A 110,723-nucleotide genomic window follows, 5' to 3' on the forward strand; every position below is an offset into this window, starting at 1 on the left:
CCCCCATCCTCCCGGGAAGGGAGAGGGGCTGGAGATTTGCTTGATGATGGATGTTGCCTCCCTGTGAAGAAGCCTCTATAAAATCCCTACGGTACAGGGTTTGAAGAGCTTTCCACGGTGCTCTCCAGCTCCGTGGGGCCAGAATCGACTGGGTCAGTACCCTTCTGGACCCTGCCCTGTGTGTCTCTTCATCATCTGTGACAAGTAATCTAGCAGGGAAACTGTTTGCCTGAGTCCTGTGAGCCAGGCTAATACATGATCAGAGGGGAACCCCAATTTACAGCCAGCCAATTAGAAGCACAGAAACACCTGGACTTGAGGCTGGCATCTGGAGTGGGGTGGTGGCTGAGCCCTTAACCTATAGGAACTGTAGGACAGTTTCTCCATCTGAGAATGGTCCAGGGTAGCTGTCAGAAGTCGCGTGAGCATCAAGGAGACGCAGGAGCGTTCTTCCAGGACAAGATTCCAACACTGCTGTGCAACGGCGGGCAAGTTACTTGAGCTCTCTGTGTCTCTATCTCCTCCCCGGCAACAGGGGAGGGAGCATGGAGGTCATCCAGTGATGGGAATGTCCCGGGCATCGATGAGCTGACACGTGTAAAGAGCTTAGGACAGCGCCCGGCAGAGAGCGCTGATCTCATTACATGTGTGCGCACGTGCCTAAAAAACGTTTTATTATTAAAATCTCAAACACGTGCACCAGTGGAGAGATGATATGCTGCACTGCCTGCCCATCACTAGCATCTAAGTTATCGATTCATGGCCCGTCTTGTTTCTTCCGTGTCCCACCCTTTCCTCTACTCAGCACCATTAGAAGCAAATCCCAGACATCATATGACTTCACCAGGAAACAGTTTGTTGTGCATTTCTGAAAGAAAGGACTGCCTCTGCCTCTCTCTCCTTAACGTAACCTACGATCAGTCTTGACCGCAATTCCCGTAGCAGTCACAGCAGCTACCGGTCAGCGCGCACACGTCTCCAGCTGCCCCGTGCATCCCACTTTCTGCAGCTGGTTTGTTTGAACTGGGATCCAAACGAGGCCATGGTGCTGTGACCGATCGCTCTGTTCCTTGTATGTGTCAGGGGCACTGAGTCCACACATCCCCCGATGCAGGAACGCACCTGATCATTCCCTGTTACGAATCAGGACACAGGCCGGTTATTGCCCAGAGAACGGGTGATGGAGCCCAGCAGCACTCTGAAAAGGGTGGGGGAGGAAGGGCATCTGCAGGATGTGAGGACAGGCCCTTCCCCACTCCCCACCAGAGGGGCTGCGGGGTCAGCGCCCAGCCACCTTCACACCCTCAATCCTCACCTCAGGTGAGCCCTCAGGGGTCCGGGGTCTGACACAAGTGGTCACACCTGTCGGTTTCTAGGACAGCAGATTGCCAGTTCTCCCCAGGCCCGGGGACGGTCTCCCTCCTCCACGATGGGGGAGCCCTGGCTCAGGCTCAGTGTCTGCACATGGGGGGAACTCCTCGCTCCCTTGCTGGAGCTGCAGACACCCCCATGCCGAGGGGCTGGCCCGATTCTGTCCTCCTCCCTTGGTTTCCACGGGGTCCCAAGGACCAGTCTGTAGCCCCACTCCTGAGCTCCTCAGGACTCGGCAATCCAGCCTTTCTGAGGCTGGAGGGGGTCCTCCCTTCTCCTCTCTGACAGCCAGATCCAACCCGCCGACGGGTATGGCCAGCTCTACTCACACACCTCGCCCTGGTCTAGCACCTTCCAGCTGGCCTCCCACAGGGCTCTCCTGGCTTTCACCCTTGCCCTGAGCTGCTCTCTGGACAGCAGCGAGGGCTTGTGGAAGCTGAGTGGGGTCACATCCTGCCCCCGCTCAAAGCCTCTCCTCTGACTCTGGGTAAAAGTTAAAGACCTTCCTGTGGCCAGAGGGGCCTCACTTTCTGACCGTCCCCTGCTCACTCTGTGCGGGCCACACAGGTCCTTGCTCTTCCTGGCAGGTGCCCCCTGCGAGACTCCTTACCCGGACCTCGGAGGGGTCACTGCTCAGATGTCCTCCACTCACTGAGCCATTGTGGGCCTCGGATTCCAGCTCCCTCTCCAACCCCGGCCACACACACACACACACACACACACACACACACAGCCTCCCTCCTCCTCTCTCACCATTGTTCCTGCTACCTGTTGCTGTGTAACGAGCAGCCCCGGAGCTGAGTGGCTTATAGCAGCAGTGAGAATTCTCCACGTGGCATCGGCTAGAGTCCCGTGTGCAATGGTGGCCAGCGGCAAGCAGGAGGCACACTCCAACCTCCGTTCCCCCAGCCTCGAGACACTCCGGGGCCAGCCCAAGCTTCCCTCCATGGCAGCTGCAAGCCGTCTTCAGACGAAACCCAGAGGTCCCACAGTGTCACTCCTGCTGCATTCTGTTGGTCAGAGCAAGTCCCAGGGCCAGCCCAGAATCAGAGGGGGCTAGACCCCGCGTCCTGCCAGGGAGAGCATCAAGGTCATGCTGGAAAAGGGTGTGCAGCTGGGAGGGCTCCATGCAGCCATGCTGCCGATACCCACCGTGCCATCTGGCATCTGGCACAGTACGTGTTGTCACTTCATCGCTGTCCCTATTGCTCCCACTAAAATGCAACGAAGGCAGAGATCTCCGTGTGTCTCGCATGCCGTGCCCACCGTGCTCAGACCAGAGCGTGGCACACAGCATGATTTTGCAGAAACGATGCCTCGGAGGTCAATCGGCCAGTGCTCAGTCATAGCTGTGCCTCTGTGCCCTTGGAAAGAGCACTGCAGCTCCAAGCCTCAGTTTCTCCATCTATAAGATGGAACATGACAGTAGGACCAATTCCACACCACCGAGGACAGAAATACCAACGTAACAAGGAAGTAACAGAGTCCTTGACCTCTACCGAGCCTTTGGTAAATGACAGCAGTGTACTTGATGAGGACCCAGGGCGGGCCGCGGCACCCAGACCCCATCCCTTTCCAACTGCACGGGGCCCTGACCTGGATGCCCCCCTGAGCTGCAGCCCCACTGCCTGTCTTCCTCTGGGAAAGGACGGACTCCGACCTTGACCTGCCCCACAACCTGGGGCAGCCTGCTGCCTCCTTGTCTGACTTCTCAAGACCCTTTCCCCTGTGGGCCGCCATCCAAGGCAACCTTGGCCATTTGGCCAAATTTACCAGCCCAGGGCTGTCCCTGGAGTCAGTAAGCTAGAACTCCCCGTCATATCTGTGTTTTATTTCAATGATAACAGTAGCAAATGGGAAAATACCTAAAGAACATGGGTTCTGTTAACCTTAACAATAAAAACTACCAGTTATTTTACCAGGAACAGATGGGTTTATTCAGGGATAAAAGAGAATTGCAATCCCGGACAAACAAGCTGGGCAAAACCCTAGGCAAGTCTGGGGAATGAAGGAGAAAAGGGGTGAATTGGGAGGGGCTGTTATGAACTCAAAGTGCGTTGGAGGAAGCTGGAGAGAGAAGTGTGGCGGCTTCTCGGTGGCGGAGCTGTGGCCCTGGGGACGGGGGAAGCGTCTCTCCCTCCTGCAGGGGTCACAGCCTTGGGCAAGGTCCCGTCCAGGTAAGGGCGAGGTGGGCTCTTCCCGTGGGGTGAGTGATGGACCCAGTGGGAGGGTTGGGAGCGCCCCCTGCCGGAGCTTCCAAACCCATTACTGATGTGCAGTCGTGTTCATTCAAGAACGTCGTGAGGTTATATTTTGTCGTGATACAAATGCAATAAACTGTGGTGGGAAGAGCAGACAATTTTGTCACTTTGGGATGGAGTTTGGGTCAGCAAACATCCCTCTGCTCATTGACCGCCTTCAATGGACCCCTTAGCTCCCCACTACCAGCAACCACACTGAGCCAGGGCTGGTTGGCAAAATGAACCCAAAAACTCCAGTAATGACATGCCTCTACTCCATCGTTCTTGGGCCAAATGCCCGTGGTGAGGGGAGTCAGGGGCTGTCCTCCACCCTCTGGCCCCGAACGCCCACTCCAGATCCTGACCCCGGGGCCTCTTTCTTATACAGAACCCGTTTGTATAGACACCCAGGGTGCTGGATTTAGGAAGTGGGCTTTGAGACGTCATTAGGTCATAAAGGTAGAGGCCTCCCGGGTGCGATCAGGGCCCTGTGAAAGAGGTGCCATGTCTCACCCCTTCCGCCGTGTGGGGACACAGCCAAGACGTGTGTAACTCTCCCCAAAACGGAAACTTCGGTTCCAGCGTCCTGAACTGTGAGAAGTAAATCTCTGGGGTTTATAAGCCGCCAGTGCCAGTATTCATCACAGCTGCCCCAATGGGCCAAGACAGCATCCAACCAGCCACCCACCTCCTTCTCAAAAGGCAGTGTGGTTTCTCAATAGTAAAGCACGTCTGCGTTATATAACCTTCCAGGCCCTTGGCAAGCCGCAGCCCCTAACTCCAGCACGTCTATTCCTGTCACAAACAAAACCCTGTGGCTACGACAGATCTTTGCAGATCAGGGAAGGCTGGCCACAGAGCCCATCAGCAGAGTCGAGAGCTGAGCCCAGGTCCGAGCTGCACACTCAGAGTGGCAGGGTGAACGGTGGTGCCCCCAGTTCATGTCCACCTGGAACCTCAGAATGTGACCTTATCTGGAATAAGGGTCTTTGCAGATGTCATTAAGATAAGAAATTTCAAGGGGCGCCTGGGTGGCTCGGTCAGTTAGGCGTCTGCCTTTGGCTCAGGTCGTGGTCCCGGGGTCCTGGGATCGAGTCCCGCATCAGGCTCCCTGCTCAGTGGGGAGTCTGCTTCTCCCTCTGCCTCTGCTGCTCCCCTTGCTCGTGCTCTCTCGCTCATTCTTTCCTTTTCTCTCTCAAATAAATAAAATCTTAAAAAAAAAAAGATAAGAAATTTTAAGATGAGGTCATCCTGGATTAGGGTGGCCCGTAAACCCAATGACTGGGGCCTTCATAAAGAGGAAGGCACGGGGCGAGGCAGCCTTAGGGGTAATGCAGCCACCAGCCTCGGCCTGCCAGGAGCCCCTGGAAGCTAGAAGAGGCAGGAAGGGTCCCCTCTGGAGCCTCCAAAGGAAGCACGGCCCTGCTCACTCCTTGATCTTAGAACTCTGGCCTTCAGAACTGGGAAAGAATAAATTCCTATCATGTTAAGCCACTCGGTTTGTTCTGGATCTGAAAATACCAGGTGCTAAGGGCTGAATGATGTCTCCGCCCAACCCTCAAATTCATACGTTGCAACTTTAACCCCCACTATGGCACCGTTTGGAGATAGGGCTTTCAGGAAGTTACACGGTTAAATGGGGTCGTAAGGGTAGAGTCCTGGTTCAATGAGATCAGTGGTGAGTGGCGAGACAGAGCGCTCTCTCTTGCGGTCTCTCTCCACAGATCACCAACAGGCCCTGTGAGCCCGGAGAGAAGGCCTCGGAATGAAGTCTACCTGCCTGCATCTTGACGCTGAGCTTCTGGCCTCCAGACTGAGAGAAGTGTCTGTCATTCAAGCTTCCGGTGTGGTATTTTGTGACGGCCTGAGCTGACTGACGCAGCAGGTACCCCACACCCACAGTGGTGTGGAGGAAAGCTCAGGAAGGCCCCAGGCCAGCGGCCAGAGCCACAGGGCCAGCAGCATCAGCAGTCTGACCACGTGCCCTCCGGAATGCTGCCGGCAAGCAGCCCGAAAACACAGGAACCCAAAACCGGGGTGGGCCCCAGAGCCGGGGCAGAGTCCTGGCCCCACCGGCTAAGGGCAGGTGCAAATAGCACCAAAGGAACTTTGGAGAAGGTGGTCCACAGGGAGGTTTTGTGAAGGTCATGAGGACTGAAAGATCACCCCCAAGGACCTCTCTGAGCTGGAAATGGAAACAGGAAATAGCTAGATGGGATTCATCTTGGAAAAATGCAAACTCCCATATCTGGGCAAAACTAATGCACACCACAGTGGGAGACGGCCACAGCGCAGAGCAGGGGGGAGGACTGCAGTCCCCAGGGTGGCCGCGAGGGCCCAGGCGAGAGGCCATCGGTGTAGCCTCTCTGACTCTTGAGGGGTGATCTCAGCACGGGGAGAGTCCCCGAGGCTGGGGACTGACGTGTCGGGGAACCCCAATTTCCCAGTTTAGTGGGAAATAGAGGGCTAAGGCTTCTACTTCCCAGTGGGCCAGACGGTGACCTAATGGTCCAGGGAGTGGCAGGGAGAGCACCCCACCCAGCAGTGCTGTGGCTTTGCCCACTGGTGCCCAGGCCTCCACTCAGTGGGCACGGGGGTCCTCGTCCCCCTCACAGAACCTCCCCCGGCCTGTGGAAAGCCCTGTGTTCCTCAGTTTTGCAAGTTGCCGGGCATTTTGAAGCACGCAGATGTGATGGGTCATTAGAAGTTGCCTCTGCCTCTGGGATAGTACCCAGCTGCCCTGGCGGGAAACAGAGACCATTAAGAGGGAAGCAAAGGGTTTCAGGGGAGAGATGGCCGCCCCCCTGAGGAGAGGCAGGACCGACAGGTGGGGAACGAGGCTCTGATCCCTTCTATAGGCCCTGGGAGTGCCTCCTTCCCTACTGGCCAGAGAAACAGGCACAGGGAAAGGAGAAAGAGGCCAAGGCCCAGGCCTCCTGGCTGGGGAGCCTGCGTCCTGTGTCCCAGGAGGGCAGGGAGGTGTTGGAGGTAGAAGAGGCCTGGCTGAGGAACCAGCCTCCCTCAGCCCTGTGCCCACCGGCTGTGACAGGAGGCGTCCAGGGAGAGAAGAGCAAGGAGAGGGGTGAGAACAGGGCTACACCTGGCCTCTCGCACCTGCTCACCTGAGCATGGGCTAAACCAGCTGCAGCAGGAGGAATCCACCACGTAGAGCCAGAAAATGAGAGGAACACTCCACCCTGTCAAGATGTCGGCTTTCCCAAACTGATCTAGACAATCAAAGCAACGCCAGTGTTGGAAAAGGAATGGCTGAGTGTGGTTTTTGTTTTCATTTTGTTGGCTATGGTTGCCAAACCGGCTTCCAAAAAGTCCTTCCTACAAATTGCCAACTCCCTCACACCTGACAGGTGCACAGATCAGGCAATCTGGTTCAAGTTTAGAGTAGGGTTCATCTGTGAAATTCCTACCGGTGTTCATGCCAAATTTTCCATTATATCATTGTCTTTTTCTTATTTATCTGTGGACAGTTTCACAATTACAGGAATTAATCTATTTCAAAAATACATCACACACACTTTCCCCCCAGTCTGCCTTTTAATTTTAATTCTTATCACATTTTCAATTTGAATATGGTCGTTTACTATTCATTTTCTTCCCCTTCTCCAGGTTTATTGTGATAGACATTTGTCGACTTCCCAGGACCTTTCCTGTTTGCTTTTTAGATTTGGAAGTTTTATGCATCTGGATTTCATTTTGGTGTTAAGGAGTGACACAGAAAGCCAACTTCTGTTTTTCCAAATGGCCAGCCAGTGGTACGTACCAACGTCTAGGGATGGAGACACCTTCCCGGGTTTGCAGCCCCTCAACCAGCACGTTCCAACCTCCCGCTTCCGCCCCGCCACGGCGCCAGTGCCCCCACCCCCGCTCCTCCCCCGCGCCGCCGGCCGCCCCCCCCCTCCGCACCGGGCTCCCCTCCTCCCCTCCGCGCTCCCTACCCCGCCTCCGCCCGCAGGGCCCCGGTACCGGGCTCCCCCGCCGGGCCCCCCGCCCACGCGCGTCTCGCCCCCGCCGCGCTCTCCACCCTGCCCCGCACCCCCGCATCCTGGCCCCGCTCTCCCCGCCCCCACCCCACACGCTCCCGCGCCCCCAGCCTCTAGGGCCCCCGCTCCGGGCTCGCCTGCCGGGACCCTCTACCCCCGCGCGTCCCGCCCCCGCTCCGCCACGATGGCCCCAGGTTCCGCACCGGACTCTCACTCCGGGCCCCCGCCCCGCCCCTCATCCCGCGCTCCCTAGCCCCGCCATCACTCCGCCCACCCCCATCACTCCGCCCCGCCCCCATCACTCCGCCCCGCCCCATCACTCCGCCCCTCCCCCGCGTTACCCCGCCCCGCCCCCCAGACCCGCGCTCCCCGGCCCCGCCTCCGCGCTCGCCCCCGCGCTCCCCGGCCACCCCGCTCACGCCTCGCCGGCGCGCTCACTGGCCCCACCCCCGCCCCGCCCCCTTCTCCCCGGCCCCGCCTCCCACGCCGGCGCTGTTCCAGTTCGCTCTGCGAGTTATTTACATAAAAGGCGTGGCCTCTGGTGCTATTTGCATGGAGACGGGGCCTTCGGCGCGAAAGCAATCCCTTAAGAGGCCCGGACCGCTCCGAGCGGCCTAATTTGCATGGGGCAGGGCCTGCTCTCAAGAACAGCCAGGTGCCGCTTCCCCTTCCAGCCGGCCTCCGCTTCCTTTCTTCCGATTTCCGCGCGCGTTTTTCCGGCGCTGACCCGCGGCCAGGGCCAGGATGATCCCGAAGCGGCGCCGAGCGCGTGTCGGGTCCCCCGGCCGCCCTGCCTCCTCCACCCCACCGCGCTTCCCCGGCGTCGCCATCTACCTGGCCGAGCCGCGCATGGGCCGCAGCCGCCGGGCCTTCCTCACGCGCCTGGCGGTCTCCAAGGGCTTCAGGGTCCTGGACGCCTACAGGTGCGCGGTCGTGGAGACGCTTGCGGCCGGGGGTGGGGCTCTTGCCCGCCGTGCCTTGCGGGGGGGGGCACCTGTCTGGGGCTCCTGCCCGGGGCGCCTTGCCGGGGGGTGGGGGGCACCTGTCCCGGGGCCCCGGCCCGGGCCGTCTTGAGGGGGTCACCTGCCCGGGGGCTTCTGCCCGGGGCGCCTTCATGGTGGGGGGGACGCCTGCACGAGGGGCGCGGGGCGCGTGCTGCGCCCACAGTGGACCGAGGGACGCCTGTGTGGGTATCGCCATGCCATCATGCCCCGATGACACTGGTGCGTAGTGTGAGGGCCTAAGCACAAAATGCCTGTGCTCAGAACTTTGCAAGTGACCAGCCACTTTCACAAGCGGTGTTTCTTTTCAGCTGAGGATATTAAGATCTAAAACGACTCACCTGGCAGCTGATCCCCCAGGGTGGAGGGGCACCTGATGTTTCGGATTCCGAGTTAATCCTGGCACTGCATGCTAATGTGGCTTTTCTCTCAGTGTCCTCTTCTATAAAAGGGTGCTGGCAGTTAGGGCCAGGAGTGTTCTGTAGGACAGGAAAAGAATATATGCCACAGCCTCTGTAAAGAGCCATATGGTCGTGTGGGATGGTTAAGGGTATCACTGGCTGACCGGCTTCTGCCCTCGGTGAGTTCCTCTTGCCCTCTTAGCCAAACTGACCTCTCCCCTCGGGGCTAAGACAGTGACTTGAGTGAGGCTCCAAGATCAGCAAAAATTATGGGCTACAGAGACACCGCTGAGATTAAGGAAATGGGTTTCCATAGGTTTGAAGTTGGGAGAGCAAACAAATCAGGGGCCAGTCCCCCAGCAGCTTTTTTGGTTTTTGTTTTTTTAAGGGATTTAACCATTCCCAGTGGTTAGACCCGTTCAGAGAGGAGTTTAGTGTACTGGGTGCTGCCCTTTTGCTTATGAGTTTGTTTAATCTGTGTAACAATGCTACACACTAGGTACATTATTATCTGCTTTAGAGAGGAGGAAATCAGGGCACAGAGAAGTAAGTGAGATGCCCAAGGCCACACAGCAAGTACGTGGCAGAGCTGGGGTTCAAAACCAAGCAGTCTAGGTGCAGCACTTAGATGAAGAGCCTCTGGTCCTGCCCCCTAAGGACCTCCTTTCTCAGGGTCCAGGAGAGAGGAAGACAAACGGAAGACAGACGAGTTGACAGAAACTTGGGCTGGGCTGCAGCTCTGTGGGTGCTGGGGTGGCAGGCATGTGCATCTGCGAGAAGGGCTTTCTGAGGACGTGGCATTTAAAGAACGAATGGGTGCTCACCAGGCAGAGGGGATAGTAAGCAAAGGCCTGGACGCACCGAGCGAGGCAGGAAGGACCTCTGGGCATCAGCTCTGTCCCCTCTCTCTGCCCAGCTCCGAGGTGACGCATGTGGTGATGGAACAGACCTCAGCGGAGGAGGCCAGCTGCTGGCAGGAGCGCAGGACGGTGGCGGCCTCTCTCCGAGGATGCCCCCACCCGGAGCTGCTGGACATAAGCTGGTTCACGGAAAGCATGGCAGCTGGGCAGCCCGTGCCCGTGGAGCGCCGGCACCGCCTGGAGGTGACCTGGGTGGCCGGGCGTAGGGCCTGCGGAGAATGCCCCAGGGCAGGCTATAGCTCGGGGGCGGGGAGAGGCGCAGGTGGCTGGTCAGCAGCACCGCCCTGCCTACAGATGAAGTGAGCAGTGGGACTCAGCGCAGACCACCAGGGGCCCTGGGAGGCCAGGCCAGCCTGGCTTCTCCTTTCATCGTTCATATGAGCTCCTGGGGTCACCTTATTTTTAGCATCCTCAGGCCTTTCTTGTTTAAGTAGTGGGATGGTAACTCCCGGTGAGGTGACCCGAGGACCAGCAGGTGGGTCTGTGCCTCTGTCCCCGGGGATGCAGGTGTGGACTCAGAGTCAGGCTTCCCATGGTCCATTCCTGGCTCTGCCTGCGGGCCACGAGCCGGTGTTCCTGTCAGCGAGGTGGGGATGACATGCACTGCTAGCCCACTTGATTAAGAGGGTTTCGGGTGGTGGAGCGCATGCGTCATATGTGGCGACAGGAATGGTCCTCCGTGAGAGTCCGCAGGTGCAATGCCTCCTGCTGCTCTGAGCGAGGAGCCCCTCCTCGGCCTGCTCTGCCCCTCCTATCCTTGTCAGGGGCAGGGCTCTGGGGGCTGCCTGGCCCTGCCAGCCCTCAGCCTCCAAGTGGCCTCTCTATTGCCCCTCACAGGTGGCTGTGCCCGGGAAAGGGCTGCCCAGCCCAGTGAGGATGCCACCCTATGCCTGCCAGCGCCCCACACCCCTCACACACCACAACACCAGCCTCTCGGTGAGCCTTGGGTTCCCAGCCTCCCTGGCGTGGGGCCGGGCCTGTTCCCGGGAGCCCTGCCACGCTGCCCTGTCCCAGCCTGGGGACAGGTGGGTGGGAGCTGGGGCGGGGAGAGTCAGGCCCTTCCGAGCCGGGTCACGGAAGGGCCTCTCCTTGCAGGAGGCTCTGGAGGTGCTGGCGGAGGCTGCAGCCTTTGAGGGCAGCGAGGGCCGCTTCCTCTCCTTCTGCAGAGCCGCCGCGGTGCTCAAGGCCCTTCCGAGCCGGGTCACGGCCCTGAGCCAGCTGCAGGGGTTGCCCCACTTCGGAGAACACTCCTGCAGGGTCGTCCAGGTTGGTGCTCCGCACGCTTGGCAGGGTGGAACCGTGAGTGCAGGCAAGTGGGTGAGGCAGCCTGGGGATCGTGAGCGCGGGGGGTCGGGGCCGAGTGCAGCTGTGGAGGCCGGCTTCCGGGCCTGGGCAAGCGACCATCTGTGTAGATTCCTCGTCTGTAAGTGGGGGCCATACCGTGTGGCTGGGAGGGACCGGGCAGGACGGGTAGCTGGCATTGTTGGCATCGGCCCTGCTGTCTGGGATGGTGGAAGGGAACCCCTGACTTGAAGCAGCTCTTTTTAAAACACAAAGAATTTAAGGACCCAAAATGTTCGGTCCTTCACGTGTCCTGTTAAGTTGTACCATCTAAGGGGTACACTTGCCGCTGGGAGAATATGTGGGGACCAAACATACTTTTGAACTCAAGCTTTTAAGTGAAGTCCCATTGCATACGTCACCCATGTCTGGAAAAACCATGGTTTACATATCTTGGGACTTGTCATTCATCGGAGAGGTCCCCTGTGTTCCCTGGGCCAAGGGCCATGAGGCCAGAAACGCTGGTGCCCCCCGGGCGTGCTCTCTATTTCCAAGTGCCCCGGGTCCTGATAGGACGAAGCTGCCCTGCTGAGTGTTGGGGTTCCGCCTGGTCCTTGGGCCCCAGCTCTTGTCTCCAGTCAGGCTGAGACTTTTGCTTGGTCCCCCAGGAGCTGTTGGAACACGGGGTGTGTGAGGAGGTGGAGAGGGTCCGGCTGTCAGAGCGGTACCAGACCATGAAGGTACGTGCAGGGCGGACCCAGCAGGGGCTCGGAGCCCTCCCCCGGATGACAGCACGGTTCCAGCCACGGACGGGAGGCGAGCCGGGGCACCCAGGGGTCAGAGAAGGTCTCACTGAGGAGGTGGCAGCTAGCTGACACCCGATATGCGTGAGGCAGCCCAACAGAGCGGGGCGAGGAGAAGCTTGTGTTTAGCACAGAGGCGTTTGTCGATCGCTCAGCACCATCTGTTCTTATTGGGCTGTCAGTGGAATATTCTCCAGTATGTTTTATCTGCCGGCATCTTAAACAGAGTGTGCTGGATAAAATGTGACTTCCTCCCGGAGCTGAGTCTATGGGGCTGCTCCTTGCACTCTCTCCCCCTATGATCTCGCGTCCTGCTTGTCGCCCTGCCTGCGTACCTTCCCCTGTTCTTACCGCTTCCGACCTGACGTGCCAGAGCTCGCCTGGCCGCTTCCATCTCGCTGCTCTGACCCCTGTCCCATCAGCTACCTGTTGGGGGTGGGGGGCTTCCCTGGCAGGGTGGGTCATCGGTGCTCTGGGAGGTGGTGCAGAATGTGGTGAGGACCAACGGGGGCCTTCAGAGAGAGAGAGGAGCCACGTGTGAAGGACGGAGGGTCCCAGGTAGACGCCCAGGCCAGCAGAGAGGTGGGTCAGCAATTAGGTTAACAATTGGGTTCTGAGCATTTCTTCTCTCCGGACCCAGGCTCTTGGTTCAGGGGATCGAGGGAAGGCCAGCCGGCATAGCCCAAGATGGGCAGAGCTGTAGCTGGAGGAAGCAGGGCTCAGGGACCCAAGTGCCACCAGGGTCCTCCTCCTTTCCGCAAGCTGGCCCCCTCTGCCGGCCACCTGGTCACCTTCCGTGGGTTAGGCTTCCACCACCACACAGCCCTGACCTGCTTTGCTTCCAGAAATTCCTGGGGAGGAGATTGGCTAGAGCAGGTGCCTGCCTCTGACCAGTAAGCTGGGGTCAGGGAGGAAAGAGTGACTTGCTGGGGCTGGGGTCCGCCACACCCCTCCGCCCCATGTGGGAGATCCGAGTGGGGCCGGCCGCCCCCGACGAGAGGTTGGCTCCCACGCTGTAGTTCGTGTGGCCGGGCGGTGACTCCAGCTCCTGCTAAAACAACTGTCTGGTTTGCTAAGGAGGAGAACCCCAGTGCGAAGCCCTGGCTGCTGTTAGGTGGGAGCGGCGTGGTTCCCAGTGGACGGGAGGCTGTGGGGGTGACTCGTGTGTGGTGCCAGAGTCACAGGCTGAGCTGCACGGGCTCTGGGGAGAGACTTTTCCAGCACAGGGGGCCGAGGCCCTCAGAGGGAGGTCCGCTGGGGTCTGCCTGGGCTGTCCCCCTGCACAGGCCAGCCTTGGGGTTTGAATCCTCCTGTACGTGCACCGTGTGGCCTCGGGCAGGCTGCTTGAACCAGACAGCCGTGAGTGGCCACGGGGGCGGCCTGGGACGGTACCGCCCTCGCCGACGGCTGTGGCCATCTGTGTCTTCTGTCAGGACCTTGCTCCTGACCACACTGTGCTCGTCCCCCAAACAGCTTTTCACCGGGATCTTCGGGGTTGGGGTAAAGACTGCTGACCGGTGGTACCAGGATGGGCTGCGGACCCTGGACAGCCTCCAAGGGCAGGCCCAGAGGTTGACCCAGCAGCAGAGAGCAGGTGAGGCTCTGAGAAGGACGGGGCCCGGGTCCCCCACACCGCGGAGCCCGCAGCAGTGACACACGGCATGTGCCGGGGGGCTGCCTCGACGGCAGGGATGGGGTCAGTGCACGGAGGTCTCGGGGGCAGGCAGGCCCCTCTATTTGGTGGAGTGGAGTCTGGAGCCACTGCAGCCCTTTTGCAGTGAACAGTGGTGGTCACGGTGGCTGCTGTGACGTTCACACCTCCCGGCTGGACCAGGAAGGGGAGGCTGTGTCTCAACGGCCCTGTGCACAGCTTGCCGGCATGGGGCTGGGGTCCTGGTGCTCTGGCGGATGGCATGGGGACCTGCATGGCGGGAGAGGCTCAGGATAGGGCCTGCTGAGGGCGGGGGGCCCTGTGCAGTGGAACGAACATGACCTTGAGAGCGTGTCAGGCCTGAGTTTGAGTCCTGTCTCGGCCACGTACTAGGTAGGTGAGCACGGCCCTGAGACTTAACTTCCCTGGGCTTCCCTTACGTTCTCTGGGAAGCACGGGGTTCTATGAGCTTCTCCGTGGGAGGCCAGCGGGTAGCAGGTGTTAGACTGTCCTCCCTGGGGGGCTGGGGTTAGGGCCTGCAGCCCTAATGAACCTTTGAAGGTCTTCCCCGGGCGGGGGGGAGGGGAGGGGAGGTCATGTGGGGTCGGAGGGCGGTGAGATCCATGGAGTCACGTGTCCGATGGAACAAGAGATGATATACGCGCTGGGGCCCCTCAGCCACCTGTCCCCATGACGTGGTCTAGAACCGCCTACTGAGAGCCGGGCCGCCAAGCGCCATCGCTGCCCCTCTGAAACCTCTCCTGACCGTGCGGAAGGCAGCGGTCCCCCCACAGGGGCGGAGGTGGGCCGGGGCTCCGGTGAAGGGGTTCCTGAGCGGCAGAGGCACCTCCGTCACGGCTTACCACCCTCTGGCCCATTCTATGGAGGAGAAAACTGAGGCCTTCAAAGGGGCGGTCTGCCTCGTGACTGCATCCACACCAGCATCCTGATGGGACGGACAGTAGTTCTGCCAGATGTTGCCGCTGGGGGACTGGGCAGGGGGCACGGGGGGCTTCTGCCCTTTCGTGAAGCTGCCCGGGGGTCTGCGGTTTCCTCTACTTCAAAGGGAGGAGGGGACGATGGAGAAAGCGAGCGGGCGCGGCTGGGACAGTCAGGAGACCCTGCTTCCTCAGGACTGCAGCACTACCATGACCTGAGCGCCCCTGTCCAGCGGCCGGAGGCGGAGACCCTGCAGCGGGTGGTGGCGGCCAATGCAGCGCGTGTCCTGCCTGGGGCCACCGTGACGCTGGCGGGCGGCTTCCGGAGGTGAGGGGTCTGTCAGCCCTCCAGGGAAGGCACCCGAGCTGGGCCCCGGAGCTGGGCTGTCCCTCGCGGGCAGGACCTGGGCGCGCACAGCAGCCACACCCCCGTGTGGCCCACCGAGTCAGACGGCGCCCCCTCAGGGGGAAGTTGCAGGGCCACGACGTGGACCTGCTCATCAGCCACCCCCAGGAGGGCCAGGAGGCAAGGCTGCTGCCCAGCGTGATGCGCCGCCTGGAGAAGCAGGTGAGGGCTCCTGCTGCCTGAGCCAGACCATTGCCAGGAGGACCGCCGGGACCCTGGCCCCTGCCCCGCGGTGGCCTGCCATGCCTGGTCTGCCCGCAGGGCCTTGTCCTGTACCACCAGCACCACCTCGGCCGCCCTGAAGACGCCGCCCACCGGACCCGACAGAGCTGCACCATGGATGACTTTGAGAGGAGTTTCTGCATTTTCCTCCTGCCACAACCCCCAGGCGCTGAGGTGGGGGGCGCCCAGAGCCCCGGCCCCACCGGGAGGGCCGTGCGGGTGGACCTGGTGGCTGTCCCCATCAGCCAGCTCCCCTTCGCCCTGCTTGGCTGGACTGGCTCTAAGGTAGGCACGTGCTGCAGGGGGCAGGGCCTGGGGCTGGGGTGGGGGTAAGCGGCCCTGCCACAACCCCGCTCTCCCCAGCATTTCCAGCGGGAGCTGCGCCACTTCAGCCGGAAGGAGAGAGGGCTGTGGCTGAACAGCCATGGGCTGTTTGACCCCGAGCAGGTGTGTGGCTGGGTGGCTGGGGGGGTGGGAAGGCCTGGGGAGGGACCTGCTGGGCTCCTGCTGCCCTTCCCGACCCCTCCCCACGCCTTTCTGGAGGAAGCCAGCACTATGGGGGGGGTGCAGTTCCCAGGTCATAACACCCCCCCACTCCTGTTGCAGAAGATGCATTTCCCTGTGGCCTCCGAGGAAGACATATTCAGGCACCTGGGCCTCGAGTACCTTCCCCCAGAGCAGAGAAACGCCTGAGCCTGCCTGCCAGCCCCACTGCACTCTGGCAAGCCGGCCTTGTGGGCTCCAGGGAGAGGATGCACTGCAGGCCCAGGTCCTGGACCTTCCCGACCCCCCACCGGGAGCCCCACTATGTGGGGCACAGCGCCCCACCCCCACTTCCAGTCCAGGATCTAATGAAATGAGCACGTGGACCAAACCAAGCTCTGTGTCCTGGATGTGTTGCTGTGCACCTGGCCCCCATCAGCTATGGGGTGATGGTTGGGGGCGGGGGGCACCATGGTGGTGTGCCACTGGGACAGCGAGGTTGCGCACGGCGCCGTCTCTGTGGTGGGGTGCTTGCAGAGCCCGAGGTGGCGGATGGCGGTATCCTGGGGCTCTGAGCTGAGGGATGAGGGCCTAGAGCTCTCCCCCACTGGGAGTCTTCCGTGGGGGGACTGAAGGGCGGCCAGCATCTAGAGAGGGATGGGACAGAGATAGGAGCTGGGGTGGGGGGGAACTTCCGGTGCTGGCCCCCACCTCCCAACCAGGCGTCCGGTCTCTGCCTTTGCTCTTCCAAGCTCTTCTCAGAAGGCCTGTAACAGCAGGTCACGTGGTGTCCCCCCTTGCTCCCTGCGCTCCAGCGGTTCCCTACCCTGCTCAGTAATTTCAGAGTTCTCACCACGGCCCCCAGGGGCCTGGCATTCCTGTGTCCCCCTGACCCCTGGCTTCCTCTGCACCCGCACTGCTCTGACAGAGCCGCAGACACCTGCAGGGCCAGTGGGGGTGTCAGCGTCTCACGGAGGGGCACTGGCCGCACGGTGTCGTCTGCTCCTCAGACCCTCAGGCCTGCTCTGGCTCCGGTGCCTTTGCCGCTGGACCGTCCGCCTGGAATACCGTCCCGACTCATAGGTCTCAGGTGAGGACCCCCCCCCCAACCACTTCCTGCAATAAAAAAATATTCTTTAGAGTAACTTGCAGTAACGTTGACTCTTTTTGATATATGATTTTAAGATTTGTAACCTGTGTAGACCTGTCCACCTCCACCAGGCCAACCTTGAAAATAAAACAGCCAGTTATCGTATCGGCAAACTGGGTTTATTTGGGAGTGGCCAAGGAACTGCGGTCCAGGACAGGACCAGGAGGAGGAAGCTGGGAGGGGCTGCTCTGTGTAAGTCCAATGGAGGAGGTCAGGGGCTCGGGGTGGTGCCCGGGCAGCAGGGCAGGCTTCTTCCCGAGCTGGTGCACCGGCCGAGCCTCCCTTCGGCCTCCAGACTCTTCTAAGGGGGGTTGCCTTCGCTCCGTGTGCCCACTCAGCGTCGGGACGCCCCCGTGCTGTCCCATTACAGTCACGTGCTCTCCTGGTGCTTCCCTGTCCCTGTGGTTTTCCTACTGCGAAATGTCCTGTGAGTGTAGGCGGGCTCCGCGTAAGCCTCCGAGACTGGCCCCTCTGCGTGTGCCTCTGCGAGGCCTCCGGGTGGCTGCAGGGCCTCTGGAGTTGACCCGTGCACCCGTCGAGAACGTTGTGTCCAGGCTCCAGTGACCACAAAGAGAACCGCCATAGACTTGGACGTACAGGTGTCCTTGTGAACATAGGTTTTCCTTTCTCTCGGGCACACGGTGAGACACGGGGTTTCCAGGGCTTACGGGGTGAGTGTGTGCCACTTTCTAAGACCGTGCTGGCTGTCCCACCCGGGCCAGCTCGGCGTCCCAGGAGCCCGGCTCTCTGTCCTCATCCACACTCGCTGTCTCCTGTGGGCGCGCCCCTCCGTCTACAGCGCCGAGCACTGTTTCACTGCTACACCATCTGTGTCTCTGCTCTGCTGACGGGACCACGTCATTCACTCATTTTTTAAAACATTGAATGCTTGGTTTTCTTACCGTAGGATTTTGAAAGCTCTTCCTGTGGTCTGTGTGTGGGTCCGTTGGTTGTTTGTGACGTGTAGCTGTTCTGGGTGTGGATTGTGTTTTCATTTCTTTTTTTTTTTTTTTTAAGATTTTATTTATTTATTTGACAGTGAGAGAGAGCCAGCGAGAGAGGGAACACAAGCAGGGGGAGTGGGAGAGGAAGAAGCAGGCTCATAGCAGAGGAGCCTGATGTGGGGCTCGATCCCAGAACGCCGGGATCACGCCCTGAGCCGAAGGCAGACGCTTAACCACTGTGCCACCCAGGCGCCCCGGTGTTTTCATTTCTTACCAGGGGATTTCTCAGAGCAGCTTTAACTCTTACGAAGTCTGGTTTACCAGTGTATCAGTGTACCGTTAGTTTTTCTCCGTTTTCTTGTAGAGCGAACAATTTACATTTAGATGGAGGAGTCATTTTGAGTTAGTGTGTTTAAGTGTGTGGTTTAGGTTGAAGATCTTATAACTGCAGTTAGATGCCGGTGGTTCCAGCACCTGTGTGTCGACAAGACCATCTTTATCCTCCCGAATTGCGCCAAACCTTCCTGAGACGTCCCTTGGCCATTTCTGTGTGGGGCTGCTTCTGTGTTCTCCTCTGTTCCATCTCTGTCTGTGCCCATTGCTTCAAAAGTACCATCCTAACTCGACTAACCTGAATTGGAGAGGAATGCCTAGTATCCGCTGGTGTGAGTCCTTGAACTTTGTTCTTTCCAAATTGTTCTGCCTGCTTTTCTTTAGACTTTCCGTATAGATCTTAGAATCAGCTTGTCTATGAAGGAATACTTTGGGATTCGTGAACGCAGGATGTCTCTGAACGTCTTTGATTCCTTCCATCAGTGTTTTATGGTTTTTCAACTTAGACACCCACGCCTGCTCTGTTAGGTTTATGCCTAATTCTCTTTCCCTTGGAGCTGTTTCAGATTGTTTCGGTTTCCAGTTGTCCCCTGTGAGCACTCAGAAACCCGTGCGTGGATGTTTGTGCTGATACCTGACAGAACTCACTGTGAGTCTGGATTCCTGGCGGTCTGTCTGTCCACATAAACAGCCGTCCTGTCTGTGACTGGGAACAATTTCAGGTCCCCTGTTATTTGCTTGTGTGGCCTCCAGGACTCTGCTGGGGGGTGTGGGCCTCTTTGTCCCGCACCCAGTCCTGGGTTCAGCGTTTCCCCATGAAGATGACGATAGGGGTCCTGCTTCTGTAGGTGCCCTTTATCAGACGAAGGAAGTTCAGTTTTATTCGTAGTTTCTGAGTGTTTTTCTCAGGAAGCGGTGTTGGATTTTGTCAAATGCTTTTTTTTTTTTTCATTGAGATGTTCATGAGTTATTTTTGTCAAAAAACAAAACATTCGGGGCACCTGGGTGACTCAGTCAGTTATGCGTCTGCCTGCAGCTCAGGTCGTGATCTCAGGGTCCTGGGATGGAGCCCCACGTTGGGCTCCCTGCTCAGTGGGGAGTCTGCTTCCCCCTCTACCTCTCACCCCTGCTCGCAATCTCTCTCGCAAATAAAGAAAATCTTTAAAAACAAATTCTACTGATATGGTATATTAATTGGCTTTCAGATTTAAACCTCCCGGCATAAATTTCTTGGTGTATAATCCATTTATTTGTTGCTAGATTCTGTGCTGAAGTTTGTACGTTCATAAGAGGTCTTGTCTGCAGCTGTCTCTGATGTCTTTGATGCGTGAGGTGTCAGGGTGACTGCTACCGTTCACTTGAACCAACGTGCATTATTGTATTCAGGGCGAGTTCCTCGAAGCCAGCATGGAATTGGGTGATTTTTAGTCCAAACCATAACCTGCCTTTAATTCAATGTCTTTGCCTGTGATATTGCGATACAGTAAGAAATGCATAAGGGCATCTGGGTGGCTCAGGCGGTTCGGTGTCTTGACTCTTGATTTCAGCTCAGGTCATGATCTCAGGGTGCTGGGACCAAGCCCCATGTCGGGCTCCCTGCTCAGTGGGGAGCCTGCTTCTCCTCCCCACTCATGCTCTTTCTCTCTCTCTCTCAAATAAATAAAATCTTTTTAAAAAATAAAAAAATAAATACGTATTTTGGTCTTCCTGTCCACCTCCTGGCCAGAGCTCCGAAATCCCATAAAATGTCTTGGGTGAAAGGAGTGTCTCTTTTCCATGAGGCACTCGGTGGGCTCTGGGACGGCGTCAGGATGGGGCTGGGCTCCAGAAAGTTCAGGCAGTGATTGAAAGCCTGGGCCGTACAGCCCAGCCCCATCCTCGAGGGAGGGGAGAGGCGCGGGGGATGTTCCAATCAGTCACACCTGCGTGAGGAAGGCTCCGTGTATCCCTGACCCTGAAGTACGGGTTCGGAGAGCTGCTGGGCTGGCGAGCATGTCTCTGTGCCAGCAGGGTGGGGCACCCCAACTCCACAAGGTCAAGGAGCAGAAGCTGCTACAGTCAGCACCCTTCGAGACCTCACCCTATGCACCTTGTCATCTATAATCACTTTTATCAGATTATTGTATAACCGGCTGCTAAGTGAAAGAGTCCCCCTGAGTTCTGTGAGTTGTTCTAGCAAATTATCAAACCCAAAGAGGGGCTCGTGGGAAGCCCGATCGGTAGCTGATCGGTCGGAAGTACAGGTGAGCACCTGGGGCTTGCGATTGGTGTCGGAAGCGGGGGCAGTTTTGGGGGACTGAGCGCTTCCCCCGTGGGGGTCAATGCGGTCTCCGGGGAGATGGCCTTAGAGCCGAGTTAGGTGGTAGGACCCCTGGTTCGCCTTCTCGGTGGAGAATCGCTTGGTGGGGAAAATTCACAGCTTGGGTGTCAGCGGTGCTTTGAGGAGTGGAAACAGCCTCGTTTCCGTCAGTTGCTGTGCAGAAGACGTGCCCGTGTCTGAGCCCAGACCCCTCCCGGTTAATGAAGCGATTGCTTGGGTTGGGGTTAGGCAAACAGTTGTTCTCTGTTTCTTCTTTCCTGCCCTGCTGCTCTCTTCCCGACTGTATTTCTTTGTATATATAATATTTGTGGGGGCACCTGGGTGGCTCAGTCGGTGAAGCATCTGCCTTCTTCTCAGATCATGATCTCAGGGTCCTGGGATCGAGTCCCGCATCAGGCTCCCTGCTCCGTGGGGAGCCTGCTTCTCTTCTGTTCCCCCTGCTTGTGCACGCTCTCTCTCTCGCTCGCTCACTCTCTCAAATAAATAAAATCCTTAAAGAAAAATATTTAGTGGTTCTAGGAATTATATACACACTTACCTTTCATAGCCTGCTTAGAATGAATATTTTACCGCTTTGTGTGGAATGGAGAACCTTCACCACGATACAGGTCCCTTTACCCTTCTTGTTGTAGTTTGATTCCCTCTGCATGCATTGGAACCCCCAGCGGACAGTGTTCTAATGATAAATTCTAAATGTATAAATATAGATATCTATGTGTATATATATTAAATATATATGTATATATATATTAAATATATATATATATAACTTAAGTTTAGCTATATAGCTAAACTTAATAAAAACTGCCAATTTATCAGGAACAGATGGGTTTATTCAGGAATAAAAGAATTGCAGTCCTGGACAAACAAGCTGGGCAAAACCCTAGGCAAGTCTGGGGAACGAAGGAGAAAAGGCGTGAATTGGGAGGGGCTGTTATGAACTCAAAGTGCGTTGGAGGAAGCTGGAGAAAGAAGTGTGGCGGCTTCTCGGTGGCGGAGCTGTGGCCCTGGGGACGGGGGAAGCGTCTCTGCCTCCTGCAGGGGCACAGACTCGGGCAAGGTCCCGTCCAGGTAAGGGCGAGGCCGGCTCTTCCCGTGGGGTCAGCGATGGACCCGGTGGGAGGGTTGGGAGCGCCCCCTGCTGGAGCTTCCGACTCCATCTCTGGGAGGTTTCCCTGTACTGATTCTCACTATACATGGTTTTGTGGGTTTATTTTAAAAAAAGGTTTATTTATTTTAGAGAGAGAGAACAAGAATACAAGCAGGAGGGGCAGAGGGAGAAGGAGAGAGAATCCCAAGCCTGATGTGGGGCTGGATCTCAGGACCCTGAGTCAGGCGCTCAACTGATAGCCACCCAGTTGCCCCAATATATGTATTTTTACAATTTGTGTTGCTTTTCTTGTATTCTTGATGTTCTCAATTTCCCTACAATACCGTTTCTCTTCTGTCTGAAGAATTTCATTAATATTTTCTTCAAGAGCAGCGGCTCTAGGTATGAATTCTCTTACTCTTTCTTCATCTGGGAATGTCTTTATTTCAGCATCACGCCCCAGGGACATTTTTGCTGTGTAGAGAATTCTCGGGCTACAGTTCTTGCACATCAACAGTTTAAAAATATCGTTCTGCTTCCTTCTGGCCGGCATGGTTTCTGGTGAGAAACCCAGAGCCTTGCAAAGAATTGCTCCCTAGGTGAAGTGAATCATTTCCCTCCGGCTGATTTCAGAATTTTTTCTTGGTCTTTAGTTTTCATACATCTCATCATGATGTGTCTGCACAAATTTCAATTCTAGAATACGGTTTTGTCAGTTGTAATCACCATGCTTTACATTAGATCTTTAGACTTTATTCATTTTACAGACCTCTCCCCGTTTCCCCCACCCCCAGCTCCCGACAATCACTTTTCTACTCTGTTTTCTTTATGGATTGGACCTTATTCTTTTTCTTTTTTAAAAGATCCCCATATAAGTCATACCATGCGGTATTTGTCTTTCTCTGGCTAATTTCGCCTAGCATAATGCCCTCAAAGTCCATCCATGTTGTTGCAAATGGCAAGGATTTTCCTTCTCATGACTGAATAATATTTCATAGTGTGTGTATTATATATATAATATCTATGTATATATATATGATGATATGTGTGTATCACATCTTTATCCGTTCATACATCAGTGGACACTCAGCGTAGATTTCTACATCTTGGCTGCCGTGAATGCTGCAGGGAACACGGGGGCGCCAACATCTCTTAAAGATTCTGTTCTCGGGGCGCCTGGGTGGCACAACGGTTGAGCGTCTGCCTTCGGCTCAGGGCGTGATCCTGGCGTTGTGGGATCGAGCCCCACATCAGGCTCCTCTGCTAGGAGGCTGCTTCTTCCTCTCCCACTCCTCCTGCTTGTGTTCCCTCTCTCGCTGGCTGTCTCTATCTCTGTCGAATAAATGGATAAAATCTTAAAAAAAAAAAAAAGATTCTGTTCTCATTTCCTTCACTACACACTCAGAAGTAAGATTGCTGGATCATATGGTAGTTCTATATTTTTAATCTTTGGAGGAGACTCCATATTGTTTTCTGGAGTGGCTGCACCAGTTGGCATTCCCACCACAGCGCTCGGGGGTGTGGATAATCTCAGCAACACTTGTCATCTTTTGTCTTTTTGGTGAGGGCCATTTTAACAGGCATGGGATGGTATCTCATCGTGGTTTTGATTTGCATTTCCCTGATGCTGAGTCATGGGGAGCATCTTTTCAGCACCTACTGGGACTTCCTTCCCTACAGTCAGGACTAAGGGTTGGCTTCCAGAGACACGTGGCTGCAGCACCTTGCAACTTCCAGGCCCTTCTGTGATACCCTTGGCATTTCCCAGGCCCAAGTTCAGGTCTAAAATACAGATATAGGGGCTCCTGAACTCACGTCCTTCTCTGGACATGCCAAATCCCCAGGTACCAAGAAGCAGTTCCCTCTAAAAAGAAATTCAGAAACTAGCTGAACGATTCCTACATACTGGGCAAATGTGAAAATACCCACAGCAAACTGGTCACCAATGTCTCCCTGGAAGGAGCTGGTGCCTGTGTCTGCTGGCCTGGCTTTGGCAGCTGCCATCCAGAGGACATGCCCCTTGATCACCTATTTCTGGTGGCCAGTGGGGTTGCATTTGGGGGGCCCCACAGGACTGTTCAAAGAAAGATACCGTGTTTAAACAGCTATCTGCCCAGGGCTCAGCCCAGAGTATGCAGACTGAAATCCTATCTCCCCGGGTTTCCATGAAAGAGGACTGCTAGGACGGTGGCCTCCACCTGCCAGCCTTGGGGTGCGGAGGCTCCCGTCTTAGGGGCGCAGACCTGGGAAGCTGTCCCCTGGGAGGACAGCAGGGCTGGAGGGAGAGATGTCAGGGCTTCACACACTCAGGTCCGGGTCTCAGTGTAGTAGCTGACCCCTCTGCTGGCCTCCGGCACACCCTGTTCCATTTTCAGGAGCGTGAGAGGGTGAGGGCGTGGTGGCTAGGGCAGTGGCATGGGAGGAGCCAGGGGACCCTGGGCAGGCTCCCTCATGAGGCCACAGCTTCTGCCCCAGTGGCCTTTATCCCCCAAAATAACGCAGGGGGCTGGTCCCCCAGCACCAACCTCGTCCCGCTTCTGGGTGCTCCTGCTGAGCTGGGCAGGAACCCGACAACCAGTACCTCCGGTCCTGGAGGCCCCTGGGGGGGCATGACTCTGGGGTTTCTCTTTCTTTGAAAGGTGGTTTCAGTGGGGAGGGGCCAGCCTAGCTTGGGGGAGGGCAGGTCGGCTGGGAGAGTGCGGCAGCACCCTCTGCTCCCCTCTGGCCCAACCCCTCCAGCTCCCCGGATTGTCTCGGCCACGGCTCTGCCCTCGCTCAGCTCAGCCCCCTGCCCACACCACCAGGACAAACTGCCCGCCCCAGGGCTACGGCCCCCACCCGCTCCCGTGGCTCTGCCCACAGCGACCTGACCTTTCGCTCCCTTCTGTCCCTTGAGGGGACTAGTGGAGGTGATGTCTCAGTGCCTCCCAGCCTGGCCCTGGGCCACAGGCTCCCTCAGGACTCATCCCATGGGCAGGGCAGGGCAGAGGGAGCTGGGGAGGGAGGCCAGGACTCCTGAGGAAAGCCCCTGTGCAGCCCCCACGCCCGGCGGAGCAGAGCAGAGCCCCCGGGGGAACCTCCTGGCAGCTCACGGGCATGCGCACATGCACACACATGTAATAGACATGGACACACGTGTGTACATGTGACACCGGACATGCGCACCTGTGCACACATACGTGTGCACGTGGGCAAAGACAAGGCCTGCATACACATGTCCCCGGGCTCCCCTTGACACAGGCCAGCTCCCTCAGCGGGATGCATGCTCGCCCGCAGTTGTGCCCACAAGGACTGGCAGGAAGCGGCTGGGGACCGCTCTGCTGCTGCCAGCCCCACCTCTAGGGCTTGGCTGAGACTCCTGCCCTTCTCGCCGGGTCCTGCGTGCAGCCCCACCCAGCCCAGGCGCTGGTGGCTGCCGGGGCTATTTTAAGGCCAGCTCCGGGCCTGCCCTCCCCCCAAGCTTCGCTACTGGCCACCTGCCGCCGCCCGTCCTGCCTGGAATGCTGACTGGCAGTTAGCCGGGGTGGGGGCTGGGGATAGACTGTTATAAAACTGGGTGCACCTGGGAGGCCGCCGTCCCTGCCCACAGCCCACCACGGTCCCCCGGTGCCACCATGGCCACCCACCGCCTCGTGATGGTTCGGCACGGCGAGAGCACCTGGAATCAGGAGAACCGCTTCTGTGGCTGGTTCGATGCCGAGCTGAGCGAGAAGGGGGCCCAGGAGGCCAAGCGGGGCGCCCAAGCCATCAAGGACGCCAAGATGGAGTTCGACATCTGCTACACGTCGGTGCTGAAGCGGGCCATCCACACCCTCTGGACCATCCTGGATGGCACGGACCAGATGTGGCTGCCCGTGGTGCGCACCTGGCGCCTCAACGAGAGGCACTACGGTGGCCTCACGGGCCTCAACAAGGCCGAGACGGCCGCCAAGCATGGGGAGGAGCAGGTGAAGATCTGGAGACGCTCTTTTGACATCCCGCCGCCCCCCATGGATGAGAAGCACCCCTACTACAACTCCATCAGCAAGGTGGGGCTGCTTGGGGCACCAGGGGATGGGCTGGGGGCAGGGCCTTGAGGATGGCAGCCCTGGCGGGCGGGGGGCTGCTGGCTTTCTGGGGAGGGAACAGCAAGTGTGGACGCCCCCAGGAGCGTCGGTACGCAGGCCTGAAGCCCGGGGAACTGCCCACTTGCGAGAGCCTCAAGGACACCATCGCCCGGGCCCTACCCTTCTGGAACGAGGAGATCGCCCCCCAGATCAAGGCTGGCAAAAGAGTGCTCATCGCCGCCCACGGGAACAGCCTGCGGGGCATCGTCAAACACCTGGAAGGTGAGGCCCAGCCGTGTGGGGGGTGTGGGCGGAAGCAGGTTGGAAGGGGTGGACGGGGCACGTGCCCTTGAACCAGCTGGCCCCCAAATTCTCATCTCAGGCACGTGCCCCTGCCCAGGCAGCTCTGCACACATGAGCACTCGGGATTAGGGTTCAAACTGTGAACTGGGAGAACTGAGAAACCACTTAAAAAAGCCACTTTGCAAAATTTTTGTTTCACTTGTTTATGTACTGGGACATTATATACAATGAGTTTCCTTCTGGAAGGAGATGGTGGGTGGAAACGTCTGCTGCTCCGACCCGGGGCCCGGAGGCCTGGAGCTGGCCTGGCTTCCCGGACACAAGCCTGGGAGAGATGGGAAGGCTGTGCCCAAGGACACCCGGGTCCGGGGCCGAGGCGGGGCCATCTGGCTCCAGATCCATTTGCTGTGTGGCCCTGGTCAAGTCACTTCACTTGCTGGGTCTCAACCACCCTCTCTAGGGTCAGGGCGGGGGGCTTGCAAGGCCCAGGGCAGGGCCCTGCCCACGCTCGTCCCCAGCACCCCAGCTTACACCCACGCAAGGAAAAGGTAAGACCAGTCAAGAGGGTGCAGGGGTGGAGCAGTCCTTGCCCCCGGCCTGTAGCTGGGTTCCCACTAGGGAGCCCAGGCCGTGCTCCTCCACCGGGCTCCCTGATACTTCACAGAGCCTCGGCCTTCAAGCTTGTTGGGGTTGTGGAAAGGGGAAGAAGGCTGGTAGGGTGGGGGAGCCCCAAACCCGCTGCTCTGGGCGGGGGGAGGTCAATGGGTAGCTGGCCAGAGCACAGACAGGGGGGCCTCCAAGGCTGGGCCAGCCCCGGTCCACCCTCCCCAAGACCCCCTAGTGCCCCTCCTTTCTGGGGGCCGGGTCTGGAAGAGAAGCGGCACTGCCATGTCCCACTGCCTGGAGAACTGGGGGGTGGGGTGTCGGAGCTGCAAAGGTCGAGCTGCTATTCCAGGCCAGGGGCTATAGAGGCCGGCAGGGTCAGGTTTCCCTGGGAAACCTTGCCCTTTCCACCCAGAGCCTCCCCTCCACCCTGGTCACAGGAGGCCCTTCTCGCTGTCCCTCCACCACCAGTTGTCAGGAGCACCTCTGCTCCTCCCGATGGCTAAAATTTAGACCGCTCTAGAAAGCAAACAGAAGAGACCAAGGGCGCGGGTCCGGGTCCCAGGGGCTCCCGGTTGGGGGCACGAGGTTCCCGTTTATCACAGCTATTTCTGCAGGCCCCTCGGTCTCTCACTTCTGGCTCGACCTTCTCCGGGGGCGGGAGGGCTGCTGCCTGACTGGCCCAGCTCTCTGGCCCATAAAGGTCACGGGGCCTGCTGAACATGAGGGCGGGCGGCTGCCTGGCGGACTGGCCGAGGGGACTAAGGACCCTGTTCCCCCCGTCCAGGGATGTCGGACCAGGCCATCATGGAGCTGAACCTGCCCACGGGGATCCCCATCGTGTACGAGCTGGACCAGGCGCTGAAGCCCACCAAGCCCATGCGGTTCCTGGGTGATGAGGAAACCGTGCGGAAGGCCATGGAGGCTGTGGCCGCCCAGGGCAAGGCCAAGTGAAGGGTGGGCTTCTGGCAATAAAGGCCCCACCTTCTACCACCTAGAGTCCAGTGTGGCCCCGGCATGCCTGGCTCCAAGGCCTTGAGCTAGGGGTTCCACAAACCCTGCCCCAGGGCACTCAGCCCCTGCTACCCACCCCCATGAGGTGTGAGGGCCCCAGGAACCAAGGACAGGAGTCTGTCCCAAAGCCAGGCTATCAGGTAACTTCTAACAGGCCCCCTGTGATGATGCCAAAAACCGAACAGCCCCCTAGTAACCTTGCTTTAGAATCGGGGTGCCCTAGCTCTCCCCAGTGAGCAGGGACTCCAGCGAGGACACCACTTCACGGCCAGCTTCCCTCAGATGGGCTGTCCTCCGCCGTCCCTGCAGCTGCACGGTGGGCACGGTGAGGTGGTACCAATCCCCCCCACCCCGGGCACCCCCATCTGAGGACAAGCCCACCTCGGCCTCAGAGCCTGCAACACGGGACTCCCGGAGCCTCCGTGCTGGGGGGCGGACAGTCAGGGCTGGCGAGAGGCCTGCCTTTGCAGCCTAGGGGACAAGAGGGGCCATCTGCCACCACCCGGGGCCAGTGGCCTTACTGCAGCCGTCACCCCAGGCTGCTTCTACCTGGCACCTGCCAGAGCACCAGAGGAACGGTACCTGCCCACACGCAGCAGGGGCTGGGCACCTCGGCCCCTCCCAGAACACAGACACGCGACAGGCTGACTTGAGTCACATCTTTACGTTTATGCCTCTCCCAGTGGCCATGGTCGGCCTGAGGTCTGAGGGTGCGTGTGCGCACACACACGTGCCCGCACCACACACCGCGCACACACCCGGGAGGGGGTCAGCTTCCACACAGGGGCATTCAGGCCACAACGGGGCAGTTCTCGCTCGGAAAGCAGACACGGGTGGGCCGGGACAAAGAGGGTGAGACAGCGGACATCAGCGGCTCCGGTCCCTCTTCCAGAACGAGAACCGGTGACAGCACACACCGGGGCCAGCGGAACAGGGCGCACCATGGAAGGACACGGGTTCGCTGATCACACACTCGGGGGGGGCTCGTCATCCCCGTGCCCATGGCCCATGCTCCGCAGCCCAGGCAGAGGGACAGGGAACTGAGAGCACGGGGGGGATCCAGAAACATGACCTACTGCTCCCCAAACCGTCACCACCCACTCAGACTTTGGTCCCACACGCTAAGGTCACTGTTCCCGAGGATTACAGACAACTGGAGCCACCACCCTTCAGAGCCAAGAGGAAAGGGAAGAAAAGGCAAACCCCCTGCTCGGACGGCCCCACGCGGCAGCGTCATTCTCCTCAGGCAGAGGCCACCGAGGGGCCGGCCACGGGCAGGGCTTGGCTCCATGTCCTCTGGGGGTTCAAAGGCCAGGCTGGCTGGGAGGGCTGGTTTGGGAATCACGGGGTATTGCTGCATCTAGGGTGACAGGCCAAGCACCCCAGTCTGAGGGAACCCAAGGCCTTGTCTTCTTTGGGGGGTCCCATTCCCAGAGGACTGCCGTGTGGCTCTCGCGCCACGCGCACCACATCCCCGGCAGCAAGGAAAGCACGTGTGGGCGGGGAGGGAAGGACGGCCTCGGTGCGGCCAGCAGCGAGGGTCCTCACTCAATGAGCTCCACGTAGTTGGCAGGAAACATGCCAAAGTGGCCGTCTGGCCCGTAGCCACGCCACCAGCCCTCGTCGATCACCTCGATGCCCGTGATGAGATTCTCGGGGTCGAAGGAGATCTCCGTGTCGTCGGCTGCGGGAGGGGGAGCCGGGGGCTGCACTGGGGCTGCGGGCCTTTCCCGATGCCACTTCCCCCCGACACACCTTCCGGCACGACCTGACTCTGGGCCCCGCACAGCAGCCTGCTTCCTGAGCCTCTGGCCAGGCTCACTGGGGCCCGGTGTGGGGCTCGTACCCACCCCTCTGGTCACGCTTTCGGGCTCTAGCACAACACTGGCAACTGGGATTCACGCCCACAGATGCTGGGTAGCTGCCCAGAGTGGACGGGAAGGCCTGGCCTGTGTATGTGCAGGGCGTCCACCCCACCCTCCCGTCCCCCCACGAGAGCCTCCGATGCCTGCCTCCTGACGGGGGGCCCTGCAGTGTGAGTGGCCGGGCCGCCGCACATTACCTGCCTGGTAGTCGTACAGGGCCCGGGCACAGAGCCCTTTGCCGCTCAGCCCCGGGTAGTGGTCCACATGCTCAGAGCCGGCCTCTTGCTGCTGCACCTGTCCCCGCATGGAAAGAAGAGAACCCTGGGGTCCTCGTTCCAGGCTCTCAACAGGCCTGGGGTAAGGGGCACAGCACACAGAGGGCAAGGGCTGCTGCCATCCCACTGCCCCCACGGTCTTCCCCCCCCCTCAGGACCTCCCGCCCCGCAGAGAAGTGCCAGACAGCGTGTTCCACGGGGCTGCTCCAACGTCCCACGAGAGAATCTACAGGTAGCAAGCCGTCGGAAAGTCAGGCATCCCATGACTGGCATGGGTGAGGAGGGTGTTTCTGGGCACGGGCCCCTTCCCAGCCACGCCCTGCTGCAGGGAACCTACCATCGGGGGCTCCTCATAGAGCGTCTCTTGCTCTGGGGGCTCCTCGTACACAGCCTCCTCTTCGGCCTCAGCCGGACACGGCGGGGTGCTGGGTACCGGCTCCTCACGGACATCTGCACGGGAGGGTGCAGTGCACCCTGAGCGGACACCCTCCTTCCCCTCCCGCACTCCCACCCCCAGCCCCCCGCGGGGTGGCCAAACGCCTTGCCTGCCCTGGGCCTCGAGGAGGCCTGGGTGGGCTCTGTGCTGCGGTGAGTCTCTGGCTGGGTGAGCTGTCTCTGCAGGAACGGGCTCCTCAGCTTGCCTGTAAACAAAGGCAAACACACCAGCGCTGGACGAGGGCAGACGAGCCGCGTCCACGGTTTCTGTACCCTGCACTGCCTGGGAGTGGACCTGTCCCGGGACAGTGGCTGTCACACAGAGGGAGGGGGAAGGGAGGACGGGGGACACGCAGCCGCTGCAGAAACACATGACACACACACTGTACGCTTCGAGCAGCCCCCTAGCGTGGGAGAGCTGACGGCGGTGCCTGTCCTGTGTCCTCGGGGGCCAGAGAGGTGAGTGACAGAGGCTCCGGGGCCCAGCCATCACGTGCAAGCTGCACCAAGGGTTAATGGGGCCGGGCTGGAGGGTCTCCCCTCTGAAGTCACACGTGGCCCTTCCTTTCCCGGTCTCTGCAGGATGAGGCCACGGGCAGGAAAGGAACACCTGAGGCCCAGGCTCCCCTCCCAGAAGCCACCCTTAGGAGCACAGGCTCTCCTCGCTCACTCGCCTCTGTCACCTTCTGACACATCTGTCGCTACCTCTGGGGACCCTGCACTGGGACCCCAGGCTCCCCCTCAGCCTGCCCCTGCCTCGTGGCTAGACCCGGAGGGAAGACTCACCGGGCTGGGGGCTAGAGATGGATGTGGTGGACATGGCCCTCTCCTTCTGCTTGAAAATCTCGCGCGGATGTGCGGGCTGACTGCCGGGCTCCTAGAGGGGTGCGCGTGCATCTGGCCGTGAGGAGGGGCGCACGACCCTCATCCAGGACCGGGCTGAGGTCCATGCTGGCCGCTTCTGCCCTTCACTGTCCTCTCCACTGCCACATCCGGTGCACCCAGATGTCCCAGGTTCCACTGAACCCCCCCCCCCCCCAGCATCACTGCAACAGACACTCCGGGGGTGGGAGCACCCAAGTCTCACCTGCTCCTCTCTGCTCCTTGAAATCACTTCCTGCTGCTCACTCTTCCTGCTGGGATGGGCAGAGGGACGAGCTGCAGCCCAGCCACAGCCCACTAGGGACCCGCTCTCCACCTTAACTCTGGAGCCTCACCTCTGGGGTCCGGCCTCACTGCCCTGCTCCTCCCGATAGCGCTGCTCCCGGCGGGCGGCCTCACGCAGCTCCCGCTCCCGGCGCTCCTGCTCCAGCCGCTGCCGCTCCTCCTCTGCCCGCCGCTTCTCCTCCAGCCTGCGGTTCTCCTCCTCCTTCTGCAGGGAGCGCCGGGCCTGTCTGCCCCACTCTGCACGGGCACCGCAGGCCAGCCGGGCCTGCCCTGTCCCCCCCACGCCACCCAGACATCCGCTCAAGTGCCGCCTGGAAGGGCCACCACCGGCCTTGTGACCCAACCCCGCTTGGCCTTTGCTTACGCGCAGGCGCTAATGAGAACACACGTTCTGTGAGTTTATCGTGAGAACCGAGGCACGGCCAGGAAGGCACTGTGGCACCTGGCACGCGCCATCTCCGGGAGACGCAGCTGTGCTCGATGCACCTGGCAGCACTCACCTCTGCTTTGGCCCAGAAGCTATCTTTGCCAACCCTTTTGATCTCAGATATGGCGTTGGTCTTCTGGTACACGGAGCCCTGCGGAGGACAGAGGCTCACTATGGGGCCGCCCTCGGGAGCGCAGGACACAAGCAAGCCACGAGGACAGCGGCCGGCAGAGGCGGCAGCGCTTGGCCTGGGGCCTCTTCAGGAGACCAGCAAGCAGCAAGACGGCCTGAGGGTCCTGGAAACCGCCATGCAACGCCGAGGGGGTCTCTGGCTGCACCAGGCCCCTGTGGATGGAAGCCTGTCCACCAGCCTGAGGGAGCTGATCACCAGCAGTGTCCAGAGACTCTCCACATACCCCAGCCATGCCTCGGGGAACTGGGCTCCCCAGAACTGGGGTGTCTGGTGTCCGCCCCTGACTGGGAGGGGCCTGCCCATCCCCCACCTCCAGTTCCTCTATGGCGCCCACCATCTGAGACTGTGCAGGACACGCTGGTGTCGTGGCCTCGTGACTGGGCTGTCCCCGGAGTGTAAGAAGCTCCCAACAGCCAGTGGAGCCACCATGCAGGGTGGGGGGCTTGTTCCTCATGGCCAATTGCACCTGCCCCACAGGGGGTGGCTCCGGCTTCCATGCAGCACGGGGTCACTGTCTGCACCCTGATCTGGCTCAGGGACTGGAAGCCAGGCAGGCAGGAGCCCAGCCCCATGAGGGAGAAACCAGCCCATCTGCCGCTCCCGGCCTGCCACCCTCGGGCCCAGGCAGCACTCACGACGGGGGCCTGGGGGCCCGTGTCCTGGAAACGGCCACTCTCCTTGTGGAAGGCGTAGTTGGCACCGGAGGCTCTGGCCACCTTCTGCATGATGCACTCGGGCTCCACGTCCTCCTCGGCCCTTGCATTGATGGTCACGTGGGCCCCCTGTGGCGGGACAGCACTTAGGCGATGCAACTCCAGGAGAGGACAGGACACACGCCTCAGCGTGCACAGGGCGGACAAGTGCTGCCCAGGGCTCGAGGCCAGGAGACCCCTCTGGGAACCGAGGCACACTCTCCTCAAGGCTGACAACTCGCCTTGAGGCAAGCACACTGCACTCGTCCCAGCACGGGCACGGGGCCCCCGCCTACAGCTCGTTCTGAGGGGCCGGATGTCCGCTGCCGCCGGCCCAGGCACCAGAGAGCTCCCTTCTAAGAAGGATCTGGAAACACATTTCTACAAAAAGCAAACTACCGATTTCTTCTTTTTTTAAAAATGTTTAAGTTTTATTTATTCAAGTATCTCCACACCTAAGCTGGGGCTTGAACTCAGAACCCCGAGATCAAGAGTCGCCTGCTCCTCCCATTGAGCCAGCCCGGTGCCCCAGCCACCAATTTCTTCCTGAGAAGTCAGACCCATGACCTCACTCACTGTTAGTAAAACCCAACGAGTTTGGGATCCTCTTTCAGCTCCTAGATGGAGAAACTGAGGCATATCTGAAGCAGTGTTGGCTGACTAGAAATCAAAGTCCTAAGTCTCTTTCCCAGGAACCAGAGATACGCAAAGTTACCTGACAAGTAAACAAATGTTTGTGGACCTAACTGAGGTTCCACTGTGAGGACTGATGTTAATACACGCAAAGGTGGGCTGGAAAGGAACGTATACGGGAACGGGCACGCTGAGGGCTGGGCACACGCAACTCTCCCTCGCCTCTAGATCCTGACAACACGGCTGAATAAACCCTCACAAAACCAACAGAAGCCAAGGCCTAGCCTTGCCCCAGGACTAGCTGCAGACAACCCTCCCCATGCTTGAAAAGGACACAGTCATCCATCCTTCCTCCCTGCGGAGGCCGGCTTGCTGGTGACTCTGGCCGCAGTGTGGCCTCCCAGGCGCTCGCTGAGCAAGACACAGCAGCCTCTGCTCACGCCCTCAAGTCCAGAGAGAGAACTGGGGTGTGGACACACTTCCAGCTCTGGCTGCGGCTGCTGCTCGCACTCGCCCAGGAACCTTGTGAGGCCCTGGGGGGTGGGGGGCAGCCCTCACCTTCAGAAAGCTGGCCATGGTGCTGACGTGGTTGGCGCATGCTCCCTTCCGCACATCGTTCACACCCTCGCCTGTCTGCAACACAACACATCCAGTGTGACCCACCAACCCCCCCAAAGCCACTGCTCTCCCTGGGGGCCCAGCAGAGGGAAAACTGCGACCCTAAAGCAGAGGATAAAGCGAGCCCCACACCTCCACTGGGTGGGGGCTGAGAACTTCCTAGTCCTCCCCAGGGGTCCTGTGCTCTCTGAGCCTTCTCCAGGCCCTCTGCTCCCTGAGGACCACTACTCTGAAGGGGACAGAGGCAAGGGTGTCCTGCAACTGCACTCTATTCTGTCAGAATGCTTCTGGGCTGGGGGGGTGGTGGAGGGTGGGATTCTGCGCTGGCAAGGCCCCACTGTCCTTCGGGCCACAAGGACTTCACCCACTCTTCTGTTCATTCACCACCTCCGAGCTGCCCTGACGGCAAGTCCTCCTCTGTTCCAATCACAGAAGGCAAAGGAGGAAAGAAGGAAAGGCAGTTCTTCTGGGTCACGCCTAGATGGGAACTCAGAGCCCCCCAGTTCTACGTACCCAGTTGATGAGGACAAACTTGGGCAGGCCGGAGTTGGGGTCCTTCACCCTGCAGAAGGCGTACATCACCTTCCCGCTGTTGAGCTCCTCCACCATCTCCTCCAGGCCCCCCTCTGCAGCAGGCACAGGGAGGGTCAGCAAGCCTGGCAGCTGCTGCCGGCCCTGGCACAGTGCCCACCAGGAAAGGAAACCCAACCTGCCTCTGAGCCAGGGTTCTCAGTGCCACCTGCACCGGAATCAGATTCCTGGTCCTGCCCCTACTAAGCAGACTTATAGGAGCTGGGGGGGGGCGGGGAGCCCAAGGATCTGCATCTGTGACAAGGACCTCAGGGGATGGTTTCCACACCCCAGTTTAAAAACCATTCCTAGAAAACCCACAGGGAGTTTCAGAATTAAAAAATGTAATTTCTGCTACAAATTAGGCATCAGGCTTCCAAATGGATGGTCTCTGTAACAGCCTGCCTGCTGCGTGGACCCCACAAAGGGCCCTGAGCAGATGGGAATGTCCTACAGTCACGCTTGGGCTCAGCTCTTAGACCCACCCCATAAAGATAAGGGAGTGACGGGGGCCCGGAAGCGGGCCCCTTCAGCCATTCTCCCGACACGGAGGTTGTGGTTATCAAACCCAAACCCTCCCAGGCTGCGAGGACCCGGGTCCGGTATCTTAGCTGTAGGGCTGCACAGATGCAGGGCAGTGCCGACCCCCGCCCCGGGCATTCACAGCAGAGCCCTGAGTACTACTGGGGGTGGCGCCTGAGGCATCGCAGGGTGCACGAGACCCCGGCCAGCTACGGTCCTCCGAAAAAGATGACCAGCAGGGAGCAGGGCTCACAAGGGAGCGGCCTTCTAGAACAGATGGCCAGAACCACTCTGTGGCAAGCGGAAAATGCACGGGTGAGTGTTTGCTGAGTAACCAGGCGATGTGTGGCTCCCCGACACTGATGCTACCGTGGGGAGGTTCACGGCAGTCTCACCACACGAGGGGACACCTGTGTGCCTCCGGCTCCTTCCGTTCGCCGTGACAGCTGAAATGCCGGCCACCAGGAAGCACTGATGGCTACAACGTTCTCCCTCCCCCACACCTGCTTCCTGATGCCTCCCACCCCCTACCAGCCCACTCTTGTCCTCACTGGGTCGTACTCACCCCCAGTGCCGGCCACACGGATGTCATTGCTGTTCCCCTCGTAGGTAAAGAGAGCCCTGAAACCAAACACAAACAAGCTCTATGGCCAGCGTTCTGGGGGTCGCTGCCCTCACCGCACCGACCACGAGTGGAACGTGGCAGCCATGCGGGCCCCCCTCTGACCCACGAGGCAGGAGCTCAGCAGGGCTCCCAGAGCTGTGGCCTTCTCAGTTCTTATGCACAGCGGCTTCTCCTGAGCCTCTGTCTACTTTGAGAAAAACTAAGCTGTGAAGTTTGTTGGTTTGGCTCCACGTCCAATGTGGGCTGGAACTTACCACCCTGAGATCGAGAGTCGCACGCTCTACTGACTGAGCCAGCTGGGCTCCCCAGAGCTGGAAAGTTCTATAAAGGCAATTTTCTACACCTTCCTGAACCCAAAGCACCCCAGGAGGAGCAGGAAGCCCCGTGTGCATATCAGGCGCCTGGGAAGGCCGCCCAACGCCCTCGTGCACGTCTGCTCTGCCTTCCAAAAGCCTGAGGGGTTGGTGGAGCAGGTCTCTCTGGGCTTGAGACTCTTCTGGAAAACCCAGAAGCCACACGGGCCATGACTCAGCATGAAGTCAGGCTCCTCACAGGACAGATTCCTTGGTCAGGCAAAATTCTCTTTCTGGAGGAGCCCTAAGTCTCCACAGGTGACCCTGGGCTGCCCCTTTCTTTTCCCGTGAGACTAATTATTCCTAAGAACTCTGGGAAGGATTCCTGCTTATGAACTTGAGCCCCAGAGGAGTTGAGGAAATATGGCAAATTTTATTATATCTGGAGCATGGAAAGTCCCTTGCCAGAGCGGAGGTTACCCATGGAGAACAGTCTGGAAAAGGTGGCTTATCTGCACAGTCCACACGGAGCCCAACCATCAACACCAACTCTGCCGCAGTTCAGCCCTAGGCAGTGCTGGCAGACCACGGGGTAGGGGTGCTGACCCAGCAGACAGCAAGTCCAAGGCAGAACCCGGACTAGCAGGCCATCCCCCATGCTCTGAGCACAGGCCTGCCAAGGACAGCCAGATAGGGGCTGCCGAGTAAGGGTGCAACAGGAACCGGGATGCCTGGCTGGCTCAGTTGGTGGAGTGTGCGACTCTTGATCTCAGGGTTGTGGGTTCGAGCCCCACTCTGGGTATAGAGATCACTTAAAAATGAAATCTGGGGGGGAAAAAAAAAAAAAGAATCTGACAGGAACCAAATCAGCCTCCCCTCAGCTTCCCCAGGGCCTTGCTAAGGCCACCAGGCAGAGATGCCTAGCTTGAGAAAGTCAGGAGAAAGGAGACCCAGGCCCCGAGGGTCTGGGCGGCATGGGGGACAGGCCTCCGAGGAGGAGAGACACTAAAAGGAACACGCAGTCAAACAGGGAAAAGAACATGGGAGTTGGCGGATGTCCAGACTGGTGGCCAGGGTCCTGGTCAGCCCTCCTCCCGGAGGAAAGAAGCCCACACATCTCAAAGCCACCAAGCCCTGGCTGCAGAAGACGGGGACACTAGACAAGCAGCAGGAAGCAGAGACTGCTTCCAAGAAGGGACCTGACAGCTAGTTAAGAGCCAAGCTCCATGCCTGCCGCCTGCCCTCCAACTTCACTCCCCTCCACCCCGGGCTCCAGCATAAGCCACCTTCTTACATGTTCCCAGCTCAGAGGCTCATTCCTCCCATCCTTCTTTCAAATCACCGTGGAAGAGAGGTGTATTGGCCTGGGCACAGCACACAGAGTGTGCCACACTGAGCGTCTTGTAACGCAATCATCCCTTCCAAACACACGTATTGAGAACCTACTCCTTGCTGCTCATGGGCAGAAGCTTCCAATCAATCCCCAGACACCCTGACCAGTGAACTTACTTTCTAATGGGAGACAAAAAAGAAACACACCAATACTAATGTCCTGTCAGGTAGTGAAGTGGGTGCGGGAGATAAGCAAACGTGCCTCAATCTAGAACAATCTGGGGAACCAGGACAAACACCTGTGCTGGAGAGCTGACGTGCCTGCTCCCCGCCCCGCCTGGCTTCAGGGCCCAGCCCGATGCCACCCACTCTGCCTGTGAAATCTTGCATGACCCACCAAACCGGAGACCACCTCCTCTTGCCGGTATCCTCTACCACATCTTCTGTACCCTTCTCAGGTCACTGTGCATCCGGGCGCTGACGGCACCGGGGACAGAGACAGAGCCCAGCCCTCCGGTGAAGGGAACGGTGCCAGGAAAACCAGCGAAGGTGTCTGGCACGTGTCTGGGGAAAGTCACACAAGGAGCCAGGAGTCGAGGAAGGCCTCTCCAAGAAGGCAGTGTCAGAGCTGAGAAGTGTGGGGAGCCCCCCGGGACAATGTGGAAGGCGCTCTAGAATGGGGAAGCAGCAAGAGCAAGGGCTCTGAGGAGGAAGCAGCTCGCAAGTTTGAGGAAGAGAAAGACGGCCACCGTGGTGGCAAACAGGTGTGGCCCCAGTGTGGTAAGTGGGAGGGGTGGCGGGAGGGGTTCAGGAGCTGGCCATACAGGGCCTAGCAGCCGAGGTGAGGTGTCTGGGCTTTATTTAATGTGAAACAGGAAGCTGCTGAAGTTTAAGCACAGAAGTGACATGGCCCAGATACTTGTTCAGCTAATGAGTGGGGACCCGCCACACATCATCTGTTGAGATGCTTAATGCCTGTGACAGTGAGAGCAGAAGCCGGGGGTTTGTGCCCGAGTGGTACGATCTGGAGAGCTTCCAGACGGGTGGGCTCGGAGGCAGGGGAGGGGAAAGAGGCTCAGCACCCTTATGAGGGACGGAGAGAAGCTGGGCTGCCTAAGTTTCAGACCAGGGTGGTAGCATACAGCGCTGAGAAGAAGCCTGAGGAAAAGCTAGAAACACAGGAGGCCTGAGCTGCCAGCTGGGCAGTGAGACATCATCCCCAAACCAGTGGTGCCCCCTGAGGAGGAGGAGACCTGAAGGAAGTCTCGCAGGCACGCCAGAAAAGGCTACAGCAGATACTCAAGAGCACATAAAATAGCAACACCCTAACTGAGCAGGACTGGAGAGGGGCAGAGATGCTGCCAGCTCAAAGGCAGGTGGCCACAGGTGGACGTGAAATGGGGCACTCAGCGTGGTGACCCCATCAGCAGCGTTTGGAGTAACGGCCCTCTGAGAACAGGAGAGAGGTGGGGTGGGGGGTTGGCATCCAGAAACTCTTAGAAAAATACGTGCCTGAAGTGTGGCAGAGAAATTCCACCGGTTACCAGACACCTTTCCTAACTACTTAGGTGTGTTCCGAGCAGAGGAGCTGCTTGCCTCCCCCGTAACACTGCGCACAAGTCCCATCAGGGTCAACAGTGTCCCAGGCACGAGAGGAGTCTGCACACCCAGGCAGCAGGTGCTCTGAAGCTGTTCCCCAAAAGGCCCAGGGCTGAAGGAAAGGCTAGCACATCCTCACTGCACAACAGTACACGGTATGATGGCCCCAGGGACAGCGGCGAGCACCAGGGCGTGGAGACCAGCCAGGCACAACAGCACAGTCACCCCGAGAGCGGCCTGCCCCTGCCATGGGAAGAGGCTCCTCACAGCCGGTCACCTTAGTTCATCATACTCAGCGTATTTCTTAGGACTGGAAGTGCTCAAAACTGGTCAGTGAAAACAACTTAAGTAAACGGGAAAGCGACCATGCAAAACAAGCAGAGGGCTGACCCTGGGCGTGGGCTGCCCAGGGCTATCCCAGAGAGGTCAGACCCGGCTTCCAGAGTTAGAAAGCCCTATCAAGTGCACGAGGAGAACTACACACTGACGGCCTAGTGGAAGGTGTCATTGGGAGACGGAGGGATGATGGGGTCTTTCTCCAAATAGGTAGCCAGCATCGCTGTTTCATTCGTCTCCGCCTGGCTCACGTAAGAAAGGGTATTCTTGGAGAGAGGGAGACTTTGAAATTCACATTCCCAGAAACCCAGAGACCCAAACCCCTGACCTCCTGGTCTGCCGTCTGTGGGGCAGGGCTCCCGTTCCCGGGCGGGGTCCGGGACGTTCAGAGGCCCCTGCTTGAATGCAGCGCTGGGAAGACCCCGGGCTTGGCTTCCGCTCCGTCAGAGCGTCCTCCGCCGTGCGGGGAGCCCCTTTGTCCAGGGAAGTCCCCGGGCAGGGAAGGAGAACCTGGAGGAGCCACCGAGCCCAGCCAGCCACACAATCCAACATGGAGGCCGGTGGAGAGGCGGAGCCGAGGCGCCGCGGGCCCCCCACGCACGGCGGGGCTGCGGGGACAGCAGCTCGCGGGGCGCGAGGGGCGCAGCTGTGGGGTGAGCGGGGAGCCCCCGGTCCCCCCTCCCGCCCAGGCCCGCCCCCCGCCCCGCCCGTTCTGGCGCCCACCAGTCAGTCGGGGACTTCTCCGTTACCACCCGCACGTAGGCCTCCTGCAGCGCAGGCCCGTTCCGGCTCAGGTTCGCAGCCATGACCGACCCAGCAGTCGCGGAGCCGCCACCAGCACTGCCGCCGCCGCCGCCGCCGCTTCCGGGCCCCGCCCACCCCCGCGGCCGGAAGCCCCGCCCCCGAGGCCGGAAGCGGAAAGCGGGGTGGGCGGGGCCGAGGGGAGGGGCGCGGTTGGCCGAGAGGGAGGGGCTGGCATGGCCGGCGACTGGCTGGGTCCGCTGGGCGGAGGAGCCCAAGCGGGGCCCCTGGTAGCTGCGCCCACAGAGGAGCGTGCATTTCTCTCTTCTCTTGTCGCAGCCAGCTCACTGGTCTGAGAATCTTGCGCTCGTGACAGCCTCTGTGTGGACCTTTCGCGTGCGCCTGATCCTGTGACTGGAAGCGAGCACGAGCGAAAACGAACGCTGCGTGCCGGCCACAGCAGCACCAGCCCAACTCGAGGTGCTGCCGAGCCTCCTCGCCCTCACCTGCATTCCCCCCTCGTTCGTGGAGGATGGGGTGGCGCGGGGAGCCCCGCTCCCTGCCCTGCACACGCGTCCCCAGCACAGGTGCGCGAGTCTCTGGAATTTCAGAAAGGCGGCCCCGTGCTGATCTGTGCGCTCGGGGAGCCCTCCCGCAGGATCCCATCCTGCAGTCCAGCGCGCTCACATTTCCGCAGCGATGTCGGTGAAAAGTCACCGAAGCGGGTTATGGAAAGACTCCGTGGCATCGTGGCAGTTCGGTCAGGACTTGCTGCGAAATGAGCTACCGTATTCTTAGGGTGTTGGGGTCTGATTATGCAAATAAAGGCTTGTCAACTCCATTTGGGCACAAACATTGTTCACAGGCTATGTCCACTTGCACTTCTGTACGTCATTGATGTTGGTCTCAGGCAGAAGCCCTGACATCCTCTGACGGCAAAGCAGCTGTCTCCTCCCAACTCCCGGACGTCTCAGGGCCTGAACAAACACTCCTTCCCTTCAGCAGCTTCTGCCTGCAGCCCCTTCCCTCCCCCAGTCCTTCCTGGGTCTTCCCTTATGCAAGATGCAGGTCTCCCCCATTCTCCACTCTGACTTCAGAAAAGTGAGCTCCAGCAACTGGAAGCCTCCCAGCTCTCCCAATTTCTTATCTTCCTCTCTCTTTTTAAAAAAGTTAAGTTCAATTAGCCATCATATAGTACATCATTAGTTTCAGATGTAGTGTTCACTGATTCATCAGTTGCGTATACCACCCAGGACACATCACATTACGTGCCCTCCTTAATGCCCATCACGTCTTTTCTTTTCTTTTCTTCAGTAACTTCTCCTCTGTCCTTGTTTTTCCCTCAGACCCTCTCAGGCGACTTTATTCTCCATATTCAGGGAGGTTCAGCCCTCAGTCTTACTGTTCTAAAGTCTTCTTTTTGGCCCCAGTGCATCTTTGTTTTTTCTTCTTTCTCTGGGAATGTTTTCTATTTCAACACCTCCTGTTATCAGTTTCTTCATTCACCTGGCTTCCAGGCCCCAGCTTGGGTTCCTGGACCCCTGGGAGGTCTGGGAGCACTTCTCAACATTTCTGTCAACTTGGGGAGAACCCACCTTGCTTGAATCAGGCTATGCCAAAGAGGCAGGTCTCTTTGTTCTGGAGATAGGTCGGCTCAGTGTGGTCACCAGGTGCATCCACACGGATGAGGGAAAAGCAGGGAGACCTGGGCTCCACTGAAAGAAAGCTCTTAGGTAGGGGTCCCTGGTGTGGGAAGGTGGGGGCGGCAGAATTCTGCTTTCTGCTCTGGGATGTGGAAGTCTATTTCCATTTGACAGGCCAAGAAGGGCCTCTCCGGAGAGGTTAACACTGGAGCGGAGACTGAATATGGGGAGGGGAGCACGACCGTGGAAGATCTGGGAAGACATGCTCTGGGCAGAGGGAACAAGATGTGTTGGGCTCTGGGGTGGAAGGCAGCCTAATGGTAGGCTGATGATCAAGCACAGGGCGAAGGAGAGGGAGGGAAGCTGGGTCCTGAAGGACCCTGTAGGTCAGGGAAGGACTTTGTGCTTTGTTCTAGGTGTAACAAAATCCCTGGGGACCTCTAACCAGAGTAGTGTGATCTGGTGATGTTTTAAAGAGGTCTCTCTGGTTGCTCTCTAGACGCTTCCATGCCTGTCCCTCCAACTGCGGCTTGTCTGCGTTCCTGTTTCCTCAAAGCCATCACCCTTTTTGGTCAGCCGCTCCTCGGTCTGAGAGCATGAGATGTCCCCAGAGGTGACCCTAGGACTCTGCTGTCTTCTCCTTAACTGACTTCCCTCTGTGGTCTTCTTGCACGAGGGTAGACACAGCTGGTTTACTCCTGGTGGGTTCAGATGACAGATCTAGGGCACAAAACTAGAGCCAGAGCCTGTGTCCTCCACGCTCTGAGGACAGTTGGCCATGTGCCATGGTGGCTGCCAGAGGGAAGGGTGGGTGAAATAGGTGGAGGGGATTAAGAGGTACAAACTTCCAGTCATAAGATAAATAAGTCACGGGGATGAAAAGTACAGCAGAGGGAATATAGTCAGTAATATTGTACGTAGTCACCTTGTGCGGAGACAGATGGCCACTACGATTAGCGTGGTGAGCCCTGAGTCACGAATTGTGGAATCCCCCCGTTGTACACACTGTAGGTCAACTATACTTCAGTTAAAAAATACACATTGTCTCCCTGTAAGACATATAGTAACACTGTGTATACACACTTGTAAGAGAAATGACTATTGAATTAAAAAAAAAAAAAGGAAGGACCTGACAAGCACAGCAAGGCTCCGTGTTTCTGTCCATGTGCGCTTCTCGAACAGAACAACACACACTGGGGGGCTAAAACACAACGGAAATGTATTTTTCACAGTTCTGGAGGCTAGAAGTACAAGATGAAGGAGCCAGTAGATTTGGTGTCTGGGGAGAGCCTGCTCTCTAGCTGATAGATGCCTGTCTTTCCTGTGTCCTCACCTGGGGGAAGGGGTGAGGGAGCTCTGTGGGGTCTCATTCATTAGGGCCCTAATCCCCTTCATGTGGGCTCCACCCTCATGGCCTAAAGGTCCCAGCTCCTAGTATCATCACCTTGGCGGGTAGGATGTCAGTGTGGGAATTTAGGGGGACACAGTCATTCAGACCATCGCAACCACTAAGAGGGGATAGCTGTGTATTCAAAGCCTTCATCAACAGGCGAGTCAATTCGCAGAGAAATCATTTTCTTAAAAGCCACCAGGATGACATCTCTCTGCTCCAGTAACCCATGGCCGCGTTACTGCAGTTAGAGAAATGGATGGATTGCTCTTCCGGCCCGAAACAGAAAACTCACTTGTGTTGCATGGTAAGCAGAGTCCAGTGAACAAAGACTTGCTTAAACAACACCACCACCTTCCTAGGGGAGTGGCAGGGAGGCGGGAGAGCTGGCTTCCGGACCCTGGACCCCCTGGACCGGGCGGGAGAGTGTCTGCAGGGGTCTGCTCAGCATTTAAGGCTTGGCTCTGAGGGGTGGCCCACAGGAGGGACAGTACGTCCTCCTGCAGCATGGGGAGTGCTCTCTCCTGCCACGGCAACTGTTTACAAAGCCACAGAAAGGGCAGCTTGCCGCATGTAGCTCTTGCTGGGAGGATCTCCTGCTCCTCCGGGTTTCCTGAGACCCCTCCACCACCAAGACCGGGACACACGTGTGCGCTAGCCAGGCTCCCTGCTGCGCACGCTGCCGCTCCGCGCTCTCTGCTCTCCGCAAGGCTCAAAGGGAACAGGGACATGGGCGACGGGGATTTTGCAGTTTGACTACAACTTTGCTGACATGTTCCCCTAAAGATGTCAACAGATCCTGTTTCAGGGCGAAAGCATCCTGCCTGTGGTGCTGCTTCCCTCAGAAAGGCAGCTGGCCCCACGCCCCTGGCCTCTGCTGCGCTTCCAGCCGTGTCTCTATCCCCGTTCGGACAGTGGGAGCTGGTGGCTCATTTGGCCTCTGATCATTCCTGGCTTTCCTGTGCTCTGGCCAGGCCGTGATTGCTCCTGAGAACAAACTCTGAGGCAAGGCTGGCCTAAGCCCCGGAGGGCACTTCCTTCGTTTCCTCACACGGATAGAGGGACAGAGGCAGCTCGGTTCCTGTGCCGCGCCACTGAAAGGTCTCTGCTCCGATCGGTGACAGTGATTGTTTCCCTAGGGGTCTAGGGTGGGAAATGGTCACATGTCAGCTGCCATGAATTGTGCCATTGACTTAACAGGAACATCTGTACTCATCTTGCCTGATGCTTCCCTGAATCCATTTACTCCGGTGATCCCTGTGGCTCCCGGAAGTCAACGGGGCCCCAGTTTGGGGAAAGCCACATGAGGGAGTGTCCCCAGGTGCCAAGCCAGCTCCCAGAATGCACTGTGGTTGTTCCAGAGCCCAGTGTGCAGGGAGGTGCTCCCTCCGTCTGCACAGTCCTCCTTCCCACCCATGTGTCAGGCATGGACCTACTTCCTTCTGAGGGTTTCTCCACCCCGTGCGTGGTCTCCCTAATTCTCTTGGCCTCCCTTCCACAACTTGCACACTGTAAGTGTTCAATCAACGCTTGGGTGAAGCGTCCCAATATCATTAGGAAGTGATCGGGATGGCTAGCCAGCAGTGACACACTTCTCCCATGGGTAGCCCCAGGTGCTGTTGTGGCGGGGGGTGGGGGGAGGCAGGGGGGTGCAGCAGGGTGAGAGGCAGGCTCCGAGGGGGGCAGCCCTATCATCACCTCCCAAAACGGAGCCCAGCCTGGCCCCTGCGTCTGGAAGCGGCTCTGTGGCAGGTAGCCTGTGGGCCTCTCTGAAGGGTGTTGAGTGGGGGTCTGGGAGAAGTGGGGAGGGCAGGGAAGGAAGGAGACATTTTTCAGGGAACTCAAGAAGTTGCTCTCTGGTCGGATAGGGGTTTTACAGATTCTCTATAGAGAGCATTAGCTACTTGCTCCCCTCACCAGCGGACCTGGCACCACAGGGCACCAGGCTGCTGTCGTGGGGAATGGCAGCCACAGCCTCCATGGCTCAGAGGACCAGCCCTCACCCAGCACTGCTGGGGAGGCAGCCTGTGTCCCAGTGAGAAGGGCCAGAGGAGGAACAGAGGCACAGGAAGGGGGGGGTAAGGGCCCATGGTGACCTTGAGGCTCTTTCTCAGAACCACTTCCCCCTGGGTACCAGGGACAGACCTCAGGCTGAGAGATCTGTGGATGAGTCCCCCAGGCACCTCCCTGGCCCTTAAAGAGGTTCGCTCTTGCATCGCAGAGACAGAAACCTGCCGTCCTTGAGCATTTACAGCGAGGTGGTGTGGCATCCCACGGCAGGGACGTCACGCTCGGCGGTGAGCTGCTAGGACTGCTAGACATCTGCGTCCCAGCATTTTAAGCCCTTGCCAGAAGATTTTGACCCTGTGCCATATTCTTGGCACTGCTGGGTCTTCCCGGAGCCTGACAAAGGACCGAGATCTCAGCACCAGCCAGCAAACCCAGACGCCTCTGGCCGGAGTTAATAGTCATCTGTCCGTGGCGGATCAGTTGCTTAAGATCCTGTATCGTCCTGAGCTCTCTGGTCCACAGAGAAGAATAACACATCACCCCCCACAGCTGGGTTTTTGGATCTGCTCTCCACTTGCTGACCTGGAACTTGCCCTGGAAACATGGCATCTGAACATGAGTGACACAGGGGTTGCTGGCACCGCGGTGTTCTCGGGGCTGACCTTAGCCCTGGAAGGCACGGCCAGCAGGTGAGTTCCCCGGGGGCGATCCGGGGGACGTGCAGAGACAGGCCTGTGGAGTGGCACCGCGGGGACCTGTCCGAGGGGTCTGGCAGGTACAGGGTGGAGCTCACGCTTGCACAGGGTGAGGGGTAACGCACAGTGTGGACCCTGAAGGGCTGGCTTCGCTCACTCTGCTCTATCTCTCCAGCACAGAGCTCAGGCTTGCAGAAATTCTGCCTGGACTCAGAAAGTCACCAGCTTCCCGGGTCATAAGCTTTAATGCTTGAAAGGCCCAGCGTGGCACCCATGGTCTCAACACCAACTTGGGCCTAGATTTTCCCTCTCTGAGCCTCTGATTTCCTCTGTGGAATATGAATCAGCCCCACCTTCCTGTGCTTTGTGATGCTTGGCTACAAGGTCCGAGGTGGCCGCCGTCTGGAGTGGCAGAGCCTCCTGCTAATAAACTTCCCGGGGGATCTGGTGATGATGGCATTCTCTCCATCCGTTTAGATTTATCATCTTGTTTAGGCAAAGACCAAAGGGAGAGCAAAAAGACAGAAATGTAAATGGCAGTCCTCACCATGGTGAGGCAGGGAATGGGGCCCATGGAATCCAAATAGTAGCATTATGGTAGCAGAGGGTCCTCAGTGGGGACCCCCACGAAGGGGTCAGACCAGGCACAGACTGCTGCCTGTTTTGCTAAGGAAGCGGTGGCATGACTAACCTCAGTAATCTCATCGGAAAGCTTCAGCAATGAACTTGTGCTGTAATTTGGGAGTTTCTGGAGCAAACCAATGTCCTGTGGTAACCTTTTGCTGATCCCCAGGTTGAAGGTCTAGAGGCTTCCTTCTGAACTCTGCAGGCCTGTAAAGGCCCCATCTGGCCTTTGACTGCAGACCTTTACTGTTCCCAGTTCCCAGGGGGCTCATGGGCTGAGCTGAGACTTCTCAGGACAAGGTTTGCTGCAGACGGGATGGGAGGCAAGTCTGCCCAGTCTGCCCCAGACAATCCGAATAGAGCTGAGTTCTAAAAGGTAAAGAGCTGGGGCGCCTGGGGGCCTCGGTGAAGCATCTGCCTTTGGCTCAGGTCATGATCCCCAGGGTCCTGGGATCGAGTCCAGCGTCGGGCTCCCTGCTCAGTGGGGAGTCTGGTTCTCACTTTCCCTCTGCCCCTTCCCACTCGCTCTGCTCTCTCTCAAATATATATTTAAAAACTCTTTAAAAAAAGGTAAAGAGCTCATGGCAAGGGGCTCGGCTAAGGCCCCTGTGTGGCACAGTCGTGAGTGATGCTGGAAAGGGGACACACAGGGCACTGTCCCCCCAGGAGATCGGTGGTGGGTCAGGTGGCGGAACTGATTCCTGTGAAGCCAGGAAGGCTGTAGATCATACCATGTCTGCTGATTTGGCATCAAGAAGCGATACTGTCCAAGGCACAGTGGCACCACAGGACACCACGCTGCTGTCATGAGGAATGGCAGCCACAGCCTCCATGGCTCAGAGGACCAGCCCCCACCCAGCGTAATGAGGGTGGCTCATCATGACACTACTTGGTCTCTGATGGCCGCTTCTCTCTCTGTCTCTCTCTGTCACTCTCTTTTTAAATAGGCTTCATGCCTATCATGGGGCTTGAACTCACAACCCTGAGATCAAGAGTCACATGCTCTACTGACTGAGCCAGCCAGCTGCCCCAGTGGCCAGCTCCTCTTGAACAACGTTGCAGTAAAACCTTGGAGGCAAGCACATAGCATGTACCCGTGCTCCCACGAGTCCATTGTACCCGAAAGGAAAAGGCAGAGGGGGTGACACCCTCACCCAAAATGTTCGCGTCTTCCAGGGCAGAGTGGAGAACACACCCAATGCAGAGGGGGTGCTGCTGCTTCTTGTCGAACACCTGGGGCAGATGAGCGAGGGAAACAAAGGGCAGCAGGTCACAGGGCAGGGTACCGCGGGGACCAGGGATTCTGGTCGTTCCCGTGACTAGCTGCCACGGGACGTGATTCTGCGACAGACCTCCTCCCCTCCTCTCTCCTGCCTTCAGCTTGGGTGCGTGGGGTCGGGGAGAGAGGCAGAGACCCCTTGGGCCAGGGCCAGGCTGTCCGGCACACGGACTCTGGGGTGTGGGCTTTGGAGCCTGGGGGACAGAGCGTCCATGCTACCCCGGGGCAGGGCCAGCGCGTGTGGACATTTATCCTCCTGATTGGACCAAGATCTGGTGCCACGAAAATGTAAGTAAGAGAGATTTGTAGTCCAAGGAGGCAGTGAAGAAAATCATTCTTGGTAGGTCTAAAAATCTCATAAATGTTCAATAAATATGGACAAGTTAAAATCTAGTCAATTAAAATCACTGTCATTCAGAAAAGCTGAGCGAGGGAAATAATCAGATCTATAATGTTTTTGAGAAAAATATAAGTTGGAAAGACCACATTTCATTTTAAGCTCTCCAGACAGAAGAGAAGTTTAAACGAAGAGACTCACTGGAGATGTTCTTTGGAAGACCCAGCGATGCCCCCTGGCCCCAGGCCCCATCCAATGAGATGCTACTCGGCTCCCAGGGTCCCTGCCCCTGATGCCTGTGCCTTTCTCGCCACTCTGTCCACGCTAGAAGTGACCACGTGGTGGAAATGAGTCCCTCCCCGCACCTGCGTCACCAGCCATGGACGTGCATCCACACTGCCTCCGTGGTGTTGTGCCTGGCCAAATGGGCCGTAATTCTTCAATCCTGGGTCTGGTGGCTGGTGTTTAGACAGAGTGTTGGCGGGGAGGGTCTGTCGGTAAAGCAATGGCGTCCTGCTGAATTCTGAGCCTCTGTCTGCAAACTGACCACAGCGGTGTTTCCTGCCTTGACTGGCCTCGCCCTTGTACATCTGAGCAAACACTGCCTTGTCTTACACTAGAAACCTGAGAATTTCATCCAGAATTGTCTTTTTTTCCCAAAGATTTTATTTATTTATTTATTTGACAGAGAGAGAGAGAGCGCACAAGCAGGGGGAGCAGCAGGCAGAGGGAGAAGCAGGCTCCCCATGGAGCAAGAAGCTGGGCTCGATCACAGGAACCTGAGATCATGACCTGAGCCGAAGGCAGATGCTTCACCGACTGAACCAGCCAGGCACCCCTGGAATTGTCTGGCTGTCATTCTCCTGAGTTCATTCTCGGTTGACCACTGACTGTGCTGGCCTCGCAGGCAGGCTTGGCACTCAGAGTTTCGGGTTCGGTCGAAACAGCTGATGGGCTGCCCAGGAGGGGGACCTGCTTCCACCACCTTCTCCCTCCCAAGAGTCAGAGGATACGTTGGCGAGAGGGACGGGGGTCCATGCCAAGGGCGCACACTCTGTGGGAACCTGGTTCATCCGGAGACCGCAGCTTGGGGTGGGGTCCCAGGGGCAACCCAAACGGGACAGCCACTTGTCTCTGTCGGCTGTCTCTGGCAGCAGAGGGCCGTTGGGGCTGAGGTCCCAGAGCAGGCAGCCGAGGGATACGTGCCTGGGGAGGAAAGACTAGCTGGGTTGGCTGCATCCGGGAAACTGCCATTTGGCCTGGGTCTGGGGAGCGCCCCCGCCCCCCCAGAGCAAGTCTTTCCTTCAACACGCATCTGAATTGTCCTGCTTGACATCCCAGCTCTGGGGCCTCGTTCTCTGCTCTGCTGGAAGCCACTATCTTCCCCCACACTCTAGCACCTGTGTTGCCTGGTCCCAGGGGCCCCCTCCCGCTAAGAAGGACAGTAACTTTTCCAAGGTCACAGAGAAAGTGCTTGACTAAGGCCAGGGCTGCCACATGTCACATTTCTACCTCCCCTGATGCCCTCCCCACCGTGGGGTGTGCGGCACGTCCCAGGGCTCTGAGGGGGAGACTGAGGACATCTGAGTCAGTCTTCTGAGGGGAGGGTAAACCCCAGGGTGTGGGCCTCATGCACGAGGCTGGCTGATTCCCTTCCTCCTTACCTGAATTCGGCCTGCAGCTGAGCTCACCCGCAAAGACACTCCTGATCCTACCTCACGTCTCTGGGCGTGCTGACCATGCGAGTGACCCCCCACCTCTCCGGTCATCCTGTGCTTATGCTACGCCGCCTCCCCCCGCCAAATATAATTGGCCACAGTGAGTATTTGCACCACAGAAGCCAGCAAGCACGAACGTCAGGGCCACATCTCACCCCAGAGTCTGGTTTTCAAACACCCACCACCACTCCACTGGTCAGTTCTCAGTATCCTGTGTGTCTAGATGGGTCATGCGTGGTCAGCACTCAGGAAGCAGCACAGTTGTCACGGCAGTGATGAACTTGGGGAACTAAGGTCATGTGAGGGGACCAGAGGACACACTCAGAGGTGCAGCGAGGCTCCAGATACTTCCGCAGGGCAGTTTCTTTCCTGCTCACTCGGGCTCCCAGGGGCTTGCTTGCATCGTCTGCAATGCTGCATGAACGAGTGAGCTTCTTGACGCAAGGTCCGTTAGGGCAAGTCCTGGAGAAGCCGTGGGAACCACGGGGGGCAGGAGAAGCTGGCCGTACCTGCTGATTCCCTGATGCCCCCGGCCCGCTGGGTTTCTCCACAACACTGGCCATTCCCTGCCCCGAGAACACACGTCCCTCTTCAGGGAGGTGGTGAATGGAACATTCCCCGAAAGGCCAGAAGTGGTCTCCACTGAGACACTCCAACCAACAACGAGGAGCTTCAAATGCTGACTGGCATTTCAAGGGAGCACAGAGTGATTTGAAAGAAACTAGTTCACTTGTGTATCACATTTCTGTGCTTATCAAAGGCGGTTGGAAGACCCAGGTCTGAGCCCGAGCTCTATGACTGGGAACATCACCGTGGCCTCTTTGGGCCTCCGCATAGTTATCTGGTGCGTTGTAAGGACACTTGCCTGCCACCTGGCCAGCACTGTCATGCGGCTGTGCATTCTGGGGTGTGGATGACGTACATAAGTGTGTCTCGTACAGAATCAAGGATGCTGTCATCAGTGCTGTAAAGGGAGGGCTGGGGAGTGTGGAGAAGGTCTGCAGGACTGGAGGAGGAAGCCGCTAACCCAGGTCACCCTCAAGGAGAACAGGAGGACAGGCGTGGATGCGACTCTCCCTGGAGACCCCTTGGTACCTTATGAATTTTGAAGCCATGGGAATTTATTACCTACTCAGTATATATATAAATAAACTACTTGATTAATTGTAAAGGACCATACAGGGTGAAATTGTGTAGTAATTATTGTTACATGTAACAAAGATAAAAACAAGCCCTCGAACAGGGAAGGGCGAAAGCGCAGAGTATCACCTGAGGGAAACAGTCAAGCAAACCACCCGATACACTCAATCCTTTTACTGTGTTTCACTGAGTCCACGATGCCATCCCACGTAACATACAATTTTATCTCATGTGCGACTAAGAAACAAAACATACTGGCGATTAAATTAAGACCGAGTGCTTTCTTTACACACGAGACTTTTAATTTTATTTTAAAATTATTATTTTTTTAAGACTTTATTTGAGAAAGAGAGAGACAGAGAGGAGAGAATGAGTCGGGGGAGAGACAGAGGGGGAGGGACAGATTCCCTGCTGAGCAGGGAGCCCATGATCCCAGGACTCTGAGATCATGACCTGAACCGAAGGCAGACACTTAACCAACTGAACGACCCAGACGCTCTTAAAATTATTTATTGAAAGAACACTTTTAAGCTCTTGGGCATAGGCTGTTTATATTATTTTTAAAATCAAGTATTACTCGTGCATGCAAAAAAAAAAAAAAAAAAAGGAACAAGATGTGAAATAAACACATTGGTTCTATCCGTTTAGAGTCCAGAGCTCACCCTGGGTCATGGATGTCCTGTCAGTCGCGCTCTGTGCCTCCCGGGCAATGTGATGTGCAGATTATCTTAGAGTCCTTCACTATGATTTCCGCCATGGATGCCCGTTCTGCAAAGCCCTGCATTATACAATCTGTCTGCACAAACATCAGCAAGTACAGGGGACCCAGCCTCCTGGGTTGGTGGTACCTTCCTTTCTGGGATCCACGGAGCGTTTGGTGGCATGGAGATAGGGATTGCAGTCCTTCCTCCAACAACAAGTATTTGCTCTGCTAACATATAACGTATTCCCTATGGTTCTGTTTCTGTGTCTGTGTCCACACAAGCTTTTCTTCTTAGTGCTAAACCACAGTTATCTTTCTGAAGACATTTTTGCAATTAAACTCAATGCACCAACTATGACCTTAACACAGTCGTCACTGCCGTGACCGGCTCATGCATACAGATGGTGACGACTGAGTCACAACTGTTGCCTGGCTGACGGCGATTTTAGGAAGCTTTCCAACTTCAGAGATGTGAAAATGTGAAAAAATGTTCACCTTCGAGTAGATGCAATATTGTATTATGCATACTTCCTTGGACTTCCAAGTTCTCTAAAGATCAGAAAACAGTTGACTAAACTTTTGAAAAGACAAATCAAGTATTATGCAGTCATTGAAAATTATAGTTTCTAGGGGTGCCTGGCTGGCTCAGTGGGAGGAGTGTGCGACTCCTGATCTTGGGGTCATGAGTTTGAATCCCGTGTTGGGGGTAGAGATTACTTAAATAAATAAGACCTAGAAAATAAGAAATTATAGTTTTTTTTAAAAAAAGATTTATTTATTTGAGAGAGAGAGAGCGAGAGAGAGCGTGAGTGCATGCACGCGGACGTGGGGTAGGGGCAGAGGGGGAGGGGGAGTCTTAAACAGACTCTGTGGTGACAGCACAGCCCCACGAGGGGCTCAGTCCCGCAACCCTGAGATCCTGAATGGAGCCAAAACCAAGAGTTAGACACTTAATAGACTATGCCATCCAGGTGCCCCCAAAATTATGGTTTCTAAAGACTACAGAGTAACACGAGAAAATGTCATGACATTAAGGAAAAAAGAGTGGAAAAAGCAGAATATAAAATTGGGTGTACCACGTGACTACAACAATCAGAAACACACATGTATGGCAGAGACTGGAATGGCATCTATTGAAATGTTAGCCACAACTACCTTATGGGGCTATAGATGATTTTTTTAAAAATTGCATTTCCAGGGGCACCTGCGTGGCTCAGCCAGTGAAGTGTCTGCCTTTGGCTCAGGTCATGATCCCAGGGTCCTAGGATTGAGTCTGGCATTGGGTTCCCTGCTCGGTGGGGAGCCTGCTTCTCCCTTCGCTGCTCCCCCTGCTTGTGCTCGCTCACTCTCTCTGTCAAGTAAATGAATAAAATCTTAAAATAAAATAAAATAAAATTGCATTTTCAGGAATATTCCAAATTTTCCTAAAGGACATGAATTGCCTAAAAAAGAAAAAAATTGTCATTCATTATCAATAATTACCATATAAACATTAACCTGATGCTGCCACAGAAATCTCTGTCCCCATTAAAGACATTCAGAAATGTTACATTGACACGTATTCAGATTTTTAAAATGTGCATTCTTGTTTAACGGAAGTAAGATTTTATCAGTGAAGTGAATGTTTATCTACAAATATTTAACTCTTTGGAAAAAGTTTTTACAAAGTTTGGTTGGCAAGGGCTGTGGGTCGGTAGGTGAGGGGGTAGCTAGTGGAGGCCACACTCTTGACTCCGGTCTCACACTGCTGCTAGCACCCACTCCCCTTTCTCCTTCCTGCAGAGCTCCTGTTCAGTTTGGTCCCTCAGGAGAGGCAAATTCACCCCCAGCAACAGGTGTAAGAGTAGCTAGACCCCTTGCTATTCACCGGCTCAAGAATGAGCAGGCGACTTAATTTATAACAAGGAGGAGAAAGAAAAATATATAATTGCTGGGCTTTTTGAGAATTTCTGGAACCCACCATGTCTCCTCATTCCCAGGGGATGTCCAGTGGGCCATGGGGGCCAGAGCTGGACAGTCCAGAGAATGTCCCAGAAGCAGAGCAGGAGCCCAGAGTTGCTCCCAAAGTAATGTGGCCCTCCACTTCTATGAGCAAGGGCAGCGGGGTCTCTGTCACTAGTCAGCCCGGCTTCCTGCCTCGTCCCAGACATGCCTTCGCAACATGCTCTTGAAGTTAGTATTTTCTACAGTTGTGTCGTTTCTTCCAGGACTTGCTACATTAATTGGCAAAATGAAAATGTAGGGTCTCTTGCAATTATTAAGAATTTCAAGGTAGTGACTGCACACCATTAAACCAAGGGCAGGACTCTTCATCACGAGGACCCCTTACCTGTAGTGACTAAATGCATGGGTGTGGGTGTCACAGGGACCTGGGACAGAGCATGTCACTTACAGTGGGACCTCAGGCAAGGTGCTAACCATTCCCAGCCTCCCTGTCCACACGTTTGTATAGAAAGTTAAATAAGATGACACATGTTTAGCAAGTACCTGGCATATACCAAGCACTCAATATGTGTTAACTGCCATTGATATTCTAAATCCTCATAAAATAAATAATGCCTTAATGAGCCTGGTTGTGCAGTGAGCTTAGGTTTGATTGCCACAGATGGAATTACAGGGTCTCTAAGCGTATGACTAATTTCTTACACACAGTTCTCCAAAAAGGAATGTTTTTGGCCCATTATTCTCTGAAAGGGGTCATCTGTCATCCTAGGACTTGGAAGCCGGTGAATCACATACTGCGATCTGTTACAAAAAGACACCTGTGGCTGCAATGTTGCTGGAGTGGGAGGGGGCATGGAGGGTACTGTGAACATCCCCCAAAGACTTGGCTCAGGTGAGTGACTGTGGGATGGGACACCGAAGCAGGAGCAGGACTTGGAGGACGTGACAGAGGTGGAATGGACAGGACTTGAGGAAGGGCATGTGGTGAAAGAGAGGGACGGGATCTGGGTGGGCAACTGGGTGGATGGCAAGGTCCTTGCCTAAGTGTGGAAACAGAAGTTCAGTCGGAGGGCTGGGAACAGGGTGGGGGAGATAAGCAGTGTCCTACAGTTTGGAACATGGAGGAGGATGAGATCTGTAAACAGGGAACTGGGAGGAACCAGTATAGACCGTGAGAATAATGTGGAAGCCACAGATACAGGGAACTCAAGTCCTTTTTTTTTTTTTTATTTAAGTTTTTATTTATTTATTTGACACAGAGAGAGAGAGAGAGACAGGCAGTGAGAGAGAGAACACAAGCAGGGGGAGTGGGAGAGGAAGAAGCAGGCTCCCAGGGGAGGAGCCCGTGGATCCCAGAAGGCCGAGATCACGCCCTGAGCCTAAGGCAGCCGCTTAACGACTGAGCCACCCAGGCGCCCCTGGGAACCCAAGTCCTAAAACGAGTGAGAACTCCCCTGAAAGGAATAAGTAAAGGAAGACCCCCGAGCTGGCCTTAGTTACTACAGGTAATGGTCAGATAAGTCACTGGTCAGGTACTTATGCCATGTTAACATAAAAATTAGTTATGAATACTATTTCACAACATGGAGAATGGCCACGTTTAATGCTGTGAGAAAAAGTGGGATACAAAATACAGTACAATTATTGTTTTTTTTAAAGTAGAGGAAAGACTGGTAGCAGATATGCTAGACAACCAACGGTGAGGTGGCGGAGTTAGAAATTCTCCTGTTGTACGCGTTCCGGATTGTAGTTCATCCACGAGGACTCCCGGTTACCTGTGGGCTAAGACAGCGATCCCACCACTGCCCCGAAGGTCAGTCCCGCCAAACCACGCCCATCCCGGCCACAGCCACCCGCTAAGCCCCCGCCGTCCTCTCCCCGCCCCACGCCGAGCCACGCGGGCTCCCTGTGGCCGAGAGCATCCGTGTCCCTTTCTCCACCTGCAGAATTCCCACTTCTCCTTACGTCCCAGCTTCAATCTCGATTCCTCTGCCAGTCCTGCAGACACCCCGACAAGGGTAAGCGCTCCTTGCTCAGGGACTCCCGCCGTGTCGCGGTCCGGGGAACCCGGTCAGAAACTCAGGCTCCGCAGGGTGTCAACCAGGACCGCGGGCGAGAGGCCCCGCCCCATTGCCCATCCGACCCCGCCCAGCATGACCCACCCCCTCCCCTTAGCTCCGCCCCTCCGCCCATCAGACCCCGCCCCACCGCACAGCTGACCCCGCCCACACCAGGATCCGCCCCGCCCCATCGGACCCCTCCCTCAGGCCTCGCCCCGCCTCCCATATGACTCCGCCCCCGCACCGCCCCATCTGGCCCCGCCCCTCCGTTCATCGGACCCCGCCCTCAGGCCCCGCCCCGCGCGACGAAAGTCCCACGTGACGCCCCTGCTTGTCGTGCCCTTTTAAGGCAGCGCAGCGGCAGTTCCGCTGGGCATCCTCGAGGTTGTTAGTCGCTGCGTTCTCCGGGGACCGGCGGTCTGCGCGTGCGCACCGCGGGGCGCTGTGGGACCTGCGCCGGCGAGCCGGGCGCAGCTGGCGAGGTGGAGCGCCTCACAGTCCGCTGTCTCCCGCCCGCAGCAGGCCTGAGCCTCGGATCTGCGAGGGCGCGGGGTGGCCGTGGCCTGTGTTCGCCCGCTGGGCTCGCTCCCAGGCTATGGGGCAGTCCCGAGGGCCGTGGTTCTGTAAGTACCGCCGCCCGCGCGTGTTCTTTGCTGGCGGAGATGCGCGCACACCTTCGGCCATGGGCCTCGGGGGACATGGCTGCCCCGCCAGGGCTCGGAGCCGCGGCCTGAACCCCAGCTGTGCCAGACTTCGTCCTCCTTCCCGCCGCGAGACGTGCGGGCACCCGGGTCCACGCCAGGAGCCCACCGGGTGCCGCGGGCGCGGTGTGAGGGATGCAGCCCACATCTGAGGAATGAGAGAGAGACAGAGTGTCAGGGCCTCCCGCAGTGGAGGGGAGAATTGTGCGGGTTCTAGTGTGTGCGCGGGTAGGGGAGAATACTTTTCCCTCCACACTTAGGCAGTTTGTATGTGTTTCTAAGATTTTCCTGTTTTAAGTCATCCCCACACCCAAGGTGGGCTCGAACTCACCACCCCAAGATCAAGAGTCTCACGCTCTACGACTGAGCCAGTCATACACCATAAACTTAGTTTTGAGTGAAAGGACGTGCAGTGTACTGACCCTAGGACATTTGCGACACCCTGGTCCAGCAGGACATGGGGTCACCCGTGTGTGCGTCCTCAGAATACAAAGTGTGTTGCAGACATTGCCCCGGCCCCCCAGCCGTATCCCTGGCCCACTCAGTTCTTTCGTTACTGAGCTGTCTCTTTAATAACATGTAAATTAATCAAGATGCACCCTTGCCGGGCACTCTGCAGGGACGCCCCGCGGCCTGCGGGGAGGAGTACGCCGTCATCTAAGGTTCTTCAAAATCGAGCATGGTCAGTCTAGCTTACAGTCGAGAGTTTCCGAGTTTCCGTCACTCCCCCTATTACCTTCCTTACTCTGGGCCACCTTCTGCCGGGAGAAGTCCCTCCCTCCCCTGAGGCAGAGCCATCACTCACCTTCCAAAGCCAGCTGAGGCCTCACCCGCCTGGGCAGCCCTGCTTGAGCATCTCTCCCTGCTGTCTCTGCATATAGATTTCTTAGTCCATAAGTTGTTATGTGGCTCTCCTCCTATAAAATAAATGATCCCAAGTGTTTATAAATAGTTATATATTTGTGTAAGACTAGAAACCTCCATGAAAACAATGGCTATCTGGATGGTGAGTTTGCTAATGATCGCAATTAATTCCGAAATTTCCGTAGAGGATTTGCATCAGTTGTATAATTGGAAAAAAGAAACAATTGTGTTGAATAGCAAATGAAAATCCATTTCTACATCCTGTTGGTAATTTAGCGCATATTATTTTAGACTTTTTACATAAATTTTTATAGTTTTTTTATTTTGATCACTGCCTATTTTGTACATCATCTTTTTATTTTGATTGTTTATTTTGTTCTCAGTCTTCCGTATAATTTTCGATGTATGGAAGTGTTGCAAATACAGTAAAAGATTTAAAAATTGATAAATTGGACTTCATAAAAATTTAAAACTTTGGGGTTGCAAATAGCTCCATGAGAAAACAAAAAGACAACCCACAGAATAAGAGGAAATATTTGCAAAGTATATATTTGATAAGGGTCTGGTATTCAGAATATATAAGAACTCTTACAACGCAATAAAAAAGGCAAACTAATTAAAAACTGGGCAAAAGATTTGAATACACACTTCCTCAAAGAAGATAAGGAAATGGCCAATAAGCAGCAAAAAAGCTCAGTGTCCTTAGTCATGAGAGAAATGCAGAGTTGCAGCCACAGTGAGATAGTGCTTCACACCCGCAAGGGTGGCTCTAATCAGGACAGACAGTAACAAATGTTGGAAAGGATATGGAGAAGTTGGAGCCCTCATACAATCCTGGTGGAAATGTAAGCCGGTGCTACTGCTTTGGAAAACAGTCTGGCAGTTGCTTAAGTTCCTTAAGCATAGAATTATATGACCTAGCAATTCCATTCTTAGGTGTATACCCAGGAGGAATGAAAGGAAATAAAGAATTAATGCCCACACAGAAACTTGTACAAAAATGTGTATAGTAGCAGTATTCATGCTAGCCAAAAGGTCGAAACAGCCCACATGTTGAAGGGATAAAATGTGATATATCCACTCAATGGAATACTTTCGGCAATAAAAAATGAAGTACTGATGTGTGCCACAACGTGGATATGCTAGATGCTGGGGTTGCTGTGACAATGCACCACAAACCGGGCAGCTGAACAGAACTTATTGTCTCACAGTTTTGGAGGCTAGAAGTCTAAAATCAAGGTATTGGCAGGGTTGGTTCCTTCTTAGGGCTGTGAGGACTGTGCCTCTCTACCAGCTTCTGGTAGCCTCAGGCGTTCTTGGCCTGCAGATGGTGTTCTCCCTGTGTCTTGACATTGTCTTACCCCTACATGTGTCTATGTGTCCAAATTTCTCCTTTTTATAAGGAGTCCGTGAGTTTGGAGCCCACCCTAATGACCTCATCATACCTTGACATCTGTAGACATCCAATTTTCAAATAAGTCACATTCACAGGGCCTGGGGTTTAGGACTTCCATCTTTTGCGACATAACAATGGATGAAGCTTGGAAATACGGTAAATGAGAGACCATTCACGAGACTGCATACTGTATGATGCCACTTACATCAATTGTCCAGAATAGGCAGCTCTGTAGAGACAGAAAGTGGATTAGTGGTTGCCTAGGGCTGGGAGGGGGGAATAGAGAGTGATTGCTAAAATGTATGTAAATTATATGTATATGGGTGGCAAATTGTATCTCTGTAAAGCTGTTTAAAATATGACAACAACAGGGGTGCCTGGGTGGCACAGCGGTTAAGCGTCTGCCTTCGGCTCAGGGCATGATCCCGGCGTTACGGGATTGAGCCCCACACCAGGCTCTTCCACTATGAGCCTGCTTCTTCCTCTCCCACTCCCCCTGCTTGTGTTCCCTCTCTCGCTGGCTGTCTCTCTCTATTGAATAAATAAATAAAATCTTTAAAAAAAAATATGACAACAACAACAATACATAGTTCTTGTTCACTCACCCTGCTTATCCTAATGTTAGCATATTATGTAACTAATACAATTAGCTAATCCAGAAAATTAACATCTGTGCAAAACTATTAGCTAATTTACAGACTTCATTCAGATTTCATCAATTGTCCAATTATTGTCTGATAGGATAAACAAATACCATGTTGCATTTGTTTATCCTATCTCTTAGCCTTCTGCAGAAATTCTAGTCTTTTTTTTGTCTTTGATGACCTTGTCATTTTTGAAAAGCATGGGAAAGTTATTTTGTAGAATGTCCTTCAGTTGGATTTTCTGATTGATGAGATTCAGGTTATACATTTTTGGCAAGACTGTTACAGAACTGATGCTGTGTCCTCAGTGATCGTATCAGAGGGTACATGACATTGATAAGTTTTATTACTAGTTAAGTCTGATCAGTTTGTTAGGTTGATATTGTAATTGTAAAGTTAATTTTTTTTCTTTTTAAATTAACAAATAGCTTGTGGGGAGAAATGCTGAGACTATGTGGAAGTTTATTTACCACACTTTCATCCACTAATTTTAGGTTACAGTCTTACCTACAGCAATTATTACTGTGGTGTTTACCTGTGTTTTTATTTCTAGTTCTCTTTCTACATTTATTTTTATTTTTTTATTTTTTTTTTTAGATTTTATTTATTTATTTGAGAGAGAGAAAGAGAGAGCATGTGCAAGAGAGCGTGAGCCGGGTGAGGGGCAGAGAGAGAAGCAGACTCCCCGCTGAGCAGGGACCCTGATGCGGGGCTAGATGCCAGGACTCCAGGGTCATGACCTGAGCTGAAGGCAGATGCTCTACGAACTGAGCCACCTGGGTGCCCCTCTTTCTACATTTATTAAATGGAATTCTGCTGTAAGGAAGAGCTGTCTTTTCTCCCCCATTTTTATTATTTGTTTATAATTTTTTGTTTTATTTTTTTAAGTAATCTTTATACCCAGTGTGGGGCTCAAACTCATGACCCTGAGATCAAGAGTCATATGCTCCACTGACTGAGCCAGCCAGGCACCCCTTTTCTCCCCAGTTTTTAAATTTACTTTTTCAGTTGTTTTATTTATATCAGCATGGACTCATGGATTTTTATTCTATTGATTTCAATCTGTTAGTGTCATTATTTACTATGTTGCTCAAATTGTCCCTGATTTGGCCATTGAGAGCTTGTTGTAGCGAGCCTCTAAGATAGCCCCCAACAATTCCCACCTCCTGGTATTCAGGCCCTTGTGTAATCTCTTCTCCTTGAGTGTGGGCTGGATTTAGTGATGTTTCGTGAATAGAAAAGGTGATGGGATGTCATTTCTGAGATTAGGGTAAGAAAAAGACTGGCTTCCATCTTAGGCAGCCTCTCTTGTTGTCTCCTTCTCTTGCTTCCTTGCCGCCTTACTCCCTTGCTTTGATGGAAGCTAGCTACCATATTGTGAGCTGCCCTATGGACAGGCCCCTGTGCCAAGGAACTGAGAGAGGCCTTTCAGCAACAGCTAGTGAAAAACTAAGGCCCTCAGTCCAGTAGTCCCCAAGATCATCCTACAACCTTACTACTATCCAATGGTGTACTGGATGTTATAGCCATTTCTATAAAGCAAGGAAAATAAATAAAATGCAGACAGTGGAAAGAAATAAAAATGTTTTTATTCACAGACCACATGCTTGTCTGTACAGAAGATCTGAGGGAGATTACAAAAAGCTTCTAGAACTATTAACACTTTAGCTGTTACAGATGCAAAATCATCTATAGACATTAATTGTATGTCTATGTGCTAGCAACAATCAGAAATTGAAAAAACATTTTAATGCCATATACAGTACTATGAAAAATATTAAATGCTTCTGAATAAACTTGAGAAAAGATATGGAAGACCTTTACACTGAAAGCTACCAAACATTGCTCAGAGAAATTAAAGGTCAAAGTAATGACAAGATAGGCTGTGTTCATGGGTTGGAAGACTCAATGTTGTTAAGATATCAGTTCTTCCTGAATTAGTCAGAATATTCAATGTAATGAAAATCAAAATCTCAGCTGGGGTGCCTGGGTGGCTCAGTCAGTTAAGTGTCTGACTTCAGCTCAGGTCATGATCTCAGGGTCCTGGGATCGAGCCCACATCAGGCTCCCTGCTCAGCGGGGAGTCTGCTTCTTCCTCTCCCCATCCCCCTGCTCGTGCTCTTTCTCTCTCTCAAATAAGTAAATAAAATCTTTAAAAAAAATCCCAGCAGGCTTTTTTGGTAGAAATTTGCAGGTTGATTCTGAAGTTTATATGGATACACCAAGGACTCAGAATGGGAAGACCAACTTTGCGGAAAAAAAGTGGGAGGACTCAAGCCATATGATCGCAAGATATATTATAAAGCTATGCAATGAAGAAGATGTGTTGACATAAAGATAGCCAAGTTATCTTGAAATAATGAAAGAATAGAAGATGAAATATGAAAATGAAAAAAGAATAGAGAGTACAGAAATAAACCCACATGTTGATTTTCAGAAAGGTGCTGCCATAGACTGAATGTGTCCACCTAAATGTCGTATGTTAAATCCTAATCTCTAAGGTCATATGGTATTAGGAGGTGGGGCACTTTTCAATTAATTAGGTCATGAGTGCAGAGCCCTCCTGAGTGGGATCAGTGTCCTTATAAAAAAGAGACCCTAGGGAGTTCCTTTGTCCCTTCTGTCATGTGAGGATACAGCAAAAAAAACCAGTCATCTATAAATTAGGAAGTGGACCCTACAGATACTAAATCTGCTCGTGCCTTGATCTGGGACTTCCCAGCCTCTGGAACTTTGAGAAATCTCTGTTGTTTATAAGCTCCCCAATCTATGGTATTCTGTTACAGCAACTCAAATGGACTAAGATGGACGCCAGAACAATTTGATGGAGAATGGCTCTGGAACAATTAGATAGATGCATAAAAAATAATCTCAACTTTACCTCACATAAAAATGGAACATAGACCTAATTGTTAAATTAAGTTAGAACTATAAAACTTCTAGAAAAAAAAACACAGAAAATCTTTGTGACCTTGGGTATAACAACGATATTTTAACTATAACTTAGGCATGAGCTATACAAGAAAAAAATCAATAAATTGGACTTTATCAAACCATGAGGAAACTCTGAAGTGTGGAGAGAAGATGGCAGACTTGGGAAGGGATCTTGGGATCTGAAAATGACATGACAGCGAGTTCTCTTTTTACTTAATACATCCTGGAGAAGCCAACAACCTGGAAATACCAGTGGGAGTTTGGGGAGGGGGGAAGCCCCAACAGATTCCTGTTCTCTTTCACCCAAGGACCAGGAAAGGGGCAACTTAGCAACACAGAAAACTTATAGGCAATAACTGCTTTGCTATAGCCAAACACCATGGAACAAAATGGGGCTCCATCCGCATTAGCAAAGGTTAAGTGGGGAGCCTAGACTTTGATGATAGCCATGTTGTAAAGAGGCAATCCTCCTTCCTTGCTGGGGTGATGTCAGAGGAGGCCCAGAGGAGATGGGATTGTCATGCCCCCCACAGTGATGATACCTTTTCTGTCTCACAGTGAAGGCCACATGGGGAGCAGTTACAAGGCATTCCTCACCCTCTGTATTGGTGTTCTTTAGAGAAACTAGGGTGGGGGGTGGGAAAAGGGAGATATATTTATTATAAGATACTGGCTTATGGGAATATGGAGGCTGAGAAATCCAATGATTGGCTCTGTACAAACTGGAGACCCAGGAGAGCTGGTGGTGTGGTTTGAAGGCTGAGCACTGGAGAACTGGTGGTGTGGATTCCAGTCTGTGTCTGAAGGCCTGAAAACCAGGAGCACTAAGATTGATGTCTTAGCTCAAGCATTTAGGCAGAGAGCCAATTTAACTTTCCTCCACTTTTTTGTTCTGTTCAGGCCCTCAACAGATTGGATATTACCATCCACATTGGGGAGGATCATCTGTTTCATTCAGTCCATCAATTCAAAGGCAAATCTCTTCTGGAAACACCCTTACAGATGCACTCAGAAATAATCTTTAACCAGCTGCGTGGGCATTTTGTGTCCCAGTCAAGTTGACATATAAAATTAACCATCACATTCTTGCAGCCAGGGTGGTGGATTTTCATCTTCAGTTGGCTATAATAAGGTGGGGTCTTCCTTCTTGTGCTTGTGTGATGTCAGAGGAGGCCAACAACCTGGAACTGTGAGAAAGAAATCTCTGTTGTTTGTAAGCTCCCCAGTCTATGGTGTCCAAATAGGATATACCTCAAAAAAGACCATGCCAAGATGCTTCATAGTCAAAATTCTGAAAACCAAAGACAAAGTATCTTGAAAAAAAAATAATATATGGAAAACAATCCAAATTATAACAGAATTTTTACCAAAATCCAAGAAGGCCAGAAAAGAAAGTGGTATGGTATTTTCAAGTGTGAAAACAAAGAACTGTAACTCAGAATTCTCTATCCAGTGAAAATATTCTTCTGGAATAAAGTGGAAATCAAGGCATTCTCTGATGAAGGAAAACTAAGAGGATTTTGTCACCAGCAGATCTACCCATTCAAAAAAGAAAGAAAGAAAGAAAGAAAGAAAGAAAGAAAGAAAGAAAGAAAGAAAGAAAGAAAGAAGGAGAAAGAAAGAAAAGGAAAAGAAAAGAAAAGAAAAGAAAAGAAAGAAGGCTAAAGGCACTTCTTCAGTTTGAAAGGAGATGATAAAAGAAGGAATCTTGAAACATAAGGAAGGGATTATAAAACAGTAGAAAGAGTAAATATGTAAGTTAACACGATGGGATTTTTTTTTCTCTTGTCGAATTTTCTAAATTAAGTTGGATGGTTGAGGCAAAAATTGTAACGTTGTCTGATATGGGTCTCAAAGCATACAGGGGGAATCTTTAGGACAACTTTATTATAAATGACAGGGGATAAAGGAACTTAAAGGATTGTAATGTTTTTACATTTCACTTGAACTGGTAAAATGTCAACACCAGAGTGCTATGAAAAGCATGTGTAATATAAAACCCAGAGAGCAATCACTAAATGTCTAGTCAAAGAGAAAATTTCAAAAGCACTATTTATAGAACAAAATGGAATTCTAACAAAAGGTACAAGGAAGGCAGAAAAAAAAAAGGCAGATGAAGAACAGAGGAAAGAAACAGAAAAAAAAAATGAAACAAAATCCCCACTGAAGTCCTAGTATATCAATAATTACATTAAATGTAAATGTCAGAATATGCTGATTATGAGAGAGGGACAGAGTGGACAAAAATATATAGTCCCCACAAAGAAAACTCAGTTCAAAACTAATGGTATAGGTAGGCTGAAAATAAAAAGATGGAAAAAGATGTGCAATGCAGACAATAATCAAAAGAAAGCAGTAGTATTCTGAGGTAGATTCCAGAGCAAAGAAAATTACAGGGACAGAGAGGAGCATTTCATAATGATAAAAAGGGTCAGGCTATCAAGACATAGCAATCCTAAATTCATATGCACTAAACAACAGAGCTGTAAAACATGTAAAGCAAATATAGACCTGAGAGGAGAAATAGACAAATCCATGATTATATTGGAGACATCAACACCCCTCTTTCATCAACTGATTAAAGTACCCAGAAAATCAGCAAGGACATATAATAACTCAATGGTACTATCAATCAACAGGGTCCAACACACACAATACCTCAATAGCAGAATAGGCGTTCGTTTCAAGTTCTCACGGACAGTTTACCAAGATAGACCATTTACCACAATAGGGCCACAAAACAAAATTCAACATATTTAAAATAATTGAAATCATACTGTGTGTGTTCTCACCACAATGGAATCAACTAGAAATCAGTAACAGATAACAGGAAAATCTTGGAACAGTTGGAAAATAAACAACAATTTGCTAAATAATTTATGAGTTAAAGAAGTCTCAAAGGATAATAAAAAAGCGCATATTGGACTGAATGAAAATGAAAGCAAAACATACCAAAATATGTAGTGAATATGTAGTGAATGTAGTGCTAGCAGGAAATCTTATAGCACCAAATTCTTACATTAGAAAGAGAGTAGGTCTCAGGGAAATAATCTAACTTTTCAATTTAAGATCCTATAAAAAGAAGAGCAAGATAAACCTGGAGGTGCAGAAGGAAGGAGACAAGAAAATCAATCAATGAAATTGAAAAGATAAAAACAGTGGAGAAAATAAAAGATAGTTCTTTGAAAAAATCAATAATATTGACAAACCTTTGATAAGACAAAGAAAAAAGGATGACACAAATTTCCAGGCAGGAATGAAATGTGATATCACTACAGATCTTGTAGACATCAAAAGTATAATAAGGAAATATAACTATACATATATAAGGTTGACAACTTAATGGACTAATTTCTCAGAAATCATCCAATATGAAAGATAATTTGTATAGTTCTATAAATAGAGAAATTGAAATTTTAATTTTAAAACATCCAAAAAAGCGGGGCACCTGGGTGGTTTAGTTGTTAAGCGTCTGCCTTTGGCTCAGGGCGTGATCCCAGAGTCCTGAGATCGAGCCCCATATTGGGCTTCTCCACCGGGACTCTGCTTCTTCCTCTCCCACTCCCCCTGCTTGTGTTCCCTCTCTCGCTGGCTGTCTCTCTCTCTGTTAAATAAATAAATAAATAAATAAATAAATAAATAAATAAATAAATAAAATCTTAAAAAAGAAATCCAAAAAAGAATCATGTTTTCAGTGGAGAATTCCACCAAACATTTACAGAACAAATTCTAAACATTATCTTCCAGAAAACAGAAAAGGAGAAATTTCCCAACTCATTTTATGAGGTCAGTGTTATACCCAAACCATACAAAGACCATCCAAAAAAGGAAAACTACAAATTAATATAGCTCATGAATTCAGATGCAAAAATCCTCAATGAAACATTAATAAGTAGAATTCAGCAATATATAAAAAGTTATGGGATATGGGGAAGATGACAGAGTAGAAAACACAGAAATCTGTCTTCCTGCTTAGACAATTGTCCTGGCAGAATCTGCTTGATTTAATTATGTTGAAACTCCATAGTTTCTTCAAAGATTTGCAACTTCCTTGAGGCACCTGGGTGGCTCAGTACATTAAGCATCTGCCTTCGGCTCAGGTCGTGATCCCAGGGTTCTGGGATCAAGCCCCTCATCAGGCTCCCTGCTCAGTGGGGAGTCTGTTTCTCTCTCTCCCTCTGCATGCTGCTCCCCTTGCTTGTGCTCTCTCTCTCTCTGTCAGATAAATAAATTAATTAAATAATCTTAAAAAAAAGATTTGCAACTTCCTGAAGAAGACTTGAATGGGAGAGTGCAGTTAATTTTGGTCAGTTTCACCAGTGGTTACCCATCCCCCATCTTCAGCTCAATGGCAATCGGTTATGCATTTGTTCCAGGAGCAGCTAAAAATCTAGTTGAGCCAGGGTGGACAATATGGACCCTGTCCTCCAAAGATTAGGAATCTGTTTTCTCTTCCTGCTCCTGATCATAGAAGTGCAGATACAGGAGCAGGCAGCCATTGCTGCACCTCTCCCATTGTTTCAAGTACTTTGCCCTACAGCTGAAGTGGCTTCCAGGAGATTTAAAGAGCTGGCACCTCCCCACCCCACACCTTTATCTCTTTTTTTCATTTTTGGAGCCAGACGTTTAAGGACTAGGTGATTCCAAAGTGACCACACATACAGGGGAATTTAGGAAGTCATTGTGCATGCCTAGGGAAAAGCTAACCCTCAGAAAGAACTGAGAAGGCACTACGTTTACACCTCAGACTGATTTCTTGCACAGAGATACTCTACAACAATTAAACAAAGACAAAAACAAAAACAAAACCCCCAAAACCCAAAAGAAAATCCTAGGGAAAGGGGAGAATCTGATTTCCAGGCTTAATATATTATCAGATTCAAACATCCAAGTTTTCAGGAAAAAAAATCACAAGACACATAAGGAAACAGGGAAGTATGCCAATTTCAAAGAACAAGACAACAGACAATGTCCAGTGACAAAGGCCAGATGGCAAATCTACTAGAGAATGACTTTGAAAAACTGTGTTAAAGATGCTCGAAAAACTAAAAGATGTGGAGAAAGTCAAGAAAATGATATATGAGCAAAGTGGAAATATCAACACATCACAAAGAAATTCTGGAGCTGAGAAGTAGAAGAACTTAAGTGAAGAATTCACTAGAGAGATTCAAAGGCACATATGAGCATGCAGAAGAATCAGTGACCTAGAAAAGATCATTGAAATGATTAAGTCTGAGAAAAGGAAAGAATAAAGATTGAAGAAAAAGAACAAAACCAAAGGAAACTGTGGGACACCTTCTAGAGGATTAATGTACATTGTGGAAGTCCCAGAAGAAGAGAGAGAGGGGCAGAGAGATTATTTGAAGAAATAATGCCTGAAGACTTCCCAAATTTGAAGAAAGACTTGAATATAAATATCCAAGAACCTTAATAAGCTCAAAGTAAGATGAATTCAGAGAGACCCACATGGAGGCACTTAAATTGTTAAAAACAAAAAAAGAGAGAATCTTGAAAGCAGCAAGAGAGATGTGACTCATTACATTAAAAGGATGTTCAATAAGACTATCACCAGATTCCTCACCTGAAACTTTGGAGGCCAGAAGTCAGTGGGCTATCATATTCAAAGTGGTGAAAGGGGGAAAAAAAAAAACTCTGCCAAGAATCCTATATCCACCAAAACTGTCCTTCAGAAGTGGAGAAATTAAACCCAAAGCTAGCAGAAAGAAAGAAATGGTAAAGATCAGAGATGAACAAAATATAGAATAGAAAAACAAGTTTTTGAAATTGTTTCTTGAAAAGACCACCACCACCACCAACAACAAAAGACTAAGGAGGATTCTAGGAAGATGGTGGAGTCAAAAGCACCAGCAATCTGTTCCTCTGTCTGGACAATTGTACTGGCAGAATCATCTGATGTAACTGTTTTGGAACTCTGGAGTCTTTTGAAGGCTTGCAACTTTCAGGGGAAGGTTTGGATAGGAAAGTACTTGATTTCGGTTCTAGAATGGTAATAGCTACACATTGCCAACCCCCAGCCACTTGGCAGGCAGCTGTGTTCCTGGACCAACTTGCACACAACTTGTGGTAGCCAAGCAAGCAAGAAGGATTCTGCTCTCAAAATATCAGGGATCTTTCATCTGATCACTGATTGCTGCTTCTGAACACAGAGGTGCAAAGAGGCAGGGAGCCATTTTATTGCACCTTCCCCATCTGGCTCAAGTGTCTTATAGGATATTTAAAGAGCCAATGCCCCCCCCTTCATCCTTCATTTTTTGTTGTGTGTGTGTGTGAGAGAGAGAGAGAGAGAAAGAGAGGAGAGAGAGGTGGGGAACCAGGCATTAAAGACTAAGGTATTCAAAAACACCTGCATATACAGGGAAAATTAGAAAGCGATTGTGCATGCCCAAGGGAAGAAGGAGATGTTAAATCTATACCTTGGGCTTATCCTGGGCACAGAATGAATATAACAATAAAAAATAAACAAAAATAACAAAACCCAGCAAACCCTGGGGAAGGGAAAGAATCTGATTTTCAGAGTTATCACATTATTAGATTCAAATGTCCAGTGTGCAACAAAATACCACCAGGCAAGGAGACAGGAAAGTATTACTCATTCAAAGGAAGAAAAAAACACAACAGAACCTGTTCCTGAAAAAGACTTATTGGAAGATATATTAGGCAAAAACCTCACAATAATGTTCTTAAAGATGCTAAAAGAACTGAAGGAAGATGTGGAGAAAGTCAAGGAAACAATGTGAGAACAAAATGCAAGTATCAATTAAGAGATGGAAAATCTAAAAAGAAATCAAAATGAAATTCTGGAGCTGAAACGTACAATAACTGAGATTAAAAAAAAATCACAAGGAGTCAAAGGCAGATTTGAGCTGGCAGAACATAAATCAGTACTTTAAGAAAAGACAATGGAAATTATTGAGGTTCAGGAATAGATAAAGATGAAAAATAGCAAACACAATTAGATGTCTATGGGAAACCACCAAGAGCACCAATATACGCACTGTGGGAGTCTTGAAGAAGAAGAAGAATGGCGGAGGGGGAGGAAGAGAGAATATTTAATGAAATGATGGCTGAAAGCTTCCCAGATTTGAAGAAAGACATGAATATAAACATCCAAGAAGCTCAACAAACTCCAACTAAGATGAACTCAAAAAGACCCACTCCAAGACACATTATAGTCAGACTTTCAAAAGCCCAAGAGAAAGGGCTAACCTTGAAAGCAGCAAGAGAAGACGGTTGTCACAAACAAGTGATCAGGGATCATCCAGAGATTTTTTTTTTTTTAGTCAGAAACTTTGGAAGCTAGAAGACAATGGGCAGGTATATTCTAAGTGCTCAAAGGAAAAAAAAATCAATCAAGAATCCTATGTCCAGCAAAACTGTCCTTCAAAAGCGAGGGAGAAATCAAGACATTACTAGAGAAACAAAAATTGAGGGAGTTTGTGACCACTAGACCTGCCCTGCAAGAAATGCTTAAGGGAGTCCTGCAAAGTGAAAGGACACTAGACATTAACCTGAAGCCATGAGGAGAAATAAAGATCTCAGTAAAAATAAATACATGGACAATTATAAATGCTAGGGTTATTATAATAGCTTGTAACTGCACTTTTTTCTTTTCTATCGGATTTATGGTACTAATGCATTTAAATGAGAAAAAACCTAATTACTAATATAATTATTACTGTAACTTTGATTTGTAACTCCAAATCGTATTTTCTACATAATTTAAGAGACGCATTTAAAATAGTAATTTATGTTTTGGAGCACAGAATGTATAAAGATGTGATTTGGTAATGTCAACAACCAGAAGGGTTGGGGACAATATAAAGGAACAGCTGTTTTGTATATTATTGAAGTTAAGCTGCTGTAAATTCAATTTAGAATGTTACAACTTTAGGATATTAAGTGTTAATCCCCATGGCAGCCACAAGAAAATAGCTATAGAATATACATACAAGGAAAGTAAGAAGGAACTTAAACATTTTGCTACAAAAAATCAAACACAAAAGAAGATAGGGATGCAGAAAAAGAGGGAACAAAAAAAGCAATAGAGCATATAGAAAACAAATAGCACAATGACAGTAGTAAGTGCCTCCAAATCAGTAATTACTTTAAATGTAAAAGGATTAAACTCTCCAATTAAAAAACAGAGATTTGCAGATCAAACTATATGTCTGTCTACAAGAGACTCACTTGAGATCTAAAGATACAGACCACTTGAAAGTGAAAAGAGAGAAAGATATTCCATGCAAATAAGTAACAAAAAGAGAGCACAAAAGACTATAATTTCAGAAAAAATAGACTTTAAATCAAAAAAGCTTACAAGAGAAAAAGACATTACATGTTAACTAACATTTTAACAGCAAGAAGATATAGTAATTATAAACATTTATGCACCTAATGATAGATTATCAAAATATACGAAACAAAAAGTGACAGAATTGAAGGGAGAAATAGTTTTATCATAATGGTTGGAGACTTCAGTACCCCACTCAAACTAATAGAACAACCAGGCAGAAGATAAAGAAATAAGGACTTAAGTAAGACAATAAACCAACTAGTTCTAACAGACACATACAGAGCACTCCACCTAACCACACAGCATATACATTCTTCTCAAGTGTACATGTGAGATTTCCCTGGATAGACCATATGGAGGGCCACGAATTAACTCAATTGATTTAAAAAGTTAGTTGTAATCCAAAGTGTCTTCTCTGACCACAATGGGTAAAGTTAGAAGCCAACAACAAACTAAAATACACAAAATTTTGGGCACTAAAAACACTTTTAGGGACACCTGGATGGTTTAGTCTGTTGAGCGCCTGCCTTTAGCTCGGGTCAAGATCTCAGGGTCCTGAGATCAAGTCCCACATTGGGCTCCTTGCTCAGTGGGGAGCCTGCTTCTCCCTCTGCCTGCCACTCCCCCTGTTTGTTCTCTCTCTCAAATAAATAAATAAAATCTTAAAAACAAAAACAACCCCCCTACACTTTTAAACAACCAATTGAAGAAGAAATCACAAGGGAAAATTGAAAATACTTAGAAAACAAAAACAACATACAAAACTCACAGGATGCATTCAAAGTGGTGCTAAGGGGGAAATTTATAGCTATAAATGTCTACATGAGAAACAAGAAAGATCTCAAAACAACAACAAAACTTTACAACTTGAGGAACTAGAGAAAGAAGAATACGCTAAAGCCACAGCTAGCAAAAGGAAAGAAACAATAAAGATTAGAGCAGAGATCAATGAAATAGAGTGTAGAGAAATGGCAGAGAAAATCAATGAAACCAAAAGTCGGTTCTTTGAAATGATCAACAAAATTGACAAGCCTTTAGCTAGATGGACTAAGAGAAAAGGAAGTCTCAAATTACTAAAATCAGAAATGAAAGTGGGGACATTAGTATTGATTCTACAGAAATAAAAACTGATTATAAGAGAGTACATGAACATTGTATGCTAAAAAATTGGATAATGTAGATGAAATGGACAGATGTCTAGAAGTACAAAACCTACCAAGACTAAATCATGAAGAAATAGACAATCTGAATAGACCTATTATTAGTAAGAAGATTGAGTCAGTAATAAAAAAAAAATCTCCCAACAAAGAAAAGTGCTGGTCCCGATGGTTTCACTGGTGAATTCTACCAAACATTTAAAGAAGAATACTTTTTCAAACATTTCCAAGAAATTGAAGAGTACACTTTGTAACTCATTCTATGAGGCTGGCTTACTCTGTTGGCCAGACAAAGCCAGACAAAAACTACAGACCAATGTTCCTGATGACCATTGATGCAGAAATCCTCAACAAAATACTAGTAAACAATTCAGCATTTTAGGAGGATTTTACAATCACAACCAAGCGGGATTTATCCCTGGTTTGCACAGATGGTTCAAATTATGAAAATCAATCAATGTGATGCAACACATCAATAAAATGAAGGGAGAACACACATGATTATCTCATTTGATACAGAGAAAGCATTTGTCAAATTCAACATCCTTTTATGATAAACCCAACAAACTAGGAATAGTAGGAAACTATGTAATAATGTAATAAATGCTGTGTAATGAAAGCCATACATGAAAAACACAGCAAACTTAACACTCCATGGCGAAAGACCGAAAACTTTTCCTCTAAGATAGGAATAAGGCAAGGATGCCCACTTTCACTACTTCTATACAATATAGTAATAGAAGTTCTAGCTAGAGCAGTTAGGCAAGAAAAAGAAATAAAAGGCATCCAAAGTGGAAAGGAAGAAGTAAAATCTCTGCAGATGATATGATCTTATAGGAAGATCTTAAAGATGCTACAAAACTATTTAATAAATGAATTCAGCAAAGTAGCAGGATACAAAGTAAATACAGAAACCAGTTGCAATTCCATACTCTAACAATGAGCAAACTGAAAAGGAAATTATGAAAGCAATTCTTGGGGCACCTGGGTGGTTCAGTTGGTTAAGCATCCAACTCTTGATTTGGGCTCAGGTTGTGATCCCAGGGGTCATGAGATGGAGTCCCGTGTTGGGCTCTGTGCTGGGCATGGAGCCTGGTTGGGATTCTCTCTCTCCCTCTCCCTCCCCACCACTCGCACACTCTCTTTCTATAATTAATTAATTAATTGATTGATTAATTAAATAAAAGCAATTCTATTTATAATAGCATAACAAAGAATGAAATATTTAAGAATTAACCTAACCCAGGAGATGAAAGACATACAACGAAAACTTCAGAACATTGCTGAAAGAAAAGAAGACATACATGAATGAAAAATGGAAACCTATCCCATGTTCATGGACTGGAAGACAATATCATTAAGATGTATTACCCAAAGTGATCTACATATTCAGTGCCATTCCTATCAAAATCCCAGTGACTTTTTTTTCATTCCATTCTAAAATTTATGTGGAATATCAAGGGACAGTGAATAGCTGAGGCAATCTTGAAAAAAAGATCAAACCTGGACTCATAGTTTCTGATTTCAAAACCTACTACAAAGCTACAATAGTCAAAATGGTGTGGTGTTGGTATATGATAGACATCTAGACCAATGGAATAGAACAGCTCAGAAATAAACCTGTACATCTCTGATGATAAGTGATGATGAGCGTCATTTCATGTGTCTGTTGGCCATCTATTTTCTTTGAAGAAATGTCTGTTCGTGTCTTTGGCCCATTTTAAAAATTGGATTATTTGTTTTTTGGGTGTTGAGTTGTATAAGTTCTTTGTATATTCTGGATACTAAACCTTTTTTGAAATAAGTCAGAGAAAGACAAATACCATATGATCTCACTCATATGTGGAATTTAAGAAATAAAGGGAAAAAAATAAGAGAGAGAGAAATCAAGAAATAGACTTTTATATAGAGAACAACCTGATGGTTACCAGAAGGGAAGGGGGGAGGGGGATGAGTGTTGTGTGAGCACTTGAAAGAATGTATAGTCTATAGATATTGAGTGTAATATTCTATATATGTGTGTTAGGTCAAGTTCTTTTTTTTTCATGTATTCTTTATGCTTATGGGGTTTTTTTGTGTGTATGTTTCTCAAGTACTGGATGATGGCAAAGGAAAATTAAGGTTGCAGATGGAATTAAGGTTGGTAATCGGCTGACTTGAATATGAAACCATTATCTGGATTAGGGGAAGGGGTAATGTCATTAGGGGGTCCGTGAAGGTAGACAGGAGGCAGAAGAAAAGATGAGGAGAGGCAAGTTTGCTGGATTTGAAGAATGAGGAGGGGGCCGTGAGATGAGATCAATAGGCCACTTCTAGAAACTGGGAAAAGTAAGGGAACAGAATTTTCCCCAGGGGCCTATGGCAAGAAACAGCCTTGCCGACACCTTCTAACCTACAGAACTGGAAGATGATGGACTTGTGCTGTTTTGCCATGTGACATGATGTATTCATAGGCGATGGGGATTAGGATATGGGTATCTTTGGGAGACCATTACTTTTCTTACAACTCTTGCTTTAAAATTTTTAAAAAATGTAACCCACAATACACTATTATTGTTTCTAAAGCCAATGTTTGTTTAAATTACTATTTTCTATGCTCTTTATTACTTCACGCAGCCCACATCTTCCATCTGCCAATTTCCTCTTACCTAAAGTACATCCTCTTAAGTTTTATTCATTTCACTCTTATGTAAACAGGTGTTACATAACTAATTTGCTTAGCCCTTTGAAGCTGTAAGGTGGTATCTTTCACCAGTTTTGGAAAATTCTTAGTAACTATCTTTTCAGATATTGCTTCTCCGTTTTTCCTCCTTTCCCAGCTGGGTCCATAATTATATATATGTTAGACCTTCTGACTTTATCTGTTGTGTTTCTTAACCCTTCTTCATATTTTCCTTCTCTTTGACTTTTTGCTCCGTTACTGATAATCTTTTCATTCTATTTTCCATTTCACTAATTTCAGTGTGTCTAATTTGCTATTAAACCCATCCATCATGCTTGTATTTTCAATTCTGTTTTATTTAAATTTTGATTGTTTTTCAAACTCATCCTCTTTTGTATATATTTCATGGCTATTTTTTATCTGTTTTAAAGTATTAAATATAATTATTGTAAAGTCTATGTCTGATAAGTCCATTTATCTGAAATTCTTAAAGGTCTGTTCCAGTTGATTTTTTTTTTTTTTTCTCATTCATGGTGCCTTGTTTCCGTTTGTGTTATTTTTGACTCTGGAAGTATATTTGGAATTTTTCTTTGGGATTTTATTTTTCTTGGAATTTTACTTCATAAATTCTGAAGCCCATTTATCCTGAATCCACATTTATCCTGATGCCCAGGATAAATGTGGATTTTTCCAGAGGAAATTTGTGTGTGTCTGCCAGGCTCTGGAAGCACTCCCAACCCAGGATCACTCTAAAGTTGTTCTCAGTTTTCAGATTACCCAGGTGGTGTGAATTCAGGCTGTGCAGACTTGAAGGAGCCACTTGTGGTTTCCATATTCTCAGGGGTAATCCTCTCCTGAACCAGACTGGAGACAGTCAACTCTTCTCTGGGGTGGAGGCCAGTTATTTCTATTTCACTGTCAAAACCGTGGGTATGACCCTCTGGAGTCCCAACCCAAGGGAAGGAGGCTGCTCTTTTAGAGCCCCTGCCTTGGATTGGTCCTAAAGGTTGTTTTCTGTTCCTCAGACACCTGTAGCTGTGAAATCCCACAGGCAGGTCCTCTGGTCTGTCAAAGGCCCCCAAGAGAAGGAAGCGGTCGTCACTCTCTAGGCTCACCTCTTTGCTTCTATGACCTGACCAGAGGATCCCCAGCTTTCTTACCGATTGATAATTCTAATTTTAAAATAATTATCCAAAGTTTTAAGTTGTTTTTAGGATTACGGTCCAATTAGGTATATAGCCTGCATTTTCTGAATTAAAATTCACTCTTTCAGACCTTTTATTTCAACAATATATTTTTAAAATTTCTGAGATTTCTTTTTTTTTTTTTAAAGATTTTATTTATTTATTGGACAGAGATAGAGACAGCCAGCGAGAGAGGGAACACAAGCAGGGGGAGTGGGAGAGGAAGAAGCAGGCTCCTAGCAGAGGAGCCTGATGTGGGGCTTGATCCCATAACGCCGGGATCACGCCCTGAGCCGAAGGCAGACACTTAACCGCTGTGCCACCCAGGTGCCCCTAAAATTTCTGAGATTTCTAAATAGATTCTCTTCAAACATTTTTTTTTGTCTTGGCAAAATGTATACAACATAAAACTTACCATTGTAATCATTCTAAGTGTACAATTCCGTGGCATTCATTACATTCCCATGATGTCCAACCATGACATCACTATTTCTAAAACTTTATCGTTCCAGAGATTCTGTAACTACTAAGAAGCAACTCCCCATTCCCCCATCTCCAGCCCCTGGCAACCCCTAATTCACTTTCTGTATCCGTTTGTTAGTTTGCCTACTCCAGGTTCCTCATGCAAGTGGAGCCCAGAATATCCTTTTGTGTCTGGCTTATTTCACAAAGCGTGTTTTCTAGGCATATCTCTGTTGTAGTGTGTGTCAGAATTCTTATGAATGAATAATGTTCCATTTTATGTGTATACCATATTTTGTTTATCCATTCAGTTGTTGATGGGCATTTGGATTGTTTTCACCTTTTCACCATTGTGAATACCTACTACTGTGAACCTTGGTGTACAAGTAAGTATCTGTTTGAGTTCCTGCTTTCACTTCTTTGGGATATATACCAAAAAGCAGAATTGCTGGATCATATGGTATTTCTATGTTTAGCGTTTTTAGCAACTGCCAAACTGTTTTCCACAGTGGTAGAACCATCTTACATTCCCACCAACAATGTAGTAGGGTCCCAATTTCTCCACATCATCATCAACACTTGATATTTTCTGTTGTTTGTTGATTGCCATTTTAGTATGTGGGAAGTGGTATCTCACTGTGGTTTTTTATTTGCATTTCTTTAATGACTAATGATGTTGAGCATATTTTCATTTGCCATAAGTTTATCTTCCTTGGAGAAATGTCTGTTCAAGCCCTTTGCCCATTTTTAAGTTGGGTTGTTTGGATTTTTTTGTGGTTGAGTTATAGGGGTTCCTTATGTATTTTGGATATTAATCCTTTTATCAGGTATATGATTTGCAAATATCTTCCCCATTCTGTGGGTTGTCTTTCACTCTTTTGTTAATGTCCTTTGATGAAGAATTTTTTTTAAATTTTGGTGAAGTCCAATTGATCAAGTTTTTCCTTTTGTTGCTGTGCTTTTGGTATCATATCCAAAAGAATCATTGCCAAATACAATGTCATGAAGCTTTTCCCCTATGTTTTTCCAAGAATTTTATCATTTTAATGTTTAGGTCTTTGACCAATTTTGAGTAATTTTTTAAAAAGTTTTATTTATTTATTGTGGGAGAGAGAGCACACGTGCAGGGGAGAGGGACAGAGGAAGAAAATCCTCAATGGACTGAACCACCCAGGTGTCCCAGTATTTTGTTGGTTTTGATGCTATCGTAAATAAGACTGTTTTCTTAATTTCCTTTTTGGATATATTGTTTGTGTATAGAAATGCAACTGATTTTTGTACGTGGATTTTTGTATCCTGCAACTTTACTGAATTCATTTATTCTAACAAGTGTGTGTGTATGTGTGTGTATGTAATCTTTAGTCTTTCTATGTAGAAGATCATGTCTTCTGTAAACAGAGGTAATTTTACTTCTTTCTTTCTGATTTGGATGTTATTTATTTATTTATTTATTTATTTATTTATTCTTACTTAATTATCCTGTCTAGGCCTTATAGTACTGTGTGGAATAGGAGAAGCAAGAGTGGGCATTCTTGCCTTGTTACATACTTTAGAGGGTAAGCTTTTAGCTCTTCATCTCTGAGTATAAGGTTAGCTATGGGCTTTTGTAAACAGCCTCTACTGTGTTAAGCTAAATTCCTACTGTACCTATTTTATTGAGCATTTTTATCATGAAAGGGGGTTGAGTTTTGTAAACTGCTTTTCTGAATCTGTTTCAATTATCATGTGATTTTGATCCTTCATTCTGCTAATGTGGTGTCTCACATTGATTGATTTGCATAATTTGAACCATCCTTGCACCCCAGGGATAAATCTTACCTAGTCGTGGTGTACTTTCAATGTGCGTTTAATCCAGCTTGCTAGAATTTTGTTGAGGATTTATCACCTATGTTCATCAGGGATAATTATTTTTGTTCTTTCATTTAACTTCTTTAAGAAAATTATTTTGAGTTCTTTGTCAAGTAGTTCATGGATTTCTGTTTCTTTACCTTTATTAGGTTTCTTTGTGGTGTCATTATTCATGATCTTTCTAGCCTAGTGACGGTGGGTGTACATTTGAAGGACTCACCCCTCCTAGTTCTTACTGGCTGGTTTCAAGTAGGGAAAGACCTCTCCAAAGAGTGGTCAGAGATTCGGAGGGTGCTGGCTGATGGGCCTATGGATGGACTTACTGCTGAGGTCTTTAAAGGGACAGGCCTGCTGCAGGCGTCTGCAGGTGCATGGCCTGCTGCCATCATCACAACTGATTTTTGCATGTTGATTTTTCTACTTGCAACTTTGCTGAATTCATCTGTTAGGTATTATAGGTTTTTTATTGTTGATTTTTTTTGGATGTGGAATTTTTGGGACTTTGTGCATATATGATCATGTCATCTACAGAGATAATTTTACTTTTTCTTTTCCAATTTGGATGCCCTTTGTTTCTTTTCCTTGCCTAATTGATCTGACTAGGACTTCCAGTACTGTGTTGAACAGAAGTGGCAAAAGTGAGCATTTTTTTCTTGTTTCTAATTTCAGGGAAAAACTTGCAGGCTTTCACCATTGACTATGGTGTTAACTCTAGGGTTTTGTATGCAGCCTTTATTGTGTTGAAGAGGTTTCCATCCACTCCTGGTTTGAGTGTTTTTGTCATGAAGGTTGTTGAATTTTATCAAATGCTTTTTCTGCATACATTGAGATAATCATGTAGTTTTTCTGCCTTCATTGTATTAATGTAATATATTACACTGATCCATTTTCATATGTGGCACCATCCTTGCATTCCAGGAATAAATCCCACTTTGTCATTGTATATAATCCTTTGTCTGGATTCTGTTTGCTAGTTATTTTGTTGAGGACTTTTCTATCAATATTCATAATGGAAATGGTCTCTAGCTTTCTTGTAGGGTCTTTGGCTTTAGTATCAAGTGTAATGTTGATCTCATGCTCTTTAATTTTTTCAAAGAGTTAGAGGATTGATGTTACTATTTAAATGGTTTGTAGAATTCACCATTGAAGCCATCTGGTCCATGCTTTTCCTTGTTGGGAGGTTTTTTGATTACTACTTCAATGTCTAGTTATAGATCTGTTCAGATTTTCTATTTCTTCATTATTCAGTTGATTGTGTTTCCAGGAAATCAGTTTTTTCGTTTAGGTGATGCAATTTGTTGGTGTGCAATCATTTGTAGTATTCGCTTATAATTCTTTTTATTTCTGTGAAATCAGTAGTAATGTCCCTACTTCCGTATCTGGTTTTAGTGATTTATGTCTTCTCTCCTTTTTGGTGAGTTTAGCTAAAAGTTTCTTAATATTGATCTTTTCAAAGATTCAGCTTTTTATTTCATTGATTTTTCTATTCTTTATTCTATTTTTCTCTTTTCAAGTCTTTATTATTTCCTTTCTTTTGCTAGCTTTGGGATGGTGTGCTCTTCATTTTTTTCCCCCTTGAGGCATAGAGTTAGGTTATTGATTTGAGATTTTTCTTCTTTTATAACCCATATTTACCTGTATGCAGTTCTCTCTTAGCACTGTTTTTGCTATATCATGTTTTGCTATGTTTTTATTTTTGTTGAGGCATTTCCTACTTTCCCTTGTGATTTATTCATTAATTTGTCCATTGTTTATGGCATGTTGCTTAATTCTGACATATTTCTGAATTTTCCTGTTTTATATTTTTGATGTCTAGCTTCATTCTATTGTGATAAGAAAAGATATTTTGAATGATTGAAATACTTTTTTAATTTATTAAGACTTGTTTTGTGGCCTGACATGTGGTCTCTTCTGGAGGATGTTCCACGTGCGCTTGAAGAGAATGTGTGTTATGCTGCTATTGAGTGTTCTGTATGCGTCTGTTGGACACAACGGATTCGTAGTACGGTTGAGGTTCTCTGTCTCCTTCTTGATCTTCTGCCTGGTTTTCCTACCTACTGTAGAAAATGACTACTGAAGTATCCAAGTATTATTACAGAACTAGTTTTCCCTTCGATTCTGTGAATATTTGCTTCATATATTTTGGGGCTCTTTATTTGGTGCATATATGTTTACAATTGCTATGTCTTGGTGAATTGACTCTTTTTAAAAATATATAATGCCTTTCTTTATCTCTTACAACAGTTTTAAACTAAAGTCTATTTCATCTAAGTAGCTTACCCAGCTCTCTTGGTTACCGTTTGCATAGAACATCTTTTACCATCCTTTTACTTCCAGTCTGTTTCCATGTTTAGACTTAAGGTGAGTCTCTTGTACACAGTATATATTTGGATTATTTTAAAAAACCCATTCTGCCAATCTCTGCCTTTTGATTGGACAATTTAATCCATTCACATTTGAAATAATCACTGATAAGGAAGAATGTACTACTGCCATTTTGCCTTTTAAAAAAATTATTATTATTGTTATTATTTTGCCTTATAGCTTTCTCTTCTGTTACTGCTTTATTTCTAGTCAGCTGATTTTTTGTAATGACACGTTTTGATTCCCTTCAAATATATACTCTTCTATATATTCTATAGAGATTTTCTTTGTAGATACCATGGGGATGACATATAACATCCTATAGTTACAACAGTCTAATTTTAATGATTTGAACACCTCAACTGCATACAAAACTCTACACTTTACAGTCATTTCCTCTTCAAGTTATTAATATCACAAATTACGTTTTTATACCCTGTGCCCAGTAACATTTTTTTTTTTAAGATTTTATTTATTTGTCAGAGAGAGAGAGAGACAGAGTACAAGCAGGGGGAGAAGCAGGCAGAGGGAGAGGGAGAAGCAGGCTCCCCGCTGAGCAAGGAGCCTGACAGGGGACTCGATCCCAGGACCCTGGGATCATGACCTGAGCCTAAGGCAGATGCTTAACCAACTGAGCCACCCAGGTGCCCCCCAGTTATATATTTATAACATAATTACTTGTATGCATTTGTCTTTTAAGTCCTATTGAAAATAAAAAGTAGAGTTACTATCAAGATTAAAAATTTGGTTTTTGTATTTCCCCATGTATTTATCTTTATGATAGATCTTTACACCTTCATCCTGCTGTGAGTTCTGGTCTAGCGTTATGTCCTTTCAATCTGATGGACTCCCTTTACCATTGATTCTAAGGTCGTATGCAAATAAGGCCTGTCCAAGGCAGTAAGTATGTGGGGATTGGGAAACAGGATCTTATCTGCTAAAGGCCAAGACCACTGCTACCCTGCGGAAGGGGTTGGGCCATGCAAGTAAAAACGCCAGAAAACTTTCCTGCAATTTTAAATATGTCTTTTTCTTGCTTGAATGTTTACTTGGTTGCTGTAAATCTTTGGTGTTCAGAGCCCCTACAAAATTAGTTCAGACACTTTCAGGTTGTTTTCTTCACTTTTCTGTGGGGAAATGAGAGCTTGGAACTTCCTGGTCTGCCATTTTGCCAAAATACTGGTTTTTAACCTACCAAATTGGCAATAAAAGGAATTGTTAAATTTATAGAGCAAGTTTTGGGAAACTGGGACTATCATCAGTGTTGGTGAGTGTGCTGGGAGAGTAATCTATATGTGAGTGTATATATGTATGTATACATACGAATGTGTGTGTATACATGTATGTAAGCATATATAAGTGTATATATATGTGTGTTTGTGTATGTGTGTGTGTGTGTCTGTATATTATATATGTCTCTGAAAAGACTTACTAATGCTAATATCATCTGACCTAGAAATTCAACTTCTAGACACTTGGCTTAAGGCAATAATCATGGATGAATACTGGATGAAATAATCATGGATGGAGATATTTATTGCCATATTTCTTATAATAATGAATACTGGCAGCAATGTTTATGTGCAACAGTAGGGGTTGGTTAAAACATGATCATCCACCAGGCAGTGAATTGGCACATACCCACTAAAATTCATGTTGAGGAAGAATATTTCAGTGAACTTATATTTAGTTATTATTTTAAAGCACATTTTAAAATCAACTAAGTTGATTTAAAAAAATTATCTGCCTTCCCTCACTCCAGTAGCAATCATTACTATCTTGAATCAGGCCATTTAGCAGTTTCCCCTTCCCCAAACTCTTCCTAACTCTGGTCCTCTTGGATTTATTCCCAGTTTGGGTCTCACAGCCCCTGTGGCTTTACTTAGCTAACTTTACAGAGCATTAATTACCTTCTGAACTTAAGGCAACAATTTCTTGGCCTTCCATTTTACCCAAGGGAACAAAGATGCTCAAAACACTGGATGGATTCTCAGGAAGGAAAAGAGACCATGCACCAGCCAATGTATCACTCACTTTACAAATGCTAACTCCTTCAACCCTCAGAGAGAGGAAGGGACCTATTTTTACCCCATTTTTCCAGTGAGGAAAGGACAGCCCTGAGAAGGTTCTCTCTTGCAGGATCTCAGAGTTGCTGATGGGTGGAGCCCAGATTTCAACCCTGGTCTTCTGGCTCTTGTCTTGGCTTTGCTCTTACTCTTATTAGCAGTAAAAACAGAATAATTATCAGTAATGTCTAGTGTAACACAGAAATGTGATCAACAGTGGTTTACATTTTCCAAAGCTTTTTGTTAAGCGTTTTCACTTACAAGAGCTCATTTATTTTTGGAAACTCGTTGTGCTGGATCAGGAACCGAGGCTCAAGCACTCATACGTGGTGCCCACGAAATCCCCTGTAGGAACCCCAGACTCATTGTTATTGCGGAATAACACAATGTAGGGGATGATCAAAGCGCTCCACAGCCCTTAGGGCTGACCAGTGTAATTTTATACACATTCTACAAGAGGTAGCCGGCTCAGAGAGGCCAGCAACTCGTGCAAGACAGCACAGCAAGTAATAGCAAAGTTACCACTTGCTTAATAGTAGTGACTATTGGGGTGACAGCCTTGCTGTCCTGGGCTAAAGAAAAGGCTTTTCTTACGGAAATAAACTCCTGTGGTAGGAAGGTGTCAACTTCACCCGGTCCCGCAGCTGCTTCGTGACCCCGGGGCAGGTTTTCGGCTGGTTTTGCCCCGCAGGCACCTCTTCCGGAGTCCTGGCCTGCGGGCACCTGAGCAGGTGGACCGGTGGGCGGGTTGGGGCTGCAGGCCGCCGCGGCCGCTCCCGCTCCCGGTACCAACCTTGCACTGCCTGCCCCCCCCCCCCCCCGCATCCCTTCCCTTCGGCAGCTCGGGGGCGATACCGGGACCCTCCCCACGCCCCCCGCTGCCCCAGGCTCGCTCCCCGGGCGCCCCCCGCCCCTTCCCCGCCGCCCCGGGCCCCCTCCCCAACGACCCCCGTTCCCTCTCCGCCGCCCCGGGTCCCCTCCCCGAGCGCGGCCCCCTCCCCGCGCCCCCGCCGCCTGGAGCGGTCCGGGCGGGCGGCAGTGGCCGGCGCGAGGCCCCTCCCCGACGGAGGCGCTCGGCGCGGAGGAAGCGGAGGCGGCGGCAGCGCCGAGACCTCGCCGCGCTGATGGCGTCGCCCGGGTGAGTGCGGCGCTCAGGCCGCGCCGGAGAGGGGTCTGCGGGCCGCGGGGTGGAGGGGCCCCTGGGGTGCAGGTGCGGGCGCTGGCCGCGGGTCCCCGGACCCCCGCCCCCGGCCCCCGCCCGGATCCCCGCCCGCCGGGCTCCGCGGCCCTGCCGCCGACCTTGGGCGGGCGCGGCCGGGCAGGGGGGCGCTGGGGGCGCGGGCCGAGGCGGCCGGGAGGGGCGGGGGCGGGGGGTCGGGTGGGGGAGGGCGGGCGCCGCCCGGGGCCTGGGAGCCGCTGGGCCGCGAACGCCCGGTGCCCGGCCGGCGCCCCCGCCCTGCCCTGCGCAGCTGTTTTACACTTGCTCGCGTGGGAGAGGATGCTGGGCTCTCCCCCGCGGGGCGCAGCCCGAGGGTCCCCGAAGGTCGCGTGCGAGGGCAGGGGGAGGCCGCGCACCCGCTGGGCCGGGGCTGCGGGTCTCGGGACTCCGGCCGGCCCGGTCGCGGGCCCTGCTAGGGTGGCAGCCCGGTTCTGACATCACCGCCTTCCACTGCCTCGGTGTTAAAATGTTCTTTTAGGGAAACATGGTGACACACGCCGAGTTTGTCATTTTTGAAAAAATCCTTACTTGCAAAATAAAACCTCTGCCATTAATTATCATTAGTTTTTGCTTCCATAATTTAACTAGTCGTGCAAACTGGAAATGACAGTCCAGTACCTTCACAGAGGAGGATTAGTCTCAAGGTCATTGCTTTAGTTGGTAAAATTCTTAGTTTGACCACCGTGCACATTCAGAGGGTCTTAGATGTGGTGGCTGGGGTAGCCGTTCCCCTGGGGTAGAGAGCACGAGTACCAGGCCTCTCACGGGGGAGGCCCTGCAGTGCCATGGAGTGAGCTGGCTCTGCCCACGGCCTTCATGACGCTGGCCGAGTCATGGGCATTCCCATCTACCTGCTGGCTTCCCAGCTTTGGGGAGCTCTGGTCATAAAGTACCCAGTACTTTGAGCTCATAAATAGAATAAACACCTGCCCATCCCTCCGAAGGCCAAACTGAGTGAACCGGGAGTTCAAGGTCCCACCCCATTCCTGCCCCTCTTGTCAGGAAAAGGGGAGGTGCGGTGGCCTGGCAGCAGCGAGATGTCTGGGACTGTGTGGGGCTGCCGTGAGACCTGTCCGATGTGATGGTGCCTTTGGTGTCCAGACACACTACTCTGTAGAGCGGGGTCAGAGGTGGGCTTAACGGTGGCCTGCTCTGGGGCCAGCAGGCCCTACACAGTGTCCCTGTAGTAGGTGGCATTAGTGTAGATTTGATCTTGTCTTGTTGTGAATGACCCCATGAGTCTGCAGGTGGTACTCCTCTGTAACGCTCTGTACTCCCTGGAAAGCTGAGGTCACAGAACTTCTAGTGTCCTTTACTTCATTTTACAGGGAGAACTGTGCACTATGACGTATGACTGTGGCATGTATGCATTTGGGGATGGTCCACACGTGTCTACACTGCAGGTTTCACTGGTAGGGCAGAGTCCAGCCAGGAAGACCCGACTTCCTGGGACTTTCTGGCCTGTGTCAGTCAGCTGACCCGCAGATGCTCAGTGCTGTGGGAGCCAGGCAGAGCTTCGGGGCAGGGTTGCGAAGGGATCTGTGATTTCTGCCCGGCTGTGCTTGGAGGAGCCGTGCACTCTGGTGTTCTTCCCTCTGTGAATCACTGCAGGGGAGCTGGGAAGGACAGAGGAGGCCCTTACCGATGTGCTGGGCATTAGGCATAAGGGCCTGGCCAGGAGCAAGGCCTCAAAGGAAAAGATACGCTGGAGGTGACCCACAGCCCAGTGGGTTTGGGCCTACGTAGAGATGAAGATGCTGCGCCAGACTGTGTGACCTGGCCTCGTGTGTGGGCTCCCTGCCCGCCGCTCATGGAGGGGGAGTCCTCCTGACAGCAGCGTGGAGGGGGCAGGAGAGACGGAGCTTGGGGACCTGCTTCCATCCCTGCTTCCGTCCTGCGGGCCTCGTGGCTTGTTCCCTGTACTCTGTGCCTTCATGTCAGTGCTTCTCGGATTCTGTGGCCCATCTGTGCTAATCCCAGCACGTGTTCTCTGCCACACGGCTTCTGTTTTCTATGACTTGAAACGTTGTCTAAGTCAGAGGTTCTTAACCCCGGGAGCCATGACTCACTGGTGGGCTTCTGGGGTTCCTGCAATCCCTTGAAATGGTGCGCGGTGTCAGGGGTCAGTGTGTATGTTGCTGGGACCAGGTCCTCCAGCCCATCTGGAAGGGGCTCTACTTCAACAGCCTTACGGCCACCCGTCCACACCCTCCTGGAATGCAGGTAGCAAGCCTGAATTACCTGGGCTAAATAAATATATTTTTCAGATTTTTCTTAAAGATTTATTTAATTATTTATTTGAGAGAGAGAGAGAGCACGAGCGGGGGGAGCAGCAGGCAGAGGCAGAGGGAGAAGCAGACTCCCCACTGAGCAGGGAGCTGGATTCGGGCCTCCATCCCAGGACCCTGGGATCATGACCTGAGCCAAAGGCAGATGCTTAACTGACTGAGCCACCCAGGGGTCCCTGTTTTTCAGATTGTCAATGGTAAATAATTAAAAAAAAAAAAAACTATTAAAATTCAAATGTAATCTGAATTTCCATAGTTACCACTTTTACAATTTTGGTGTATTTTTAATTAGGTTGTTATTCTTATCAGAGAGATAGCCTTCAAGATACAGCTGGGGTATCCCCCCCCCCACCCTGTCTTAGCTAGGCAAACATCCTGACATTTTCCTTTGCATTTACATGTTCTGTTTGTTCTTTGCTCTGTCCCCTCTAATTTTTTTTTATTGTGGTAAAATAGACATAGTAAGGTTTGCTATCTGGACAATGTATTTGTTCTGGTTTTACTTAAATGCTCTCATAACAGCTCTGCAGCTTGCTTTGTTCACCCGGTGGTACGGTTTGCCGTTCCCCCCATGTCAGAACAAGGATCAGATCTACCTAACTTTTGACATTCATAGAATATCGTGCAGCACGGTCCCGTTATATAGTCAGAGGTTCCCAGTTTTCTCCGTGAGATAATGCTGCACATCGCCTTTCCCTCTGGACCCGTGCAAGAACTGGACGTTGGGGCCAGGGGGCCTGTCTTTTTTAGTTGATCCTACTGAAGCGTCCTCACGAGTGGTCGAACTGCCTTCCCCTCCCCCTGCCAGACTTTAAGGGCTCTCTGCACCTCCCAGCCCTGACATTAGACTTGAAAAGTCTTGCCTGTCTGATGGAATTAATTGAGCGAAGAACTAGGAATCTTTGCTCCCCGAGACTCCCTACCTGACCTCTTGTCTGTCCCAGGGTCTTTGATCCCATTGTTAACATCAGGTTCTCAGCACCCACATCCCCTCAGGTTTTTGTTTCCAGAAGAAACCCAGTGAGGCCTGCCCTCCGAAGGGTTCAGCTTTCCTGCCAGAGCCTGGCCTGGTCCCAATGGGCTCTTCACACTGGGTGGAGGCCCAGGGGAGGGAGGGGAGGAGCAAGGTGGGGTGGAGACACTGGGGGACCCAGACAAGGTGTGTGTCTGCTCCAGGACAAGTCCAGCGGGAGCCCTTGGCCTGCTCAGTAGCTGCCGTGGCTTCTGAAGAAGAGACGTGGTCTTGCCAGCAGGACACAGACTTTGCCACCACCCCCTCCCCCACTACTCCTCATGGATCTGTGATGGCCCTGCGAGCCACGCCAGCTACCCAGTGTGTCCCCTCTGCAGAAAACAGGAGTGCTGGGACGGGGGTTGGGGGCAAGGCGTCCCTGGCTCTGCAGAGCAGCTCAGCAAACCTCCCTTACGTGTGGCCCACGGGCCGGCCAGCGCCGTAGGAGACAGTCGGCCATGCCACCAGCCTCCGTCCAGCTCGGGGAAGGGCTTCTTCCCCAGAACCGCCAGGTCAGGGAATGTTCTCTGAAAGCCACATTCTGTCTGCTTCTGAGAAGAGTGTTGTCAGGCCCTCCTCCAGGTACCTCTCTGCCTGGGTCAAGTTCTGCGACCTTCCGCATGGGACAGACGGGGGAACCGAGGCTCAGCGATGCAGTTTAGGTTCAAACTGGATGCAAACTCACCGCGTTAATGATGACTGCACTTGTGTTAAATTTAGTCACTGAGGCACAAACAAAAATCTTGGTTCTATATTTCGTCCTGACCACAGAGCGCAGGTCGTGTCTCCGTGGCGTGCTCTGGGTGAAGCTGACCTAGGGACGTGCTCACACGGTTTGTTGGAGAAGAAGCTGTATTCGCGGGGCCCCTGGGTGGCGCAGTCCTTAAGTGTCTGCCTTCAGCTCAGGGCTGATCCTGGCATTCTGGGATCGAGCCCCACATCGGGCTCCTCCGCTGGGAGCCTGCTTCTTCCTCTCGCACTCCCCCTGCCTGTGTTCCCTCTCTCGCTGGCTGTCTCTCTGTCAAGTAAATAAATAAAATCTTAAAAAAAAAAAAAGCTGTATTCGCAGAGCGTCTGAGGCTCGGCGTAGGGTTTTGCAGAGAAGCCTCTAGATGGATGCAGCGCGGACACAGCTCTCGCTGGAAGAAGGGCCCCCACTTGGGGCTGTGTGTTCCCAGGCCCACCTGCCTCCTTCACACGGGCTGCTTCTGTTAGGCTCTCTGCATTGTGACGTTTTATGAAATTGCTGGTCGCCTTATTTTTAAAAACAAGTAATAGGCACACGGTACAGGTTTCAAAAGGCGTAAAAGGTGCAGGCCTGTCGCAGCCCGGGCACTGCAGGGCTCTGTGTGCCCTCGTTTGTTTTAAGCCCCAAATGCGTTTTGCAGAGGCCCTTCCTTGGCTTTTTCTCAGGGATTTGTAGTTCCTTGTACGTGGAGAAAATGAGCCCCTGTCATTTGTGTTACAAATACTTTTCCTCAGTCCGGCCTTTGCCTTGTGATGTTATGAAGCCTTCTTAACTCTGAGTTTTAAGGCTTTATATTTCCTTTCAGTGCATTTTTTGTTTCATTTTCCGGTTCACACCTTAAATCCAGTTGATATGCATTTTGGAGAAGGGAGTGGCCAGGATCTGCCTTTATTTTCTAGGTTCTCTCTCTCTCTCTTTTTTTTAAAAAAGATTTTATTTACTCATTTGAGAGAGAGAGAGAGAGCGTGTGTGCACAAGCAGGGGGGAGCAGCACAGGGAGAGGGAGAAGCTGAGCAGGGAGCCTCATGAAGGACTCGATCCCAGGACCCTGAGATTATGACCTAAGCTGAAGATAGACGTTTAACTGACTGAGCCCCCCAGGCGCCCCTATTTTTCCAGATTCTTATGCCTTAATGACCCCAGACACTCTGAACTCCCAGGGTTGGAGACGAGGTTCCCGGCTGATTGGGGAACCGTGTTTCTCTGTGACTGAGCTGTATCTCACGAGCCAGGCCTGCAGCCTTAATTTCTGGCTGCCGGTCCTGTGTTTTCCTCTCTGCAGGCTTTGTCCTCTCTCGTTACTCTTCTTTTTCAGAATTTTCCTGATTGTTATCATACAAATATTTCTCCATAGAATCATCTTACCTGTTTTTCAACCTAGATGCGTCGGTAAGAGCTTTCCCTGACGTTTCTAACCTTCTGCTTGTCTACAGGGTGGCAGCTGGGTTTTGATTATTTTATTTGCAAATAGAGCTGGAAAACTGCCCCCCACAATGAGAGAGTTTGGGAAGCTGGAGACCCACAAATAGTTTCTTTACGACCGCTCCCAGGCCAGCAGCGCCAGCCGCGCGGGGTCCAGGCATCCCTGTCTTCCCATCGTCTGTTTTCTCACACACCTGCTGGGGTCGTTCAGCCCCACCCCGTGTCAAGGCCTCTGACCTTCGTTACCTCTCTGCTGTTCGCAGCACCAGACGGGCATGTCACCTGCACTCAGAGCACTCTCCAGAGTAGAAGCGAGTCTAGTCTGTGGCCTGGAAAGCTCAGTCTTTCCCAGGGTGATGCCCTGGCCCCTGCGGCGCCTGCGCTCTTGTGCCCCTTCTCCAGGAGCCCCCCCCCCCAGCAGTCTGTTCCCCTGCTCCCCAGCCCAGCCTCTATTTAAAACTTGAATAGTTGTGTGCTGCACTGAGCTATCCCAAACTCCTAGGGAAGTTCCTGGCAGGGAATAGATATGTGAGTAAATCCTCGAGAACTTTCACTGCCTTCTGTGAACCTGCTTCACTCCTGTGCTTCTCTCCGGACCCTCACAGCAACCTGGGGAGGGGTGCGGGGCGGGGCCGGCCCCCTTGGCTCAGAGATCAGCGCGGGTGTGTTGCGGGTGTGACCAGCGCTAGTGTAAGCTCCCGGAGGACCAGGCTGTGTTTTAGCGCCCCTTCCCCTTTCTCAGTGTGCAGGCTCCCCTGCCCTCGGCGTGGGGGGGGGGGTTCCAGGTGTAGAAAAGCAGGAGGGCAGCAGGGGGCCTCCCCGTCCTGCTCCCTGCATGCTCCAGCATGTTTGGGGGTGACGCTGCCAGGCTGCAGAGTCCTTGCGTCCTACCTGTGCTGTAACAACCGACCTCCTCGTGGACCCCACACCCACCCCCATGCCCTGGGAGGGAGCCTTGTCGCCGGATGTTTTCTCAGCCAAGGCCTCCACTGCACAGCGAGATGTGGACTTCAATGTGTGTGATCACCCTGCCGAGGTCGAAGGGCCTCTGGTTTGGGCTTGGATATCGTGACAGGTTGAATCGCGTCCCCTCCCAAACGTGTGTTGAAGTCCTAGCCCCTGGTACCTGTGAATGTGACCGTTTTTGGAAGTAGGCTCTTTGCAGATGTGATTAGTTAAAATGAGGTCAAGCTGGGTTCGGTGGGCCCTCATCCAAGGACCGGTGTCCCTACAAGAAGCAGGGAAGAGACGCGGACAGAGGCAGGGGCGAGTCCCGCTGTCCAGAGCCGCACGCAGGCCGTGTTAGTGGCTAGAGATGCGGTAACACAGCGTCACCGGCTGGACGGCCTGAAGACTCTTCTCCCGCGGTTCTGGGTGCCAGGAATCGGAAGCGGAGGTGTGGACCAGTGGGTGCCTCCCGGAGGCTCTGAGGCCAGTGTGCCCCTGCCTTTCTGCTGGCTTCTGGTGGCTGCTGGCCGGCCCCAGGCCATCACAGGAGCGGAGACACGGCAACGCGACTGCCCTGTGTCTTTCTCCCTGCGTATCTGTCCTCACTTTCCTCTTCCCACGATCCCAGCTGTCCGGTCGGGACCCACCCTACCCGGTGTGACCTGATCTTCATTTAATTGCATCCCCGAAGACCCTTTTGTAAAGAAGGCCACGTTCGCTATACTGGGGTTAGGACTTGAACATATCTTTTCGGGGGACATGTTTCAATGCACAGGACACCAAGTTGGCCTAACGAGGTTTAGTACTAATTTAGTGAGGCTTCCTGGGCAGAGCAGTTGGCTTCAGGTTTTATTTTGTTTCAGGGGCGGTAATGGGATGAGGGGTCCAGCCAGTGCCAAGGGAGGGAGTCCCCAGGCTTTCTTGTCAGCTGGCCTAGGCGTGGGGCAGGAGGGGACGTGGTAGGACTTAAAAGCTGTCGGCATCAGACAGCAAATATCGAGTCAGCCTTTTTATTATCCAAAGCAATTAATAATATGTTGCCGCGTGCATGCCGGGAAGTGAAAGTACCTCTATTTGTCTAGCCTCCTCCTGTTTGGGATGGTTTTCTCTGTCTTCTGGTTTCCTTGGCACCACCTGGTGAAGGAGCTGGGTTTGTCACTGGGCATTAGCCCCGCCTACGAGGTTCAGACAGTTCGTTCTGGGCACTGAAGGACACTGTCCAAGGAGGGGACGGCTCTGAGGTGGGCAAGTGTCTCTGTTGTCAGAAGGGGGGTCAACGAGCATTGAACACCCTGGTCCCTGGAATCAGACTCTCCAGGTGTAAGTAGAAAAGTTCTGCAGGTTGAGCTGCTGGGCAGTTGGAAAAAGACAGACAAAGGAGGGACGAGGACAGTATGCCAGGCCGCGTCACCCAGCAGAGACAGCCAGTGAGGCTGCTGAGTTGTCAGGGCCCTCATTTCTCCTGCAGACTCGAAGGGAGCCTTCGAAGGGTGCAAACCAGAATGTCTGCTTACTGACTTAGGGAGGAAGAACCACTAGATGCACTGGGTCCTCAGGGCTGCGGGAGGTCACCCCTTGTCTGTGCGGGGAGACTCCCCCCACCCCCACCCCCCGCCCAGTTCTGGTCAGCACGGAGGCCAGGGGCCCACGCCCACCCTGGGTCTCTGTGCCCCCGGCCCCCAGCAGGACCTGAGCTGGGCTCTGTGTTTGGCTCCACACCCTGTGTGGGCCTCACGAGAAGACTGACCCCTGAGTGGGGTTCACTTCACCCTGGGTGGGGGGGGTGAAACAGCCTCACAGAAGCTGGAAGCTAGTCCTCTAGGGCCAGTGGCCAGGAGGAGAGTGACTGGATGAAAGGAAGAGAAGATTGGTTAGTATGTGGAGTCATTTTCAAAAGGGCAAAGGCATTTTCTTGGTACTTTGCTGTATGTTATATTTGTCTTATTTTGGCGACTAGAAGAAGATACTAAGGATCTTAGTAGTTTTCCAAGCCTGCTTTGCGGAAAGCCCCCCGGGCTGCATGTGGGGCCCCGGGTGAGCGCACTCGGTTCCTGCTCTCTCGGCCACAGCGCGCTTATTAGCAGGGCTGTTGCTCATGACAGGGCTGGGTTGGGAGTTGGCAGATGGTCCGATTTTTCTGACTTTTGTAATGACTAGCTATAATTGTGCAGTTACCTAAAATCTGTGAGTCTTCAAAGTAATGAGCCCGAAGGGGACCGGAAGACTCACGTTTGGGTCTGGCTGTGTTTGCTCGCTGGGGGGTGTTGGGCAGATCTTCATGCCCTGGTCCACCTTGCAGGATGGTCTGGGGTCTTAACGCTCGTCTGCTCAGGGCGCCATCACGAGGCCCACGGGCTGGGAGCCTTCAGCAACGGGTGCTTGTTTCTCACTGTCCCGGAGGCTGGACGCCCCGATGGCCGTGGGGTCAGCGTTGGGTTCTCCTGAGGCCTCTGTCCCCGGCTCCTCGCTGTGTGCTCACGTGGCCATTTCTGTGCAGCTGCAGAGACGGCCCGCTCGCCACCATCTCGTCTTGTAGGACGTCAGAGCAGGGACTCCAGCCTTGGGACCTCATTTAACTGGGATCACCCCCTGAGATGGTATTCTTGCCCCTGTTCTAATGTTGTATGTGTGGGGGGGTTCCTTCTACACCAAGAATTAGGAGACACCAGCAGGGTGTCTGACCCTGTCTACCTGGACACAGCATCAGATCCCTCAGGGTCAAGGTTCAGTCCTGTGGAAACCCCCCCTCCTGCCAGCTCCCACCCCCACCTCGGATGCTGCCATGCTTGTGGCTGACGGGCTACAGACTGGGGGTCCCGGGAGCAGCTCCAGCCTAGGGTTCCAGTGGCAAGAGTCCAGGTCATCATCTGTACGTGGGGCCGACCGGCTGTAAATCAGAGGTTCCTGTGACCCCTCCTTGGGTTCTTTGAATTTGCTGGCGTGACTCACATTCCTTACTAGATGGCCCATCTATTATAACAGGATGTAACTCAGGAATGGCCAGATGGGAGCTGTGCACAGGGCGAGGGCTGTAGGAAGGGTCAGGGAGCTTCCGAGCCCTCTCAGAGCCTGCCCTTCTCCCCAGATCTCGAGTTCGCCGACCCTGTCCTCTTGGGGTTTTATGGAGGCTTCACGACACAAGCATCCTTGGTGAACTCACTGGCCATTGGTGATTGGTTCAACGTCCAGCCCCTCTCCCCTCCCCGGATGTTGGGGGGGGTGAGACTGAAAATTCCAATCACACGGTTGGTTCCCCAGGTAACCTGCCCCCCCATCCTTAGGTGCTTTCCAAAACTTACCTTTAGGAGCTGTGTGCCAGAAAGGGAGACGAAGACCAAATGTCACAGGCCCCGTCTCCAAATACAGTGATATTGGGGGTTAGGGTTTCAGCATCGGGGTCTGGGCACAGTTTCGGCCACACGAGCTTTGCAGATGGCACAGGACCAAACCGAGCTTCTGTGGTCTCCTGCCAGGCTGGGCCCTGCCTGCGGCTCCCAGCACAGGGACGCGATCACGTGTGGACTTTGTTGACGAGGATGGCAGGCAGAATTCTACGTACACGTCTATAAACCAGCACAAGCTCCGGTCATCCCTGTGATAATATCACTTATGTGCTTTCCTGTGTGGGAAGGAACGGGTTGAGGTTTAGCCCGTGTCCGGGGAGCCCGTGTGCTGTGGGAGAAGGCCTGGTGACATGGGGCTGGAGACACCTGTCCTCTGCTCCCCCCCCCCCCCCCATCTCAGGTGGGATCTCAGGGCTGCTTCTACTCTGGGGATTAGTTTTAACCTATTGTATTGTTGTCTATTTTTAAGGGGTATTTTTTCTTACTACAAAAGCAATGAAAATTTCTCCTTTTTCATCAGCGTCAGGGTCCGAGTGTTGCTTTAGCGTTCTGCACTGGACAGGGGCTGAAAGCCACGAACACAGTGACTGCAGCGGGCAGAGGACGAGACACCCAAAGAACGTGCCGGAAGAGCCACCAGGGGGTTCCGGAGTTTCCTCTGGGAGGGTGGATTTGATGTGCTTTGTGGGAGAATTAAGGGGAGCTGGATCGCTGTGTCTGTGTGGGTCCTTGCACAGAGTTCAGGGTCAGTGCAGCGTTGGAAGAGGCCATGGAGAATCTGGTCTCCTCGGGGCACCCGCGTGTCTTACTCCCATCCAGACCCTGCTCACTGCCTCATTTTTATTGCTCTTTCAGTCTTAGTCAATCAATATGTACTTCTGCTTAAAGAAACTCAAATAGGACAAAATAAACACATGTCCCTGCTACCCAGCGAGAAGTGACCACTATTACATTTTTACATTTTTTATTAAAATAATTTGTACCTAGAGCTAAATTATAAAAATAAAAGCCTCCTTATCCAGAGTCTGCTTTTTCCAATATTTTCACTCAGATTCTCATTTCTCATCCCCTCTCTGTCGCTGTTGTACGCACGCGCACACACAGACACACACACAGACACACACAGACACTCACGCGTCATGTTTTCTTGACCGTTAGAGAGTACGTAGCACATGTCGCCAGCCCCACGCTCTTCCATGTTCTCCTGCAGAGCACTGCACTATCGTCAATGCCCACAACACCCGCATCTCAGTTCTGTCCCTGGACCCCAAGGGTCCCCTTCCAGTTAGGGATCCAGTGTGGGCTCAGGGTCTGCAGCATTTCTCCCATCCTTGTCTGGTCCTTGGTGACATTCGTCCTTGGGGATCTCACGTAACTTTCCACGTTGAATTTGTCCCCATCGTCAGACCAGGGCCAGGTGACGGCTGTGCCCTCTCTCAGGGTAGGGCAGCTGGGGCACACAGTGGCCATCTGTGTCACCGCCCCTGATCGGAGCCCCCAAGGGCCTATGTTATAATCGCTAGGGCTCTCCTCCCTGGCACCTAAGAAGCAGTCCGCGAGGAGCCGTGTTGAAACTGGGCAAATACCTTGCCCCCTATCCACACAGTCTCCTCAGAGCTGGCATTTGGTGGTGTTTCTGGCCTGAACCAATCTTCACTGAGGTTGAGATGGTTGCAGAACGACGCCATCCCACCGCAGCGCTCCTACACATCCGGTGGTTGTAAGCAAGAGCCCTCTGCCCCCGCCCCCAGTTCGCTTATTCATTACCTGTATGGACTCATTCAGTCCTGCCCTTCAGTGGTTTTTCATTAATTGCTGTATTTATCACACCTGGGCTCAGATGGCCCCGGACTTGCCAGTTCCAAGGCAGGCCCTAGCATTTTTCAGGCACTTCCTTATTTTCTGAAATAAGATGCTCGGACTCCTCTTGTTCTCTCCCTGCCCCGGCCCTGGCCTCTGCCATTTCTCCAAGGAGACCTGGTGTCTTTCAGTGTGGAGTGGTGGCACAGGGCGCTCGGTGTGCTCGTCGCCACTACGTAGTATCTTCGGTTTTTGGCCCATGCAGTGGATGGAGCTGGGAAAGGATGCGTGAGAATCAAATGCGCATATGCAGGAGCACACGAGCGTGTGTGTAAAAATCGTGTGTTCACGCTACACCTCCAGATCCAGCATATCTATGGGAGTTCTTTCTCTAACCTCCTTCTTGCCATATTTGTTCGTTGTTTTTTAAAAGATTTTATTTATTTGAGAGAGAGAGAGCATGAGCAGGGGGAGAGGCAGACGGCAGAAGGAGAAGCAGACTCCCCACTGAGCAGGGAGCCCGTTGTGGGACTCGATCCCAGGACCCCGAGATCATGACCTGAGCCAAAGGCAGACGCTTCACTGACTGAGCCCCCAGGCGCCCCCACCTTCTTTCCATATTTGTATGTCCCTTCTTCAACAGTGGAACTCTGGATCCTGACAAAATCAACACATTTACTCATTCCTATAATAAACCTCAAATAATTAATTCTTTTTTTTTTTTTAAAGATTTTTTTAATTTATTCGACAGAGATAGAAACAGCCAGCGAGAGAGGGAACACAAGCAGGGGGAGTGGGAGAGGAAGAAGCAGGCTCATAGCGGAGGAGCCTGATGTGGGGCTCGATCCCGTAACGCCGGGATCACGCCCTGAGCCGAAGGCAGACGCTTAACCGCTGTGCCACCCAGGCGCCCCTCAAATAGTTAATTCTTAAATGGACTACATTTCCCAAATCTGAAAAGAATTCTGGGTCACCCCTCCCTGCCCACACTATTCACTTTTGATGAGCACCCTTCTAGGTCTCCTTGTACACCTATAGATAAATATATAAATACACACGATTTCATTAACACATCATCATCTTTATATATTCCCACCGTAAATATTCACGTATTTCCTCCCACTAGTGTACATGTCATTAACATCATTCCATAGCATCATCCACCATCTCTTTGTCCGCAAAATGAGATCTATACAACATTTCCTAATGACTACAGAATAAGACTGTACCGTACGTCTCTGTGATTGAACTTTGATTTTAAAAGGCATCCAGTTTTTCGCTATTATATGTAAAGCTGGCATCAACATCTTTGTAACTAAATCTTAATTATTTCCTTAGGGTAGAAGTGGAATTACTGGTCAAAGGGTATGTATATTTTTATGTCTTTTTGAATGGCGGTTTGTGCTCTGGCGTGCAGTGGTGGAGGACGCTGGTTTTTCTGGACTGGCGCTTGTCCATGGTGGCTGCACATGGGAATCATCGAGGGCACTCTTAAGAGCAGTGATACCCAGGCCCAACCCCCAGGTCGGATTTTGGTGGTCTGGGGCGTGGCCAGGAGTTGTAGATTTTAAAGGCTCCCCAAGAGATTCTGATATGCAGCCAACGCGATAGGTAGATTCAAAGTGTGGTATCGCTTCGTTACTTTAATTAGAATTTTCTCTTGCGATTGTTTCAGACGTTCAGATTTGGGAGACGTGGCCCCAGAAATAAAAGCATCTGAGAGACGAACAGCGGTGGCCATTGCAGGTAAATGTGGGGCTTGCAACCACGCACCCAAGCTCATGTGGCGGGTTCTGGCTTCCAGAACACCCGGGACAGGGGAGTGCAGGCCTCAAACATACAGAGGCTTAAAGCCGTTGTTTCTACTTTTATGAAAAGATTCCATCGCAGGGTGTTTTAAACTTCCTTCATCTATTCCGAAGAGGATTCAGTTTCACATTGGTGATTATCCCACAGTTTACCAGGAACATATCGTCCCAATCCGAGGATGTCATAACTGCCACCCCTAGTCCAGCTTAGGGTGACTGTCTAGTTTCTGACCTGGGTGCTCCTGAGTGTTTGGTTGGGACAATAGCTCTAAACTGGAGCTGTCCTGGGCAGACTGGGGTTTGTGGTCTCCCTGGCCGTGGTTCGCGTGGGCTCAGTCTCTCTCTGTGGATCTGGGGGCTGGGTCTGTGGCTGCCCCTCATGACTTCAGCTTTAAGGTGTGGTGGCCACACTCCAGGCATCTTTTCTCTTAGAAGCTCATTTTGGATCTCTCATTAATTGGGCACGTCTCAAAATAAATATGTCCTATTGGATTTGATAGTGTTCTGCAAAGATAACCCGTAAAAATAGGCAAAGTAGCTTGGATTCACCAAATTTTGTTTTATTCATTTAAACGAATATTTACTGAACACTTAACATGCAGGCATCATAGTAGGCACTGTGAATATAGTAAACAGTAGTGAGCGAAATGGCCCCGATCCCTTGTCCTCGTGGAACTTACATTCTAGAACATAGGCACCGGGGGGGAAGTCATGGCCAGGTCAAGCCTCACAGCAAAATTGGGATCCAGCAGTAGTTGGCCAAAGCCCTTCAGTTTCTCAGGATCCAGAATGGTACTGTTCGGTACAGGAGCTGCTAGGCGCACAATGCAAATTTAAACGCTATTAAAAATCACATTGCTGAGTCACTCTAGCCGTATTTCAGGTGCTGAGGAGCCACATGCAAATAGAGAACATTTCCTTCCACAGGCAGCTCTGTTGGAACGAGAGTGTTGCTCTAGAGAGACTGGGGAGACAGTTGGGGTGGGCTCAGGGGAGGGAATGACCTCCCTGGCTGCCTGCTGTGAGCCAGGGGATTGGTTATCAGTGGTCCTTTGTTCCATCTGGGGAAACTGAGGCTCAGAGACACTCCGGTACTTCCCCAGAGTTCCATCTTTATTATCTCTCCAGTGAAGAAGCCTCCCATAATTATTTTTAAAAATTTTCTTCTTGAGGTATGTGACTTCCTCTTCAGTGTGTTTCATTAATAAGACTTAAAGCAAACTCTTCAACATACAGGATAAAAAGAAAAAAGGTGTATTGAGGCTCGATATACATGTGAAAAAGTGCCCATTTTACGAGTATGTAGCTTGATACATTTTCACAAGCAGGAATGGACCTATTTTGAGCAGCATCCAGATGAAGAAGACGAACACGTCATCCCCCCGTAGACCCCTCCCCACCTGCCTCTGCCCGGGATAACCGTGCCCCCGCCTTCTAAAAGCATAGAATAGATGTGCTATATGCAATCCTCCTACGGAGTTTATTTACCTTATCTCAGGTCTGAGGACGCTAATTACTTCATAGCTCATTCTTTAAAAGAAATTTTAGAAAACCATTTAAGAGGATTCTTGGAAGATGGCAGAGCGGGAAGCACCAGGAATCTGCCTTCCAACCCGGACCGTTGCACTGGCCATATCTTTCCATGCACTGTCCTGTACCTCTGGAGTCAGTTGGAGGTTTGCAACTTCCAGGGGAAGACTTGGAGAATAAATTTCCAGCTAATTTGGTCAATTGCATCTTTGAGCACAGTAGCAGCTCCCTGTCTCCTAACCCCAGACAAGCAGCAGACAGCCATGCACACAGCTGGTGGGAACCAGCCAGAGTGGGCAGAAAGAACCTGTCCGAGTACTGGGGTCTCTGCTCTGCCGAGACTGAAGCCACAGACTTCTGATCACAGAGGTGCAGACAGAGACGGGTGGCTGCTGCTGTTGTCACCCTTTCCTCATTGTTTCTAGCCCCTTCCCCTCCATCTGAAGTGACTTGCAGGGGATTTCAAGTCCAGCATCCTTCCTCCCATTAACTTTTTGCTCTTTCCCCTTTTGGGAGGCAGACATTAAAGACTAGGACATTCAAAAACAACTGCACATGTGGGAAAATTAGAAAGTGGTTGTGCGTTCCCAAAGGAAATCTCAGAAAAAAACCTCAGAGGACCTAAATTGTACACCTCAGTTTGATCCTGGGTGCAGAGATAGCCTGCAACAGTCCAACAAACAAAAACAATAACAAAAAGCAGCAAACCCTGGGAAAAGTGGGAGGAATCTGATTTCCAGAGTTACCACATTATTAGATTCAAATGTCCAGTGTGCAGCAAAGAAAATCACAGGGTATACACAGGAATAGGGAAGTATGACCCGTTCGAGGAAAAAAAATTATTGAACAAAAGCTGTCTCTGAAAAGACAAAGTAGCAGATGTATTAGATGAAGACTTTAAGACAATGGTCCGAAAGATGCTCAAAGAGCTAAAGGAAGATGTGGAGAAAGTCAAGAACGTGATGTGCGGACAAAACAGTAATATCAGCGAAGAGCTAGGAAGCCTAAGAGACCAAAGGAAAAGCACAGTAACCAGAATGAAAACTTCACTCATGGGGTTCAAAGGCAGACTGGGGAGGTGGAAGATAGAATCAGTGAACTTAAAGACAGGACAATGGACTGTATGGAGGCTGAGGACCAGAAAGAGGAAAGATTGAAGAAAAGCGAACAGAGCCTAGGACGCCTGTGGGATGCCATCAGTAGGTCTTCGTTGTGGGGGTCCCAGAAAGAGGAGAGAGAAAGGGGCAAGAGAAGATTTGAAAAAATAGTGGCTGAGAACTTCTTAAAGAGACATGAATTATAAAGTCCAAGAAGCACAACAGACTCCAAGTAAGATGAATTTGAAGAGACCCATGGAGACATGTTGGAATTAAACTTCCAAAAGACTGAGTCTTGAAAGCAGCCGCAGAGAAGCAGATCATCCATACGCAGGGTCCTCTGAGATCATCTCTCGATTTCTCATCAGAAACTTCAGAGGCCAGAAGACAGTGGCCAGATATATTTAAAGTGCTAAAAGAAAGAAGAAATTGTGAGCTAAGAATCCTATATCCAGCAAATCTGTCCTTCCAAAGTGAGGGAGAAACAAACATTCCCTGGGAACAAAAGCTGAGGGAGTTGTTGATCACAGCACCCTGCAGGAGATGCTCCAGGGAGTCCTGCGGGTGGAAAGAAGGGGCCCTAGACAGGGACTTGAAGCCGTATCGAGAAGTAAAGATCTCAGTAAAGGTAATACCTGGGCAGTTATAATAGCTAATTTAACAATTTTAACAATGGTTCATAACTGTGCTTTCTGATTTCTTTGTGATTTAAGAGACTAATACATTTATTTTTTGGGGGGGGGTTTGTTTTTTTATTATAATAATTTTTTAAATTATATTATGTTAGTCACCATACAGTACATCCCTGGTTTTTGATGTAAAGTTCGATGATTCATTAGTTGCGTATAACACCCAGTGCACCATGCAATACGTGCCCTCCTTACTACCCATCACCAGCCTATCCCATTCCCCCATCCCCCTCCCCTTTGAAGCCCTCAGTTTGTTTCTCAGAGTCCATAGTCTCTCATGCTTCATTTCCCCTTCTGATTACCCCCCCTTTCTTTATCCCTTTCTTCTCCTACCGATCTTCCTAGTTCTTATGTTCCATAGATGAGAGAAACCGTATAATTGTCTTTCTCTGCTTGACTTATTTCACTTAGCATTATCTCCTCCAGTGCTGTCCATGTTGCAGCAAATGTTGAGAAATCATTCTTTTTGATAGCTGAGTAATATTCCATTATATATATGGACCACAACTTCTTAATCCAGTCATCTGTTGAAGGGCATCTTGGCTCCTTCCACGATTTAGCTATTGTGGACAATGCTGCTATGAACATTGGGGTGCATATGGCCCTTCTCTTCACTATGTCTGTATCTTTGGGGTAAATACCCCGTAGTGCAATGGCTGGGTCATAGGGTAGCTCAATTTTTAACTTTTTAAGGGACCTCCACACTGTCTTCCAGAGTGCCTGTACCAGCTTGCATTCCCACCAACAATCTAGGAGGGATCCCCTTTCTCCACATCCTCTCCAACAATTGTTGTTTCTTGCCTTGTCAATTTTTGCCATTCTAACTGGCGTAAGGTGGTATCTTAGGGTGGAAGAGACTAATACATTTAAAGAAAAAACAAAAAATGTAAATCTAGTATCACTGTAAGTTTGGTTTGTAACTTCAAATCTTGTTTTCTGTAACTTCTGAGACTAATGCATTTGAAAGAATTATTAGTTTATGTGCTGGGGCACTCAGCGTATGAAGATGTGATATCAACACCCAAAGAGGTGGGGATAGAATTTTGTATGTAAATAGGGCATACAGAAAACAAATAGCACAATGACAGAAGTGTGTGCCTCCTTATCAGTGATTACTTTAAATGTAAAGGGATTAAAGTCTCCAGTGAAAAGACAGAGATTGGCAGAATGGATAAAAACAGGACCTAAGTATATGTTGTCTACAGGAGACTCACTTGAGATCCAAAGATACGAACAAGCTGAGAATGTAAGGATGGAGAAAGATCCTCTACGCAGACAGTAACCAGTGGATAGTAGGAGTGACTGTACTAATATCCGACAGAATAGGGTCCACATAAAAAAGGGTATGAGAGACAGACAAGGACATTATATATTAGTAGAGGTCTCAGTACAGTGAGAAGATACAATTAAACACTCACACATCCGATGACAGACCATCAAAATATTTGAAACCAAAACTGATAGAATTGAAGGGAGAAATAGACAACTGTACCCCACTCCCAATGATGGATAGAACAACCAGACAGAAGACAAGAAAGGAAGTAGAGGATTTAAACAACACAGTGAACCGTCCTCTTCTAACAGAGACGCACAACACTTCACCCAGGCACACACTTTCTTCTCAAGTGTACACAGGACATTTTCCAGCATAGATATATGCACGTCCACAAATGAAGTCTACATGGATTTTACAAGATCAATATCGTACAAAGTGTCTGAACACAATGGGATATAATTATAAATCAGTAAAAGAAAACTGAAAATTTTTTAAAATTGTGGACACTAGGGGCGCCTGGGTGGCTCAGTCATTAAGCGTCTGCCTTCATCTCAGGGCGTGATCCCAGCGTTCTGGGATTGAGCCCCACATCAGGCTCCTCCGCTCGGAGCCTGCTTCTTCCTCTCCCACTCCCCCTGCTTGTGTTCCCTCTCTCACTGGCTCTCTCTCTCTCTCTGTCAAATAAATAAAATCTTTAAAAAAAATTTTGGACACTGAACACACACTACTAACTAGTATATCAAAGAAGAAATCTCAAGGAAGTTAGAAAATACTTAGAGACAAATGAAAACAACAACACAATTTTAACAACGAAAGGAATTAGAAGAAGAACAAATGAAACCCACAGGTAGCAAACAGAAGGAAATGATAAAGATGGGAGCAGAAATCAATGAGACAGAGTAGAAAAGCGGTACAGAACATCAGTGCAACGAGAAGTGGGTTCTTGGACAAGATCAACACCACTGACAAACTTTTAGCTACATTGAGAAAAAAGGAGAGAAGACTCAAATCACTGAAATCAGACATGGGCATGGGACATTACTGTTGATTCTGCAGAAATAAAAGGGATTATAACAGAGTACTGTGATGCCAAAAAATTGCTTAGCCTGGATGAAAAGGACAAATTCCTAGGAACACAAAGCCTACCAAGACTGAATCACAAAGAAACGAGCAATCTGAATAAACCTGTAACTAGTAAGGAGACTGAATTTGTAATAAAGTCTCCCGACAAGGAAGAACCCTGGTCCTGAAGGCTTCACTGGTGAATTCAACAAATATTTCAAGAACTACTTTTCAAATTTTTTCAAACAATTGAAGGGAGGGATAACTTCCTAACTCATTCTTGAGGCCAGCACAACCCTGATAACCAGTCAGACAAAGAAAAGGAAGCTATAGACCAGTATCCTTTAGGATCCTTGATGCAAAAATCTTCAGTGGTGTCAACAAAATGAAGGGGAAAATGATGCTTCAACTGATGCAGAAAAAGCATTTGATGAAATTCCCTACCATTTTTTGATAAAAATGCTCTACAAAGTAGTAGATGGAAACCAGCTCCACATGATAAAAGCCATACACGGACAATCCACAGTCAATGTCGTACTCAGTGGTGTGAGACTGAGCTTCTCCTCTAAGATAAGAAGCAAGAGGGGGAGGCCCACGTCCCCGCTCCCTTCCAGCCTCGTACTAGAAGTCCCAGGCAGAGCAGCTGGGGGAGAGGAAGACATAAAAGGCATCTAAACTGGAAAGGAAGACGTAAAATGATCTCTGTTTGCAGTTGATGTCATCTTATGTGTAGAAAATCCTAAAGATTTCACAAAAAACTGTTAGAACTAAAATAAATTCAGCCAAGCAGGAGGATGCAAAGCTAACACACAAAAATCAGTTACATTTCTGTTCACAAGTAGTGAGCACACTGAAGGGGAAATCACAAAAGTTGTTCCATGTGCAGGAGCATCAAAAAGAATAAAGTACTTAGGAATTAGGAATTAATCAAGGAGGTGAAAGAATTGTACAAGAAAACTATAAAACATTGCTGCAGAAAATAAAGAAGACATAAATAAATGGAAACACATCCCATGTTCATGGATGGGAAGACTTAGTATCGTTAAAATGTCAATATCACCCAAAGGGATGTGCAGATTGGTGACAGTCCCTATCAAAAAGCCAGTGACATTTTGCAGAAAAGGAAAAACCCATCTTTCATATGGAATCTTAAGGGCCAGTGAATAGCCAAGACAGTCTTGAAAAAGAAGAACAGAACTGGAGGACTCACTGTTCCTGATGTCAAAACCTACTACAGAGCTACAACAGTCAAAACAGTGTGGTACTGGCATCAAGACACACGTCTAGACCAGTGAAATAGCCCAGAAATAAACCCTCATGTATGGTCAAGTGGTTTTTGACAAGGGTGCCAAGAACATTTACTGGATATAGGACAGTCTTTTCAACACATAGTGTTGGGAAAGCTGAACGTTCACATGCGAAACAGTGAAGTCAGACCCTTACCCAACGCTGTAATCAAAAGTTAACTCAAAATGGATCAGTGTAATCCTAAATGTAAAACTTAAAACAGTAGAACACTTGGAAGAAAACATCGAACCAAAGCTTCACACATTTGGATGTGGCAGCGATTTCCTAGAGGAGACACGGTGGACAAAGTGGACAAGAACAAAACGAGACAAATGGGACCATGTGAAAAGTTAAACATTTTGTGCCTCAGAGGACACTCTCCACGGGGCATAAGGGCACCCACACAATGGGAGACAGTACTTGCAAACCATGTGTCTGGCGAGGGATTAATATCCAGAATATCTGGAGAGCTCCAAAAACTCCACAACCAAACCAACAGAATTTACAAGTGGGCAAAGGTCTTGAATGGACATTTCTCCAAAGCAAGTGTATGAATGGGTGGTGAGCACTTGCAAAGGTGGTCACTAGAGACGTGCAAATACAAACCACAGGCCCACCACCACTCACCCCCACCGCACGGCCACTGTCACAGAGAGAGAGACCGAGAGCAGGTGCTGGCAAGGACGCTTCTGCCGTGTCCCCGCCTGAAAGTCTTCCCGACCGGTGCTGACCTGGGCTCCCAGCCGTCTCCGCCTGTGGACCACCAGGCTCTCCTGCCCCTGGGTGGTTCCCGCAGTTCGAGAGGCTGACCCTCTGGCCACGTTGTGCCTCCTTGCCATCATCTGTAATCTGTCCAGTCCAATCAGAGCTGTGTCCCATCCCTAATAAAGCGAGGGTGGGTCTGAGGTTTACTCCTTGATCCCTGCTCACAGCTGCTTCTCAAACTCACCTCCACCCGTTACGGGCTTTTTTCTGTGTCTTGTCCCCTCCTTTAACTGCTGTATTTTCTCAGAGGGCATTTTGAATTCCTTGGAAAAATCCTTCTGATGTCTTTTCTCCACTTTGGATAAAATAATCTTTTGATTGCTCAACGTTGCGGTTTGATGTGTGTGAATCATCTGTCTTTCATACTCTCATGATTTCCTGTTTCTCTTCCCTGCTCTTCATGTCTGTCTCCAGAGACAGCATCAGAGAAGACTGTTTGAAACGTCACATTTATCTACCTGACTTTATGGAAAGCATGAGAGGAGTTAATCTGAAAATATCAGAATCTTTTTCCGATTCATAAGCTTTAAAAAATGTAATTTTAATTTTGGATTGGATTAGCGATCGGATAGTTTTACTTGGATCTGAAGTCAGAACAATAAAAAAGTACACAACAGAGCACCTGGGTGGCTCAGTCAGTTGAGCATCCAACTCTTGGTTTCAGCTCAGGTCATGATCTCAGGGTGCTGGGATCGAGCCCCGCATCAGGCTCCACGCTCAGCACGGAGCCTTGCTTGTCCCTCTCCCTCTGCCCCTCCCCATGCTCTCTCTCTCTCTCTGTCCCTCAAATAAATAAACAAGTCATCTTTAAAAAAAAAATAAGAATGATGTTTGTCGGAGGTAATCTTGAAATGGAGCCAAGGAATTTACAATGACTTATGTTTTAAATAGTTTCTAAAATCAAAGATTAATCTATATAAGTTTCATGAGCTTATATTTTATTCTCAGAAACTTCAGTAAATTCTTACAGGAATATACTCTAGAGCAAATTACTATCTTGTATGCGGCTGTCACTACTCTGTGTCATGTTTGGGGCTGGACAACAGAAATTTACGTGGGAAGAACTGAAGCCAATCCTAGCACCAAAAGTAAACACGAGACTTTGGGTAGAAAGGTCCTAACTTGCTGATGAAAGTCATCATGTGTGTGCTTTCTTCCAGATTTGGAATGGAGAGACATGGACGCAGATGACTGTGAGTTTTGTCGTGGAGGTGGAGACGGCAGGGTTGGGACCAGCCAGGGGTTGGGCGCCTACAGTGGGGCGTGGCTGGGATGTTATATTGTGAGCAGGTAGAAGTTACTGTCTTAGCGAGAAGAAGGAGGTTCCGAGTTTAGCCTAATTAACTTGCGTCTATCTAAGGCGCTGATTTGATTGACACGTCATTTTCCTTTGCTTTTTTTAGATGGTACAAATGAGGCTCAGGACAGTGACTTCCCAGCAGGTACGCATTTTCTCCGCTCCCTATCCCGTCGCAGGAGGACCCGAGTGTGTGAGAGGTCCCTCTTGCCCCTGGCCCTGCGCACCCCCACTGACCCCCCCCTCCGGGAGGAGATGGAGACTAGCATCTGCGCAGGGGCAAGCGCAGGACTCTTATTTGCGACCCGTTCCCAAAGTGGTTCTGAAAGCTCAGGTGGGATTGGGAAGCCCTCCGCTGTTCCCCCTGTCGCTCCCGCCACGGGCCACACACCAGGCGGGAGTGCAGGTGAGGTTTCTTGGTCGGGCTCCTCCCCAGCGCCTCTCACTGTCTGCTGTTTAAAGGACAAAACCAGTTGTTCACGTCTAGGTAAGAGAATCCACGTCCCTGTTCATTCAGGCAACACCCGGAAACCCGAGGAGCCGGCCCTGCGTGCCCCCCTGTAGCTCTTTTGTTTCTGCAGCAAGTTCCGAAGCCCCACCCTGTGCCCTGCGTGTCCGCTGCCTGCAGGGCCCTCGGGGGAGGAGACGCCTGTGCCCCAGGGCCGAGCCCTGCTGGGGGGGCCCTCCTCTGACTGCTCTCTGGTTTATGTGAACGCGTATGCAGCTTCATGATGGAGAATATCCTGGAACTCAGTGGGATTTGCATTTTAAAATTTTGTTCATGTAGCTCACACTGAAAGCATGCTAATTGTATGCAGTATGACAGTTGGTGAGACGCCACGGCCGAAAACAGGGTTAGCGGGCGAAACCTAGCGCTCGTAAAAATTCATATTGCGTTGGGCGATGCTGGAAGGTCTGAACAAGTACAGACCTCTGATCATCTTTACCAAGTATGTCGCCACGGTGACACTGAAAACCACGTGATTGGCTTCAGATTTGCAAAATGGTTGTGTGACTGTATTCAGTAGTAACGTCCTGTTCCTTTTAAAAATTCTCCCAACTTGTTGAAAAGAACGTTACCTAGAAAATCCGACTGACCTCGGTGATTGTGTCCCCTGTGGGACATACCTGGTGATGGCATGAGGGCACCTGCTGCTGGGCCCAGGATGTGGGGACAGGCCACGGACGGGGTCACGTGGAGGGGTGGGCATCCCCAGTGCGGGTGCACGGCTGTGGACTCTACAGGGTTACAGTGGGCCCAGCATAGCTGTGTCTCGCGGATTTCAAGAGAAACTGACGTGTAGACCTTTTCACGGCATCTCGCAATCCTTAAACGTGGCCCCTGGGTGTCCTCTTCTCTCTCCGTTCTAACGTCTCACGTGTCTGCTGCGTTGGCCCCTGTTGGTTGCAGGCAGGCGGGGGGCACACCCCGCTTTCTGAAGGAGGCCGTCTCCCTCCCCACCTCTAACTGGGGCCCCTGACAGGCAGGGTGAGCACTGACGTCTTCTTTTCTCCCCGCAGTGGAGAGGAGCAGGCTGCAGGAAATGCTGTCGCTTTTGGGGCTGGAGACCTACCAGGCCCAGAAGCTCAGCCTCCAGGACTCCCTGCAGATCAGCAGCGACAGCATGAAGAACTGGGCCCCTCAGGCTCCCAAGGACTTGCCGTGGAATTTCCTCAGGAAGCTGCAGGCCCTCAACGCCGAAGCCAGGAACACCACCATGGTGCTGGACGTGCCCCCGGACGCCAGGCCCGCGGAGAAGGAGAGCCAGATGGAAGAGGAGATCATCTACTGGGACGCGGCCGACGACGTCTCTGCGGACATCTATTCCTTCTCTGAGCTGCCGACGCCCGACACACCCGTGAACCCCTTGGACCTTCTCTGTGCCCTTCTGCTGTCCTCGGACAGTTTCCTACAACAAGAAATCGTGCACAAAATGTCCCTCTGCCAGTTTGCACTCCCCCTCGTCCTGCCCGACTCCGAGAACCACTACCACACGTTTCTGCTGTGGGCCCTGAGGGGCGTCGTGCGGACGTGGTGGGCGCAGCCCCCACGGGGGGTGGGCAGCCTCCGAGAAGACAGCGCGGTCCTGTCGCGGGCGCCCGCCTTCGCCTTCGTGCGCATGGAGGTCAGCAGCAACTCCAAGTCCCAGCTCCTCAACGCCGTGCTCAGCCCAGGCCACAGGCCGCGGGACTGCTTCTGGCACCGGGATCTGAATGTGGGCACCAACCCTCGGGAGATCGCAGACGGGCTGGTGGAAGTGTCCTGGTTTCTTCCCAGTGGCAGGGAGGACCTGGACATTTTCCCGGAGCCCGTGGCCTTTCTGAACCTACGGGGCGACATCGGGTCTCACTGGCTGCAGTTCAAGCTGCTGACTGAAGTGTCGTCAGCCGTGTTCATCCTGACGGACAACATCAGCAAGAAGGAGTACAAGCTGCTGTACTCCATGAAGGGGTCGGCCACGAAGTACTACTTCATCCTGAGCCCCTACCGCGGGAAGCGGAACGCCAACCTGCGGTTCCTGAACAGGCTCATCCCGGTGCTGAAGATGGACCACTCGCACGTCCTGGTCAAGGTCAGCAGCACGGACAGCGCGGGCTTCGTGCGCAGGGTCCGCTCCATCGTGGCTCACGTGGCCCGCTCCCCCTGCAGGAGGCTGTCCGTGGAGGAGATGGCCCACGCGGCACGCAAGCTGGGGCTGCGGGTGGACGAGGACTGCGAGGAGTGTCAGCGGGCGAAGGAGCGCATGGAGCGCATCACCAGGAAAATCAAAGACTCGGACGCCTACCGCCGGGACGAGCTGAGGCTGCAGGGGGACCCGTGGAGGAAGGCGGCCCAGGTGGAGAAGGAGCTGTGCCAGGCCCAGTGGGCCGGGGACCCTCCGGACAAGGGCCGGGCCGAGCTGAGGCACCGGCTGCTGGAACTGCGGGCGCAGCAGAACGGCCACGAGCCCGCCGGGGGGGTGCAGGAGTTCATCACGGCCATCAGCGGCCCCTCGCTGGGCGAGAAGCAGTACTTCCTGAGGTGGATGGAGTGGGGGCTGGCCCGCGTGGCCTCGCCACGGCCGAGGCAGCCTCCGGAGACCATTCTCACGTTGAGACCGAAACACTGTGGGGTCGTGGACTTGAGCGAGCTGCTCTGGCCTGAGCCCCTGGGGGTGGAGCACTTCCTGCGGGAGATGGGACAGTTTTACGAGGCAGAGAGCTGCCTGGTGGAGGCAGGGAAGCTGCCGGCCAGCCAGAGGCGCTTTGCCCACTTCCCAGGCTTGGCCCTGGAGCTGCTGCTGAAGGGGCTCCCCTTGGAGCTGGTCGATGGGAGCACCCTGAGCACCCCCCTGCGCTGGGTCACAGGGCTCCTCAAGGAGCTGCACGCGCGCCTGGAGCGGAGGTCGAGACTGGTGGTCCTGTCCGCGCTGGGCGTGCCGGGAACGGGCAAGTCCACACTCCTCAACACCATGTTTGGGCTGCGCTTTGCCACCGGGCGGGGCTGTGGGCCTCGAGGGGCCTTCATGCAGCTGGTCACCGTGGCCGAGAGCTTCAGCCAGGACCTGGGCTGCGACCACATCCTGGTGATAGATTCTGGGGGCCTGATAGGCGGGGCCCTGGCCACGGCTGGGGAGAGGTTCGAGCTGGAGGCCTCTCTGGCCACGTTGCTCGTGGGGCTGAGCAACGTCACCGTGGTCAGCTTAGCCGAGACCAGGGACATACCCCCGGCCATTCTGCACGCGTTTCTGAGGTTGGAAAAAACAGGGCACATGCCCAACTATCAGTTTGTGTACCAGAACCTTCACGACACGTGTGCCCCCGGCCCCAGGCCAAGAGAGAGGAGGCAGCTCCTGGACCCGCCCGGTGACGCGAGCAGAGCTGGGGCGCAAATGGAGAAACAGGGCGGCGGCGGCATCCGGACGCTGGCGGACCTGGCCTTCTGTGACCCCGAGAAGCAGCATGTTTGGCACATCCCTGGCCTGTGGCACGGGGTGCCTCCCATGGCCGCGGTGAGCTTGGGGTACAGCGAGGCCATTTTCGAGTTAAAGAGATGCTTGCTGGAAAACATCAGGAACGGCCTGTCCAACCAGAACAAAAGCATCCAGCAGCTCATTGAGCTGGTCCGACGGCTCTGAGTGTCCGGCGGGTGGTCTGTTCCAGAGGCGGTGTCCTCACGGGGCCGGGCCCGGCGCCTGAGCGGGGGCTGGCGGCCGACCTGCGTGAGAAGGGAGAAAAGCGAAAGCCAGGGGGTCTGGGGTTCCCTACACAGTGTGGAGAAAGGAGGTGACCTCGAAGACCGGTGGGAGGTGCTCTCAGGAGCAGAGCGGCCCTGGGGTGGGGCGCGGGGACTCAGCGATTCGCTCTGTGTCCGGGCTCCCTCTCTGGGCCCCTGGAGCGCAGCCGTTCGCTGCCCGGTGGAAGCAGGGGCAGATCTTTGGCGATTCCATCCTGCCGGTTCGATGCCCTGTGAAGCTCCCTCGCTGCCCTGTCCCCCCACAGCCAGCTGTTTACACCCCTGCCACACTCAGCCCAGTGAGTCCCTCCTGCCCTGCTCCCGCGTCTGCCCTGCCCCACCCCAGACTGTGAGCTCCTTGAGGGGAGGGCTGTGTGTGACCTGACTCTGTCCCCCGGGGCCTGGCACGGGGCCTGGCACACTGTAGGCACTTAATAAATGTTTGTTAAAAGAACGGAATGATTGCATGTGCAGATGGTGGTGACGGACAGGTTCCTCTCTGCCTTGACTCTCCTGTTTCCTCAGAGGGGATCACGGTGTCCGAGGAGGGGTGTGGGACAGAAGGTCGGGAATGGGGGATGCCCGAGAGAAGTGTCTCACGGATGCCGCGCTGTCCCCAGTCTTTAAGCAGAGCTCTGCCCTGCATGCTGTTCCTGGGAGTGGGATCCGCGTCTTCACAGTAATGCAGGGCATGGCGGTGGCCATCCCCTCTTGCAGACAATAAGGGAGGCCTAGAGCAGTGAAGCCCTCACGCACACAGCTGTGTGGGTCGGGGGGCTGATGGACAGGCTGTGGCCCTCAGCCCTGCCTCTGTCTGGCCCACGGCTCATCCCCAGGCCCCCACAGCTGCCACGCCAACCCCAGCCGGCCCCCAGCGTGCCCTTCATCTTGCTTCATGCCTGTGGGGCCAGGCTCCCTCCGTGACGGCATCCGTG

The 110,723-nt window shown here is 51.6% G+C and overlaps 4 protein-coding genes across 9 annotated transcripts; 3 read left to right on the plus strand and 1 right to left on the minus strand.

Annotated features, from left to right (window-relative positions):
* Positions 1-8,145: 8,145 nt before the first annotated feature.
* On the plus strand, positions 8,146-16,860 carry POLM (DNA polymerase mu). 3 transcript variants are annotated; one of them, XM_026502418.4, is made up of 11 exons: positions 8,146-8,532; positions 9,928-10,114; positions 10,769-10,867; positions 11,027-11,197; positions 11,881-11,952; positions 13,489-13,609; positions 14,800-14,932; positions 15,070-15,172; positions 15,272-15,517; positions 15,596-15,679; positions 15,839-16,860. In XM_026502418.4, the coding sequence occupies exons 1-11, from the start codon at positions 8,354-8,356 to the stop codon at positions 15,923-15,925; spliced, it is 1,482 nt and encodes a 493-aa protein (XP_026358203.2). In that variant the 5' UTR covers positions 8,146-8,353; the 3' UTR covers positions 15,926-16,860. The 3 variants fall into 3 exon arrangements, with proteins under 3 accessions (XP_026358203.2, XP_026358222.1, XP_026358214.2); XM_026502437.4 differs by having other exon boundaries at positions 8,163-8,264; XM_026502429.4 differs by having other exon boundaries at positions 8,176-8,532; positions 15,293-15,517.
* An 8,209-nt stretch (positions 16,861-25,069) lies between these two features.
* On the plus strand, positions 25,070-27,497 carry PGAM2 (phosphoglycerate mutase 2). The gene is made up of 3 exons (XM_026502601.4): positions 25,070-25,580; positions 25,700-25,880; positions 27,292-27,497. Exons 1-3 carry the CDS (start codon positions 25,167-25,169, stop codon positions 27,456-27,458), a joined length of 762 nt encoding a protein of 253 aa, XP_026358386.1. The 5' UTR covers positions 25,070-25,166; the 3' UTR covers positions 27,459-27,497.
* Positions 27,498-28,167: 670 nt separating this feature from the next.
* Positions 28,168-39,980, minus strand: DBNL (drebrin like). 2 transcript variants are annotated; one of them, XM_026502527.4, is made up of 13 exons: positions 39,824-39,980; positions 35,481-35,536; positions 34,337-34,449; positions 33,764-33,838; positions 32,516-32,662; positions 31,761-31,838; positions 31,311-31,465; positions 31,181-31,226; positions 30,880-30,970; positions 30,204-30,299; positions 29,996-30,108; positions 29,581-29,677; positions 28,168-29,202 (listed from the first exon to the last, which is right to left on the minus strand). In XM_026502527.4, exons 1-13 carry the CDS (start codon positions 39,904-39,906, stop codon positions 29,063-29,065), a joined length of 1,290 nt encoding a protein of 429 aa, XP_026358312.1. In that variant the 5' UTR covers positions 39,907-39,980; the 3' UTR covers positions 28,168-29,062. The 2 variants fall into 2 exon arrangements, with proteins under 2 accessions (XP_026358312.1, XP_026358304.1); XM_026502519.4 differs by having other exon boundaries at positions 31,181-31,229.
* A 15,934-nt stretch (positions 39,981-55,914) lies between these two features.
* URGCP (upregulator of cell proliferation) lies at positions 55,915-110,239 on the plus strand. Of its 3 annotated transcripts, none has more exons than XM_057304425.1 (6): positions 55,915-56,007; positions 96,100-96,126; positions 96,437-96,507; positions 105,436-105,468; positions 105,679-105,717; positions 107,094-110,239. In XM_057304425.1, exons 4-6 carry the CDS (start codon positions 105,453-105,455, stop codon positions 109,688-109,690), a joined length of 2,652 nt encoding a protein of 883 aa, XP_057160408.1. In that variant the 5' UTR covers positions 55,915-56,007; positions 96,100-96,126; positions 96,437-96,507; positions 105,436-105,452; the 3' UTR covers positions 109,691-110,239. The 3 variants fall into 3 exon arrangements, with proteins under 3 accessions (XP_057160408.1, XP_026358107.1, XP_026358116.1); XM_026502322.4 differs by lacking the exon at positions 55,915-56,007 and adding an exon at positions 83,030-83,118; XM_026502331.4 differs by lacking the exon at positions 55,915-56,007 and adding an exon at positions 83,053-83,118 and having other exon boundaries at positions 96,105-96,126.
* The last annotated feature ends 484 nt before the right edge of the window (positions 110,240-110,723 follow it).

The sequence above is a fragment of the Ursus arctos genome, unplaced genomic scaffold (genome assembly GCF_023065955.2).
Source record: "Ursus arctos isolate Adak ecotype North America unplaced genomic scaffold, UrsArc2.0 scaffold_3, whole genome shotgun sequence".
NCBI classification, from domain to species: domain Eukaryota; kingdom Metazoa; phylum Chordata; class Mammalia; order Carnivora; family Ursidae; genus Ursus; species Ursus arctos.

What these genes read in the sequence shown, in the direction of transcription:
- PGAM2 (XM_026502601.4), top strand. Translation starts at nt 25,167, where the DNA reads ATGGCCACCCACCGCCTCGTGATGGTTCGGCACGGCGAGAGCACCTGG. An exon ending in ACTACAACTCCATCAGCAAG is followed by an intron (nt 25,581 to 25,699) that starts GTGGGGCTGCTT and finishes GGACGCCCCCAG; the next exon opens with GAGCGTCGGTACGCAGGCCT. An exon ending in CATCGTCAAACACCTGGAAG is followed by an intron (nt 25,881 to 27,291) that starts GTGAGGCCCAGC and finishes CCCCCCGTCCAG; the next exon opens with GGATGTCGGACCAGGCCATC.
- URGCP (XM_026502322.4), top strand. An exon ending in AGACATGGACGCAGATGACT is followed by an intron (nt 105,469 to 105,678) that starts GTGAGTTTTGTC and finishes TGCTTTTTTTAG; the next exon opens with ATGGTACAAATGAGGCTCAG. An exon ending in GGACAGTGACTTCCCAGCAG is followed by an intron (nt 105,718 to 107,093) that starts GTACGCATTTTC and finishes TTCTCCCCGCAG; the next exon opens with TGGAGAGGAGCAGGCTGCAG.
- POLM (XM_026502418.4), top strand. Translation starts at nt 8,354, where the DNA reads ATGATCCCGAAGCGGCGCCGAGCGCGTGTCGGGTCCCCCGGCCGCCCT. An exon ending in GACCCAGCAGCAGAGAGCAG is followed by an intron (nt 13,610 to 14,799) that starts GTGAGGCTCTGA and finishes CTGCTTCCTCAG; the next exon opens with GACTGCAGCACTACCATGAC. An exon ending in TGCGCCGCCTGGAGAAGCAG is followed by an intron (nt 15,173 to 15,271) that starts GTGAGGGCTCCT and finishes GTCTGCCCGCAG; the next exon opens with GGCCTTGTCCTGTACCACCA.
- DBNL (XM_026502519.4), bottom strand. Translation starts at nt 39,906, where the DNA reads ATGGCTGCGAACCTGAGCCGGAACGGGCCTGCGCTGCAGGAGGCCTAC. An exon ending in CCATGGCCAGCTTTCTGAAG is followed by an intron (nt 32,663 to 33,763) that starts GTGAGGGCTGCC and finishes GTCCCGCCACAG; the next exon opens with GGGGCCCACGTGACCATCAA. An exon ending in CATCTCTAGCCCCCAGCCCG is followed by an intron (nt 30,300 to 30,879) that starts GTGAGTCTTCCC and finishes CTTTGTTTACAG; the next exon opens with GCAAGCTGAGGAGCCCGTTC.